The 107032-nt window shown below is 51.0% G+C and overlaps 10 protein-coding genes and 1 non-coding gene across 35 annotated transcripts; 5 read left to right on the top strand and 6 right to left on the bottom strand.

Moving 5' to 3' along the window:
* Positions 1-3658: 3658 nt before the first annotated feature.
* Positions 3659-15688, bottom strand: ZBTB46 (zinc finger and BTB domain containing 46). 3 transcript variants are annotated; one of them, XM_053453454.1, is made up of 6 exons: positions 15623-15688; positions 11994-12099; positions 9670-10615; positions 6277-6549; positions 5701-5876; positions 3659-4398 (listed from the first exon to the last, which is right to left on the bottom strand). In XM_053453454.1, the coding sequence occupies exons 3-6, from the start codon at positions 10577-10579 to the stop codon at positions 4030-4032; spliced, it is 1728 nt and encodes a 575-aa protein (XP_053309429.1). In that variant the 5' UTR covers positions 10580-10615; positions 11994-12099; positions 15623-15688; the 3' UTR covers positions 3659-4029. The 3 variants fall into 3 exon arrangements, with proteins under 3 accessions (XP_053309429.1, XP_053309430.1, XP_053309428.1); XM_053453455.1 differs by having other exon boundaries at positions 6295-6549; positions 15515-15656; XM_053453453.1 differs by having other exon boundaries at positions 15515-15656.
* Positions 15689-24047: 8359 nt separating this feature from the next.
* TPD52L2 (TPD52 like 2) lies at positions 24048-31889 on the top strand. Of its 16 annotated transcripts, none has more exons than XM_053453720.1 (9): positions 24048-24177; positions 25156-25319; positions 26227-26375; positions 26795-26854; positions 28783-28884; positions 29729-29755; positions 30647-30691; positions 31158-31206; positions 31335-31889. In XM_053453720.1, the coding sequence occupies exons 1-9, from the start codon at positions 24159-24161 to the stop codon at positions 31419-31421; spliced, it is 702 nt and encodes a 233-aa protein (XP_053309695.1). In that variant the 5' UTR covers positions 24048-24158; the 3' UTR covers positions 31422-31889. The 16 variants fall into 16 exon arrangements, with proteins under 16 accessions (XP_053309695.1, XP_053309684.1, XP_053309687.1 ...); XM_053453709.1 differs by having other exon boundaries at positions 24060-24128; XM_053453712.1 differs by having other exon boundaries at positions 24071-24177; positions 31340-31889.
* A 2621-nt stretch (positions 31890-34510) lies between these two features.
* Positions 34511-34582, top strand: TRNAE-CUC (transfer RNA glutamic acid (anticodon CUC)). Its single transcript has one exon. It is a non-coding gene; the product is annotated as a tRNA-Glu (tRNA).
* A 353-nt stretch (positions 34583-34935) lies between these two features.
* Positions 34936-39806, top strand: DNAJC5 (DnaJ heat shock protein family (Hsp40) member C5). Its single transcript, XM_053453609.1, has 5 exons — positions 34936-35017; positions 38428-38543; positions 38690-38903; positions 39144-39315; positions 39491-39806. The coding sequence occupies exons 2-5, from the start codon at positions 38437-38439 to the stop codon at positions 39592-39594; spliced, it is 597 nt and encodes a 198-aa protein (XP_053309584.1). The 5' UTR covers positions 34936-35017; positions 38428-38436; the 3' UTR covers positions 39595-39806.
* Positions 39807-46430: 6624 nt separating this feature from the next.
* UCKL1 (uridine-cytidine kinase 1 like 1) lies at positions 46431-53123 on the bottom strand. Of its 6 annotated transcripts, none has more exons than XM_053453160.1 (15): positions 53039-53123; positions 51479-51663; positions 51210-51316; positions 50619-50789; positions 50396-50467; positions 49944-50133; positions 49754-49815; positions 48789-48808; positions 48256-48354; positions 47938-48031; positions 47690-47758; positions 47455-47577; positions 47030-47137; positions 46784-46940; positions 46431-46597 (listed from the first exon to the last, which is right to left on the bottom strand). In XM_053453160.1, exons 1-15 carry the CDS (start codon positions 53089-53091, stop codon positions 46527-46529), a joined length of 1581 nt encoding a protein of 526 aa, XP_053309135.1. In that variant the 5' UTR covers positions 53092-53123; the 3' UTR covers positions 46431-46526. The 6 variants fall into 6 exon arrangements, with proteins under 6 accessions (XP_053309135.1, XP_053309137.1, XP_053309134.1 ...); XM_053453162.1 differs by having other exon boundaries at positions 47696-47758; positions 51479-51666; positions 53039-53092; XM_053453159.1 differs by having other exon boundaries at positions 51479-51666; positions 53039-53092.
* A 1036-nt stretch (positions 53124-54159) lies between these two features.
* ZNF512B (zinc finger protein 512B) lies at positions 54160-62747 on the bottom strand. Of its 2 annotated transcripts, none has more exons than XM_053453560.1 (17): positions 62677-62747; positions 61593-61724; positions 60726-60799; positions 60334-60462; positions 59884-60047; positions 59561-59694; positions 59153-59224; positions 58016-58141; positions 57759-57883; positions 57498-57584; positions 56947-57045; positions 56667-56834; positions 56304-56501; positions 56020-56121; positions 55872-55934; positions 55606-55704; positions 54160-55383 (listed from the first exon to the last, which is right to left on the bottom strand). In XM_053453560.1, exons 2-17 carry the CDS (start codon positions 61720-61722, stop codon positions 55099-55101), a joined length of 2055 nt encoding a protein of 684 aa, XP_053309535.1. In that variant the 5' UTR covers positions 61723-61724; positions 62677-62747; the 3' UTR covers positions 54160-55098. The 2 variants fall into 2 exon arrangements, with proteins under 2 accessions (XP_053309535.1, XP_053309534.1); XM_053453559.1 differs by having other exon boundaries at positions 57498-57590.
* Positions 62748-64872: 2125 nt separating this feature from the next.
* SAMD10 (sterile alpha motif domain containing 10) lies at positions 64873-68404 on the bottom strand. Of its 2 annotated transcripts, XM_053453562.1 has the most exons (5): positions 68257-68404; positions 67132-67313; positions 65996-66164; positions 65258-65398; positions 65022-65181 (listed from the first exon to the last, which is right to left on the bottom strand). In XM_053453562.1, the coding sequence occupies exons 1-5, from the start codon at positions 68261-68263 to the stop codon at positions 65159-65161; spliced, it is 522 nt and encodes a 173-aa protein (XP_053309537.1). In that variant the 5' UTR covers positions 68264-68404; the 3' UTR covers positions 65022-65158. The 2 variants fall into 2 exon arrangements, with proteins under 2 accessions (XP_053309536.1, XP_053309537.1); XM_053453561.1 differs by having other exon boundaries at positions 64873-65398.
* Positions 68405-72945: 4541 nt separating this feature from the next.
* PRPF6 (pre-mRNA processing factor 6) lies at positions 72946-81114 on the top strand. Its single transcript, XM_053453578.1, has 21 exons — positions 72946-73285; positions 73589-73754; positions 73980-74098; positions 74257-74335; positions 74628-74804; positions 75055-75210; positions 75442-75536; positions 75680-75836; positions 75976-76138; positions 76285-76403; positions 76628-76846; positions 77009-77131; positions 77434-77555; positions 77710-77848; positions 78046-78165; positions 78307-78483; positions 78733-78866; positions 78978-79069; positions 79235-79349; positions 79919-80045; positions 80291-81114. The coding sequence occupies exons 1-21, from the start codon at positions 73119-73121 to the stop codon at positions 80441-80443; spliced, it is 2919 nt and encodes a 972-aa protein (XP_053309553.1). The 5' UTR covers positions 72946-73118; the 3' UTR covers positions 80444-81114.
* A 1895-nt stretch (positions 81115-83009) lies between these two features.
* LOC128471440 (ammonium transporter Rh type A-like) lies at positions 83010-84985 on the bottom strand. Its single transcript, XM_053453380.1, has one exon. It carries the CDS (start codon positions 84904-84906, stop codon positions 83488-83490), a length of 1419 nt encoding a protein of 472 aa, XP_053309355.1. The 5' UTR covers positions 84907-84985; the 3' UTR covers positions 83010-83487.
* A 4813-nt stretch (positions 84986-89798) lies between these two features.
* On the bottom strand, positions 89799-92547 carry SOX18 (SRY-box transcription factor 18). Its single transcript, XM_053453349.1, has 2 exons — positions 92074-92547; positions 89799-91403 (listed from the first exon to the last, which is right to left on the bottom strand). The coding sequence occupies exons 1-2, from the start codon at positions 92378-92380 to the stop codon at positions 90616-90618; spliced, it is 1095 nt and encodes a 364-aa protein (XP_053309324.1). The 5' UTR covers positions 92381-92547; the 3' UTR covers positions 89799-90615.
* A 5659-nt stretch (positions 92548-98206) lies between these two features.
* TCEA2 (transcription elongation factor A2) lies at positions 98207-102606 on the top strand. The gene is made up of 10 exons (XM_053453414.1): positions 98207-98552; positions 99207-99269; positions 99364-99469; positions 100091-100148; positions 100288-100421; positions 100733-100789; positions 101828-101982; positions 102136-102282; positions 102408-102479; positions 102580-102606. Exons 1-10 carry the CDS (start codon positions 98481-98483, stop codon positions 102586-102588), a joined length of 873 nt encoding a protein of 290 aa, XP_053309389.1. The 5' UTR covers positions 98207-98480; the 3' UTR covers positions 102589-102606.
* Positions 102607-107032: the final 4426 nt, after the last annotated feature.

Consider the following 107032-nt stretch of genomic DNA (forward strand, 5'->3'; position numbering starts at 1 on the left):
AATTTTTCAGAAATTATGTAAATTGCTGCGCGAGATGCTTTTGGATTTCCGTAGAGTATGAGGGGCAGTAAGGGGCTGTTTATGCCGTCTAATTACCCTCAAGCCCCCGGGGTTTCTCCGCTCGGTCTCCTCTGTTTTTGGAGGCAGCGTAAGGGTTAATGGTTTCTGCGTTTGGGGGAGGAAGCCCCTTGCCTGTGGCTGAGGGGCCGTGTGCCGTGAGCAGCACAAACCTCATCAAGCGTATCCGGTTTATAGGCGTTTCAGCAGATTGCAAAGCTGTGAATAATGGGTTAAATGGGCACTTTTGTAAGAAACCCCATATTTTTTACATATTTATACCTAAAACAAGAGGCTTAATGTCTAAGTCTGGTTGCTGAGCGCTTTGGCGTCGTACCCCGATTAACCCCTTGCGTGATTAACCCCCGGGGGCTGGGTCTTCTTACATTTCATTCCTTTTCAGGGTGAGCGAGGGTTAACTCCACAGACATTATTTGTCCGTATTTAGATTTTCGCAGCTTGCTTAAATATAATTTTCTCCGGCAGTCGAAAGGATAGAAGTTTTCTGGAAGCCAAGAACATAATTTTTTTTTCTGCTCATTTTTGATGTTTTTGATTATTTTTTTTGCTTTCAGAGATCTTTGTGGCTTCGCTCCTCTAGAGGTTTCGCACAGCAGGCGGCGGGACGCGTTTATTGAGAACGGCACTGCGGTCAGGCGAGATTGTCGGGTAGAGTTCTAAACACCATAACAGTCCGTAAAAAGGCAGTCCAGAAAAACGAATTTTTATGAAAAATTTTTCTTGGTTTTTTATTATTCTTCAAAGTGCTCGTTTTTAAGAAGAAAAGACCCCCGGTGAGTTTCCTTTTTTGACGTTTACACCCCCGAGGCGCGTCCGAGTCCAGGGGCGTTGTTGTTGCTGTCTGGAACTCTGCACCTTTTATGACTCAAAGCACTTAAGGGCAGCTTCATCAATCTCTTGCACTTGTAAAGTGGACTCCCGAGTCCTGGGGGGGGGGGGATGCTTTTATAAAGGCACATATGGGGCCGGTACTCACCTGCCAGGTACAGTCATCGGAGCTGCGTCCTTGGGGCGGGTGCATGTGGGACCTCTGAGTGGGCCTGGCCGGGGACGAGACCCCCATAGAGGTTTTGGGGGGTGGGTGGTTATGTCTCATGTTTTGTCTCTTTGCATAAACTGGGGGCACTTTCGTATATCTTATACATGTGCAAGGGGGTTCTGGTTGACGGGCTGTGAATTATTTTGCTGGGTTGGGGGTCTGATGCACGGTGGGATCCCAGTGTGCCTGCAGGTCAGGCAGCTGCACATGCTCTGTCCATCCCTGAATGTTGTAAAAGCAGCCTCCAGGGGCCACTACCTGGACTGAGGTTACCACAGACGCAGTTCTGCTCTTGGGGCGATTTGGGGATAATCAGGATTTTTTGTTTCTTAAAGGTGTAGCTGTACAGTGGGCACACGGGGCTCTCATGCTTATGGCGGGGTCTCTGGGGGGCACAGAGAGCAGGAGATGCTATGAGCTTTATTTTGGGTGAGATACATTCTTGCACTAGAATGGGCGGGCCAGGCGCAGAGGGGGGGCTTGCTGTGTTGTGTGAATGGGATTAGAGAGCCAGGGGCTGCCGGAAAGGAGGCTGGTAGCCTGCTGGCTTTGGGGTGGGTGATATTGAGATGGCAACTTGGTTGAATGAACGGGGCCGGCAGTTTGCTTGTGTTAGGGTGCCTGAGGCTGCTGGGTTGGGGTGTTTTCGCCTCTAAATGTTTCTTCCATTGTTCAGCTGTGACTGACGGTGTACACAGCACCACCTCGTGGAGGAATGTGCCAAGCACACACCGGAACCTTTTCTCAATGATCTCCATGAAATAAATTTTTCTTTTTGTAAATCTATTTTGTAGCGTCTTCTTTCCACAAAGTCTGAGGACCCTGGCCTGGACCGTCTCACGGAAGTCTTGGTGAGTTTGGGGTTCCAGGAGCCCGGCTCGGGGTATTAAGAATTCTGCGTTTTACTTTAAATATTTGCTGTAACCGGCTCTGGGTGCGTCTGTAAGTGTGGAAAACGTGCGCTAGAGTGCATGCAGACGGCAGTCTGCACAGGAATGGATCCTGAGACGGGCCGGAGGCCTGTGCTGCCCCCTACAGGTCACGCATTACCCCTAATCCAACATCCCGGTATCCATGTATAAAGACCTCACAGATACCCCCTCTGTGTCATTTGCGTGCTCAGTTACACCGGACACAGGCCGTGTTTCCTCTGGCTCCCCAGCGCTCACAGGGTTAACCTGGCGGCGGTATATCTGTATAACCCCCGAGGAAGCAGGCAACTCTCCCAATCTGTCAGCCACATCCAGCACAGCCTCCCATGCATGCGTGTGGCATTGGCATGTGTTGCATTGGCGTGAGCTCCCCCTGCTGGCTGAGTCACATCACAACCAGCAAACTTAGAAAACCTTTATTGGATAACCGAATTGCATTAGATTGCGAGCTTTTGGGGTTTATAAGCAAACCCTCCCGATGTAGTTTAGTATTTAGCGACTATAGTACCAAAACCTGTTCATTTGCCCACGGAGGCGAGACGGCAGCTGCTCATCCACCCCTGGGGGGCATTAATGAAATCCCTCCAGCCGGTTCCGGAACACGTTAGCAGCAGTTTGTCATTTATTGAAACTGAATTTCGATTTAATCCAAACTAAACGCGGTCGGACCGCCGGGCAGAGAACACGAGGCGCTTCCTGACGACAGAAACAGGAAGCCTGCGCTTGGCTCCTCCCCCGGCACCCTCCTCCCCCAATATTAAAAACATCTCCGTCACAAACACAAGTTTATAATGAGAAAGTCAATAGATAATAATAATATATTCCAGCAAAAAAATAAAATCCTCATTGCACCGCCGCCTCGCAACTTTTACTATCTGGAAATGTCTGGGGAGGAAAAAGTAAAATAAATAATATTTTTCTATAGGAAAGTGCAGACTCGGCAAATAAACCTCCGATAAAACATTATCCTCAAACCAATAAAAAAAAAAGCACGGAGTCCGTCGCGAGTCCGCAAAAACTGTAGATTTCAGAATGAAATAATATTTATATAAATATTTGTAGGGTTCTCCTTAAAAAGTGTGTGTGGAGGGGGGATTTAACCCTTTTCTTGCATGTCTGTTACCTCCTTGGGAGAGGGGGGGCAATCAAGCACTGCATAGCTACCTCTAGGACGGACACCATCAAACCAGGTCCCCTTTAGAGCTTTTAAAGGGTTAACTTCTCCAATAAATAGCTTATAATGTACCGCGCTCCACCGACCAGATGCAGAGGGAAATGGAATCATTATCCAATTAAGGGGGAAGTGAGTTTGTTCTCTTTGCTCTCGCATCTGGTGAAGCTCAAAAGGAGCGGGGCTGAGACAGACAGCTCTAAATCTAAGCACTCACGGCCGGCCAGCTACAGCTGTTTAGTTATTTCGGGCTTAACGGCGAGCTGGTCCGGGGCACCCTCTCCCTGCCGGTGGCCAGTCCGCGCTGCATCGTCACGGTAACAAGTCATTAACGCTCAGGCCTGGTAAAACGTTTGCTCTGTACATGTGATCCGCCGGCCGCGCAGGGAAAGTCTCCTGCTTGCGAACAGGTTGCGGCGCCATGAGGATCAGAGACTGGGCCCTGGCAGGGGTCTCACGATGATTGTGGTTCAGCAATCAGAAAATATTAGAAACCTCGGCTTCCTTAAATAAAATGTAAAAAGTACAGCAGCTGGGGGGGGTAAGAAGGTAGATCCCGGGGCAGGTGGGGCCCCCCCCCGCTGCCACGGCAGAAGCTTGTGTGCAGAGACCAGGTCTCGCTGGCTCCTGCAGCATACAAACCAACCCCTTTCTCTTCTTCCAAAGCAGGGAGGGCATTAAAAGTACTCGGGGGGGCCCGGCGGTGCCAAGCAGCTCGTGCGCAGCCGGTGCCAACACACAGGGCCCTCCGGTGGTACCGCGAGGGATCCTCCTGCCCTCAGCATGGTCAGTTTTACAATCGGCCCCCTCTAGGATATCCAAGTGAACTCCTTGAGCCGCCCCCCACTCACTTCGGGGGTGCAGTCCTCTATCTCATCGTCCTCCAAAATGACATCATCCTGCGAGGTCTCCGCTTCCTCCTTCCACTTGATGTCGTCATCCTCCTCCACCCCCATCTCCTCGTCCACCTTCAGCTCGTCCACGTCCTCCAGGTAGTGGCCCTCGCCTGCGTACATGGCATCAGGGGAGTGCACTCCGCCGCCGTGGCCCACGCCTCGCCCCGCACAGTCCACGCACACCCCGTGCCTCCTGGAGCCGTGTTTGATGCCCACGCTCGCGGCCGACATGAACACGCGGTTACACACTTTGCACACGTACTTCTTGTCTTTGCTGTGAACCTGGAAAGAGATGACAGGGGGGCAAACCTTCATTTACATGCAGCACCTTTGGCATCACGTTACACGTGTGTTGAGGTGGGGATTAAATGCAGGCGAAATCATTTTAAGCACTGCGTATGATGTCATGGATTGAGAGAGCTAGGGGTTAAATTACACTATTGCCCCCCCCACACTTGCACCTACATGCCATGCGGTTATTTGCACAGGTGTGCTGTGTACCCCCCCCCTCCCCGATCCGGTTACCAGGCTTTGCACCGTCACACGGGGGGGAGGGGGGGTTGGGGGGACAGATGGCCGTCCAATAACTTGACAGCAGAGGACACTCTCGGAAGGAACCGTCTCGGCTGCCATGGTAACCGTAATACCAGGCTCTTTAATCAGCGGGGTAAGTGGCACCAGGTCCCTGCCCCTCGGCTGGTAGCAAGCGGAGACAGGCGGGCTCCCCGCTCACATGATACACTGTGCCGCTGAGAGAATGGAGCTATCACCATGGCAACCAGAAGAACATTCCTGCTGACTGCCCCACACTTGGCAATAGAATGGCTCCTACACAGTACGGTAGGTGGAACGTATGCGGGAATTACCCCAGTGCCCCCATTAACTGCCCCAAACGCCCCCCACGAGATCGCAGCGCTGTGTGCACCATGGGGTCCGACTGGCAGTATACTCGGTGCTCCGCCGAGCCAGGCCACGGACATAATTAAAACAGCTCAGATTCCCGCCAGGAATTAAATACCTTCCGGGCGCACAAATCCAGGGGGCGGGGGTAATCTGATCGCAGACAGGGGGCATGTTGGTGCGGCTGCATCTGGGGCCCCGTCAACAACAAAAACTGCTCCCAGTAATGGCGGTAACCCTTTAGTGCCATAAGGCTGAGAGCTGACACCGATTAAACTTGCGGGGTTAAACCACCGGAATTGCCCTCGCACTAATTAACACTATTTAAATAGAAGATCTGGAGGAATGGCCCCCTGGGCCACGGATGGATGGGCCATACAAGAGGTGTCAAATGTGTGCTCTTGATTCTAGCGTGGAAAGCGGTCACCCCGGTAGATTGTAAGCTCTCAGGAACACCCTGTTTCTGGTTGCCCCCCCCAACACATTATCTGCGCAGCCCGCTGCTTCATTAATAAATCATATGAGACGAACACAACTCATTTTAAGAAAGATGGGGGGGGGCCTACGAAGCCTGGCACTTAAAGGGTTAAGCAGCATTAAAATGCAGACAGCGTGTGACCCAACTATGCGCATGTAACCCGTAACCCACAAGTCCCCGGCACAGAAAGGGTTAATGGCCCTTACCAGCGTGTGTCTCTTCATGTGCTCTCTCCTCGTGAACTTTTTGCCGCAGATCTCGCAGGGGTACGGCCTCTCGCCCGTGTGAGATCGCATGTGTCTCTTCAGGATGCACTGGTGCATGGCCGAGAAGCTGCAGTAGGGGCATTTAAACTTCTTCCGGATGACGGTGAACTCGTTAACTGGAGACAAGACAGCGAGATCAGCCGGGCCCCCCAGCACACGTCTCACACAAAATACAATAATTACCCCTCTGCCCTCCCCATCCCTCTGCCAACTGCCCCGCGTGATGCCATAGGAAGCCCCTGATATGAGAGGGCGGGGGCTTTCATAGTAAATAAGGGACACGGGGTCCAGACTGCAGGTAGTAACGACATTTATGTACAGACTAAATATTATGACATCATATTTATTACGGCTCATAAGATATTGGCTGTTTACCGCCCGTGAGGGCCACTTTGCAGGCAACTAAACAAATCCTTTATTTGGGGACATGGAGGGTCCCGGCTGCAAGGACCCCCCTTCCACTCATTGGGCCCTAAAAGCTTATGGAAGCGTTTGAGGAAGAAGAGAGGAACTTACGAGAGAGCGAGTGGGTACCTTTGGGCAGGTATTCAAACAGGAGGGAGCTCTCCTCGCCTAGCACGTCTGCCTTTAAGGACAACAAGCTGTTCTTGCTGAGGAGCGCGCTGCGCAGGTTCGTCACGCTGGTGATCTGCGGCCTGTCGTCTTTCTCCAGACTGATGTTGTAAGTGGCCTCCCCACCCTGCAGGGACTCCTCGCCCTGCGAGTACAACTCCACACGCTCCTCACGGCTGTCAGAACTGCCCGGCTCAATCACAGTGACATCATCACCTGGGGACAGAGATAGACTTCATTGAGACAGAGGTCCTCATAGACCGGTATACACAGTGCATTACCCTAATACCCCTGCCAGGGGCAGTATACCCACCCACACCCGACATCAAGTCGGCGCATCGTTCCACCCAAAGCTTCTCTTCTAAAACCCGCAGATCCTCCGACATACCCCCTGGGTGGGTATATCTGACCGGCCGTCAGGGAGCAGGGTAAATAAAATCTTAATGTCCAAGTGATGGGGCGAGTAGGAATTGGTTTATCTGCCCTCCCCGCAAAGTGGCTTTTATTACGCGCGGAATATGCCTAGATTTATTTTTAGAGGCGGACGGCGATACGGAAAATGTCTGAGCGTTAGCCGCGAGCGGACCGGAGGCTCCAGCGGGATCTGCAATGAATTATAGAAGGTTTCCAATAATAGCCCATCGCTTTTTTGAGCGGCTACTCTTTGGCACTGGAAGGGTTACGATCTAGGCCACGAACGCAGCTGTACAGGAAGGGTTAATGGTGTCGCAGAGGTCCCGTGACGGGAATTCTGGGCTCCTTACCAGCCTTACAATATAATTAGGGCAGCTATAATCACACGGGGGGGCGTTCTCTCCGAGGCCCCGTCTTATTACAGATTATATATAGAGAGAGAGGTAACCGAACCTCTGTGGTGCCTGAAAAGCAGCAAGACGGCTGGGGAACAAAGAGAGAGGCAGGAGGGCCGGGGGGCCGAGGCGTGACACCCGGCCTGGAATCAGTCAATTAGTGGATTAAAGAGCTTTATTGCCAAAGCCTGGGCGAGGGGTGGGGAGCGGCGCGCCTGCTCTCCGCTGGGGCCACTCGCTCGTTTAACATCATTTATTTTTCTTTTAATTTAGTTGGGAATAATTCTAGGGCAAAGTTCTAAATTTGGAATGGTCACCATAGAAACCAGTGGAATAATCCCATTTGTTGCTCCTAATTTAGCACTCTGCACCAGAATTGCCCCGGCTTTGCCTCGGTAAACGCAGAAATATCACCGAGGGGGGGGGGGGCGGGACGCTCCGCCTTTTGGGTTCATCTCTGTAAATAAAGAGAAATCACAGGGAATTTAATTAACGGGATTAAATTAGTGAATTCTGATCGCGGGTTATTACACCAGATGCCCGCGGAACTGAGCAGCCAGCTGGGTGCGCGGGGGTCTTCAGCGATATATTTATCTGTGTCTGTGAAACCCGTTGTGTTAAAGCCCCGGCCCCGGGAAGCTGTTCCTTTGCAGCGAGCACCCCCCCCCCAACCGGCTCCGAGACGGCACCCGCCAGATCAGATACCGGGAAACCGTCAGACTTTATACAGCAGCCTCTGTGCCCAGCGCTGCGGGTAACCTGCGTCGGCTGCAGAGGGTTCTGGGTAATGTTTGTTTGATTCGGCGTGGAGGGGGCTGCAGCTTTGCAGCTGGAGGAGCGAGGGGACTCCACGGAGACTGGAGATGGGGGAGTCTGAGAAACTTTGAGGGAGGAGAGGTCTCACTGGGGTCAGGAATTTCGGGGAGGACTGAGGATGGCAATTTATCTTGGTGGGGTCAGTGAAGCTCTGTGACCTGCCCCCTGGAGGGGTGTGAAGAGATCATCTTCCACATTAACCCCCAACCTGCCTCAGGGGCTCTTAGTACACAATTACTGGAGCAGAGGCACTAAATCCCAGGATTCCCAGTAAGAATGCGGGGACTGCGCTCAGTACCAGTATATAATGCCATGGGCTGCGGGGGGGTGTTGGGTTAGACTAAGGGGGTAATATCTGCCAGACCCTCCCTGCTGTAACTGGGAGAGACACCTGATGCCTCGGGGAGGAGCAGCCAGGGCATCAGGGAGCCTCCACATCCCATATTACAGGCAGCTCCATGGCAACGGCCCTCGGAGAGAAAGGGCCAGGGGAGACACTGACAAAGCTGCGGAAGTTAACTCATTATGAGCTGAGTGTGCGCAAATACACAAAGGGTTAAAGCTGCGGACAGTCACCGGTCTCCTCTGTCCCCTCAGCTGACTATAAACTAGCAGAAAGGGTTAACACTCCTCGCATGTACAGTAAGGCACTCAGAGAGGCGATGGGGAGTAGTGGATACAGGTAGCCTGCAGTCATGCCGTTTGTATGAGACCGGGGGCACCGGCACTCAGTACCCATACGTTACAATAAGGTTCATGTCGAAGATGAGAAACAAGACCACCTGCTCCTCACCCACCCCCCCCCCCGCAGAGAGCACGGGAGGGCAAAATGACACATAATAACTAATCATTTTAAACTGTTTGTCATTGCAAGTGTTTTTGCCTACAAAGCTTGCGATCTAACTCACGGTTATTGCAAGTGGTTAGGGCTTCTCTCCCAGGCGTGAATGTGATCCCAGGGGGGTAAGGGTTAAAAAGCAGTGAATTTACCACAACGGGAGGGGGAGCAGAGGGAGAGTCTGGGGGGAAAGGAATGCGGGGTGGGGATAAAAACCACTCAGCCTTAAACCTAAACCTTCAGCACATCGCACCGTGCGTACACAGCCTGCAGCTCATCGCTCTACAGCTCCCGGGAGGTTCGCTGCCCCATGGGCTGCTCTGCTGGCTAAAGGGTTCTTCTTGGGGCTCTTTTTGTACCCACAATAACATTAATATAACGAGGCTGGCGGGAGTCACTGACTGGGGGGGGGGGGTGTTTGCGGTTGCCAGGAGCGGGCGGTGGGAGATCTAGGGGTTGTCGGAGAATAATAAACTGGCGGGGAGCGTTCGGACACCTGACCCGTAAGCTCCGGCACACCCAGTAAACCCTGCGCGGCCTGGATAATCCCGTGGGTTTAATGCATTAACCTAACGAGATCCCAGGGAAGGTCTTCACTAACTAGCTGCTAATAACCGGACAACCCAGCACAGGATTCACGTCTCCATGGAAACTGACAGGTCGCAGACCCGCAAGAGGAGCGCAGAGACAGACGCCAAACCCGGCTCTCCCCGGCTCGGCCACACCCAGCTTTTACGCAAACTCCAGCCGATTGGCTACCAAAGGCTTACGGGACTTTACATGTTTTTCTATGTCGGCCTAATAAAAAGCATCACCTCGGACTAAAGACCCCGTTTAAGCAAAGATACCCCGCGCCACGGGCGGCACACTTACTGGAGTTGTCCTGGGCGCCATACTGCCACTGCGTGCTGCTTATGTAGGAGGGTTCCGGGGAGCCGCTCCTGCAGTTGTCCACCATCTGTTGGGTGATGTGCCGGACGGTCTCCTTATTCTTCCTGTTCTTCCTTCTCCCCGAATGCGGCCAGCCCTCCCCCGTTTCCGTATACGACGCGTTGGCCTCCCCCTTGGCGGCTCCCGTGTAATGCGATGGGGAGATCTGCTCCTCCTTGATGCGCATCGCCCCGTAGCACACGTCTCCGGCCCACACGGAGGACACCTCGTCTTGGCTGTCTCCCTTCTGCTCGCCGTCCTCCTTCCCATAACTGCTGCCCCCCTCGTGACAGCTGGCGATGGCTGAGTCTCCCGACGAGTTGGCCGGACTCGTTCTCCGCGCCAGCCACGGGGAGATGCTGCGTCCCGCTACCACGGCGGATAGGATGGCCTCGGCGCTGCTGGACGGGGCGCCCATGTCGTAGTCCGCCAGCTCGTCGGACGTCTCGGACTTGATGCTGATGTCCAGCGCGGCTTTGATGAAGCTGTGGCAGGCCTGGACGATGTCCGTCATCTGCAGGTAGCTGGCGGCTGACATCACCTCGATGACGTTCTTGCTGGTCAGCGCCAGGTGAGCCGAGTACATAAAGTCTATGATGGCCTTGAAGCCCTGAGCCGTGACAATGTCCAGTTGGGTGACCGTCGTCTGCTCCGACGTCTTCTGCACCTGGCAGTAAAGAGTCTTGAAGTAGCGGCTGCTTCCCAGGAGGACATTTTTGTGCGCCTTAAATACCTTTCCCTCTACCACGATGCAGACGTCGCAGAGGATCCCGTGCTGCCGCTGCTCGTTCAGTTGCTGCAGCAGGTGCCGGTAGTGGGACGGAATTTCCATGTCCTCCTTCCGGTTATTCATTTGTGAAAGTCTTTGGTTTGTCTTCGTCTCGGATCGCTGCGGAGAGAGCAGACTAGGGTGAATACAACGAGCACTCGGACTGTCAGCTCCTAATACACAACCAGGATGGGCTCCATCCAACCAGACTAGAGTGTGAGCTCCTGGGACCTGCAAGCTTCTGCTTAGACGAGGCTTAAAGTCCTTCAGTGGATTAACCCGTTACCTGCTTCCCGTGTCTTGCTCACAAAACCCTTGAAAAAGTTTTTCTCTAAAAACAATCTCTTGGCCTAAAGTTGAGGGTCCCCCCCCAATACTAAATGGATCAGGGCCGGGAATCCACAGGATCACTCGGATCACCTGCAGCCCCCCTGTCTGTCGTGGGAGGGGAACAATACCTTCCTCAACCATCCAAACATACTTAGGAGTCTGAATCCAACCACAGAGCCGCATTCCAGAGAGAACATCAAAGGGGGCAAAGCAGCCACCCTGCCCCTCCTCCGCCCCCCACCCTACCGGTGCCGAAGCCACCCCCAGGATAGGAACAGAGGTGGGGGGGGCAAAAAGAGGGATCTATAGAAAAACAGTAAGGAGAGATCAGGGGCAGGAAAAGGGGGCAAAAAATACAAAAGTTTGTTATCCTCTAATAGGCATGGATTTACATCCCACGGAGATTTAGGGCCACGGGGGTCCAAAAAGGCAATTAACCTTATGAGCGAGACCCCCAATCACAGGTAACGGGCCCAACATCTAGCAAGCAAAACGGAGGGGGTAATAAGACAGGGTGTATCCAGCCGGCCACCCCGCAGACACCTGTTACCCCATCGTGGGGGGGTCGGTGCAGGGGATCTCGCTCTTCGCCTTCCCAATTTATTTCCACATCCCCTTAAAGAGCAAACAGGTAAGCGTGACACCTATACCTACCCCACAGGACACATGCGAGTTACACGCCGGGGAGATCCCATATAACAGTAATAAAAAAAAAAAAAAATAGATATTGTAAAATAACCTAAATTTCACATGTTTTGCTCTCAGAGGCATTTCTACAGCTATGGAGCGTGTCCTGCGCCCCCCGAAGTGGCCGGAAAGGGTTGAGATCGGGAGCTGTACGTGAGACAGGGGGGGTTTCATAGCGTCCGACGCCACGAGCACGCAGGACGCCACGAGCACGCAATACACCACGAGCACACAATACACCACGAGCACACAATACACCACGAGCACGCAATACACCACGAGCACGCAATACACCACGAGCACGCAGGACGTGAGCCCCTGCGGCAAACACAGAGCCAAGCTCACAGACAGCAGAGCATCGCGCCAGGACCACAGGCCAAACCCCTAACCCTGCGTTCTACAAGAGACACACCCATTACATTGTCAGCTCTTGAGACGCCAGGTTCACGGTTGGCCACATTTCTAATCCGAGAGTCCTTACCCAGCGAAAGTCCTCGGTACCCTTCAGTAGCGGAGGCCGTGATGAAGCGTCAGACGCGAGGCTGTCATGGTGTCATTCTCCGGAGTGAGAGAAGTCTTGATAAGCCCTGGAACAGATTACAAGGAGAGTCATGTGACACGATCCCTGCCACGGTGCAGCGGGGGGTGGACGCCAGGATCCCCGTTACCGCAAATACCACCACAGCGGGGCGACAGCGTTTATTACCTCCCTCTTGTGTTCAAAATAAAATATTTCCCAGCATGCACCTGACACACTTTTTCTGATTGGCTAAACACCGACAACTGGTTCAGGACTCGGCAGAGAGCAGGCCCGTTGGATGTGGCATTATGAAATGTTGGTAACGATATCTCATCATTTGTAATAAAGCCCCCAAACCGCACCCCTTCCCCGGGCAGATACCAGTAGCCAGTCTCACTGGGAGAGACTCCCGGCAGGGGACAGTTTGCGTGCAGCCCGGTGGTGCCACATTATACAGATTCCGGGGTCGTTATATACCCGTGTGACCCGTCTAATTAGTTAATTTGATTGAAGCAAACGAACAATAAGGCCAAGTCTCCTGCCCAAATCCACCCGGATAGGACTTCCATGATTTATTCCACCCCATTAATGGCAGAGTCTCTCTCCGAGAGGAGGAGCGGGAAGGCGGCAAACTCAGGACACGCAGGGGGGGTTAATGATGCGGACTTTGCCATGACAGACTGCAAGGGGCAACAGAGTCTGCTTCATACCCCTGGGCATTTCACTAGGAACTAAAACACGGGGGGCATGCCGGTGAGGGCTAATAAAACAGGCACACGAGCCAGGCAGGTGGGTTTAGGAAGCAGACTTTATTTTAAAGCCACATTAAAAAAAAAAGGACCCCTTAAGAGAATTTTAGGAGCGGAGGCCCTCCGGCCCCGGAAACGGGAGCATAAGAAACTCTGTGCGATACAATGATTATAAGGCACCAACAAAAGCCGCAGTGATGTATAACAGGCAGGCAGTCTTTTCCCCCAACACACCGATACTCTGTAACGTGCTGCAGGGTGGGGAGAGGATGCCACGGCTGGGAGGCAAGGGACTGTCCCAACTTCCTCTTGGGTGGAAGGGGCTGCTTAGGTGCATGCGCCCCCCCCCCGGGGGACATAATCCCGCACTGGGGCTTCCTGCCCGGCAGCGGCGCATACGTCGGGGCTAGTAATACATTAACCACATCTCCCGCTGTATAGACAGCGAAACGCGGGGGGCACAGGAGCCGTGACAGCCCCCACCCAACGCAGGGGGCATCTATTCTAAATATACCCTCTTCTGAAAGCGATATATTTACTCTTTGGAATTCGCTGCATTACCAACGCCACCCACAAAGCCCCCCCCAAACCCCAGATTCAGAGCATTTCTGGGTATTTTGGGGGGAATTCAGCGTTTCGTCTCCAACGGAAATCTGCAAACGGTAGAAAACTGATGTGTTAATATCACGAAGCGCGTCACCGAGCCAAAGTCATTCAGAGATGTTGGAAAGTCTGCCGGGAAATCCAAGATGGCGGTGGTTTCCTGAGGACCCCTTTTAGGTCATGTGACCATTACACGCATTTGTAACCGTAGCCATCAGAAGAAAAACTTTGCTTAATGTGTCCGAATAGAAATTCAGTCCCAAGCAGGTTATATGCCCCCCACATACACCCCCCCCAACGCGGGGGCTGGTGATTTCCACAATCCGCAAATCTATACATCAGTCCGGGGACCACACGCCAGAGGGCCCGCCACCGGTAACTGGAGCACAACACTAAATATTATTCTTCAGTGAAAAAATACCGCGATTGGCAGGGTCCAGGGTACAGAATACCCCCGGGGGCAATCACTACTTCCAGGGGGGAAAACCATGGACCGTATTTATCACCGCGGCGGAACGATAGCCTTTCTGGTGCGATATATTATACGGAGAGCGTAGAGAAACCAGTTTCACTGGTTGCTATGGCGACTGCTCCAAATTTAGTACTTTGACCCAGAAGTGCCCCAGTTCTGCGTTGATGATAAAGACACCATAACACCCCCCCCCCGTGTCTGCATCAGACAGACGCGAGACCCGCAGGGATCCAAATCACTTCCAAGCGGCCTCCCCCTCTCCCGGTACAACCGACCCAGCGGCCCCCCACTAGTGGCTGACACTGGGTATCACCCCCCACACACACACACGGGGTATGATGGGGCTTTGTCTCCTAAATGGTTTAATCCGGTATCTTAATTCTCAACGTGTCATTGATTTAGGTTTTAATCCAGCGAAGAAACTGGAAGAAAGTAACAGAAATGTGCAAACTGTATAGAAAGCGACGGCGTGCGCATGCGCAGCACACCTGCTGGAGAGACGCTCACCAAGTGCACCTGACGCATCACCCCAACAACCCCTCTGTGAGCACAGGGCACAAGTATATAGTGGGTCCGAGTACCACCTGCCCTCGGGGCAATTGTCTTTATGGAGTTACCCTCTGACTGTTCCCAGGGTGACTGTTTATCCGGCAAAGTCCCGGCCTGAAATATCCCTTTTTGGAGGTTACGGGGAGGAGGGGGAGGGGAGGAAGGGGAGATAGGTTTGGGGGAAAAGAAGGGGGGGAGGCAGATGGAAAAATTAATGAATGGGTAGAGAACAAGGACAACAGGAAGACGGGGGAGGTGAACGCGGTGGGGCAAAGACAAGCAAGGAAGGTGATATGGCAGGAACAGGGAGGAGGTCCACCCCGGGCATTCTGCCCCTCCTCAGCGCCAAGTGCCCCTCCTAACCTGCTTACCCCAAAAAGGGAAGGAAAAACACGGTAATAGCACGCTTAATACCCACAACCCCTCCCCGAAATAAACCCACCCTATGCCAAATCTAGAGATCCCACGATCCACAGCAGAGCCCCCTAAGCAGAACCATTAATACACTGAGACACCCCCAAACCGATACACAGACCCCCTAAAACAGAGACCCCCAAACCCAGATACACAAACACCCCCAAAACAGAGAAAGACCCCAAACCCAGATACAAACACCTCCAAAACAGAGAACCCCCCAAACCCAGATACACAGACCCCCAAAAACAGAGCGGGATCCCAAGAGAGTAAACCCTAAAACAGAGCAGATACTCAACTGAAACCCCCGAGGCAGAGAACCCCAAACCCGGAAACACAGGCACCCCAAAACAAATCAGGATTCCCGAATCTAGATACACACAGACCCCCCAAAATAGACCAGAGAAGCCACAATTACCCCCAGGGCGGATACAGGAGCTCGGAGGAGCCACAACTACTCCAAACAGCAGATTTGGTACCCCAGAGGGGCCACAATTAACCCTTACATCAGATACAGTTACCGAGAGGGACCATAAATACCCCACAGAACATATACAGGAGCAAAGAGGGGCCACAGGTACCCCGCGGACCAAAAACAAGAGCCCAGAGGGGCCACAATTATTCAAAGAACAGAGGAGTCCAGAGGGGCCACAATTACCTCAAAGAACAGAGGAGCCCAGAGGGGCCACAATTACCTTAAAGAAGAGAGGAGCTCGGAAGGGCCCAGAGAGGCCACATATAACCTGCCTGTCAGCTTCATTAGACCCCAGCTGAGCCGGGAGGGTTTGCTGCGCAGCCTGTACCTGTCGCCCTGCCGTCCCCGGTTTCCAGTCACTGTCGCTTGGTGTCTGTCCGTGATGCGCGCTCGCGACACTGTCAGACGGCGCGGGGGGCGGAGCCAGGGCGGGACCTTGGAGGAGCCGCCGATGGGCGGGGCGTCTGGAGACTCAGACAGGTCCAAAACCCAGCCCTCTGCACGCTGTAATTGGTTGAGTGGAATACCGCAGCCACGTTCCCCTCCCGCAGTAGGCGTGGTACCCATGTGGTAGGCGGGGCAGACCAGGGAGGGCGTGAATGACTGGCAACCACGCCCATACTCTTGGGATTTATTGGTTACAATTACCTTTACTGAGACGCCCATACACAACATGGCCCCGCCCACGTGTCAAAACTATAGAGGGCGGAGATTATCTGTGATGAGAGGTAATCAGCGTCACGTGGGCAGTTCAGGGGGTCATGTGACTATGGAGATGCCATTCAGGGTCAGTGTCATGTACCCCTGTTGGGCACTGGCGGCTGGAGCTACCCTTCCACCTGCCCCCAGGGGCTATTGCCCCGTCTATATTTATATAATGGGGTACACTGAGAGGGCAGTAATAGTTGGGGGAATACCCCCTTTATATAATATTTGTATAATTAGCCTTGGTTTTTTAGGCATGGGCCCCTGTAATCTCACTGCTTGGGGACACCAAGTACCCCGGGCCACCCTGTCTATTGCCATCCTCTGTTACTGTCACAAATGGACCAACCCCCTGTTGTACTGCGCTCTGGTCTACGTTGGCACCACATGCGTTCATTCTGGTGAAAACACCCCCCCCCATGAAGCCAAACAGCGGATCTCATGTTGGGTTAAATCTTTTCGGAATCTGTTTCCGTTGGGGTTTCTGTAGGGATAGAAGTGCTGTTTATGGCGTGTTGTATCAATAAAGTTATATTTATTATTATTAATATTTATGTTTTTTTATGATTTGCGGCGTTGGAACCATTCCCAACATGTCCATCAAACGCCCCAAACGTTGTGTCCCCCCCAGGCTTTTCCTGGGTTGCAGGTGAGGATGACGCCCGGAGCAGTCGAACCCCATAAAGAGCAGTGCTGTGCAAAAGTGGGAAAAGTGATGCAGTAACCATAGCAACCAATAGGCTATTCTTGCTGATGGTTGCAGCGTTTTCTGTGCGAGGCTCTGAGAATGAGGTTTATTTCACGCAGCCTCCCCCATGCTATGCAAGAGTTTTAATTAGCACTGTCACCGGGCCGGCGGGAGTATGGGACGGGTAATAAGATTGGGGAGGAAAAAATAAGGAGGTTAATTATAAAGGGTCGGTGGGGGGGGTAAGAATAATACGGGGAGGCTAGAAAGGAAAAAAAAAATTAATTGTGACGGCAGGAAATAAAAATAACACAAGGGTCACATATGAAAACGGGGCCAAAAATTCAGAGAAAAGGGGAATTTGACTAAATATTGCATATTGGGCTGCGGAACAGGGCAGACTAAGGCATACGTGGGGGTAAATAATGTAATAAAAGTACTCCGAGAGTACAGGGTCCAAACTTGGGGCAGGTGCTTTTTTTGAAGTGCCAGACAGGTAACCAAATATATATATATATATATATATATATATATATATATGCTACAAGGGTTAACTAAAGGGTTAAAAGAGGAAGTACTTGTCATGTACACTCACTCTGGTGAGTGAACGCTTGGATATATCTTACCTTACACATCCCAACGAAGCCTCTAATCAATAAATGATAGCAGCCATTCCTGTGCCCCATGAGCCATACGGGGTAAATGTGGCCCCGCATGCCCTGATCCCCCCCCCCGGTGTTATTATATTGTTCTCTCACTATATTGCTCGTAAAACCTGTTTAATTATTTTTTTTGCCCCTATGTATCCCCCAGCAGGTGCCTGTGACTCGAAGGGTTAAGCAGGCTCTGCCCAGTGGGTGGTTGGGGATAACGGACTGGGATAAAGGTTACAGGGTGGGAGCTTGTGGGGGGTGGGGGGCTGAGAGAGCGTCTCAGGGATCTCGGTGGATTCCTGGGGCCGTGGGAGGGACGCGTCAGGGCTATAATTTTCCAGAGCGCAGGGAGTGGGGAGACAGGGAGGGGGGTAATTACCAGCCGGCTGCGGTCTATACCTTTACCCTGTAATATTCTGGGCAGGTATCGAGTGTGAGCGTCTGCATGCGCGTTTCTTTATATAAAATAATTTATGAAACTGCCCCAGCCTACCCCAAGCAGAAAGAGATCAAACGAATGGAGGGTTCAGGGTCTGCGAGGGGTAACAGAGAAACGCAGCGTGAACATGTGAAACGCATCGGGGTCCCGGGTTTAATGTGTCTGTATCTCGCATGTAATTTAGTGTTTCTGAATAACATGCAGACAGTCCTCGGGATGTGAGATAAAGCTAATGACGCGCATGTCTGCCAGGGCAGATATAACCCCCCCCCCGTTACCTGCCCTGCACCCAATGCACCTAATACCCGGCTGTAACTGTAGATGCCTGCGTGGGGGAGGGGTGCTGGGGCTGTAGGTCACCCCCCACCTTATATTAGACTTAACCGGACAAGTCTCCGGCGTCCCTTCCTCCATCGCCGGCTGCACAGGTTGCTCCTCCGGCACCGGACTGGCCAATGCAGGAAGGCACTGGGCTCAGAAAGGGTTAACGAGTCCTTTTTTTGGGGGGGGGGTCAAAGGATGTGGGGGGCAAATATTCCACATACAGGGAGTACGGAGCCCACCCAGGCTAACGGCCAATCAGGCTTTGAGCAAAGTGTGCGTTGGGTAAATGTGAGCGTTGCAGGGTCCCTCCAGCCATCTGCTCTCTCATTTTGCATCCGCCGTCATTATACTTTTTGGCAATCGCAGGAAAATTCTGTCGTTTGTCCGTTTCCTATCAGCCCAGCTCAATGCTGGCCCCCCTCCTAATAACCCGCTGGGGGTCCCTTCCTCCCCCCCATCCCTGCCCACCACACAGAGATCTGTCAGCTTCCTCTAGGAGATAAGGGGGGCTTCCTCCTGTGCCAGAGTGAACCGGATGGGACCATCCCTATTCCCCGAATTCCTACGTCCCGGGGTAGAAAAATGGAAACCAGAGGGGAACTCTGACTCACACCCCACCCGGCGGCGCTCACACGGGACCCTGAGACCGCTTTATAATCACACCAGCACACGCTTAAAACACGCATGAAATTAGCCCACATGAAACCCAACCGACTGGGGCCGCTGTCTGCGAAACCCAACCATCCCGAAGTGCCATCATATTCTGCAGCGCTGTACTAAACCAGACACAACGAGTACAACATCATGTCCTTGGGACAGAAGGTTAGGAGGCGCCCTGGTCAAAGTAGCTTACAATCTACATAATGAGCTTTATAACATGCGCCCTGGGCCGGCTTAGAGCTCAGCCTTAATCAAATCAAATAAAACTTTTTAAATGCCGAAATGTGACACCCCCAGTCCGTACCCCGCCATTCAACATGTGAGGAGGTATGCCCAGCACCCAATCCATGCCATCCGCGAGACAGTAAAGGTACCTCAGACGCCCTGCCAGCCCCCCTTATATCTACCGGGCACATTGCCGTCTTATAGGGATCCGTTACCCCTCCTGCCTAAAATGAATATGTCTCCCCTACCCACAAACCTGCCCCTCCTGCCGCTACCTACCTGCGCCTTATATACTAGCCTTTATGTTTTGTATGAAGTGTAAGCTCTTTGGGTCAGAAGCCTATTTCTGTAGTCACATTCTGAGATACCACTATTATATAGCAGTATCCACCCCTCCAGCATTCAAGGGGTTAATCACCAAGGGACCAGGGGGTGATAGGATGAGGGCAGATTAGGAACATGGTCCATATGGCAGATGGCTCTGGAGAGATAGGGGGTGTGGAGTGGAGAAGAAGCCCACCTTCTGTAAGGAAAGAGAGCAGGAGGGGGCATTTCTACTCTCAGCAGATGGAGGGGGCATCAGATCCTCCTTAACTCTTTAACCCCCCTACGGGGGCTGTAGTGTAACGCCGTATTTTCTAATCATTGATGTCATCGATCCTATCATGTGGCCGACGGGTTACCCGGGTTTCATGTGGTCGCCCCGTTAACGGCTCTTATTTGGCGTACGGGAAGCGGTGGGTTTATTGCGATGAATTCCGAGAGGGGGAATTTGGTGCAGAAATGACCTTCCATCCACCCCCACACCTCATTGTCAGACATGTGACTCCGGGAAGGTCCCTTCCGAGGGGGATGAAGAGGCAGCATTTGTATAGGGGCTGACGGCGCCTACATGGGTCTATAGGTGCTGTCTGTCTGACAGGTGTAAGGACATGAAATGCCCTTTTTATGATACCGGGGTAACATGGCCGGTGCGTGAATGTAAACCATTACGAGTGATGGACAGGTCCCAGTACATATATATATACAGTATATATACAGTATATATACGATGTGACTCTTCGCCCCTCCTATTTCAGGAAGCCACCATACCATTCCTTTGTCCCTCCTCTAACCCCCTTCCTTCTGCCCCCTCCCGTCTAAACCCCCTTCTTTCTGCCCCCTCCCGTCTAAACCCCATCTTGCGCAGATGCAGGGCGGCAGTGGGCTTGTGGCAAGCCGCTGAAGGGTTAATAGCACATCTCCCATCCTACCTTCCCCCAGCCTCTTCCCCTCTCTGACCTTTCCACTAATATCTTTCCTCTCCACCCCCTTCTTATCTCTCCCTGGGGCTGTTTCCCCCTTCCTCCCTCCACTCCCTCCCATCCACACACCAGTTTCTATTCCTGGTTGGTGCGCGGCGGCGCTGACCCCCTTCCCTGCTCTGCCCAACACGCCGCTTCCTCAAGGAGGGGGACAGGGGGCTGCATTCTGCGTACCAGTCTGTGTGTGTGGGGGGGGGGTAGTTGGCATCACAGAGGGGGCTGTAAAGGCGTAAGGTGCAGAGACGGCGGCCGTATCCCCCCCCCGTAACATTGGCAGGACCCCTTACAACCCAGCAGAGCTGCGCCGGTGCCTTTAATCATAGCAGTAATGAGTATCACACACCTGCGGCCCCTGACACCGTCAAGAGCCCACCGGCTGCCCTCAGAGAACGGGGGGGGGGGCTATTTGTCTCGCATCGCACTCGGTTTCTGCACCATCACCCCCCCACCCCAACATCAACTACCCTTATTCTCTCGTCATACTGGTGGCTCTTGAAGGCACGGGGTACACAAGACCCGGCCTGCAGAGCTGACAATCTAATCATAGATGTCAAGATAATGGTTTTCCGGAGGCAGCAGGAACAGGACCTGTCGAGCCCGCGGCCCGTTAGCGGGGTCAGTAAAGGAGGCTCTAATGTGCGGTTCCGTCATGTAGATGGATCTAGATTTGTCTGGCAGGTGCTGAGTACACTGCAGGCAGCGCTCTCGTCATCTCCTCTGTCTTAATACCTGATGGTATGACCCCGCAGCTCGTCATTAGCCTGCCGTCAGCCTGAAATCATGTAGGAGTCGGAGTCAAATCTAGAATATTTACTAAAAACAGAGACGTTGGAGAGAGATCTTTCCACTGAAAACCACAGCGGTCTCTTCTTAACATTATTATTTCTAGTGTATCTGTTAATATGTCAGGTTTAACCCTTTATCTGGCATAGGTGTGTGCTGCCTTAATAAATGCAGGATTAACGAACATGCGCAGTGCATGGGGGGCCGGTGCCCTTAGGGCTCGGCTGAAAGAAGGGGGGAGTGTAGCGTTGGCCCTCTGTTCACCTGGAATATGGGGGGGACACCTGGAGGGGGAAGGAATTTGCAGGGTCACGGCAGGAATGAGACCTCCTGGAGGGGATGGGGGGGGATGACTGGAATTTGACTCCCAGAAATAAAGATCCCATTCAGTCCCTTTTGGGAGCCCCGGCTCAGCGACTACAAACCCAACACGGGGATAACGTTATCAGGACTGGCTCAGACAGCGCCTGGTCTGTATGTAATGTAGGGGATATGACTGCATTATCAGGACTGGCTCAGACAGCACCGGGTCTGTATGTAATGCAGGGGATGTGACTGCGTTATCAGGACTGGCTCAGACAGCGCAGGTCTGTATGTAATGTAGGGGATGTGACTGCGTTATCAGGACTGGCTCAGACAGCGCAGGTCTGTATGTAGTGTAGGGGATGTGACTGCCTTATCAGGACTGGCTCAGACAGCGCGGGTCTGTATGTAGTGTAGGGGATGTGATTGTGTTATCAGGACTGGCTCAGACAGCGCCCGGTCTGCATGTAATGTGGGGGATGTAACTGGGTTATCAGGACTGGCTCAGACAGCGACGGGTCTGTATGTAATGTAGGGGATGTGACTGCGTTATCAGGACTGGCTCAGACAGCGCCGGTCTGTTTGTAATGTTGAAGATGTGACTGCGTTATCAGGACTGGCTCAGACAGGGCAGGTCTGTATGTAGTGTAGGGGATGTGATTGTGTTATCAGGACTTGCTCAGACAGCGCCCGGTCTGCATGTAATGTGGGGGATGTGACTGCGTTATCAGGACTGGCTCAGACAGCGCCGGGTCTGTATGTAATTTGGGGGATGTAACTGCGTTATCAGGACTGGCTCAGACAGCGATGGGTCTGTATGTAATGTTGAAGATGTGACTGCGTTATCAGGACTGGTTCAGCTCCTGGCAGTGAACTGGTTAAACAGGTGGGGATGAGAAACTTCCCTAAATGAATGAAGGGGAAGCTGCAGCGACCGGCTATTTTAGGGACCCAGAAAGGGGAAGACTGGGGTGGAGAAAAAAAAGAGGAATACCTGCATCCCCCCTGCCCCCACCTGCATGCGCGGAGGAGGGGGACTAAAACGCTATGAAAGGCGCCTAATTTGGGAAAATCCAAAGTGGGTAAAAACCAGTTAAACCAGTATGTGCACAGCTTCCCTGCTCCAAATCCCGCGGGGTTATTAAATCAGTCGCCTCCTCGCCACGTCCCTCAGTGTGGGAGCCGAGTGCTCTCTGCCAGCCACTTTTCAGGCAGTAAAGGGTGCATACGCCAATAAGAGCCCCCTTTATGTGAGACCCCTACAGGCAGCGGGGGAGGAGGTATACACAAGAGACCCCTTTAAAGAGGTTTTATTTTAAATATTGACCCTTGTTATGCCAATCAATCCCCCACCACAGGCAGCGGGTGACATTCCCGAGCCCCCCAGGGACTCATTACTGTTTATGAAGGGAGGGGGTAACCAGATTTGCCCCACAGCCTGCGAGGATAAGAACGGCTTCGAGGCCATCTTTCATTAAACACTTCTTCCTTCCAATGGCCGAGGGGGTTTCTTTGAAATTGTTTTCGCCTGGAGCGTTGAAAGAGACCCCCGACGTTAGGTGTCATGGAACGCAGCTCCATGCAAGTTGTATGTGCACCGGATGCGTGTTCAGCAACAGGGAAGGGGTTAATAGGACCACGCATCCCATTCACACTAATTGGAAATTGGGCTAAGGGCTAGCAATCTATGGTTCTCTGGCACTACAACTCCCGAAGCCCTTAGCCAGCCTACAGAGGCATACTTTGCCCTTTAGATTGCCTCCGCACTTCATAGAGCAGCGCTCTCGTATCTGTAGGCGATAGCGAAAGAAACAATGATAAATAATGTTATTTTAGTTCCTTTAACGCTTCCCTTTTTTTAATCCGCTCCATGCTACTGACATGCAGTCCTTCATATGTTCCAGACACGTGATGGCACCTGTTACCTATGAGAATAAGCGTGTTATTGCACATGTATGATTATATGACGTCGTCATCCCTACTAATGACCTTTAGAAGTTAATTGGCTGATTTCCTACGGGGCATGAGGGTATCTGTGGACAGCTGATCCCCCCATGAATGTGTGAGAGGCTCACCGTATACACAAACCCAACAACCCAACTCCAATAAACGGCTTGGGTTCCTCCACTAGCCCCCCATACCCTCCAGAACGAAACCCCCCTGACCTGCAGCCCTGCGCCCCCTATATCTCAGCTCTCATTTCCAGAGACAAAGCCAACGTGGTAAAGTTGATGATTATTGGCTGACTGGCGTATAATGGATTGCAAGCTTTTGAGGCCACCTCGGTCTCTTCTTCTATTATCTATGAAATGCCTAGATAGTCTGGAAAGCTTGCAATCCATTATACGTCCGTCAGCCAATAAATGGATCATCTTTCCTGAGTGTCTTTCTATGGCTGACACGGTAAGGCTCTATATCTATTCAAATACTCCTCTAACCGCCATGTTCTCCCGGCTTATACTGTAATGAGGGACTGGTTAAATTAAACAGGGACACTTGAGAGGTATAGCACGGTTCCGAACAGTGTCTCCGGTATGGGGTATTCCTGTCTATACATTGCCGGAGAACAGGAGCCCTTTATGCGACTCTGCTGGCTCCAATAAAATGGTTCCTCGGATGGGGGACACGAAGCGACGGGAGGAGAGTGTTTAGAACTCGCTGTCAGACTCGTTTGTTTGGAGCAGAACGTCGCCGAACCTTCGTGCATTCGCCTCAGCTGCTGTTATGTTCCGGGAGAAGCCCCGCCCAGTGTAAGCGATCAACTTCCGGTCAATAGAGACATGGAACCCGGCGGGCAGGGTGAGGAGGGGGCCACACCCGGCGGGCAAATGGTTATGGGGGGGCTGTTGGAGGTTTTCGTGTGTTACTGTTACGGATAGGGGTTGTGGCAGATTGGGCGGGTGGACTCGGTGGGTGTCAGATCAGGGCCTCTGTCAGTAGGAATTATGTCATATGTGCTGTGTAAGGTTAGGGGCCCCTGTCAGTGGGGGCTGTGTGAGAAAAGGGGCCCTTGTCAGTTGGGGCTGTGTGAGATCGAGGTCCCCTGTCTGTTGGGGCAGTGTGAGGTTGGGGTCCCCTGTCTGTTGGGGCTGTGTGAGGTTGGGGTCCCCTGTCAGTTGGGGCTGTGTGAGATTGGGGTCCCCTGTCAGTTGGGGCTGTGTAGTATTGGGGGCCCCTGACATTGAGGCCTAGGTGAGAGTAGGAGCCCCTGTCAGTTGGTGCTGTGTAAAATTGGAGGCCCCTGTCGGTTGGGGCTGTGTGAGATTAGGTGGCTTAGGGGGTCTGTCAGTTGGGGTCGTGGTGGCTTAGGGGGTCTGTCAATTGGCTTAGGGGGCTCACTTCACTTGCTGTCTTGGTATCAGTCCTGAGAGCCGAGGAGAGCGTGCATGCGCTGAGTCTGCTTCCCATCACGCCAGGCTAGGGCATATCGGGCGGGTAGGGAGCAGAAGAGTCTGTCTGGTACCTCGTAGTCCAACGGACCACAGAACTGTCCCCCTTTCTCTAGACCCCTTGCATGGTTTGAGGGGCATTAGTCCTTATAACCACCTGCTTCCGGTGCCAGCCTCTCCCGTACTACTCTGCAGACTCCTCGCTCAGGGGGGTTTCTGGCTGTAAACGTGTGGTGTTTTTTAACCCTTACCTGCCTCCCTGGTGCGCTGTGTGCTCCCCGTTTCTCCTCCCTGCTCTGGCTGTACCCCTCCATGGCCCTTACCCTTGGTCTGCTTGCCCCCGTCCCCGCTTGCTCCCCTCCCTGACTCTCCTCTTCCTTCCTGACAGACATCAACCTTAACTCTCCCAACAAAGGTTTGCTGACAGACACCATGACGGAGGTCCCGGTGGGTCCCTCGGGGGTACATATGCCGGCTGACGCTGCAGGGGCTTCGCTACCGGAGGGCCTGACTGAGGCCGAGGCAGAGGAGCTGCGAGCCGAGCTGGTCAAGGTGGGCCGATCACGGTATCCTATTTTGCATGAACCCAAAATGATTTACTCCGACCAGAGGATTTAATAACGGAAAAGGAATTCCTTTGTCTTAAGAACCTGATAAAGAGTCCGGAATGGCCTTTAAACACCAACAATGACATTTCTATGTGTCGGCCGGCGATAGGCTGTTGTATCTTCCGTTTTAGTGTAAAATATATAATTCTACCCCGGCAGGCATTACTGGGCCAGGCTGCCTTTGAGCAAAGAGCCTACAATCTAATAGGAGACACAGTGATAAGTGTTAACCCCTTGTGTGCCGCAGGAATAAGCGGTGCGCTTAGGAGTTAATGAGCCGTCTTCTCATGCTTTAAATATTAATAAGCTCTCTTAAATATTTCAGGGCAGCGGGTACGATTGCAATTATTCACATTTAAACAGGAAAACAAATATTTCCTGCGGGTCCAAAATATATCTCCCGTCGATAAGACTTCCTCCGAGGGTTTAATCTTCGCGCACTTGGTACATCCCGTATCGGGCTGATGACGTTTAGACCGGGACGGATCATCTGTGCGAAAAAACAGGAAGTGCTGAAAATAACAGGGTTATCGGTACAATCTGGGTACAAATCGTATAAAGTGACGCAATCAACAGAAACGTTCCATTGGTTGCCATGTTGATAGCACATTGCGCTAGGCTTAGTTCTATCCTTGAGTGGTATTCTGCTGCCATCTTCTGGTCAACAGTGATAGTGCAGGGCTGGAAGACAGATACGGCTTAAAAAGTCAATCATTCTTTGTGCCATATTTATTCCAAAATAAAAACGCTTTCTGGGGGCGTCACACTCTGCATTTATCACGGGCTGTGTGAGGTCATCACGGTCGGGGTGCTCTCCCTGTGCATGACTAAACTCTGTTGGTTTTCTGCAGGTGGAAGAGGAGATTCTCACCCTGCGCCAGGTCCTGGCAGCCAAGGAGCACCATGCCACGGAACTGAAAAGAAAGCTTGGCCAAACACCGCTTAACCAGCTGAAGATGAACCTTTCCAGGAGCCTGCAGGAGGTGCAGATGTCCACCGCGTGAGTGTCGCCACCCCCACAGTGCCAGCACAAGGGTCACTGACAAGTGCCAGTTTGCTCTGCCAATGTCTGACCATGTGTGTCACCTTTAATGTGTCCCTCACGCACTTTGTTTCAGGTCACAACTTCCATAACCTACTTCAGTGTCACCTCCTTCTTACCTGTCCCGGTGCCCAGTGGCACAAACCCTTGAATTCGAGGGAAAGTCATTGTAATATTCGAATATTATTAGACTGCGGTATAATTACATAGTCTTGGAAAGTTCTTAGCGCTTCATGAATGTTCATACGCTGCCATCTCTACAAGTTCCAGGAAGTTAGTACTAGTTCGATGTATAGAGTTCTGCGCAGGGCTGATGTGCGGGGTCCTGGGGTTGTTCCCAGAGAAACTCACTCAACACGTATCACTTTCATTTCCAGTTATGTAAAAACCTCAGAGAAACTCGGAGAGTGGAACGAGAAAGTGACCCAATCTGATGTGTGAGTCAATACCAAGCTTGCTTAGGGAACGCGTTTGCGTGTGGAGGCGATGGCGTGTGTGTCGTACGAATGTGGGAGAGATGGTGCGTGTTACGGGGCAGGGGGTGCACATTAGACCCCGTGTCATCTTTCCTGCTAATCTCAAATTGATAAATCTCCAGTGATTATAAATATTTCCCCCGTGCCCATCGGAGGAAAGGCCGCTGGGTATGTGTGTTTGTGATACAGGCGATTGTGTGAATTAACCCCTTAGTTCCCCTATAGACGTACCGGGACGTCCAATAAACGCCCACAAAGAAACCCCTATGGACGTCCCGGTACGTCCAGCCTTTCGTGCAGCGTTAGGGACACATCCCTGCCGCTGCACGGGAGACCAGGCTGTCGTTTGACAGCCTGGACTCCCCCCTGGCAGCAGAAGCCGGCATTGCCGGCTTTCTGCTGCCCGATCTCCCGTTACAGCTTCCGACATGAAAGCCGGTAAGCTGTTACGGTTGAAAGTGCCCGATCGCGCAGTTGCAAACGCGCGATCGGGCATTCCCTTCCGGGTTACGTCACTGCTGACGTAACCCGGAAGGTCATCGGAGGACAGGATATCCCCTGCGGGGATATCCTGCCCTCCGATGAGGCACAGAGACGCTGCGATCTCTATGCAGGTCTGTGAGGACCTGCATAGAGATCAGTGTGATCAGTGCAGGGGGATCGCGGGGAGGAGAGTGAGAGACCATCTCTCTCACTCCCCCTCCCGTCCTGTAAGAGAAAAGCAGAAAAAAAACGGTTAGTCATTTAAAAATAATATTAAATAAATCATTAAAATATTAATATAAATAATACAAAAAAAAATTATAATGTGGGCTGTGATGTCATTGTGACATCACTGGTATGTTCAGGAGGTCCCTAGGAGGACCTCTAACCATTATTGTGTAAAAATAATATATAAAAAATAAAAAAAATGTAAAAAAATTAAAATTAAAAAAAAATATATAAAAAAAGATAATATTTTTTTTTAAAAAAAACCTTACTTCCCATTGCCCTAGCATAACATCTAGCCAGTATAACCCTCCTGCCCCCGTTCACAACCCCCAAACCCGTTAAGCCATAGGCATACAAATTATACAAAATTGTACACCTAATAGAACGCTCCCTGGTGCTGGGAAAGTCTGGAAAATCTATATAAATTAGGTATTTCTGAAATCAGGACACCTGAATTAATAAACTTGGAGGGGATTTTCCATCACTTTACCTAATTTTGTGAGGATTCAGAGGGAAAATGTAAAAAAAAATAGTTTAATTTTCTAATCTTTGCTAGTTTTTACTAAATTTCTCATTCTAAATTTCCAGCTAATCATCCAACTATGGTATCAAACGAAAGCTCTATCTCTCCTTGAAAAAACGATATATAGTTTATATGGGTACACTATTCACAGGAAAAGAAAATCATCGCTAAACCGACATACCCCAAAAATGGCAAAATTGCTCTGGGCTTTGAGGTACCAAAAACCCCTGGGATTGAAGGGGTTAAGGGTGTGTGTGTGTTTGGCGTGGCTGATCTATGGTGTGAGTGTGTGGTGGGGTTGTGGATTATTTGCAAACTGCGTGGTGGCTCTTTGGCTAGTGACACAGACCTGCTGGCCGCCAGTGTCCTAACACACAAATACCCCTGTGCTCAGTCTATAGACAGCCTGCCTCTATGTACCCCTCTGTGTGTCCTGTGCGTAATGAGTCTCCACACTGCTTCACCCTAACCCTGTTTGTCTTTGTGGATGTGTTGTTGTCGCTCTGTCCTGCGTACGTATATATATATATGTGTTGTTGTGCCCCTGTACCTCGCTGTGTTGCTTATAGGCATACATCTTCTTGGTGTGGCGTCTGGGGGGCTCGCTAAACAGCTCTGTGCGCCGTATTAATACGTCTGCGTTTCTCTGTCTCAGTTATAAGAAGACCCAGGAGACTCTGTCTCACGCCGGCCAGAGAACTACCGCTGCTCTGTCCAACGTGGGCACTGCCATTTCCAGGAGACTTGGGGACATGAGGTAAGAGCTTTGCCCACCGTAGAAACGGCAGTAACCCATTCGCTGCCACGTGGCCAGCCTCGTATTATATGGCGCAGGTTCCTGGCAGTGTGATGGTTAAAAAGCATGAAGGTGCTGCGCAGAGCTGATCACGGGGAAGCTGTTAATATCTTCCATTTGCACACCAGCCAAACGAAACCCCTCATCCTCGGGCTTAGTAGCGAATTGCTTTGCACGTGTGCTGCTCCCGGCCCATGAGTCCCGCTCTGCATGTAACTAACACACATGTCGCTGCCCGCTCTGCTTCCTTCCCGCATTCACACACCAGCCTGATCATGGCTCGGACGACACTGCTTCCCCTGGAGTTCCACGGAGGGTAAGAGTCCGCAAAGGTGGGTAACGTTTCTGACCACTGTGAAGTGACCTGGATGACGACGTGTTATCTTGCTGCTATGGCAATAAAAACCCCAAAGCCTGTCGGAGCTTTTTCCTCGTGTCACATGATATATTCTAGTATTAATTTCTAATGCTATTATTTTGCTTAATGTTTTATTCAGCAGTGGGACTGCAGCTTTAAAATGGGCCGTTACATTAATTGGTAGAATTTTTGTTTTTAAGATGCTTTTCAGAAAACCCCTTCACCCAAATGTAAGAGGGTTAATGGTTGCGGCCGTTTAACCCCTACCTCTCTCCGCTGGCTGCAGTAAGTTGGTTTCTGTGGGACCCTCGCTGCTGGCAGAGCCGTCACTGGTGGTCAGAAACAATACCGCGTGCGGCGAGGGTTGGCGTGTTGCGTTATCTGGCGTGTTGGCGGGAAGGGCTGGCTGGTCTTCTGATTCTTTTCTATCCCCTCCTGGCTTTGCAGGGCTCTTCCTTTCTCTCAGTCTTTTAGGTAAGAGGTTCTGCTCCGGTGTACCCCCCATGTATGAAAGGCTGTGGTTGTTCTGTACCGTAGGGCTGTATCCGCTTGGGACCCGACCGGTCCCTTGGGTGACCGAAGGGTTAGCTCCCTAACAACTGCCTGATGGGAGAACGGTTTGGGGTATCAGACATTTATCAGGAGCCCGTCACACTGCTGCTGTATACTGAAAAGCCGTCACTGGGCGGCTGTTCCATGGATCCACCTCCTGGTGCAGAAGCCAGGTCCAATTTGTACTATGTCTGCACTTTGGCTGCAGTGCCGTTAGTGATGGTTTCTTGCATTGCCACAGTCGTCACTCCAAACCGTATTCTCCCCTATATCACAGAGCATGTCATACATCATATGTAACATCACATATCCAGCTCCGTATACGCACCCTGCACATTACTCATTGGTGATGTATCAGAATTCTGACGGGCGGCTGTCATGTGACACAACGTAATGCTGTCTTTGTAGTACATGCTATTAGCCTCCATGGCATTAATCTCTGTGCCCGTACTAACCCACAGTCATTCAGTCAGTCCTCGGTATGTTATGGCGTGAACGCGTGTCTGTGTGCAGCCTCTGTCCTGCCGTCTCTGATCCTGTGATGTTCCGGTGTGTGCCATGTCTGCCAAATGTGTCTAATTCTGTGCCGAGCAGCCAGGTTTATGGAGCCGCAGAATCTGTAAAGGCAGTTAGAGCTGTTTGGCTGGCTGAGGGTGATGTGGATTATGAATCCCTCTCTGCCCTCACAGATTATAGGGATACAGATATTAGCCCCCGCGGACAGACCCGGCTGCTCGGCCCATCTCTCGCTTGTAATATCCGTGGGATTTCTGTGTCGCTAATTCTATCTCTCTGCTCCCCATGCCTTCCCAGTAGCAGTTACTCCATCCGTCACTCCATAAGCATGCCGGCCATGAGGTAACGTATAGCCCCGCCAGATGCTCTCCTGTGGGCGGGGGGTAGACTGAGGTGAAGGGGGGGTGTGTTAATTAGGGATAAAATAAGAGGTTCAAGTAGACCCTGAACCCCTCAGTCCCTGCTTTATTCCTCCGAGGGAATTGTTATTTTAGGGCATTATTTCTAAGTGGGTGGTAAATAAACACGCAGGAGCGGGTCTGTGATGTTCCGTTGCGGTGGTTCAGCCGGTGCCTGCTTGGGATCAGATGGGTAAATGCGTGGTAGGACTGGGGGGATACCATGCTGGGTTTCTGGGAGTGGGGCCCTTTAATTCCAGGTTGCCTCGGCAGAGTGTGCGTTACCGTCCTCCTCCTCCGGATGGTAACCGGTCTCCTGAGGCGAGTCGATCTGATAGGAGCCCCGTGGGTGCTGGTTGAGGGTTGATCGCCCGCCGTAGCGCCCGTTTACTCCGTGTTTGTCCTTCTAGGAACTCGCCCACATTTAAATCATTCGAGGAACGCGTTGGGAGCTTGAAGGTAAGACGCATGCGATGTCCGTGGTCTGTCTGTGGTCCCGGTCCTGCCGGAGTCCGGTGGATGTGCGCTGAAGTATCTCGTACGTGGCGCTCCGCCGGACCCCCATCAATTCTATTCTTTCTTCCCAGAACAGAGCGTCTAGCGGCGGAGAAGGAAACGGCAGTCCCAATCTGAACTCTCAAGACGACAAATCACAGGACTCGGCTCCGTTCTAGGCCCCTGGGGGCCCGTCCTCTACGCTTCTTACCCTTCTCCCTTAGTACTCTCATCTCGGAGCTCGGTGGGCGGCAAGGAAAAACCCGAAGACACTAAACCCCCACAGAACATTCCTCCCGGTTCTGTTATCAGACACACTCCTTCGCCGAGGAACGTGTGTTGGGACCCCCCCCGTGCCGAAAACTTTTTTTTCTGTGTTTTTTGCTTTGCGTGACATTTGAGCCCCGCTAGCCTTATATTAATGGCTACATCAAGTCTCCAAACCTTTATATAGGGAAACTCTGTATTCCAGCCGATATTCTGTGAAATCCCTTAATTCCCAGGCGTTTCGGGTCAGCGGGATGTTTTGTGGTCCTGAGATAAGCCGTGTGTGACTTTGGTTTATGCCTTGGGGGTGCCCTGTGCCTCACAAGAGCTCCAGCTCGTGTAACACTACGTTATTAAAGGGAATTGCCGTTCTTCTTGAATGCAAACTTGATTTTCCTACAAGCGCCTGGGCATTTAGTTAATTCGCACTTATATTAGGCACTTTCCCCTCTGGGGGAAGCTGTTCACCGCTGCACCTCTTACTTCCTGTTGTTTCGCTCCAGCTTCTTATCCAGGAAGTGCTCCTGTGAAAGGGTGCAGCTGTAAATCCCTTCCCCCAGCTCACTGAAACTATTGTTGCTGGTAGAGGAACACCATGCCTGCTGTAGTCATTATTGTCCTTATCCTCCATTAACCCCTTGAGCTTAAAGAAACCAATTACTGCCATTTTAACCTATACTTTGTTTAAATGGAAAATAGACGCACTGTTACGTTCAGCCTTAATTCTAAACACAGTTTGGTGATTGAAAAAGCCGTTTAAAGCTCTTTTTCCGTCTGTAGGGGTTTCAGACATCTGTTTTGTAAGCTGATGCCCCCTCCGAGCCCCAGAACATACCCCTGAGTTCCCCATAAGAATCCGTGGCGTAGGGAGGGGGTAGTCGATTCAGATGCTTGTTCCAGAGCCGCAGGATAGCCCGATAAAGGAATAAATAGTCTTTTTGTGTTTGGGAAGCCCCTAAATGCAGGATTTCGTTGCGTTCCGGCAGATGGCCGTGGTCTGACGGCCGTGGTCTGACAGCCGGTGCTGCCATCGAGGGGTTTGCTTTAATTTTATCTTCTGTTAGCGATTCCGAGACCCCCAGACGCGGTAACTTTCCCGTTATACCTGAATTGCTGCAGTCCCCGGGGCAGCTGGAACGTCTGAGCGTATACTACAGGCATGAAGGAATGCTCGTAGACGAACACGCGCTGTACGTGTGTCACAGGAAACACGGCTTTGCTTACATGTATTCCCTGTTGCATCTCAAAAGGTCATGTTCATTTTGAACGGCTGCGGCTGATGGGAGTGCCGCTGATCGCCGGTATATAGAGGAGAGGGAGGGAACGCGAGCTGTGGGTTGCCACGTGGCCGCATGCAAATCAAGCCTCATTTGCATACAAGGCCTCACGGGTTGTCACAAAGGGAGGGGACATTTGCTTGCGGTCCCGATGACTCGATGTGTATATCAGGGATGGTGGGGATTTGGCCCATTGGCTTTTCCTGACCCACAGACGCGCTCGCGCTCTCCCATCTGCCGGCTGGCTGCGGGTCTCGTTGATTTAGGTTCTTTACCTGTGTCGCCGTCAAACTATATCACTGTGCAACATATAACCAAAGCTTCCGGATTGTAATGCTGCGCCGGCTCCCGGTGTGTCCTCGGGGGGGGTGGGGGTCATCTCTCTCCTACCCCAACCTGAGGAACAGGGGGCAGTTTCTGTGTAGATTTAAAGTGTGTGGCATGTTCTCTGAACTGTGTGTTCTCTGCAGCGGTGATCAGCAGTGCAGGGGGGGGGCCTCATCCGACACGCTAATGGCGGCCGCAAAACATGTCAATAAAGCATTTAATAGGATGGATTGTGTGATTCCGGTTTGTTCAATAAGATCAGCGCTGATTGTGAGTGTGTTTGACATCGAAAGTGTGTATGTACTCTGCCAGGCTGCTTTACCGCTCCATGAATAAAAGCGGGTCCCTTTCAAAACTCTCATGCGCGGTCCCTTTGTAAATACATGGAGGGCTTCCACAGTCTGCCCCAAATGCCTCTTTGCCCCCCGTCCGCCCGTGGGAACATAACTCCACACGCCTCCATATGCTTACTCAGTGTATGCTGCAGGAGGGGGTCTATTCGGAGCCCCCGTTAATTTCTTCTTCAAGCATCCAATCAGTGGCTAGAGTTGCCAGCCCATCGAGGAGATGGGCAGCTGCAGCAGCAATGCAGCAGCTTCTAGCTCTATGTGTTTTTAGAGCTTACTTGGGGCTCTAACAAGCAGTGTGGGGCTGTCAGGGGCAGGTAACTACCCCTTTAATGATTTTGACACTTTGCAGAGGATGTTTAGTTTTTTATTTAGTTACCCCCTGCGGGGCTGTCTCGCCCTCTTTTGCCCCAGCTGCTGAAAGGCCTATCGGCTGTCAATCCCTTTCTTGCCCTGGATTAGGTTAAATGGTTTGCGTGGGCCTGGGGGGCTGGATTGTGATGAATGGAAAGTGGCCGGTAACACAATGGGATTCGCAAACGGCAGGAATGGAGACTTTCCAGTGCGACAGGTGCGTGTCCTGAATACACGCAACACGCTCTGCACACCCTGTCTGACCGGTTACACGTGGGGGTGTGGGGGCGTACAAAATATTATTTAAAACTGTAAAATAACTTCCCTACGGTGGCCTTAAAGGCGCTGCTGGCGGAAGGTTCCTCACCGTCGGCCCCCCACGGAGCCGGGGCCCCTGAGTAATTGTGATCATGGTTAGTCAGGGGGCCCCCCAGATTGTGGGGGCTGTACGGTACGGTATCAGAATACTGCTCTTTACCTTAAAAATATTTCACCATATAAATAATAATAATAAAAGGCATTCAGAATCATCCATGTGAAGTACTGGGAGCGCAATGTGCTGCTGAACTCCTATCACCCTCAGCTGGCTGCCAGGTTGGGACTACAGGGGGCATGCCAAGGAGATGTCAGCCTTGTAGCTATCTGACGTCACAGTGCGAAGCATACGACTGGCAGCTTTACTGACATACTCACAGCTCCCTGGTGGTCTAGTGGTTAGGATTCGGCGCTCTCACCGCCGCGGCCCGGGTTCGATTCCCGGTCAGGGAACACGCTTTTTATTTACAAAACAAATCTATAAAATCTGCAAACAATAAATAAAACCAGCAACCGGGATTATCTGCTTTCTGCGCTGTATGTTGGCGCTACGAATATAATCCTTCCATTGCGCAGAGTATTTTGTATATTGCCAGGCAGCAGGTCTATGGGGGGAACTTTATCTTCCCCCCAACCATACGGAGCACCCCCCCAAAACAGGCTCTCCACCCCCACCCCAAGCACTCAAGCAGTATCCCCCACATACTCTGCACTCCCCTCATCGTTCCTGCGCGTTCCCGCGCCCTCCCTCACCTCCTTTCTCTTAGAGGCGGGAGCGCGCGTGCTGCGGTCCTTGTTGACGTAACACCGTGCATGCGCACGCACCGCCCCCTCTGCGTCTGAGAGAGGAGCCGCCGCGAGACCGAGCAGAACCGAACGGGGGAGGAGGTGAGCGGCACCGGGGGGCAACGGGGACAGTGGGCGGGCACCACGAATAGCACACCGCCGGCCCCCGGTATACCAACAGCCCCGGTATACGGACAGTGTATACACACACATATCTCTATATATAGAGAGAGCAGCCCGGTATATGCCTCATAACATACAGATATACATACCGGTCCCGGCAGCGAGCGGGTGGGGGGGCAGATAGACATAAAGGCAGACAAGATATCTCTTGTTTCTATATATATATATAAATATATATGTATAATGTTTGTAATGTGTATGTATACAGTATATATGTAATGTGTATGTATGTATGTATGTATGTATGTAATGTGTATGTATCTAGATATATATATGTATAATGTATGTATCCCTAGAGCCAGTGTATGTGTCGGTGTGTATGATTTGTATATAGTATCCATACAGTGTGATGTATATAGGGTACGTCTGCTTCGGCCTCTGCTGTATCTCATTAAGGTGATCGGTTCCAAGCCCCCTCCCCCGGGACAGGCCTTCAGATTTGCCCCCTGACCTGTCATATGTAACGTGCCATCGTGGTTCGGTGGCTGGGGCGGGGGTTTATGTAATGGTGGGTATGGGGTCTGGTGCCTGGCACGGGGGGTTTATGTAATGGTGGGTATGGGGTCTGGTGCCTGGCACGGGGGGGTTTATGTAATGGTGGGTATGGGGTCCGGTGCCTGGCATGGGGGGGGTTTATGTAATGGTGGGTATGGGGTCCGGTGCCGGTGCATATCTTGATTTGGTTTCAGATAAAGGTCTTAATTGTCTAGCGGGAGAAGGATTGTTTGACGCGTTTCACGTGTCTTGCTGCGGATACCGGCAAATACACCGAATAGATTCCCAAACACCACATGGTGGATCCGTTATTTCTGCGCAGCCCCTCGCACTCCCCAACAGTATTTTGGGCCCAAGTGTGACGTGAAACGCGTTGGACCGCACTCTGCGTCTCCGGAGTGTGTCTGGGCAGTGGGTAGTTGGCGGTGGGTAATGGGATTGGGTAGTATGCGGTGGGCAGTGGGTAATGGGAGCGGGATTGGGTAACGGGACCCTCCCGACACGGAGTGCAGAGAATTTCCTTTGTCTGCCGGAAGGAGCTGCGAGGAAGTGTGAGATTTCACTTTCGTGATCCCCGCAGCCGCTGACAGGGTTCTGGGTTTCTGATTTGCTTTCTAGATTTCCAGGGGCCACAATGTTTGAGAATATAATTAATGTGACATGTTTTGGGTGGGGGGGGTAATAATTCCAGGGGCCACAACGTGTCACATTAATTATATTCTCAAACATTGTGGCCCCTGGAAATCTAGAAAGCAAATCAGAAACCCAGAACCCAGGTGATTGGATATGGGGGTTATCAGCATTTGTTGTAAACTACAATTCCCATCATCGGTGTTTGCTGGGTTTCTGTCTGAGCCACGCGGGGGATTTTCCCAGCTGGGCAGCTCGGCTCCCCGGAGTCCCGCCGTGCTGGCTACAGGGGGGGTCTGTACGCTGTGGAGGTAGTGCCATCTCAATCCACGTAGTCTGCGTTAGGAGGCGCTGCGCAGATTTAAGACACGGAGCGCAGGGATATGATGTCATATCCGGGTGCTTCATGCCTTAAAGGCACGGTGCAGATTTTAAGGCAGTTCAGATTCTGGTGGGGGGGCACAAGAGAACAGACGGAAAATGCAGCGTTGGCGGTGATGTCACTTCCTGTGCAAGTCAGCACCCTATGACATCATAAGAGTGAGGTGTGCACAGCCTCGCACGCTCGTGGTCACGTCCCTCGCACGTGGATTCCCACATTAACCCTGTCAGTGCTGCGCCGTGCCATACAGGTGGGTAAAAGGTGTTTTTGGGTTCAGCTCTAGCGTGGATGGGGTTAATATTAGCACAGCCTTTACCCCGTCACTATTCCTACTGGGATCTGCGGAGCCGCGTGGCTTTGAAATACTTTCTCTTTAGTGTCGGACAGGCGGCCGCTGACACCCAAGCTGCTGTAGGCTGCAACTCCCATCACAGCGAGCCTGTTGCCTGGGGGCATAACGCTCTGGGGGTATTTATCAGAGACACGTGTGATGGTATTACGATTATACGTGGGTGTGAGGTCATAATAAATTAACACTTTGCCTGCCGGAGCCGTGGCTGCGTGTCTGTCAGCTGACCCCCGCGCTCATCTACCCCGCGCTCCGAGGGCAGAATCCGGCGTACCAGAAAGGAGCATTTTATATATTCCTCAGTTCTGTGTATTTTAAACTCATGGGGTAGTTTTTAATAGAGTTTGCAGCCTCAGGGCAGATTTTGGGAGTCATGATAAATGAGAGACGGCAGCTATCGGGCAAAAGGGGTTATGAGTCGGGAGAGATGGCAGCTACTGGCCGGCGGGGTAATGAGTAGTGAGAGGCGGCAGCTATCGGGCAAAAGGGATAATGAGTCGGGAGAGACGGCAGCTACCGGCCGGGTAATGAGTCGGGAGAGACGGCAGCTACTGGCCGGGGGGGGTAATGAGTCAGGAGGTTCTCCGAGTAGCGGATTACTGCCCACTCCATGGATTAGCGTCTGCTGTCCCGATGTTCACCCCCCATCCCCGCTGCCTGTATAATCCAGTGCACTTTGTGTCTCCGTCACCCTGTGGGGTCTCGCGTGTGATGGCCTGCTCTCATACTCGGCACTTCTGTACGGCACTGCTGGGTTTGACCTTTGAGCGGATCTGCCGAGGGGTTAAAGGATGAGGAGTGCTAATCCACGTTATTTAATTCTTCTCTACCTGTTATTTATTAGCAGCCTGTAACTCCGTGTCCATCCCCCGCATATGGCCCCAGCCGCCGGCTCCCCCACGCAGGGCCACGCATGCCCCCACCACCACGCAGCCGCCTGCTCCGCCATGCAGGGCCACGCCGGCTCCCCATGCAGGGCCACGCCGGCTCCCCATGCAGGGCCACGCCGGCTCCCCATGCAGGGCCACGCCGGGTCCCCATGCAGGGCCACCTGACCGTGACCGGAGTGCAGGGGGCGGCGATGTCCCGGAGAGCTCCGGTTTTCGCTGCTCTGTGGTACTTATTGGTGGGATCTGCCGGTAATTGCATCATTACCCCCCCCCCCCCCGTGTACCACTCTCTAATCAGACCCGGCAGCTCATCATCCTTCCCGGCAGACATCGGAGCTGCAGATGGTCGGGGGAGGGGGGGTATTAGGTAGGGCTCCTCTGGGATTTAGGGCCACGTGATCTGTAACGTGGAGCCGAGGGTCTCCTGGCTTTCTGCGCACTTTATAATAACACAACACATGCCACATTTTTACCCAAAATACCCCAAACTTTTCTGATTTAAGGTTTTCTGTGGGATCTGACATGACTCCGCGGCCCGTGGCTCAGAATTACCCCCCTAACCCCTTTCTCTCGTCCCGCACAGTTAATTACCATGGCGGATCAGCGGCAGCGCTCTCTCTCCACGTCCGGAGAGTCTCTGTACCACGTCCTGGGTCTGGACAAGAATGCCACGTCCGACGACATCAAGAGGTGTTACCGGTGAGTTTCGGGGGGTCGCTGACCGGGCGACCCCTACATTTTTGGAGTTGAACCGGATTTCGGGACAGCCGTACGGTGACAACCATAACGTGGCCACAAAGCCTTGTCTGTCCTGTCTCCTCCTAACACAATCCTTGTGCTCGCAGGAAGCTGGCGCTGAAGTATCACCCCGACAAGAACCCCGATAACCCAGAGGCGTCGGAGAAATTCAAGGAGATCAACAATGCCCACGGAATCCTGACGGACGCCACGAAGAGGAACATTTACGACAAATATGGCTCGCTGGGGCTGTATGTGGCCGAGCAGTTTGGAGAAGAGAATGTGAACACGTACTTTGTGCTGTCCAGCTGGTGGGCCAAGGTGAGGCCGGGGGATCGGGGTACAACTCTGCGGGGCGGCGGGACACGGGGTGTCTCTGCCGGCTGTGTAAATATTTAGAGGTTGCGTATCTATCGAGGTGCAGTGTGTGTATCCGGGTTTGCCGGGTATGTATCGGGGTACGTTCTGTGTATTTTTGGGGTTGCCGAGTATATATCGGAGTATGCTCTGTATATTTTTGTTGCCGTGGTAACCGCAGGATACCCCCCCCCCCTGTTTCAGGCGCTCTTCATGTGCTGCGGGTTGGTCACCGGCTGTTATTGCTGCTGTTGTCTCTGCTGCTGCTGTAACTGCTGCTGCGGGAAATGCAAACCGAGACCCCCCGAGGGGGACGAGCCTGAATTCTATGTGTCCCCCGAGGACTTGGAGGCTCAGCTACAGTCTGATGAGAGGGGTAAGTGTGCATCGTCTTCACATTCCTGACCTCTCCCACGGTGCCCCATCCCACCTCTCTAACTTCTGTTTTCCTGTGGCGCCCCCCCTCCCCGGCTTCGGCCGCCGCTCTGGCGCCCCGCTTTGTCCGCCGATCTCGCGCCCCCTCTCTAATTCACGCTGTTCCCTCTCGGCAGATTCCTCTGATGCCCCTGTGGTAGTACAACCCAGCTCAGCTACGGAGACCACACAACTCACCAGCGACTCCCATGCCAGCTACCGCACCGACGGATTCAACTAATGGCGCGCGGGACCCCCGGATCACTAGGATTAGAGAGCAGGGGGGAGAACTGAGTATGACCCTGTGCCCCCTGTGTAAGCTTCCCTCTGCCCCGTCATCAGACCAGCGTTATCTGCCCCCCCCTTGGTGCGGTGATTGAATGTCTGGAGAAAGCCGCCGCATGCTCACCGCTCACCCCCTCACGACAAATATTTTAATTTATTTTTAATTTCTTTGTCTAGTTTTTATTGGGTATATTTTTGTACGGGGGCCGTTTGTACCCCTCCTGCCTAGCCCCTCGTTAACCCCCCTGTGGTTCGTACGTCGCGGTGTGAATAATCCCGGCTGCTTGGCGTCTGAATGATTTCCAGGGTGTGTCCGATTTGAATCCTGTCTGCACGTGTGTGTGAATGGACTGATCAGGTGATGAGTGTGCATGCGCGGGTACAGCACCAGCCCTCCCCCGTTTCATGTACCGCGCGTGACGATTGCTGCTGACCCTGCTCCGTTTCTCTCAGTATAAAGGGTTATTTTGGGGGGACCCCGTGTCTGCCCCTCGGGGAGAGGTGAGACCACCGGCCCATGTGGAGCATCCGCCCCTCACCCCCACACTGCAGGGGCCTACGTACCCCGCATGCAGCCTTCCTGCCCCCTCCCCGGCGGCTGTGCCTGTGACTCCCACTACCCTCAGGCAGTCACAAGCAGATTTGGCTATCCCGGTTTATACATTCCTCCCCTGAGCTCGGGATGCGGGGGTCTCCCCCCTCTGCCCCCCGGTGTGTAATGGATGTACATGTTGGCACAGCGATGCTGCGATACTCTGTGGCGTGCAGCAGTGCCATATTTATTTGTATATAATGTCAGTAGTCTACACAGCGCTGTATTTATCTGTATATAGTGTCACTAGTGTACACAGCGCTGTACATTGCGTGCGTGTGGTGCTGGCGTTACTGTGCTGTATGCATCTCAGCTGAACCCCGTTCATGCTTTACACGCTTCCCAGCGGTGGCGGCCGCGCAGCGCTCCTTTGGCATTTAAATATGGCGCCGGTGGCGGGAACACATATGTAGTCAGATGTATGACGGCGCCGCGTGTTTTGGGAACCCCCGGGCTGATCCATGCGTTACCTGCTTTTAAAATAAAAATGTTAACCCCGTAGAACTGCGATGCGCAGTGGTGCAGATCATTCCAACAGAACCCATAAAAGTATACGGCGGAGCCGGCCCCGGCGCTGCGTCGTGGGAGCCATTTGCCCGATTGTGCATCTGATTCGCTGTCCCGAGGGCCGGTTCCACGCTCCCGTGTTTTGGGAATGCACGTGGCGGGGTCAGCGTACATCTGTTTGGTTATGGGGGCTGGGGAGGTGGGGGGACACGGAGATGCCCCCCCCGTTCTGTTCGTAGCATGTCATTACGTGTCATATGTGTGTCTGAATATTACCGTGAAACATGGAGGACCTTCGATATCTGAACCACTGCTGTACAATAAATGTTTCCGTGCCAGAACCTCCCGCGCTCCACGTGTGTCCTCTGTGCTGAGGCTGGGGGGGGGGGTTGGGTTCGGTTGTTACAGTGGGGTGGGGTTGTTACTGGAAGGTCTCTCTCTGTCATTTAAACCCTCATTTTACATGCAAAAAAAAAAATCTTTTTTGGGTTATTCTTTAAGCTGAAATAGTGATAAAATCTCTAGAATTTCTCCTGTGTTTTATTAGTAATTTTTATTTTTGGAATCTACCGATTAGTGTGAGCTTGGAGAAACTGCACAGACTGGTCCCGTGAGCTTACAGTCTAATCGCTGTGTGGCAGACGGCAGCTTTTGCCGCGTCTCCCCCGATGAAGTGTCGCAGCAGCCGTCTGGTGGGCGTTTTTGGCGCCGCGCGGCTGAATATTTAACCAGCACTCCACAAAGCACATGCTGAGAGCCGGAAACATGCGTTAACCTTCTCTGCGCTGCTGTCAAGCGAGAGCCGCCACAGACATTAACCTGTTCATACCCTGCAGGGTGTGAGGCCGAGGCGTTCCAGAAGAACCGGTTCCGCTGGCTGTTAAAGGGCCGGGACGCTGTAAATGCACACCGGGTTTCATCCTCTGGTCTCCGGGCCGGCACTCGTCGGACTCTCCGCACCAGAAAAAAATGAGATTCCGCAGAGTTCTTTTAGGTTTTAGGTTACTTTAGGTGAGCAGATCTCCGTTCTGCCGGCAACGGTTCCGTGCCCGTTCCTCGTGTCCGGCCCTTTCCGGGTGTGTCGGATGGTGGGGGTTCCGTTACTTCCCGATATTGTCCAGAAACATCTTGTTGCTCAGAACCTTCCGAGCCAGTTTCTCTGCTCTGGACATCACCAGGACCTTACGCAGGAGGTGGAAGGTCAGGTCGAGCGAGTTGGGTCTCCCTTCCTGCCTTTTGAAGGGGTAGTTGTTACCCTGCCGGGGGCCAGCTGGCGGATCCCGAGCAAAGGAAGGCTCCGCTGCTGTGGAAGGGCACTTGGGCTTTTGTCCCCTATCTTGAGATGGTAGAACGAGAGAAGCCGCCGAAAAGAGTCTGTTGGGGTCTGGAGCCGGGTCGGGGTAGCGAGCTCTGCGGGTCAGGGGGTGGCAGGTTCCAGGGGGCAACAAAACCAGCAAGAGGACTATAGCTGAGAGTTTCATGGTGACGACACGAGACAGCCTGCAAGGAGCGAGACACACGAGTTCAGAGAGTTAAGTGCAAACTTAATAATAAAATGTATCATGCGCGGCTGTGTGAAAGTAATGCTGCTGCTGAAAGCGGAATTCTGATACACTTAGGTGTGAATGAATGTCATCGTCCCGGCAGCGCGATCATCACAATCCATGTAATTAATATAAATCAGACGGGAGACGCTGGATGATCTATGTAATGATTTTACAGATAATATGGAAGGAGGGTAGATGGGTCAGGTGTATTTCAGAAGGGCCCCTACCTGTGCGGTGAGTTGCCTCCAGCCTGGGTATTAATATGCTGCCCCGTGGTACATGCCGGCATTCGGTGTGTTAGTCGATGAAGCGTCTGAGAAGCCAGACTCTGGATGTGGATTTATAGTCTGGGCCCCAAGAGGCAATAAACCACCAACCCCACCCCCAACAGCCAGTTTGTGGGGCAGATTTCAAGGTCTGAGTCTCAGACTGGGAACTCTCCAAGGTGCTGAACCAGCTGGAACGGCTGCCTGTCAGGCAGAATATAGACTGTCAGCTCTGGGGCCAAGGGACCTTGCAAATTCTATGCTGTTGGTTCCGATGTCCCCTTTAGATGGTAAGCTCTAGCGATCGGGACCAATCATTCCATAAAATTTATACAAATATAACGAACCATCACCCAGCTGTTTAAATGTATTTATTTGATATTCTCAGGAACCCTGGTTGCTGTTTTGTCTACAATAATCCTCAGCCAAGAGGCTGTCTGAGCATCTTAGGAGTTGTACACACATTATTTGGGGGGGTTAAAGGAGAAATGATTTAAACTATTGAGGACCATTTAAAGTCAGAGATTGATGTAGTACCATCAGCTGACCAGCAGAGGGAGGCAGAGTCAAAACTGCGTTAAAGGGACCGATCCCCCCAACCAGTTCTGCAGCAGAGCCGTTAACCAGAACCTTATGGGTCCTTTTTAATACTTTTTAAAAAACGTATTTATTCTTTTTTTAATTTTATGACTATAGAAGAACACAGATGGGGGGAAAAAAGATTTTCGTACCTTTTAATGTCACTTCATAGCCGTCATGCAGCGTTATGGCAGCTCTGAGACACCGGGCCCCAGGGAACCCGTCACTGTCAGGAAAGCGGCCCATTCTGCTGGCGGAGAGCCGTCACCCCTTCATATTGATGTCAGGACCGAGACTAACGAAGATGTCGAGCCTCTTTGGGTGTCATTCACGACAAAAAGTGGCAGCAACAAACTCAACGGCCTGTGTCCAATTTCTCGTTAATTAAACCCTTTTTTTTAAAAAAACTTTGATGGCTACTTTTTTTTCCTGTGGTTTCTACAAAATATGAGCTAAAGCTGAGAAATCGAGGAACGTTACGTTTGGTGCAAAGTTTCAGAATAAGAAGTTCTAGAAGAGCCCTCGGTAACCCTTCAATCCCCGTCCAAAGTCTTGATTCCCCGGCCATGCGCTAGTCTCGGCTACGATCGAATACGCGCAGTCAGCAGAAACCCAACGGCGTCTCTGAAGGAACGGTCGGTCTCTCTGAGTGTTTCTGATGCCACAAAGAGATGTCTCGTGGACTGACGAACCTGAGATTGACCTCAAAATCCCACCATTCTCAGGTGAGACAGTCCTGGGGACATCTCCCTTGCGATGGTTTCAGGAGCTCATGGATGGGAAGCAGAAGTCAATGAAGAACGAGATGATGGAGCCCAATACGTGAATCTATACATTAAACCGCGCAACGGCGTGTCTGCCACGGGAGGCGACATAAACCGAATGTACGTGAAACGCCTGCACTTCCAGACCGAGGGAAGATCTAAGTCAGAATTCTCAGAATAACGAGTGAGAAAAAACACGCGAAAGCGACAGAAGCCACGAGAAACGGGAGAAGAAAAAAGGAAAGATCCCTCTAATGTTAAGCAAAAATAATAAATGTGCAATTTTTATTAAACTGAAATACATAAAATATCAGAATACTTAAAAAATTTTGTAATGGTTGCTGGCGGAATCATCTAATTAGTTGGGTGTTTCTTTGCCAAAGAAATTCTACAAATCGCTGGAAAAAAGATGAACAAAATCAAGACTTTTTTTGAATAATTGTTCTATTATACGGAATTTAAAATTGCAAATAATTCATATTTCAAACATTCTTCTCGTTGGATAGAAAACTATATATATATATATATATATATATATATATATATATATATATATATATATATATATTAGATAATTTCTAATTATTATTTACACTAGAATCTGCACAAAAACCCTCATATTTAGTGACCTAATTAATCACATATTTCTGGAGGAAATTATCTAATTGCAGAAAATATATATATATATATATTTTTAAGACAAATGAAACATTTTCCATTGGAGAAATTGAGATTTGGAGGCTGAGAATTTATTTAAGAAAACATAACTATAATGAAAATGAGGCAGCATCATATAAATAAAATAACATATATATAAAATAATATATCTTATACAATGAGCAGCGCAGAAATTTACCAAACTGGAGATAATTAACAAGGAAATGACATCAGCTGAAATTAAATTCAGAACATTTTGAAAGGACAAAAAGTAAAAATATTGCAAATTTTAATTTAGTTTTGGATACTTTCCAATACTAAACAGAGACCAAAAACACCCAAAATGTTCTTGTCTCAACTGCTGCTATTTCTAAAGAATAGATGAATAAATAATTATTAAGGAAAATAAAAGCATAATTACAAAAAAATATAAAGCTGAACTTTATATGTTCTACTAAAATTTCTGTATGGATTTTTACCAATTCTAAAAAAAATTCTCTTATGATGGCGAACGTCGTGGAAAAAAAGTGACAGAAAAATGTTAATATTTGTTGAAAATCATACACGGAACATTGCATTCTCTGCGCCATTTTTAATTATATGGTTATCTAGCGCATATTATAACATTGGTATTATCCACAATTTCGTGAAAAAGCACCAACCCAACATGCTCGTAGATTGTAAGCTCCTGAGACCAGGCAATCATATATATATATATATATATATATATATATATATACACTAATCACATTCTGAAGCCGACAGGTTCCAGCTGTTTATTAATTATTATTAATAGGATTGGTTACATTTAGTAAAGTATTAGGGGCGGCTGGACTGATTTTTGTTTTCATAATAAAACGGATTTTGGTGTCAAAATCTCACATTAGAAAAATAATCTCCTAAAATAACCCTGTAAATGAATTTAAGAATAAGAGCTGGTTTCGGATAATTCCTTTTAACCACTTCCATCGTCCAACCCTGGGATCTCCGGAGTGATTCAGGCGACATGGAGATAGGGAAAGGGGTGACTATGGACTTATTGCCATGGCGACCAATGGAATTTTCCTGATGATGGGACTATTTTGTTGGTTGCTACGGCGATCACTTTTGAAACTTGGCGCTTTAGAAAATGCCCCAAAATGTTACGGAGCATTGCGCCAATTATTACATTATTAGACTTCTTGGTTAGATAATTATGGAACGTTCGGAGATTTGCCCTCATTCTAGATCCCTTACCTGCCCCGGGGTCCGCTGCGCCCCCAGACAGCCCCCTCCAGATAACGCGAGGACTCCCAGCCACCAGACTTCTGCACCCGATCACCTGGCAGGTGCAGCCATCCGCAGGAAAGGGCTCTCCTTCAGGCAGCTCATTCTAAACCCTCCGGGCTCCTCTCCCCCCCGTCCATTTATAGCGGCTGCCAGGCCAGGTGACTTGCATTTCCTGCGTTGGTGGGCGGCGTGTGGTTAGAAAGTTTCCATTGCAAGGTGGACACGAAGAGGACTCGGGACCCCCACAGAAACATCACGCCAGCAGGGGGGGGGGTGCGGCAGGAACTCCCCCCGCGAAGAAAAACCCACAACGGCTCAATATGGGGTTCTGCACAAAATGAGATTTCAGCTAAAGTGAAGCAATTGCCATAGCAACCAACGTCCCACTCGACACATAAACTTTACTGTCCTTACGCGTAGAACCCAAAAATGAACAGGAAAAAAATGGCAGCTGTCTGTGTTTTAAGGTTGACATTAAGGGACTAATTGCCCCGATTAATGAACGGCATAAGGGGGCAGGAAATAGTAAAATGAGCATTTCTATCCCAGGAACCTCTCGTCTCGCTGTTCCATGTAACACCTTCTTTGTAAGGAATTTTACACGAAACCCGTCCTTTTTAAATTTATTGTAAAACACAATCGCTGGGGCAGAATCCCACCCAGGGGCAGTTATTACAGAGGGGCGGCGGGTCTGCGGTGCGAGTGGGTCAAGCCGGGTCATCATCATCGCTCCAGTCTGCAGGGGCGTCCGTCCCGAAGTAACGATCCCCAAAATTACCTGCCAAGAAGACAAGGAACAGGCACTGATGAGTGGAGGCGAGACGAGGGGGATTTGGGGGTAGATGTGTTTATTATACCTACTACCTAACGAGATGTGAAGGAACATGCACAGCCCAGGGGTAGAGGGGCCGTTTTAGAGGGAAAGATGGGTTTGGTGGAAGCCCCCTGTCCACGGCAGACGTACCGATTCCTGGGATTATGCGAAACATGTCATTGACCTTCTTGTCCACGGCGGTGGTGAGGATCCGGACGCGGGGGAACGCGTACGCCACGGAGTGCACCCCCAGCTCGGCCATGAGCAGAGACAGCAGGAAGATCTTTTCTTCCGGAACCTCGTGGTCCTGTCGGGACACGAAGAGCAGCTGAGAGAAGGGAGAGCCGGACGGGGCTTGGCACGCGGACACATTCAGACCTCCAAAAGCCCTCTCACCAGCAGCACCCGGACAGCCATCATAGCAGCGGCCCCTGTGGACACCGTGCAGTCCATCAGGATAACGTGGTCCTCGCTGATATCCTTCGGAAGCCTCAAGTAATGCAGCTGAAGGAAAGAGGGGAACAGGAGAAGAGGCGGTCAGACGGGGAGCGGGAGAAGAGGCGGTCAGACGGGGAGCGGGAGAAGAGGCGGTCAGACGGGGAGCGGGAGAAGAGGCGGTCATACGGGGAGCAGGAGACGAGGCGGTCAGACGGGGAGCGGGAGACGAGGCGGTCAGACGGGGAGCGGGAGACGAGGCGGTCAGACGGGGAGCGGGAAAAGTGCGGACGGGGGCCGCGGCAGATCCCCTCTAATCCACATTCATAGATCCAACAGGGACCCTCGAGGACCCCAAAATCTCCATGGACCCCCCATGTTGTCACCTCTGGCTCCCCAGTGCTGGGGTTGGTTTGGATGAGGATGGTTCCAATCCGGACATCTTTGCAGACGGCCCTTAGCGCCGGCTCCATGGTCTCTCCGGCTCGCAATATGGAGACCCCGGTGATCTAAATAAAAAAAAAAAAAGGGTCCGGGGGTCAGAAACATCGCATCGGCAGGCCCAGGGAATCCCCCCGTCACACTCACACATATCCCCCTCATCGCACATACTGTACTCACACTCACCCGTTTGCCGTCATACGTCCGTCCGTGGTAGTCGTGTCCTTGCGGAGTCTGAACGGTGCAGCTCTGGGGAGAGAGACACAATCTACTGGAAACCTGGGCCGTGCGGCAGATCCTGGAGCACTCACACATATGGCGCAAACAGATTCCGTAGCGCTGTTAGTAACTTACAAACATCTTCTCCATTTATTCCCCCCCAGTAATCCTGCCTCGTTTCCACAGAGACACGGTCACTCCACACTCACCCGGAATGGCAGGAAGGAGAGCGCATGCTCAATGAGGAGACGCATCAGACGCCGGGAATAGAAAATGAACTCATCCCGACTCGTTTCTCTATTCCTGTGAAAAAACATCCCAGAAATCACCGGAAACGGTCACATGCATTACCCCAAAGTCACCCACAGATAACACGTTACACGCAGAACGCCCCGCATTTGGTCTCTGTGTCCCTTTAAATACCTGCATGGCACATGTCACGTATCGCCCCCCCCCGGGTTCACTTGCGTGATTTTAACATGTTGTACGTGTGACAGGCCTCCTCCATGCGCACGCGGATGCCATACCTGATGATAGTGTGCATGACGCTGACCTGCGGGGTCTCTTTCAACACGCTAAGGGTACGTGGCAGGGGATGGGACTGGTGGGCAGACGCCAGAGCCGCCCTATAGAGTGGGGGAGAGAAGACATGAGTTCTGGGTACTTACCCTCCAACATACCCCGAGCTGCCCCCGGCACACAGCTCGCACTCCACACCCCAGATCACGCATGTTGGCGCCACGAGAACTCACCGTTCAGTCTGTAGCCTGAAATCACGTTATTTATAATAGTTCTAGGTTATGTTCTAGATTGTTACACCGTCTCCGCGTGTCGTCTGTACCATCGTCATCAAACTGCACAATCTACAGCTAACACGTGACACACACTACGGCACGCGGCGTGCAGAGCAGGTTTTAGAGCCAAACCGCACACATATGTAATAAACTGTACACGTATGTAATAAAATGCCCCGGCTCGGTAGGGGGATGTTAGGCAGCGGTGAACACGCAAGGCATGTTAGTTTATGTAAAAACACATGCAGGGTGTACACGGATCTCACATGTCCCATCGGAGCTTCCGCTGGCTCAGGGGATGGGCAGAGCGAAGGACGCCATGATGAAAGGGTGGAGAGTACGTGGAGGAGAGATGGGGAGGAAGGGAGAGAGAGGGAACGGAGAGCATGAGTGAGTGTGAGAGAGAGACAGTCCGCAGGATCTATAGGAGGATATATGATATGGAATCCGCGGGGCTGGGACTCTGAGCTGGCTGAGGATTGTCGGAGTGAAAGTCCACAGCAGCTGGAGAGCCAGCAAGTACGCTGAGCCATTCCGACACTCAAGGCAGCGGGGACTGAACGCCTGGGGCCACAGTGGCTCCTGGGGGCCATTCTGCAGGATTTGGGACATGTAATATAATGTGGTGCTCTTACAAGCACGGGGGAGTCATTGTCCGATTGTCTGCAGGGGGATCACATCGAGGGGCTTCCTGTGTCAGCAGCGCGGGCGACCACAGGAAGGAGGGGGCGGCTTCCTGTACTCATCACCAAGCCCCCACCAGCACAACATACCCCAGGCCAGGGTGTGTGAGCGGCTACAAGAGACGAGGGAGAGTGCAGAGCAGGGAGGGAGGGGGTTAAGAATAATGAAAAGAAGCAAAGGACACAAAATCAATAAAGAAAACAACACTTGGGGCACGGGGGCCAGGACCCCCTCCCTGATGCCCGACTGCCACCGGCTGCTCAGAGAGGGGTAAAGGGGTTGGGGAGTCTCTTACCTGACGCTCAGCTCCCTCTGCAGCAGTGGGACAGACAGACAGTGAAAAGGAGCTATGGACAGACAGACACCGAAAAGGGGACACGGACAGACAGACCATTAAAAGGGGGCACGGACAGACTGTGATAAAGGGGGTATTGATGGACAGATGTGAAATGAGGAGCAGGGGGTCCGAGGGGCATCTTGGGGTTACGGGGTTACAGAGCGTAGAGCACAGGATGATCCGGGCCCGGCAGGAGCCGCCGTCACTCACCTCCTCCAGCTGGCTGTGTACGTGCTGCACAATCAACTCGATGGCCACCGTGTTCCCGCTGCCTGAAACAGAGATGGGGGAGAGGGGAAGATGGACGTGTGGGGAGAGAAGATGGACAAAAGGACAAAGATGGGGGGGGCAACAGAAGGGAGAAGAGGGGCAGGAACCCTGACCCCGTATGAAGCTTCACCTCTGGGCACCACAATGTCTGCCAGGCGCATGGTGGGCTGTATGTGCTGATCAAACGCCGGTTTCACGAACGCGTGGTACTGCTTGAGGACGCCCTCGATGTCTCGGCCTCGCTCGGAGATGTCTCTGCGGAGCCGTCTCACCAGGCGGATGTCAGAGTCCGTGTCCACGAAAATCTTCATGTCTAAGAGCTGTGGGGACGGGTCACAAGCTGCGGTGCTACGCGGACTCTCTCCCACCCGCCCGTGGACTCTCTCCCACCCGCCCCGGGTCATTCTGATCTTATTAATTTTCTTTGTATTATCTATGCAAGTTAAAACAAAAAAAAATACGTTTTGTAACTCTGAGGTTTAGTTAAACTTTGCTGGGTTTCTGCGGCTCGTCTTTATACGAGGGGGTCTGCTTTCCACCTGCTGCTGGCACTAAAACGAAGGACAACCCGTGGACCATCACCTTCAGGAGTTCCGTGTGAGCGAAGGCCATGATCCCCTCAAAGATGATCACGTTGGCTCCATACAAGGTTTTCTGCGCGAGACAGAAAGGAGGTGTCATCGTCCAGAATCCTTACTAATCATTTACAAACCGTCTTCAACCCCAGTTATCCCCCAGCCCAACGCCCTCCTCGTCCTCCTGTCCCCAGCGCCCTCCACGTTCCTCCTGCCCCCAGCGCCCTCACCCACTCCTTGTGGCGGCTATGGGTGGTAAAGTCGTAGGTTGGGATTTTCACGCTTTTTCCCTGTTTCAGCTTCTTCAGAGTATTGATAATCAGGTCGAAGTCAAAGGCGTCTGGGTGGTCGAAATTGTAGTCGTTGTTGGCGGCCCGAGCCTCCTGCTCCTCTGTCAGCACCTGAGAGGTTTGGGGGAAAAAAGACATAAAGGCTCAGCAAGGGGCTTCCGGACCCCTGACATCGCAGGGTGATGTGAGCAGCGATCCTAAACCCCAGGGTTAAAGTCACAGGCTAGGTGGGCCGGGACACCGTTCAGGCCACGGGACCCCCAGCTCTCACATCATACGCAGACCATGTATGTTCCAGGGAACGTGACCTGAAGGCTGCGGCACAGCCTGGAAAAATCAATGCTACAAACTTAGCTCCGGAGCGCGAGCTCTGCATTCTATGCCTGAAACACACCGGGCATAGAATGTCCATGAACACACAGCACGGCGTTCTAGAGCACAGACAGCCCCGGGAGCAATGGTTCTAGACTGCTGTGCACCTAGTTCTAGATCCCCTGCCCGCAGCGTGCTGACCCCCCCACACCGGCGTACTTTGTAGAAGGCGTCCATAGACAGGAGGACCACCCAGGGCACGTCCAGAGCTTCAATGATCATCCTGGCCACGGTGGTTTTACCCGACGCGCTTCCACCTCCCAGGCCTGAAACAGAGAGACAGAGAGGGAGACGATAAGTCGCGCAAGCGCAGGGTGATAGATGGGGAGGGGACGGGGACAGGGACGGGGCCAAAGAGACAGATAGGGGGCCACTCTCTGTCTGCTGTATAGAGGGGCCAGACAACTATTGCCCAGAGGGTCTCTCACCGATCACAAAGGCCTCCTTGGACTGCGCCCCGTGCTCGTTGTACCATGGTGGGCGCCCGGCCGTGTAGATGGTTCGCTTGCTGGTCCGGAGTAAGGGGGGCTCTGACTTGCACTGGCTGGTGGTGCGTCGGCGGGAAGACCGTCCGGGGCTGACGGGGGGCAGCAGGGAGTGAGAGGCTTCCGTGCTGCTGGCAAAGGCGGTGGGTGAGGAAACAATGAAAAAGGCGCGGGGTGAAACAAGATGGAGGGAGAAGCCCATCGGTCCAAACACAGAAAATCTCTATTTTTGCAGAAATGGGTCCAATGAGTAGAACTCGATAATAACCAAGTTGCCTGATCCTGATCTGTGAATTGTGCTGTGATGGCAACTGCCCAGGGAGGGGTAAGAGTGTCAGTGATACAGCAGGGTAAGGGAATCGGAGGCATCAGCCAGGGATCTAAATAACTTTCTAAGTCTGTGAGTGTCAGTGAGCTCTGCGGGACCGGACCCGTCTGCCCCCGGTAACCGGACCCGTCTGCCCCCAGTAACTGGACCCGTCTGGACACAAGGACTTAACCGGTACCGGCATGAGCAGAGACCACACAACACAAATACAGACTGGCACCTCTATGACTCCAGCAAACCAGCAGACAACGCACCTCTAGGACAGCAGGGGGTGACACCTCTAGGAGACAGGAGCGGCTCAGGTAGGTGGCAGCCTTGTTTGTGAATTACCTGTTGCCCCCGTCCAGGGTCCAGCAGCCAGCCGCCCCCGGGCACACGGGCAAATTCATCCTAAAGCCCCTGCCGGCCCTGCTCCGAGGATCAGCTTCCAGCGGATATTAATAGCGAGGATGTTATAAAAATGGAAGCAGAATACACACAACCAATCAGCGCACACGGGTCTGCTGCCAGGCGGCACACGCTTCTGACCCGTGGTACATGTGTTTACACACACGTCTGAACCAGGGGTACATGTATTTACACACATGCCTGACCCGAGGTTACATGTATTTACACACATGCCTGACCCGAGGTTACATGTATTTACACACACGCCTGACCTCAGGGCTCTAAAGAGTTTTAGCTCTGAGTCACCTGTTGGGTGTTTTGGAGTCACCTGTTGGGTGTTTTGGAGTCACCTGCGTGCAAGCAGGGACCTGCGACATACCAGAATTATGGAAATGTCACTAGAGTATGTAAAAGACCTTTACCCCGGGCCACCTGCCAATTCATCGGGAGAAAACATTAACTTCATGGCTATTTACCACAAACGGATGTGATCAAATTATTATTCATATAATCAGATCTGCGGCCGGCGGGGGCAATAACCTGCAGACGCGCGTCACTGGGGTATGTATCACACACGGACGGCATTTTGTGGCATATTTTGCTTTTAAAACATTTTTTATTGCCGGTGTTTAACCCATGTCATACCAGGTGGTGGGAATTACATTGGCACGCATATAAGAGCACCTTCACCTACATTTCCTATTTGCCCCGTTACTATGGCGACTACACTCCATGGTAACTAGGTTTCCATGGTCACCAGTTTCCTGCCTCCCCAGGAGCTCTCTCACCTTTCACTGCCCCCGGACTCCTTTCCTGGACGGGCCTGCTCGGGCTCCGCCATTCCCCGAGCTGTCACAAGGGGGAAAGAGGGTGATGGGAGTCGTAGTTCAGCACACTTGTCTCAAGTTATGTCGGTAAAGCTCTGAACTACATGTTCCAGCATCCCCCGCGACACATGCGCTCCTCCGCCCAATGCACACAGAGAGAGGTAGTTCGAAACACACGCCTCACCCTGGATACTCGGGCACTGATTGGCTGGAGCCGAATTAAAGCTCCCGGTATCCCCTGATGGGTCCTTTACCCTTAGAAATAAGAATAAAGGCGGTTTGTGAACAGGGATTAGCACAATACCCAGGATGGGATGTGAAAGGGTTGACTAAAGTGCCCCATGAAGTCCTCACCTCGTGCCATGTTTTTGGAACATTTCTGGGGGTGACTGGAGGGTTAAGGGGTACAGTGGCTCCAAATCCCTGCCCCGAGAGCAGCAGGGGGACTTACTAAACCATGCTGGTGTTTGTGGGCCGCCGGGGCCACTGGGGTATTCCAGGGCTTCAACAAGCTGAATGTTTTCACGATATAAAGGAAATAAGAAACAGAGCGGCGTCTGGGCAGGGGAGGTTCTGGGGCAATGTTCCATCTAATTTTTCTTAGTTGGCGTGCGCAGAAAATTTCTCTTGTGCAAAAAGTTTCACAGAGCAAAAATTTTGTGCGCACAATATCCGCGCCGCATAAAGTTTCAATAAAATTATTATTTTTTTCTTTTTTTGGGAAAAACTGTTGTGCGCACAATTTTTGGACATGTGCGCTCTCTAAAAAAGCTATGTGCGCGCGCACAAGCGCACAGCTTAGAGGGAACACTGTTCTGGGGTCTAACTGCACCCCGAGGGGCAGATTACCTTCCTCTGCCGACGCTTTCCCCCATACCAAGGATGCAACCAACCAAAAAGCAGCAACCTAACAATAGGGCATTGATAACTTAACGGGGAGGAATAATCCAGCAGATCCCGAGAACAGGAAGTTGCTTATTGTTATATGGGGGGCTTCCCCTTCGATTGGATAGTAAGCCCCCCATAAATACGTGAGCCAGATTTCGGTTCCTGACGAGAAACCAGATTCATCTAAAAACGCGTTTTTTTTTTTGTTAAATTGAAATATTTGTTTTATTGAACAGATAGAACGTGACACATCCGGCGTTAACCCTTCGGGAGCGTGGTCCCTGCCGGCCACGAAATCTAAAAAAAAAACACACCCTAATTTATTGCACGCATAAAAAATACACAAGCAGCCTAACGGAGGAGCCGCGTACCAATAATAAAACGCCCGTCACACGCGAGACCCACTACACGGCACTCCGACTCCACCGGGAACCCTGACACGCGTGTGCCGACTCTGTGACACGGTCTAGTGCAATTACTTCAACTAGTAAAAGTGCATCCAAGTGTGTAAATATTCACATCCGCTGCCTTCTGCTTGGGACACGAGATGCGCAGATGCCTCCAACCCTCTGACCCCAAGAGCTTACAATTCGAAGAGGGTACTTTACGAAGCACTACGTGTTCCAGAAGCTCCTTAGTCGTGTTGGAGCCCGACGTGAATGCAGCACGCCAGGAGTTACTCCTGGCAACGGGTAGGAAGGCCTGGTTCGCCAGCATGCTACACGTATCACGTGACCGCATGACTATGTACACATACATGATTCTAATTTCTGTGGTTCCTAAACCGCGGAGGATGCCGGAAGCCAGACAGGGGAGTGAGTTTAGATTATTCCGCCCCATTAGCTTTATGCGCGTAACAAGCGGGGTTAGTGATGGTGGAGTTGTGCGTTGACGCACGGCGACAGTCTGAAACATTGTATATGACGTCCGACCAAAGTCTGTGGGTGCGCTCTGGTGGGATCCTGGAGGAGAAGGCATCTCCTGGGACCCCCAAACCCCCCAGATATCCTGCCTTCTGGAGACGCGCTCTAATCTAAAAGCCGCTCCCGACGCGGAGGGGCCTGTTTGGCGATCGGGCGGGAGAAGCAGGGGCCTGCAAACAGAGGTTCTTCTACGGAGCCGATCCCGGCCAGCTATTTGCCTCGTTTAGTCGGCAGACCCTTCCTCAACGTCGCCTTGAGCCCCAAACTGTGTGCGCTCGCGGGTTTACTTGTTTTCTTGGGGGGGATTTTTATTAAAGAGGGGGCTTCCTTCGTTTGGGGTGCCGACGTTGCCGGGGTGGAGGCAGGGGGCTTCTCTTTGGGTTTCTTTCTTTGTTTCTTGTCCGTTGCCCCCGTTTCAGACGCGTTCCCGGGGCAGATGGAAGAAGGCGATTTTCTTTTGAGGGGCGAAGAGACGGCGGAAGCTCGGAACCAGTTCTGCGGAGTGAGAGTGAGAGCCTTCAACACCAAACGTCACCAGCTTCCCATCCAACTACCTAATGACATACTCTAATGCGATGCCTTGCACAACGCCACGGCTTATGCCCCATAACCAGCCAATGTGACCCATAAAGCAATATGGCAGGACCTTGTACCAACCCACAGGTCCGCGCAGGACCTTCTATCCCCCGTACGGACGCCCACACTTTCTCCACTCACCTGTGAGTGTGCCTTCAGGATGTGATACTTCACACCACTCTCAGAGCTGAACTCTTTCTGACACAGGAGGCAGCGATACTTGCCCACGGAGTGAGCCCCCTGCCGGGGAGACAAAAGTAGCTCACGCTCAACGGCAAACGGAGTGTGCGATCAGTCATCCGCAGCACTCAGGGTGAGCTCTCATTCAGCACAATCACGTTCCAGGCAGGGGCCTGTCAGTCACTCAGAACACCCACTGTGAAGACTCACGAGTGCCCACTCATTACCTTGGTGCAGTTGGCTAGATGAGCCTTCAGTCCGGACACGCTGGAGTATATTGCTTCACAGCACTGCCGGCAAACGGGAAACAAATTAGTGTTTGTGTGTCGCTGAGTGTATGTATCAGTGTGTGAGCGTTTTGGTGGTAACACTCACGTTATTCGGGCAGCAGATGAATCCGTTCTCCTTCACGCGGCTTTTCCAGGAGTCCAGGAGCTGGGGGTTGAAGGTCGGCAGGCCGGGGCGCAGGTAATTCAGCTGTTACATGCAGGACAGATGTGAAACCCTTATAATAACCCCAACTGGGTTAATAAAGAGAGAGGGCAAGTGCCGATACCTATACTCACACTCCCAACACTCAGAGCAACAAGTTATTTCCATCAGAATTCCCCTCACCATCTCCCCCCCTTTGTCTCTATTGCCTCATTTGCCCCTATTACCCTTTTGCTGTCAGGTACCAGGTCCTCTCGCATCCTCCTTCTCCCACCATCCTTGGCGAGTTCATCTTCGGCGATTTCCTGCAGATGGAAGATGGCCACCTGGGCCGACTGGCGCCGTATTCGGCCACTGGGCGTCCGCTCGATGTCCTCCAGCTCTGCCTCCACCACTGCTTGCGTGGGCTCCGTGGGGGCCTGGAGCTAGAACAGAGTGGGGCAATTACTAAGTACACTTGGTCTAGGGGGGCACCATGGGCACTCACCTCCCAAACACTCACGCTCATATCAGCAGTCACAGGGAGCTCGCTCCCAGTGACCACTCAATGAGTGTCGCACCAGTAAGTGGACGCCTTAGCGACATCTCACCTGGCAGTGCTCGGATCGCACGTGGTAATCTCTGCCGGCCTTGGACTGGTATTCCCTGCTACAGTACGGACAGGAGAAGCGCAGCCTGTCGCCCGCCGTCTGCTGCCTCCCACAGCGCTGAGTGTGGTACTGATACCCCATCAAACTGGAGAAGGAGGCGGAGCAATCCTGCGAGGGGGCAGGGACAAAGTTATAGAGCAGGTACTGATACCGTATGTATCCGCAGTACATGTATGTGACGTGATCAATGGCTTGTCTGTATGTGCCGCGTGTGCTGTACCTCCTTCGGGCAGCGCAACTTCCCCATCTGTTTCAGAACTCTGCGCAGGCGCTCACGCTCTTTCTGTTCATCTCGGGGGGTATCATCAGGACTGGAAGACTGGAAGACACAACATGCCATGGGGGTACTATATACCCAGTGATACCCTCCACACAGTGGGCACACCGCACCAGCTCACACACAGCATGTACTCCGCGCCAGCTCAAACGCAGCGGGTACTCCACGCCAGCTCACACTTCAGGTATACCACGACAGCTCACAGACAGCGGGTACACCGTGCCAGTTCACACAGCGGGCATACCGCACCAGCTCACATGCAGCGGGTACACCGCGCCAGCTCACACATAGCGAGTACACCGCACCAGCTCACACATAACGGGTACACCGCGCCAGCTCACACACAGCGGGTACACTGTGCCAGCTCACATGCAGCGGGTACACCGCACCAGCTCACACATTGCGTGTACACCGCGCCAGCTCACACACAGGAAGTACAGCGGCCGCTCACACACAGGAAGTACCGCGCGCCAACACAATGAGCTCCCTCCTACCTTGTTGACGTGCTCGGCCATCGTGTGATAATTGAGACCAGCCTTGGACTTGAACTGTTTCCTGCAATGTTGACACCGCAAGGCTTCCTGCAGCTGGGAGACGCACACGGATCACTGCACAGACCGGCCAACTTCCAGGGACACGCAACACAGACACAAACACTGCACACACACATAGGTATACAGACACGCAAACCTACAGAACACACAACAGAGAGGGGCAAGCACCAGAGCTATGGAAGAACATATGACATGTCTCACCTGCTCACATACGTCCATGTGCTTCTTCAGACCAGCCATGGTTTTACGCGTGACGGAGACACAGTTAGGACACGTCACCACCCCCCTCTTATTACCATGACGTAGGCACGCATCGTCCAAACTGCCTGGTACAGGGGGCAAAGACATGCATGTGATCTGTACCCATCCAGATAAAAGGCTTTAGCGGGAACCCATGTTATCGCACAGTATCATTCATGATAAATCCCAAACCTATCTACCCGGGGCTTTTATTTTACCTGCAGCTGGTACTGCGTGATCACGTCGGATGCTGGGACCATCCCTCCTCTTCATCACTTCTTTGGTCCGTACGCATACCGGCCTTACCCGTCTTCCCCAGGATTTATCGTCTACTTTCCCGAGTCCTAACAGGGGCAGATACGGCGACGGAATGAAATATACCTCCCACAAATACCCTTTTATGTTCCGTAAGAGAGATGCTTTGGAGAGGAGCCCTGCTACGTAATGGCCACCCAAACGTGTCCCAGCAGAAGACCACAAAACGCAACGAGGACGTTTTTCCTCTAATAAGCATTTTTCTGTGTCTGGGTTTTGACTCTCAGTAACTATTCCTGTTCCTTGTGCCAGCTTGGATCACCAAACTTTGAAAAGGACGCCAACGATGACCAATCCCAACGATCCGAAACTTGTACAGGACGCGAGATGTCAAGGACCAAGGGTCGGTAACGGCTACCCATCTACTTAGGGTGTGTGAAAGAGGGTGGTTCGAATATCCAGCACCCCCGACCAGTGGTCCTCTAAATTTATGTCCCATATAAAGGGTTCCCTCTTACCTTCTTCTTGCTCAATGTGTGGTCAAACAATGCTCTTGTCTTCATCTTCAGCCCATCACAATGGGACACAACATTGGCAAAAACACACCTGAAACAATAAACACAGGGGGCATAGCCCTGGCCATGGAGGAAGCCAATGAGTCATGGAAGATAATATGTCCTTCTGTGATTGGCTGGATCAAACACGAGATCTATGGCCAATTACAGATGGGTTATTCTGATCCACTCTATGATTCACTGCCAGCTCAGCCAATGGGAAAGGGCTATATTTTGGAACTTGTTTTTCTACAATGTTGTGATCCATTGCAACATCAAAGCTGGAGATACGAAAACATTGGTTGACCAAGAAACCCTAACTCCCAGAGTGCTGCGGTGGTGCTGTTACAAGTGAAGATGTTGGATGGAGGGAAAAGAACCCTCGTAGTTCGGCCCCGCGGCTGAATGTCTCATGGGATGATCAAAAGCATTGGTCCTGAAAATGTGCCCAGCTTGGGGTAACAGGGCTGCCAACCCTGGGTTATAAGGAAACTCTGCTTTCAAGGAGCGGGAGGAGGCGACAGGAGCCAACGTGCGATTTTTCACCTTTCAGGCCGAAGGTCCCGCTAACGGACGGCTGCTCCCCGGTGAACTTCTTTGGAGTTTTTTGTTTCCTTCCTGACTCGAGAGAGAGAAAAACCAAGGAGAGCATTTGGGAATCATTTCAAAGAAAGAATGACAGAGAGGGGGAGACAGAGAGAGACAGACAGAAAGAGAGAGAGGATAGAGAGACAGAGAGACAGAGAGAAAGAAAGAGAGAGCAACGCTAAGAGTTTGAAACAATTCCAAGAAATGCTTGGAATTGGAAGAAATAAGAGAAGGTTTTATTGCAAATGTATGTTTCTACCCGCCGGGGACTTTAGCTCCACTCCCCGGTTAATGCCCCAAAAATGGGCAAAGGGAAAATGAAACATGAAAAGAGCGAGAGGGGGTGACGCACGGCGCGCTTCTTACTGTGTTTCATCCTTTCTGGGTCCTCGTTGGACGTATCTCCACGTCTGACTCCGGGGGTCTCCTTCCCATTCTCCTCTGGGGGCTTTTGCAGTTTTGTGTGTTTTGAACGCCTGGGCTGGAGTTTCTCAGCCGCTCTACGAGTGACATACAGGGAGCACATTTACAGAATTCTACACGGCTCTAATACCCCATAACAGACCCCCAGCGCTGCTCTAATACCCCATAACACAGTTATACCCCTCAAAAAACCCTCAGCGCTGCTCTAATACCCATACGCTGTCATAGCCCATATGGAGCTTGCAGCGTAGGGGTCCCACTTGCACCTCTCTTTTGCCCCTCTGCAGAATGCTGGTTGTTGAGGCCTTTTCTCCCTGTTGCCTCCGAGGTCTGGATGATTCCAAATCAGATGTTTCTGCAGCTGAGACTTGGAGATAAAGACGGCTTCGCAGAACGTGCAGGAGAACCGCAAACGGGAGGAGAGTCCGGCCTGGAGGGAAGAGAGTCTGTGAGAGCGACCAGTGACATGGGGGTAGTGTGTGACAGCGAACGGGCACATGGGGTAGTGTATGAGTGACAGGGCACATGGGGTAGTGTGTGAGTGACCGGGCACATGGGGTAGTGTGTGACAGTGACCGGCACATTCGGGTTGTGTGTGAGTGACCGGGCACATGGGGTTAGTGTGTGAGTGACCGGGCACATGAGGTAGTGTGTAAGTGTGACCAGCACATAGGGTAGTGTGTGAGTGGCAGTGTGAGTGGCTGGTGTTCACTCACCCCCTGGCAGCGCTCGTAATGCTGTTTCAGGCTGTAAACACTGGGGAACTGAAGCCAACAGCAAGAATTTGGACATTTCACTCTGGACTGAGACTTAAACATCTCCTTCCACTGGCTGATGAGGGAGGCCTGAGAGAGAGAGACAGAGAGGGAGAGAGAGAGAGAAAGAGGAAAGGAGGACAAAGAAGGAAGGAGAGAGAGTGAGTAAATGAAGCAGAGATTAAACCCCCGCTGGGTCGCTGGATAAAGCTCAGTGAAGGTCAGATCGGGTTCCTCGGGGGGGGGGGGATTTGAGGCCTCTTGGAGGTAAGTCGTGCTTTAATTTAATGGACCTCAAACTTGAGACCTGTCGGGAGAGGGGCAGCGAGGGGACCTCTAGATAACCCCTTTACCGGTATCACCCGCAGCTCTCGGCGTCCGGTCCTCGGATATTTCCGCTGAGCCATTTCCCGAGCAGAGGGGCCATCTGGGAAAAAAAATGATCAGTCAGAAATGGCCATGATTTGCAGGGGTCCCTGACGCCCCCGAGGCATGTATCAGGACCACCTGGTCAGAACTACCCCGATCATTCAGAACCATGGAAACCACACCCTAAATAACTAATTTACAAGGTACTACAAGGGTTAACGGGGCTCCAAAAATGTACATCCCGCCCTGACCGCCAGAATAACCTCAGAAAATAAAAATCATCACATTTTCATTGGAGGCCACGAGGGTACTTTAGATTCTGGATTATCTCCAGAAGTTTTAGATGTTCTAGATTTAGACGGGCAAACGAAAGACGGGGGTCCCACTGGAACCATTTCAAAGCGCATCGCCGCGCGGCGGGGTAAGAAAATCCTCCCTCGCTTTGAAGTGGTGCCAGAGGCTCCTCTTTAAACCACCGATGGCCCCAACAATCCCAGGCGCTGAGACGTTACCCGGCGGAGAGAGTCTCTGCGAAAAGGCTTCAAAAATAATGTTTATTTCATGTTAATGAGGCCGAGGAAGGCTAAAGGAGGTCGAGGGAGGCTGAGGGTGTCTAAAGGAGGTTGAGGGAGGCTGAGGGTCGCTGAAGGAAGTTGAGGGTGGTTGATGGTGGCTGAAGGAGGTTGAGAGAGGCTGAAGGAGGTTGAGGGAAGCTGAGGGTGGCTGAGGAGGTTGAGGGAGGCTGAGGGTGGTTGAGGGAGGCTGAAGGAGGTTGAGGGAGGCTGAGGAGGTTGAGGGAGTCTGAGGGTGGTTGAGGGAGGTCAAAACCTGAAAACAGCCAAAGTTCTAACCGATTCTCGGACGTTCTGAGGCCAGATGGTTCTCAGGATCAGGGGTAGGGACGGTGATCTGGGGGGCAGCTCGGGAACGGTTGGTCCTGGGCATATTTCTCCGGGTACCGGTGGGCAGGTGGTCAGCCATGTCTGCCGGGAAGGAAAAACACCCATGTGCGTTAGAGAGAGAGGGGTTCTAAGGCAGATAAACCAGGTAGGAACGGGTTACACAGACAGAGAGAGGGTATTAAAGGGGGTGCAGGGGGCAGAGGACGGGTAGGGATGCGTGTAGAAAAAGCGAAGGTTTCACATCTAACCCACAAGGTGCCATTTCAGACCTGGGGCGAGACCAATGGGATATGGCATTAGGGCAATAATAACTCCAGATCGGCAAGAGGCGGGGTAAAAAGCGGGGGCAAGTTGGGGAAGATGGGGCAACTAAATTAATCGCCCTACTCAGGGCTCTCATGGACTGAACCCACTGACAGGGAGAAGGATGGGGTGCAACCTCCTTCCTGTCTGGGGCAAAAGGGACGATGAGAGGGCAATTAACCTGCACTGCCTCCCCAGGAGCGACTCGTCTATGTCTCTGACACCAGGAGGCTGTTTCTCGCTGCAGGTCGGTCTCTCCTCCAGCTCCAGAGCTTCTTGCGCTGTCTCATTGGGTCTACTTCTTGGTTGCAATAGACTGTCTCTCGCTGTCACTAGGTGTCTCTCACTGTCACTGTCTGGGCGGAGTTGTCACTCACACTCTGTGTCTCTGCGAAGCTGTCTCTCGCTGTCACTGGGTGTCTCTCGCTGTCAGGGTGGAGCTCTCTGCTCACACTCAGTGTTTCAGTGATGCTGTCTCTCACTGTCACTCAGTGAGTGTCTCTCCCTGTGTTGAGGTGTCAGGTGGGGCAGGAGTCCTGTCTGGGGAGGTTCTCCGGGGCATTAATCCACTGGCTGAGGGCAGGAGCCCCGTGTGGCCACAGTCCCCCTCTACCGGATGCCCCTGGTCACTCCCCCGGTACCGAGTTCTCCCCGCTACCGGATCCCCGGTCTCTCCCCCCGGTACCATATCCCAACGGTCTCTCCCGGTGCCGGGTCCCCTGGCCCTTACCTACCGGGCCCCGCAGTTCTCCGTCATGCGCTGATCGTCTCTCCGCCCCCGGAGCCCGAACTCTCGCGGTACTGGGGGGGCTGAGGGGGACCGGGGGCAGAACCGGGGGAGGGAGAGAGGATGGCCCGATGGAGGGTTATCACTGCCCCTTCCCACCGGTAACACAGTCCGTGTACTGATTTTTACTGTATATTACATTTATATAATATACCCTACACTCACCCCAATACCCTATACATACCCTACACCCTATACATTACTCACCCCAGTGCCTCAACCTGCACACTATAGTGACCCTATTACCCTGCACATACCCTACACTCTATAATTACCTCAGTACCTTATACAGACTCTGCACACTATACTGACCCTATTACCCAATACATACCCTACACCGTGTACATTAATCACCCTGCACACTATATTGACCCTATACATACCCCACACTGACTCTATTACCCTATACATACCCTACACTCTATAATTACCTCAGTACCTTATACAGACCCTACACACTATTCTGACCCTATCACCCTATAGATCCTACACCCTATCTTTAGAATTATACCCCTATACCATACGGATATTTGTTTCCTATGTCCCTCCAATATATGGATCAGTATAGTGCGGTGAATCCTGTTCCCTAACCCTATACTGATCCATATCCCATTGTATATACATTCAGCAAGTGACCCGGCGTCCCGTATCAGAATATATATTCCTATATGTCTCCTGCTGCTCCGTACCCTATATATATACATATATATATATATATATATATATACATATATATATATATATATATATATATATATATATATACATATATATATATATATAAGTGTAGTATAGCATTGTACGGCTGTAAGCTGCCGTCCTGCGAGGTGCCGGATCTTCCATCTTATTTCCAACCAACCCACAGATAGTTAAAGACTCCATAATGACTCCTATATGTGATGGAAAAAGGAGGCAGCGCATGCCGTATACCGGAAAGGGGCCACATCCAGCACTCACCCCATGAGCCTGTATACCAGCAACACTCCATACGGACCATGGATTCCCAGTAACTGTATTCTATGTACCAGTAACAATTAATCCCGGGTGGAAAAATGCCTCATTTACCCCAAACCCCTGGCGGCCCCAGATCCCAGAAATCGACCCAAATCCACACCGGGAAAAGTGCATCCGTTTATTTAAATAATGGAATAAAACTTTATATAAAAAAGGAAGAGAAACAATGCGTGAAGGGGAGCGAGGGGTTAAATACGCTGATCCACTCCTGCACAGAGGTATCTTAACCCTTTACTCACCGCCATGTTCAAGTCTACCCGGCAGTGCAGGGGTTAATATCACAGTGACATAACAATACATTCCTATCGCCCCCCTACAAGAAACCCCCCAAAACATTCTGCCCCCTTTACAATCACATATCCCAGCCTTAGCCCCAATAGCCCTGCCAGCCACACGCGTCGGCGCACTGCCCAAAATGGGATAAAAAAAGACAATTACAGTAAAACAGAAATCTAAAAAGAGACTCTTGTGCCGCCTTTTCTTCTTTCTGTGATATATTGAGTAAAAAAAAACAAAAAAAAAAAACACATTCTACAGGCAGAAAATAAAAGTCACTTTTCACAGTTTTAGGTTTTTTAGGTGTGCGCAGAAACCGGTTCCATAGCTAAAAATCCCCCCCCAGATTATATTGTAGACCCCTAAAAAAATACATTGAGACGCACAGAGACCTATAGATAGTAAATAGGAGACCTATAGATCAGTAAACACAGTATTTACAGTATATTGCATTATTAGACCATCTATACGGAACGCAGGGGCGGGACTGTAACAGAACTCATTATTATTGTTATTATTATTATTGATACATTTCTACCCGCCAATAAATATCATGTAATAACGTTATATACAATGTATCCATATATACACACATAATAATATATGGCTGTATTGCTAATATGAGGATTTCTGCGTCTTCGTGGCTGGTTCAGCGGATGCTACACGATCTTATCAACAGGTCATAAGCCCCGAGATCTGACAGGTAGCCTTCTGAGGTTTCCAGTAGTCATATAGATTGTGGACGTTATCCGGATGATTAAGTCCCGTGGCTAACGTGGCGGGACGTGTTTAGGGTGCATAGTTGATGTCCCACTCTGCCTGAAGTGGGGATCCGGCCCAGATTCGTCCCGTTGGGGGTTCGGGTTCTCTGGGATTGGTACAGACGCCCGCCAAGAATCACAGTATCCGGTAGTGCGGTCCGGTAAGCCTCGCCCCAGCCCACCCGTACCGTTACTAAAACCGTGGAAGGATCACAGTGACGCTTCATTAGAACCCCTGGAAGGAAGATGGCGGAGCCGAGGGGCCGCTCCCTGCACCCCAACTGCACCCTGGCGACTCTGGAGACAGCAGCTGGTCTGAAGGTGGTCACCGCAGGTCCCGAGGAGCGACCGGCTCAGGGTTCCCGCCATCTCCCCTATGAGAAGTTCCCAAAGGGCGCTGTAAGAAGAGAAAGAGAGGGGTGAGAAGTGACGGGGCGGCCCCCGCGGACAGGGCAGCGCTGGCTTCTTGGTACCTTGACTGAGTAACTGCAGGTTCCGAACCTCTTCTCGCACCTGAAGCTGCAGCACCTGCTGTAACACTTCCTGCCGCTGGGACTCATGGATAATCCCCATCCGCTGCAGCTTCTCGGCGTTCAGCCTCAGCAGCGCGCGGCCTGGGGGGCAAAAACACACAGTAAGGACCCTTCAGGGGCAGAACAGCAGGCCCCATGGTACCCCACAGGACAAGATAGGCCCACCCCTACCTATGCCCCTCCCACTTGTGCCAACTCCTACCAGGCACATGCAGCACATGCAGAGCAGAACTGGGGAGGAAAATTTCTTTCGATTGTAAGCTCTGCAGACCTCATGTCTTTGTCATTAAAAGATCTGCCCGGGTCTCTCTGCATCCAGCCCCCCCTCCACTGCCCATCTTACCCCTCCCCGAACTTTATACTCTCTCTCTCTCTGAGGATTAAGTCTTTTATTCTTATTGCCCCTGGGGCAGATCTATTCTCTTGTGTGTTGCGAGGGGTGTAATCGGAGAGGAGGCAGAGTGCCTGGCCGAGAGAGGGGGCGACAGGGAAAGGAGCCACGTGATGCCACTTTAGACTTAACCCTTTCTGGTGCGCTGTTAGGCATCTGGATACAGAGGCGCACACAGCAGCCCAAATACTGCCCCAAAAGTCCGGTCCGAGGAGCATTTGTGGCACAGGATAGCGGAGAGCGCACGACGGCGGCGAGACTCGGCCAGTTCATGCGCGGCCACCCACCTGTAATGGCGTGGTGGGCGAAGGCCTCCACGTACGTCAGGTAGTTATGCGGACAATACTTCTTCAGCCACTTGCAGACGTCCTGTTGGGTCCACAGCACCACGGGCTTAGAGAGGCAGCTGAACGACGGGCTGGTGTGGTAGATGCCGTAGTGGTCACCGGACCGGACCTGGGGCAGATCACAGGTTACCAACAGAGGCCGCGGCGCAGGATGTCAGCAAGCTGGACTCCAACTCCCATCATGTTCTAATCAAAAGCACTGCACTAACACCCCGATAAAACACTGCAGAGCATCGCACCGAGGTAACCGACTGCTGAGTGCCCCGGTGCCTGGGTGTGATAGATCCCTGGCGGGATAACCCAACCTCCGAGGGAACCATTCATTATGACTGCAGACATGCACCCTCCGAGCCTAAACCCTGCCCTGGACCCGGACACTGCAGCTTCCTAATTGCCCTCTGCGTCTCCCAATGCTTCCTCCGCTCTGCTGTGGGGGGGCGGTTACTGCGACACTCTGAGGTTACTGCTTTCCCAATTAGCCGGGGTGACTATTACCTCCCGCGGGATCATGTGACCAGCCGCCCGCCAACCTGTGACCTCATGCTGTGCGGCAACCAGAATTCAAAGCAGGAGGAAATACTTCACATTATTAGTTTAGATTGTGTATGTAATAATAACGACAACAACAAAATAATAATAATAATAATAATTAATAATAAACAAAAAAATAATAATAACAATAACAACAAAATAATAATAAAAAAATAATAATAACAATAACAACAAAATAATAATAACAACAATGATAAATAATAATAACAACATAATAATAACAACATTAATAACAATAATAATGTCCTGTCCCATTGTACAGCGCTACGGAATTTGATGGAGCTATATAAAAGAATAAATAATAATAATAGTAATAATAATTATGATGCTGCACGCCATAAACTCTGCCGTAAAGCAGTTGGCGCGGTGAGGTTTCAGAGCAGGGGCTGCACCCAAAGGTCACATGATCACCAACAATGGGGCGCTCCGGGCCGGCAGTTAAAGGGACAGTCACCCTTTTTTGCATTTTATTTTTCTATACGTCTCACAGCGGGGTTGTTATTTCGGGGGGGACGTGCCAGTACCTGAGTCACCTCTGTGCCCGGCTGTTTCAGGAGTTTGATGACCCGGCCTCCGGTTGACCTCTGACCTCGCCCGTCGTGCCAGGTTAAGCTGGGGCCCATCTCCCTGCGGAAGCGATGGTTGAGGTTCTCTGCTGACACTGTGTGCTCCAAGAGCTCCCGGCAAAATTTAAAGTGAGCAGCGGCTGCCACGGGCCAAAACACATCACAACACAGCGTTTAGTGGGTTAATATACAGCATGTGCGAGGGCAGAGGGCTTTGTACAAGTGCAGGACTCAGGCCAACCGAGCTTGTATTGCCTCTTATGTCACTGCAATTCACACGCACATTCACATGCGCACATTCACATACGCACACATATTCAAACGCACACATTCAGATGCGCATTCAAACATGCATTCACGCACACATTCACATGCAGATTCACACACATTCACACACACATTACACAGCTTAAAGTGTGTTTGTGCAAATTTCACGTCACATCACAGGTGATTCCGAGCTGCATGAATCCTAATACAGGGTTAGCGTGCAGTATATACGTGTATGTAGCATGTGCGTGTGTGGGTTCATGCGTGCGTCTGTATAGACCTACAACTGTATGTATAAAACAAAGCCTGATAAACACGCTGCGCACAAATTATAATCACCCCCTACAAACTGCCCCGCTCACACAATACCCCCTCACTGCCCCCCACTCACATAATACCCACACATTGCCCCCCACTCACACAATACCCCTACACAGTGCCCCCGCTCACACAATACCCCCACACACTGCCCCCTCTGCTCACATAATACCCACACACTGCACCCCTGCTCACATAATACCCCCTCAAACTACCCCCCCCCCGCTCGCACAGTACCCCCACACACTGCCCCCCCTGCTCACATAATACCCCCACACACTGCCCCCCTGCTCACATAATACCCCCCAAACTGCCTCCCGCTCACACAATACCCCCACACACTGCCCCCCCTGCTCACATAATACCCTACACACACTGCCCCCCCGCTCACATAATACCCCCACACACTGCCCCCCCTGCTCACATAATACACCACACACTGCACCCCAAACGCAATTCCCCGGCTCCTGCCCACCCGGTGGCTCTCCCGGCTCTCACCGTCCATGTTGCGCCTGCTGTCTGGGGTCTGCCCCGGTCCCCGGCCGCCTCCCTCCTACAGATCCCGGCTCCAAGGTCAGTGAACACGGGGCGAGTCCGAGCCTCTGTCTGTCTGCACGGGCACGGGACACGCGTGGGAGGGGGAGGCATCCAGCTCCACGGGCTCGGTGCACGCGGCGGGGGCACGGGTGGGATGGGAGTGAGATGCTCTGAGTCTGGGGGGTGAGATGCTCTGAGTCTGGGGGGTGAGATGCTCTGAGTCTGGGGGGTGAGATGCTCTGAGTCTGGGGGGTGAGATGCTCTGAGTCTGGGGGGTGAGATGCTCTGAGTCGGGGGGGGTGAGATGCTCTGAGTCGGGGGGGGTGAGATGCCCTGAGTCGGGGGGGGGGTGAGATGCCCTGAGTCGGGGGGGGGGGTGAGATGCCCTGAGTCGGGGGGGGGTGAGATGCTCTGAGTCGGGGGGGTGAGATGCTCTGAGTCGGGGGGGGTGAGATGCTCTGTTTGGAGGGGTGAGATGCTCTGAGTCTGGGGGGAGAGATGCTCTGAGTCTGGGGGGAGAGATGCTCTGAGTCTGGGGGGGTGAGATGCTCTGAGTCTGCCGGGAGAGATGCTCTGAGTCTGGGGGGGTGAGATGCTCTGTTTGGAGGGGTGAGATGCTCTGAGTCTGGGGGGGGTGAGATGCTCTGTTTGGAGGGGTGAGATGCTCTGAGTCTGGGGGGAGAGATGCTCTGAGTCTGGGGGGAGAGATGCTCTGAGTCTGGGGGGGTGAGATGCTCTGAGTCTGCCGGGAGAGATGCTCTGAGTCTGGGGGGGTGAGATGCTCTGTTTGGAGGGGTGAGATGCTCTGAGTCTGGGGGGGGTGAGATGCTCTGTTTGGAGGGGTGAGATGCTCTGAGTCTAGGGGTGAGATGCTCTGAGTCGGGGGGGTGAGATGCTCTGAGTCGGGGGGGGGTGAGATGCTCTGAGTCGGGGGGGGGGGTGAGATGCTCTGAGTCGGGGAGGTGAGATGCTCTGAGTCTGGGGGGAGAGATGCTCTGAGTCTGGGGGGGGGGAGAGATGCTCTGAGTCTGGGGGGGGGTGAGATGCTCTGAGTCTGCCGGGAGAGATGCTCTGAGTCTGGGGGGGGTGAGATGCTCTGAGTCTGGGGGGGTGAGATGCTCTGTTTGGAGGGGTGAGATGCTCTGAGTCTGGGGGTGAGATGCTCTGAGTCTGGGGGTGAGATTTGTTTGGGGGATGCTCTGACACTGTATCTTAGTCTCGGGGTGAAGGCGCAGATTCTAAGGGTTTTTACCCCAGTCTCGGGGGTGAATGGGCAGATTCTCAGGGTTTTTACCCCAGTCTCAGGGTCAAAGGGCGGATTCTCGGGGTCACACAGTCTCCTCTGATTTAATGATATCTGAGCGTCCCGATTGGTGCTTTTCTCCCTGCTTTATCACAGATGGAATACAGGTGACTTTACCTTCTGACTAGTCCTGGTTTCCATAACAACCATTATCAGGGGCATTTGGTGAGTTGCCCTGTGGCTCTCCGATAGCATCTGTGCCCTTATCCGGCCCTGGGAGCAGAGCGTGGAGTACACTGACAGCTGCTCCGTAATTATTTTCTGGTAATTCTGGTAAATTGACCATTAAGGGGCAGGAAGAATCATCTTAAAACCCCCAAAATAATTGATCTCTTTGGAAGGTTAGGAGAGCGTGACATTTACCCCACCGGCGGAGGTATAGAGTATACCGATACAGAAATAACAGACCTATATTTGGTGAATGAATTGTCGGAGTGCTAGCTCCTAACACCACATCGGTCTCTTGTTCAGGAAAGCAGAAACAGTTTAAATGCAGGCAGTGCAGTAATTACTCAGCGGCGGCAGCAGGGAGGCAGATCCTTGATTAATTCCGAGTGACTCTGAGGCTCGGCGGTGTCTTTGAAGTGGGAAAGGATCCCTCCTGGGGATTTGCGGGAAGTTATATAGGGCAGGAGCCAGATACCCCCTCCGAGGGTAAATCCCGAGATTTGGGGCATATATACGCCTCATTTATTTATTATTCCCAGCTTAAGAAACCCTCGAAATATTAACCCTTTAACAGCCCATCTGGAAGATTCTATGCAGCCACTCTCCAAATGGCTCTAATAGCCGTCGTCATGGAAACCTGGACTTGTCATTATTTAAAGATACACTTAATTGGGTCACCTGCATTCAAGCAGGGAGATCAACCATAACATACTGGGAGCAAAAGCAGCTACTGGGATTCTTATATATGATCCCAGTGGGGGGAGAAGAGGAACCAGTCACCCCCATACTGTGTGAATCTGCCCCTTGACCCCTAGACTGGAACAAAACCCCTGAAAGCTCCCGGGTACACTTAATACCCTGTTCTCCAGCTTTTGCCCCTGTCTTATACCCCTACCGGGCCTGAAACATCAGGACGCGCATGAAATTAGAGGGGGTTATACCATGAATCACCCCCAGCCTTACAGCGATTGCCAGACTGCGAGTCAGAGTAAAGGATGATGGGACTTGTAGTCTCACCGCAGCTCTATTGGCTTAATGTTTCATTTAACAGCGAGGGAAACGCAATCCTCATACAGAAGAACACCCTCTATATATCACAATGGAGGGGCGATGCCAGTGTTGCTATGGTAACAAGGTCTATACTGCCGAACGTTTAATCGTATTTGGGATATAAGGCCTGACGGAGCCGTTTGATTGGTCGGGAGGATATTAAGACAGACGATTTTTTTTTGGACGTGACTTCACAGCTCTATTTTAAGAGCTATTAATGAGCTGATTTGCATATCAGAACACAGCTTCTGTGTCACCTCGCGGGGTTAATACCGTTCACCATAAATGCATACATTGCGCATGAAGAATATCAAGCAAATGTACGGGGGGGGGCTTGGATGAACTTCGTGACCCCCAACGATGCATATATATGCTGATAGATTATGCTTAATTTGCATATGGGGGTGTAACATAAATCCATCCAAGTTTAAACCCGTTTTTCCTCCGGATGCATCAATTCCTAAATCCATTTATATTTATTAATGATGTTTATTTTACGTTATAGAAATGTTTTTTATCAGATTACTGATGAGACTTTACAAAAAGTAACTAATTTAAGTAAATATCATTAATATTGTGTGTGTATAGTGCATATATATTGAATATATAAATATATAAATATTGTGTATATTGTACGTATATATAAAATAAATGTAGGGGGGGGGCTAGAAACCCCCTCGACTTCCCCAAGCAACAGTACAGTTTCTCTGTGCCATCATAGCCCCTAAACAGTTTCTCTGTGCCATCATAGCCCCCAAACAGTTTCTCTGTGCCATCATAGCACATAGGGTGTTCGCAGGGGTCGCCAGGCCTCCCTATAGTGTTTGGCTCTGTCAGTTTTCTTTATTAATAATGGCCCCGGAGCTTATGACCCTCATGTCTGCGTTTTTCACCCGTGTTTTATTGATTTCATTTATTTATAGTAAATAAATTAAAAATGACTGTTTTGTGTTTCACCTGCGATGTGCTGTTGTGTTCCGCGGGTCCTGCTGTGGTTGGTCTCTGAGGTTTGGTTCGATGTCCTGTCGGGAGACATACTGGGAATGAAGCTCTCCGTGGATCAACACTGACTCCTGCAGGAGAGTTGGAGACGTTTGAAATTTAGGAAATAAAATAGATTTTGCTGTTTTCACCAGAACCTGTGATCAGTAGAGGGGATACTCAGGAACACTCAGGGGTTTTGCCCCAATCTTAGGGTGAAGGGGCAGATTCTCAGGGTCACACAGTCTGGGGCTGACTCCTTCCTATTCTACATAAATATATATGTGACTCCCAGTTGGTGCTTTTGCTCCCAGTATGTTATGGCTGATATTCCTGCTTGAATACAAGAGCCTCAATTAAGTCTATATTTGGTAACACATTTGGTGAGTCGATGCGTGGAATCTTCACGGTGGGTTATTAGAGGGTTAATATTCCAAGGTCACGGGGTCGGCTCCTCAGGTAGAGGGGGGGGTGGCGATGTTCTTTATACAGACTGGAACAGCCCACTGCATGCTGGCAAATGCCAGGTGGGTCTCCTGGCCAGAGCACCATTGTGTGGCATTGATCGGGGTATCATCACAGGGAGCCTGGGCAAATAGCGTGGACCAGCCCTGCATTACAGGTGACCACGGTGGCTGTCCGCGACACTGAGCTGGTGGGGGCGCTGCTACGGTTTGTGCATGCTGGAGGGGCTTCACCGGGTGTATTCAAGGACAGAACATACAGATCACATATCGGGGAAAACCTAAACAGTTTAACCAATTACATGCAGGCATGCATCTGTGGGAGGGGCCCGGAAACCTTCTTCTCTGGGGCCCTAGAATGCCCAGGGCCGGCCCTTGAGGACACTATAGGCAATTTAATCGAACTCCTTAATTTATAGATAAGCGGATGACCGTAGAATAGGGTGGTTACCAGCGTTGCAAAAGTGAAGTTTTTTTTAAATAATTTAAATTACAGCCTTTTTGCCCTTAATATTTGGAAATGCAGTTTAAAAAAAAAATGCACGGATACATGTCCTCACTGTGTCTAAACATATATGTGTTGTGTATGTATGTATGTATGTATGTATGTATGTATTAAGCATGTTATGATACACGTTCAGCAGAAGATTATTATCTGTTGTACAGGCTTCTTGAAACCAGAAACATGGCTGCCATCTACCCTTAAATGGCGACATATATGAGTAGAGGGTATTTCAAGGAGCGGCGCCCTCTAGCTGCCGGAGGACACAGTGTTGGTGTCGTGTATTGTGCGCCGGAAGTGGTCATTGTGAGCCGTGTGTGTCTGGAAACGAGCTGCAGCTAACGTTATTGTAAACATGGCGGCCTCCTCGTCCTCGGGAAGTGGCCCCGGGGGTTCAGGGCCAGGGAACCCCACAGGAGCTTCAGGTCTTACTGCGGCCATAACCGGCACCATGAATAAGAAGAAAAAGCCTTTCCTGGGCATGCCGGCCCCGCTGGGATACGTGCCGGGCCTGGGAAGAGGGTAAGTCAGGCTAGGGCAGGAGCGGTTTGGATTAAGGGCTGTGGGGTTGATGGGAGTCCTGCATTAGACTGGGTTTATATCTAATAATAATAATGGGGGGATGAGTATGGATTTATGTAATATATATGAGCAGGTTAGATGAACCAATTTTTTCCTTGTGCCATTGAGACTAAATACCCCCTGAGGATGCGCAACGTTTACCACGCGGCCGAGTTAGTTGTGGCTGCCCCTGCATGCAGCTAACCTGCAGATCAGTCAGGTAATCGCGAACGGTCTGTCCAATCGGGTTGTCTCTGTGTTCAGTGCCACAGGTTTCACGACACGTTCTGATATCGGTCCTGCCCGTGATGCCAACGATCCTGTTGATGACCGCCATGCCCCACCAGGGAAGAGGACCGTCGGCGATCAGATGAAGAAAAATCAAGCAGACGACGACGATGAAGACTTGAATGACACAAATTACGATGAAGTAATAAAATGTAGCCTTTATTGTAGACACTATACATAGTTATTGGTTTCTCTCTGGTTTTGATAATGCCCCCGTACCTATTATAACCCAATAATGTGTACTCAGTGATCTTTACTGGAAACCTACAGTCTATCGGTAATCCAGATGGGTCAGCAGATATCTATAGCTGCAGGGCCGTATTCCATAAGCTAAATAGATATTGTTTATAATGCCTCCTGTTTTCAGTTCAACGGCTATGCTGGAAGTCTGTTTTCAAGCGGCCCTTATGAGAAAGATGATGAGGAAGCAGATGCGATATATGCCGCCCTCGATAAGAGAATGGATGAGAGGAGGAAGGAAAGAAGGTAAATCGACTCATTGATATCTAAAGATTTCTGGGCTTGTTGGGCAAGGGTGAATTCCCTAGGCTTTGCAGATAATCACTGTCCTATTCTGTGTTCCTATGTAGGCATGAACATTTATTATATTTATATTTAAAAAAATTTTGGTTTGTGTTTTTTAGGGAGCAGAGAGAGAAAGAGGAAATTGAGAAATATCGTATGGAGCGTCCAAAAATCCAGCAGCAGTTCTCTGATCTGAAGGTAAGCGTTTGCTGTCGTGAAGTTTGCCAGGATAGATGTGGAGCTGCCAACCGGCTCACAGCGTTATAAGTTTTTAAAGGTGCTTTTCCACTTACACATATTAGTTGCGCTCTATAACATGCTCAGCAGATACAACCTAACAGGTCTGACATTTTATTATTCCCTGTCAAATTTGAATCCAATATAAAGCTTTTTCAGTTTCTATGACAACATGTCGCTACCTGGTTTTGTGTCGGGAGCTTTAATGATGAGTGAGGGGATTGTTATAAACGTGAGCTATTTGTTCCTTCAGAGGAAACTGGCAGAAGTCACAGAGGAAGAGTGGCTGAGTATCCCTGAGGTGGGTGATGCGAGAAATAAGCGCCAGAGAAACCCACGCCACGAGAAACTGACGCCCGTCCCTGACAGTTTCTTTGCCAAGCATCTGCAGACGGGAGACAGCCATACATCTGTTGATCCACGACAGTCGGTGAGTGGCAGAAATAATTTCTCGTTATAACATGGAAGCTCGAAGCCTGCAAGATAAGTAACAAGCAGTGGTTGACCTTGCTGCTGTGAGCGTATATCACATCTGTGTTACGGTATACACTTGGTCTTCATGTCACAAGATTGTGTTCTCTTGAACAGCCGGTGCCATTAGGTTGATATTTAAAATTCTTAGTTCAGCCGTACCGCTGGCCTGGAGTATTGATTTCATTATTTTGCCTGTTTCTTTTTAGCAATTTGGAGGTTTGAACTCCCCATTCCCGGGAGGACTGAATACTCCTTACCCTGGGGGGATGACCCCGGGGCTGATGACACCAGGCAGTGGAGAGCTGGATATGAGAAAGATTGGCCAGGCCAGGAACACGCTGATGGACATGAGACTGAGTCAGGTAAGGTCCAGAATCTCCCGCTGCCTCCTACCGTCACGTGTCTTCAGATCCCTTACGTTTTGAAAATGTTCACCTTTAATTCCAGTTTGGTTCCTTGTATATTTCCATGGTTTCTGTAGACAAATTCTGTATTTGGTGTCTGCTTTTATTATAATGTAGAGGAAATATAGGAGTATCTGTAAACCGATTTTGCATTTCATTGTGGGAACCTGAGTGTAATGTGTTCTTCAGGTGTCGGACTCTGTGAGTGGTCAGACTGTAGTTGACCCCAAGGGATACCTGACAGATTTGAACTCCATGATCCCAACTCACGGAGGAGACATCAAGTAAGTACTGCGCATGTTGTCATCTTAAATGCCTGACTACCTGCAGAGGGAGACCAGAGACTGCTTACACGGCTACTTCCCTCTCTATCCCTTCCTTGCTGTATCTCAGGGCAATTAAGTTTTCTGTCTTAATCTCTCATCAGTGATATTAAGAAAGCTCGCCTTTTGCTGAAGTCTGTACGTGAAACGAACCCTCATCACCCTCCTGCGTGGATCGCCTCTGCCCGTCTGGAGGAGGTTACCGGAAAACTGCAAGTGGCGCGGAATCTCATTATGAAAGGCACAGAGATGTGTCCCAAGGTAAGAGAAAAGCTTATTTTGCGCATGATTATATGGAATGCCTGGGCAAGATCATGTATTTACCTGGAATGTCTGTTTTTGTTTTTTTTTGCTTTTCGAGTTTCCTATGACACGTAATTTTTTTTTTTTCTCCTTACAGAGTGAAGACGTCTGGCTTGAAGCTGCTCGCCTGCAGCCGGGAGACACTGCAAAGGCTGTGGTGGCCCAAGCCGTGCGTCACCTTCCCCAGTCCGTCCGAATTTATATTCGAGCTGCGGAACTGGAGACGGACCTCCGCGCTAAAAAACGTGTCCTGCGCAAAGGTAAGCCTGAAACTGCTTTAAGATGTTAGTTTCACCTTAGAACAGCTTTCCTGCAACAACTGCATCCCTCAGACGGTTCACTTAAAAGCTGGCAGAGGACATATTGATAGGAATGGCTCTTAATGTCGTCTCCTCTGCCCGAGCAGCTCTGGAGCATGTCCCAAACTCAGTGCGTCTCTGGAAGGCAGCAGTGGAACTGGAGGAGCCAGAAGACGCTCGAATCATGTTGAGTCGTGCAGTGGAGTGCTGCCCAACAAGTGTGGAGGTGAGACCCATGTACTTAACGCATGAACGTGATCGCTCACACGTGTGATGGAGTTGCAGGACCTACAGACCTATTCTACTTGCTGTATTCTAGAAGCTTTAAAAACTCAAGCCCATTTTTTTTTTTTCTTCGCATTCTTCTGTTGATCGGTAAATTCGCTCACTTTTTTAAAATAGTCCATTTTATAAAAGGTGCTAAGGGTTACCATTTGCTTTACTTTACAGCTGTGGCTGGCGCTGGCCAGGCTGGAGACCTACGAAAATGCCCGCAAAGTGTTGAACAAGGCACGAGAAAACATCCCGACCGACCGACACATCTGGATCACGGCCGCAAAACTGGAGGAGGCCAACGGAAATACAACAATGGTGGAAAAAATCGTTGACAGAGCAATTACTTCTTTGAGGGCTAATGGTGTGGAAATCAACCGCGAGCAGTGGATCCAGGTGACTAGCGGTCCAAAAATTGGAAGGCAGGGAGTAGATTAACCTGGGCAGACCTGGCAGGGGTTGTGTGTAAATGTATGTAAGTTGTAATTGAACAAAAGATTTACTCAAAGGTTCGTTATTGGGAATTCTGCGTAAATGACTGTTTATATCTCTGTGCAGGATGCGGAGGAGTGCGATAAGGCAGGGAGCGTGGTGACATGTCAGGCGGTGATCAGGGCCGTTATTGGCATCGGAATAGAAGAGGAGGATCGGAAACACACATGGATGGAGGACGCTGACAGCGTGAGTGCGCACCTGCCATTGTGCAGCACAAGCAACCCTTAAGTTATTAATAGATTGGATCAGGATGATGGGAGTTGCAAACTATTCACTATGTTGTGCTTGTAGAATTATGCGCAGCTGTGTACTTCACTGTTAGGATTCTCTGTACCAGTATGACGCGACATGATGTCAGAGCAGGTTGCTTGGTCAGCTTGTCCTGGGATAGGGAGCTGTTACAGGGTGCTGTGCAGCGCGTGTATCCGGCACAGGGGGCTGTGAACCTGCTTTTCTCTGTGCTTATTTTCTATCCTCCTGTCCTGCAGTGTGTTTCTCACGGAGCCCTGGAGTGTGCCCGGGCAATCTACGCTCACGCTCTACAGGTTTTCCCCAGCAAGAAGAGCGTGTGGCTCCGGGCAGCTTATTTCGAGAAGAACCACGGAACAAGGTATATGACTCTAACGACCAGGATTCCTGGGACAAACGCTATGAAATAATCAGCAGCCATGTTTGATGTCGCTGTTTGCAGGACGCTCTTGTTTACGCATCAAATGTGTAAACCCTCTGTGCTCTTTTTTTTTTTTTTTTTTTTTTTTTTTCAGGGAGTCCTTGGAGACCCTCCTGCAGAGGGCTGTCGCCCATTGTCCTAAAGCTGAGGTCTTGTGGCTGATGGGTGCCAAATCCAAGTGGTTGGCAGGTGATGTTCCTGCGGCCAGAAGCATCCTTGCCCTGGCTTTCCAGGTGTGTAGAGCCACTAAAGCAAATGTCGGAGGGTTAATAGAATCACTTTCCAGTAGCAGGGGCTGCGAGTAGCTCCCAAACTGCCAGAGCATGATGGGACTTTTAGTCCAAGCGTGGCTGGAATTTCCCCAGCATGTAGTAAAGGTTGCGATTGTGTTTTGGGCTGACTTTTTAAAATGTTTGTCTTACCCACTCAGGCCAATCCGAACAGCGAGGAGATCTGGCTGGCAGCCGTGAAACTGGAGTCTGAGAACAATGAGTATGAGCGAGCGCGCAGACTGCTGGCCAAGGCGAGAAGCAGCGCCGCGACTGCCAGGGTAAGTAGCCGTAACAACCACCAAATCGTTTAGGATCCTCTGCTGCGGCGTCTCAGCTTCCATCTCTTAATGAGCCCTGAGTAACAACTCGGCTACACGCCTGGTGCTGTGCGTGTCTATAACCCGATCCTTGCCCTGCAGGTCTTCATGAAGTCTGTGAAGTTGGAGTGGGTTCTGGGGAACATTCTGGCCGCGCAGGAGCTGTGCACAGAGGCCCTCGGTCACTACGAGTACTTCCCCAAGCTCTGGATGATGAAAGGACAAATCGAAGAGCAGCAGGAGGAGGTGGAAAAAGCCAGAGAGGCGTATAACGAGGGGGTAGGTACCAGTACACACTCATCATCTGCCGACTGCACGACTGTACCTGCACGACTGCTGTACGAGAACTCCACGCATGTGCTGTGGACTGGGGCCGACATCCCAGCTGGCTGAGGGCCAATATTATTACCACTGAGTTAGAGCAGTGGGGCAAATGTTTGAATGCCGGTCGTGTGCAGAGTGCTGCCGTCTATGCTGCTCCTCTCTGGTGTCTGAATGCACTCCTAATCAATCGGCTTTATTCGGCAGCTGAAGAAATGCCCCCATTCCTCTCCTCTGTGGCTGCTGCTCTCCAGACTTGAAGAGAAGGTCGGGCAGCTGACGAGGGCCAGAGCTATCCTGGAGAAATCCCGTCTGAAAAACCCCAAGACACCGGAGCTGTGGTAAGTGTCGCTCTGCAGAGGGTGCACTCCATTTCCCGCCAACAGTCATTGCTGAGTGTGTTGGTGCAGCTGCCGATCACGACGTCTCCTTGTTAACCTTTCTTTCCTCAGGTTGGAATCTGTACGTTTGGAGTTCAGAGCCGGACTGAAGAACATCGCGAACACATTAATGGCCAAAGCTCTCCAGGAATGTCCAAACTCGGGTGAGTGCGCGCCCATTTCTATCTTTAGTCTTTTTATAGTTTTTATTTTTTTGTGGCTGTATTCAGGGTTAAACTTGCACTTTGCTGGAGGTTTTGTTAGTGTAATCATTCTGAGCCGACGTTATGCCCCATGTTATTACTTCTCATTATCTCTTCTCCGCGCAGGTATCCTGTGGGCCGAAGCCGTATTCCTGGAGGCCAGACCGCAGCGTAAGACCAAGAGCGTGGACGCTCTAAAGAAGTGTGAGCACGACCCACACGTGCTGCTGGCCGTGGCCAAGTGAGTTTTTGGCTTGGTTGTGTCTGTGTTTTTCATGCTGTGCGGTAGAGCCCTGCGCGGGACTGCTTTTTTTTTTTTTTTTTTTTTTAAATCCCGCTGATTTTTTGCACAATCCCGCCACATTTGGATCCAATCACGCCCACCTCCTTACCTGAACTGCAGATTTCCCGTGCAGTCCCGGAAAGGCTGCCCTCAAATTGCTCCCTCACATCGTCTCTTCTCTTGCTCCGCCCAGGAACAAGGCGGCATCACGTGAAGTGACGTCACATCACGTGACTCCGATTTGTTCCTGGGGAAAGCAAGAGAGGAGACGCTGTAAGGAAGCAGTGCAAAGGCAGCCTTGCGCGATTACCGGGACCCGCAGGTACAGTGCCTGACCGCTCGCTCTGGCCCGCAACACTAGCAAGACTGGCCGTGCCCGCAAGTTTTTGGCCTCTCAGTGCAGTCTTCTACCGTGCGGTACCCGGTCCGTGAATCCTCGCACGCTCGTCTGCACATGTGGAAGATTCTCCTGCCTTTCCCGCTCAGGCACCCCCTGACCTCATCCCTTTTCAATCCCTTTCACTCAGGCTTTTCTGGAGCGAGCGTAAGATCACGAAGGCTCGCGAGTGGTTTCACCGAACCGTAAAGATCGACTCGGATCTCGGAGACGCCTGGGCGACTTTCTACAAATTTGAGCTGCAGCATGGAACGGAGGTGAGCAAAACTTTATCTACAAATCAGAGCCGGAGACAGTCTGACACGTTTCAATAAAGTTGTCTGTCTTCAATAAAGTTGTCAAGTCACTTTGTTGGGAGGAAAAAATAAATAGTTGCAACTAAATGAACAATTCCATTGCTAGAAGGCAGTAGAATACAAAAATAAATTACATTTCTTCTACTATATATTTTTTATTTCTGCATTTGTTCTCCACTCGTAATTCTATTTTTTTCTGCCCCCAGGAGCAGCAAGAAGAGATCTATAAACGATGCGAAAACGCGGAGCCGCGACACGGTGAGCTGTGGTGTGCGGTGTCCAAGGACATTGCAAATTGGCAACAAAAAATTGGGGAAATTCTCATCTTGGTGGCTGCCAAGATAAAGAACACATTTTAAGTTGGTTTCCTCTCTGGACTCAGGGCTCTAATGCAAAGCGAGCCTCCCCTGGAAGAGAAGACCCTCTGTGTATTTGATTTTTATGTGAATTTTTTTTTGTTTTATGCCCGTACGCCATCCTTCTGCACGCCCGGTCCCAAGCAATGGGTCGAGCGTCAGCGGATGGATTATTTTTTTTTCTCTCTACGCGTTTGACTTGCAGAGCCTAGATAATCGTATTTGGATTTTCTGTGAAAATTCCGCACCTCTGTGAGCGGCTTTGTCCTTGCAAGACGGGAAATAAACAAGTTTTTAACAGGAAATACGTCCAAGAAATGATCTGGGAAATTAGTAGTCGGTAGCAGTAATGACCTAAAGCTGCCACTGGGTGGAGACATCTACTAATAACCCCCTCCGGAGTCCTGGTGAACTGGGTTTGCCTAAAGAATGGGGGCAGTGTTTCCACAGTAAAGTTTCGGGGGGGGGGGGGTTATTTTATCTTATAGTACGCTGCAAACACAACACCTAATGATTTTAAGGGGAAAATGTAGGTTTTTATTTGCTTGACAAATATGGAGCCTTGTTTTGTGTAATCTGTGATATAGTATAGAGCAGATGACATTATATACAATATATAGACTTTAACTCCTCTCTGCTGTGTGTAATAAACCTAATGTCGGCATTGGCATTGACACTTAGATTCCTGTATCATCTCTCCCGCCGCTCAATCGGTTTCTAGTTATCTTACAAAGCCGTAAGGCATCGGTTAGACAGTGACTTTAGCAAGAATTAGTCTGGGCACAGCCAGTCTGAGGATCATAAGGATTGTAGTTCAGGGGTACTCATTGCCTGCCCCTCCGGTTTCTTTTAACCCCCAGTAAGCGCTGCTCGGCTTCAGCAGTCTGTTGAGTAGAGCGTTGCAGTGACAGTGTTATACCACAAGGTGGAGCAGTTGGCCAGCTCAGTGTAATTGTAACATGCCAGTTGTCTGTCAATAGCTGACATACTGAGGACACGCGTGTGCTGCATGTTATTAAGAGCTTTGGGACAGCTGTACGTGGTGCCTTAAAGGTCGGGGGATGTGAGCCATGGAATGCATATAAATCTATATTCCGAATCTCTTCCCTGTTCCCTCTCCAACTATTCTCTGTATGTTACGGCCTCCTGTGCTGAGGTCTGATGTCACCGTGTATGTGGAATGGTGTGGGATAAAACATGGGTGTCTGTGACCTCCGTAACAGCCAATGGATCAGTTATTTATGAGCTTGGTGTCATCACATGGTGACGATTTATACGTGAACCCTTCCTGAACCCTGTCCCCGAGTGTCCTCTGAAATGCTCCACTTTATGGCAAAGGCAAGAAGTTTAATTTCTTTATAACTATTGCGTTTACATCTTTACCGCGTGTTACAGAACTTTTCAGGACTCGGAATAAATAGGCGAAACGCGTCATGGATACTCTTATCATGATACATGTACTGATACTTAATCGTCGTACAAACGTGCTATTGGGAGGTTGTTGTGTTTGTGTATATACTTACATATATATATAACCTACAGACGCCCTTAATGAGGGTTTTTTGGGGAAATCAATGTATTAGTTGTCAGTGGCCAGATGTGGATGAAGTGATGTGGGGGCAGGGGACGTTTACAGAGGGAAGGAAGAAGGAAATGTTGGGTAAAAGGAGGTGAGGTCACACACACGATAGAAATTTGAGAAAAACAAGCGGAAAAAGAGATGCTAAAAATAGTTTGTGGACGGCTCTGATTTTGCCCGCTCCTCGGCTGGGTTTGTTGGGCACGGGCTGAGTGTGCACTCCGTGGAGTGGCGCGGGGGACATGGAGTTGGCGTCTCTTCCCGGAGCGAGCCACGTCAGGACTTATAGGACTCTGGTGGCCCATTTAAGAGCTTCGGAAATTTCTGTACACCGGTGTCACGCTAATTGGACTTTGGTTCTGGTCATTTGGATCAGACTGGGCTCGGCCCATGATAATAAAATCTGGATATAGCGTTTTGTGCCGTCACCATAGCAACCAGTGGAATGTCCAGCAAACGGCATTAGTTGTGTGTGGTGTGTTGTGTATTATCTTGAACCCTTTTGAGACTTTACTGTCCCTTTAAGATTCAGCCGCCATTGGATGGTGTCCAGGCGGCTGCGACCAATCGGCTTCGTGATTTTAATTCATCAGAACAATCATAAAAGTTGCAAAATAAGCGCAGGAATAAATGCAGATTATCGGCCCCGATCTCAGGTTAATATTTAACTGTAGAGAATAATGGAAAAATACCTGCCGGGGTCACAGCCACCTGTCAACATGGGATAAAAGCAGATCTGCTCGGGACACGCTATATGTGCATACATGTAAAGGACACGTTATATGTGCATACATACAAAGGACACGGGCCAACAGGCTTAGCAGCGTTACCTGTATGTGCCCAAACCGTGTCTAATGAGCTTGGTAGCAAAACCAAACCGGCCCTGTCTGTCCCCAATTCATCTTCCTCCTCCTCATGTCTCCTCCTAAGGCTCTGAATGCTTATCAGCTTCTGGAACAGCGTGATGGGGAGGAATAATTGTGTTCTTACTTAGCAAGACGCAAGCCATTTAATTTGCACGTATGAACATTCCATTGATTTATTTTATGTATCATTATTAGCAGTAAAAGGTCTAATAAACACTTTCCGGATATTATGAAGACGCAGCTTCCCGATCGTACTTTATCCAGAATGCGGTTCTCCTCAGATCAGGAGTTTCTTGCTCGAAAGTCGCCAGCGTTCCTTATCCATACAGTCCATACCTTACTTATCCATGTGTTCCTTATCCATACGGCCCATACGTTCCTTATCCATACAGTCTGATTTCTGGTTACAGATTCGGTTAGCATGTTTTCTGTGTGTTTTCAGCATGGTAGCAGTAAAGACACGGTTCTTCCACGCGGAATCAAAGAGCTTTCAGTCCCAAACGGTCCCGTCTTGGTACCTGAATTAGAATGCGGCGGGGTCCAGTAAACGCAAACAAAGAATTGTCTTTTGTGGCCGTTTTACGAGCCGGTGGGGTTTCCAGTTAAACCTGTTTTTCCTGCGTTAATAAACGCTCCTTGTCTTTTGAATTCGTTTTCTTTTCCGAGTCTTTTGGGAGCTGGAAGTAGGGTTGGTCATCAAAGCAAAATTCGTGAGAAGGGTGGACAACGCAGGGGAGCTTCAGAAACAAACCGGTGATATATCCCCCCAACAGCGAAATGCCAAAGGTGACCCCAAGTGCCGCTGCCTGATGCAGAGCTCTGTGTCTGGCTCCCGGCGCTCCTCCATTCCCCAAAACCTCTAGAATCGTGTTTCTGTGCTCCAGACCGTTGTTCTGATAGGTCATATCATGAAGGTCTGTGCCAGAGGTCTCCGCGGGGCTGAAGAGGATGATGATGATGCTGCAGAGGGTGCCGACAATAGCCGGTAGGCCGTGCAGGTTGTGTATGCCACATTGATCTTGTACTTTGAGCCGTTTGGCCAAGAATGGGGACAAGTACTGGAAACCCAGGACACAAGATATAGCGGCCAAGCATCCCAGGCCAAATGCCCCAGGTGGGGTCATCATCATATCCGCAGTAATTCCAACAGCTACCCCACCAGCCAAAGAAGCGTTCTGCAGGTGCACCAGGCTTATCCGTCCGTTTTTGTTAAGCAAACTTGACAGCGTGAAGGTGGTGAGGGCACTCGAGCTGAGGGCCAGGAATGTGTTGAGTACGGCACGGTGTTGGGCATCTCCTGCTTTGGCCAGCACGGAGTTGAAGCTTGGCCAGAAGATCCAAAGGAAGAGCGTGCCCAAGAGAGACAGCAGGTCAGAGTTGGCGCTTGTGGTGTCTTTTGGGTGACCCAACTTCAGCTCTGGCCGATACAAAATTCTGGATACCCCAAGCCCGAAATAGCATGAAAAGATATGGATTGCAACCGTGCCGCCGACGTCCATGACGTGGAAATACTCGTTCATGAGCCAGTCGTTGATCACGAAGAGTGGTATCTCCAGCAGGCACAGCAGAAGGAGCTGCACGGGGCTGGCCCTGCCGAGGATGGCACCGGCGGAGATCATAGCGGTAACTGCGGCAAACTCAGCATTCAGAACGTTCTCCAGACCCAGGCTGATCTTCCCGTCCCCGTAGTGGTAAAAGAAGCCCTGAACCACCAACGACCACTGAACGGAGAAGTTGGCTATTAAGAAGTTGAAGGCCATGCCGCCAAAGCCGTAGAACTTCAGAAACGAGAGCATAAGCCCCAGTCCCACAAAAAGCATCACGTTGACGTCTTTAAAGAGCGGAAAGATTTCGTACAGCCGGTTATCTTTGGCTGCCGTGGTGTTGGAGAGAGACGGGCGGCTGGTCTGCTCATCGTAGTTCACAAACAGTATGAAAACCACCAGCATGGCCCCCTGGAAGACGACTAGGAGGACCGGCAGTTGGCAACGCAGGTTGGGAGAGAAGACGACGGACATCATGCATGAGTCTACCTGGAAGGAGCTCCTTTGGGAGACGTCCGACCCGTCTGGCAGCTATAAGGTGCCGTCTGCTCGGAGTGTGCGGATGTGAGCGCAGTTACATTGTAACGAACTTTGTGCCGCACTAATATACAGCGATTAAACATTACCTTTTATTACCGTGTTACGAGCAGCATCGACCCGGTCATTTAACGCTCTGCGGAGCACCGGCCCTCGGGCGCAGACGGCCCTCGCTGTCCAGACATGAAGAAAATAACCCAGGCTTGGAGAGCGGCTTTCCTTTTAATGAGGGGCTTCACAGGGGGGGTGGGACCTGCCCGACGTACCCCCATACACCGACGTTCATTCATTTGGTTTACGGACCTAAAGGTGAGGTTGCTCTAACCCTGAGGGCCACGTTCCCCAAGATATGGATAGAGCCATATATGATTTTTTATTAGGCGTTAATCAGAAGCAGAATTTTGGCCCTTGGAGGTCCCCGGCACCCAAGCATCGTGTTCTGAAAGGGTGAATCAGTCGATTTGACATGTTTTCCCTTCGGTTTAGCGATGACTCATTTCATCCGTGGTGTTTGTTCCAAAAATGTTAGAACTTTTATAAAACTTTTCTTTTTATTTAAATAAATGTTCTGTTGGAATGCCTGATGCAGCGGACGGGTCCGCACTTTCTGTGATGCTTCGTTAGATGCGTTTGGGGCAAATTGAAAAGACGAATCGCCTCCAGAACGCGGTGGTTCTGGTGGAATACAAATGTGGACTGGTCCAGACAGGGCTGGCCGAAGACTTAACGCCACCTGGGGCAAAGTTTAAAATGACGGGGGGGGGCGATATTTTAAACTTCGCCGACGCCATTATCTACATCCCCCCGGGAATTACCTTTAAAGAGTCCTGCGGCGAGTCTCCCTGCTCTGCCACGGTGCCGGCTTGTAATGCTGAGCGCCGGAAATAGACGGCACTTCCGGCGCTCAGCATTACAAGCCGGCACCGAGACAGAACAGGGAGACTCGCCGCAGAGGAGAGAGGGGCGCCGAGCGGGTAAGCGAAAACCACTCGGCGCCCCTCTCTCTCTCCTCCGCTTCAAAAAAAAAAAAAAAAAAAAAACACACTTTTGCCGCCCCTTCTAAAGTGCCGCCTGGGGCAATTGCCCTAGTCGGCTCCATTGTAGGGCCGGCCCTGGGTCCAGAGTTGAGTAATTTATATTCTAAAATCCATACCTGCCAAGTGTCCCTGCTTAGTTTGGCCAGCCCCTCTCTCCTCCCCTTGATGCCCCTCTTTCCTCCCCTAATGCCCCTCTTTTCTAGGAGGTCAGAGTGCTGGGTATGAGGGTATTGCAGGGTTCTACTGCCCTAAAAGCCCCGATAATGTGCATAGAAACAGCGGGTTGCTGCATGTATATGATGTGGTCTCATATACTGGGCTCACGGAGTAAAATATCCAAACACTCCTCTCGGGGGACAAAAAAATTAGCTCACCCGGGGGGCAGGGGGCTCTGGGGCAGGATGTGTAGGGGGGCTTTTTTTTAACAACCCCCTATTGTGGGCAGGAAAAAGCTGCACTTCATCAACAGGAAGGTAAATAAATGCGGAATACGTCTCCCCAGGGCACCTGTACAGAGCGGGGGCTGCACCTGGGGGGGAAGAAGTCGGCAGCTGGACTGGGGGGGGGTCTCTGGTGGTGCCCCACCTAAACCCAGCTATAGCTCCTATTACGCTCAGCCAAGTCCCGCAAAGGATGCAGGGAAGAGCGAGCTGATTGGATCTCTGCAGCGATTGGGTTCAGCGCAAGGTGGCAAGCAGTCCAGCCGGGCCCTGAAAGCCACTGGTTATGCCGCTGGACTCTGGTGGACAAACGTGGGATACCACACTAGTCTCCCGGTGAAATCACCTACAAAACCGTTCAGTGAATAAAGCCCTGTAGCCCCCTAGACTTTATTCCCTCTCATCCTCTCCAGGTTCTCCACACCCCCGCTCCCCTGGCCCCCCCCTGTAAAATCAGCACCCCCGCTCCCCCTGTTGCCCTGGCGTGGAGCCTCTGGGAGGTTCTCCAGCTGGTTGTTGTTGTGGAAGGGACGGCGAGGTCTGCGTTTAGCTGATAAGCGCCGGGAATTTCCTGCCACCTTCCGGCTCTCCGGACCTTTCTCTCCCATCAGCAGCTTCCCGGCTCGGGGCCGAGAGCTTCCTGTTTGTCCCGATTCCCGCACGTTAACACACTGGGCCCCGGATTGTGCTGCTCCTAATCTGCCTCGTAATAACCCTCTCACGGCACGGGGGCCGAGACCAAGCGGCTTCATTGTGTCCTGCGCTGCTTTCTGGGGCGTGATGCGGGTTACCCCATGGGATGGTGGTGTGGTTTCACCTTGAGATGTTGACCTTTTTTGTCCCATGAGATGTGGCCCTGGTGGATCCATGAGATGTGGACCCATGAGATGTGGCCCTGGTGGACCCATGAGATGTGGCCCTGGTGGACCCATGAGATGTGGCCCTGGTGGTCCCATGGGATGTGGCCCTGGTGGTCCCATGAGATGTGGTCCTGGTTGAATCTCCTCATAGCTTATTGTCAAGCTAAGCCTCATCCTTCCCAAAAGTTATTGTAATAGGGGCCCTCTTGTGGCCCTCTGGGTAATATTTGGGAATTCTGCCCCTGGTCAGACCTCATTTACCTGATACAGGAAAACTCTGTAGTTTTTGGTGATATTACCCAGCGGCTCGTCCTGTAAACCGGTCCGTAGCAGATATCGGGTAGAACTTAAACCCCACAACGTTCTGTAAACCTGGTGTTGTTTAGAGGTCTGGGGTCACCGGGGGACATCTGCTGCCAAAGGGGGTCCTGAAAAGTAACGCTGCTAGGGGCCCGGTGTACCCCCTGGAGATGTCGCTGGTTGCCCCGTGTGTAAGGTGTGGTGATCGAGGCTGATGGCTCAGGTGTACATTCTTCTGCACATGTGGCTAAAGAACCTAAATGGGGGCTCCGTTCATGAGATTTACTGCTGCTTAGTGAATCCAGGTCTGAATTGTTTTAATCTTCAGCGTTTCGCCCGTATTTTTTCAGACTCCGAACAGATCTCTGCCAAGATTCACTTGTTACGTCCCCCTGTTTGTCTGCGGCTGGCCGGGGGGCTGGTGGAGGAAGCAGAGGGTCCGCTGTGATAAGGAGCAGAGGGAAGCGGGGTGAGAACAGGTGACTTGGGGGGGGCTGTGGGGAACATGTAAGGGGTCCGGGCTACGCCAGCCTCTTTGCAGGTAAACGCGGACCCTTCACAGGTGGGAACCGTTGCTGCCCTCCCCGGGAGTCTGTTGGCATCGAGGTGATGGAGTAGGAAGGAGAAGCATAAGGGGGACCAAACGGCCAAAGAATTCCTCCATAGAGTCAGCTTTGCCCTCAGCGGGGGTATAACGCGAGCGGTTGATAACGTGATATTATCGGGTACATGTTTTGAAGCCCCCCATACTCTCGGTGCGTGATGTGGTGAGCGTGACGCGGAGCACGTTGCCCTGTAGTGTTCGGCAGGATGATATATTTGTATCTGGAGTTTCTTACAGATCCGAGCTGCGTGTTTGAGGTCCAAGGACCATCGGGGTCAACATGCTGTCCCGTGACGAAGGATGGCCACTGGCAGATCACACTTGCCGTTGGACCACCAATTGCCGTGGGCTGCAACTCCCATGATGCTCGATCGTTGAGCTCCCTGTGGTGTTTATTGGGCATGTATAGTGTGTACGTGCTTAGCGTGTGTTTATGGGGTGTGTATATTGTGTATGTGTGTATTTAGCGTGTGTTTATGGGGTGTGTATAGTATGTACATGTTTATTGTGTGTTTATAGGGCGTGTATATTGTGTGCGTGTTTAGCGTGTGTTTATAGGACATGTATAGTGTGTGCGTGTTTAGCGTGTGTTTATAGGGCATGTATAGTGTGTGCGTGGAGCATGGATGGGGTTAAATATCTACGCCGATCCCAAAAACATAAATTTATTAGGAATAGGAAAGTTGTCCGGATTCCACAGATTCTACGACAAAACTGTGAAGATCTTTCCAATCCGGAGCGAAATATAATTTGCCCCCCCCCCGCTCTGTCCTTGGGGGGCTTCTCTGCTGTGTGTGGGTTAAGGGGGGGGTAATAGTTGGGGGACATTTTTGAATAAAACTGAAATTTCATGTCTTTTTTTGGTATTTTGCTGTTTGCTTCCAATTAGCGGAGTCTGGTTCCAGTTACGAGCTATAAAATGAATCAAAAACAGAGATTTATATTAAAAATGGCGGGGGAGGGGGGGAGATGGAGGGCAGGAGCAGAGAGAGGGGTCCGTGCTAGTTACTGGTTGATGCCGGTGGGTTTTTTATATGAGGCGCATGTTTACCCCGGCCTACGGGGGGGGGGCACACGTTAACCCGGCCCACGGGGGGTCACCAGATCTCCAGCTCTCACGGCGTGGCAGGGGTGGCATTCATTCCCTGGTCTGGTATTCTCACCCGTTGGGGTGGGGGTTAAATGGGACACCTGGGGTTATGGAGGCTCTGTGATAGGCCAGCTCTGGGTCATCTGACCCTTTGTTTTGGTACCTGGTGTTGCTGGTTAAACGGTTCCGTGAGCCTTTTCTGCCCACTCTCCGGGCGCTCTCCGGCAGCCCCCTCTGGTTGAGGGTCGATCTTTTTGGCCCCCCGCACACCGAGGGACCACTCGGCGTGTCTTACCTGACGGTGTCCCTGGGAGGTAGCCAGTCCTGATAGATGGGTGAGGGGGCAGAATCTCAGGGTTAGGGGCAGTTGTCAGTATGTTATTATGAAGGGGGGCAGATTGTCTCAGTGTAGGGGCAGTCATCAATGTAATGGGGCAGTTGTCAGTAAGGGATGCCCTGTCAGCATTGGTATCCGGGTTATAAATCACAGACTGTGCAACAATCGATTAACACCAGTGATTATTATTAATATTATTATTATTATCGGACTTTTCTTTTCCGTATAAAAAAATGCAATTATAAAAAAACAACAAAGTCTCATTTTTCACAATCTGCAAAATCCAGAAGCCCCCCAATAACTCAGTCGGAGGAGCGCGGAGGGAACCCCGTTACTGCCGGCAGCCGGATTCGGGGGGTTACGCCGGGAACAGTCCAGTACATGATTTGAAGAGGCTTTTTTTTTTTTTTGCCCCTTGTTTGATCTATACACTTATACTGCCCGGTGTCATTAACCCCTTCCTGTCAGGGGGGGGATTCTCAAACGTAGTTGCTACATAGGGATGAGACGTTAACGCTTCCTTTGCTGAACAATCTTACAATATCACTGGTCGAGCATTTGGTGGCAGACGAGACCTTGTGCCTGTGGAACCATAAGAGGGGCAAATACGACAACGTTATCCCCTTAGGGGTATTTAGACACCTAACCCTTCCTTGACACCCTATCCTCCGCTATAAACCTATTTCCAACTTAACCCTTGTAGTGCCAGAGAGACACGCAATGGGTTTGTCCCTGTCCGACTGTCACCGTGTTCCCGTTGCTACGAGAGGGCATCTTCTTTATGCCCCGCCGGTAGCTGAAAGGTTAACTGACCTTATGCACTAGGGTATCTGCAGAAATGGCCAACAGCCAACTGACCTTCTCTGACCTTCTCACACTTACCACCATCGTACGGGATTTACCCTGCCCTGTCACTCTACATACCCCCTCCCTGTAGCTGAAGGCTCGTCTGGCACCAAACCTGCCCTCTGGATGCCCCCTCTAACCGGTGATGCAGGGGCTATAGTACATGGCGGTGCTGGCATCAGAAAGAGCTGATATGAGGCTGCTCTCCTCGCATGGTATAGTCCTAGCGGAGCTCAGCTTGGACATTGGCAAGTGGTACCCAGATCCGGCCATCTGAGTCCTGCTCATGTTCAGATACTGGTCAAATTCGTTGCGGTCGACGTCGCCCCACAGCTCGGCTGGACTCAGATGATCCATGGGGTCCAGCTGAGGCGCCTCGGGAGGTGGGGAGAGCTGGCCGAGCGGAGCGCAGGCCTGAGCCCCGGCCGGAGGGCTGTAGTAGAAAGCAGAGGACGGGGGAGTCCTGAGGAGGTTGCCCATGTGGGCAGCCGTTGGGGAGTATGGTAATGGCATCTCCCTCAGTGCCTTCTCCTGCGCGAAGTCCAGGCCGTGCTGGTAAGCTCTGAAGGGCACGTGGTCCGTGTCTTCCCGCATGTGAGTGGGGAAAAACGCCGGCTCGTTCTGCTCCAGAACATCTAGAGGGGACATCTCTGGGGTGGGTAAACCATAACTCTCCAGCTCGCCGGAGCCTATTGGATGGAGTTCCCGGAAATGGGTGATGGCGGCGGGCTGAGGGCCACCTCTAAACCCATCGCTCCTCAGGAGAGACGCCGGCTCCACTCTCTTCACTTTCTTGCCCTGCTTCTTCCTGCGTGGGCGATACTTGTAATTTGGGTGATCCTGAAGGTGCTGAACCCTCAACCTCTCGGCCTCTTCCACAAAGGGACGCTTGTCGACGGCACTCAGGTTCTTCCAAGACTGGCCTGGGGAAAGAAGAGATATAGAGAGGAGTCATAACCTGTCCGTGGGGGCAGATGAATCACATCCACCAAACACCAAAGCTTATGAAGACCCTATTTCCCCCCTGTGGGGCTAAAACCTGCCCGTGAGGTCCGGACCCTCAAAAAGCACTTTCTGAACCCAATGGTGGAAACACAGCGTCCGCATTTCCCATATGATGCCGGCGGCCATTCTTAGTGCTGGGGCTGGTGTGTGACCCCCATCCCCCCGCGCCCCAATAAAAGACCAGATATATTTTTTAAAAAATCCAATTTCTGAACATCCTTCAGACTTTGGAAGGGGATGGGGGTTTTAACGCACACTCAGCAGGAGCCCGGTGCTCACACTCAGCAGTGAAAATGTATTAAAAAAGGCACAATAGACATTCCGTTGATGCTCAAAACCCACAAGCTGAATCCTGTTTTACGCACATCTGAGCTTTATTCAACTATTTCTCTGTATTTGTTCCACTGGAAGTCTATTCCAGGTATCTACTACCCTTTCTTTGCACGTTTCACCATCTACTTCATGCGCACCCATCTGCTGAATGACCCAGCACGGTATAGGTCTATGCACCCTGTGCCAGTCGATGCCTCTCTCTCCCTCTCTACACATCACACCAGTGCCCCCCACCCCTGTGGCTCGGGATCTCACCAAGCATTTTGCTGAGCACGGCATTGTGGAGGTCCGGGTTCTGCAGAGCCAGTCTCTTCCTTTCGTCCTTGGCCCAGACCATGAACGCGTTCATGGGGCGTCTGATGCGGGGGTCTCCTGGCTTGTCCTCGCAGGGGCCGTAGCCATAACCGGTCTGCGGGCTGGGGACGGGACTTTCTGGAGCTGGAGGAGAGCTGGGAGTCAGGCCAGGATCAGGGGCAGCAGCCGCAGGAGGGACCCATGAACCACCTCCCCCGCGAGCCAGAGTCGTGTCCTCTCTGCAGTAAGTGGACTCAGATCTATGCATTCCAGCTGGGCAGCTCCTGTGGGCAGAAGTGGGCACACAGAACGTGTCGGTGGCTGGCAGGCGGATTCTTCTCTGTGGACGCTGCAGCCGAGGGACCTCCCTGTCTCCTGCCACCGTCTCCCAGTATCCCGGAGCGTCCTTCCTGTCAATCAGCAGCCAAATGTTTGGAGAGCTGGAGGCAGCAGGGACCAAATATAGAAACTTGTCACCAATCAGAGTCAGGAGGGGTGGAGACGCCAGGAGGGGCAGAACGATGCTGCGGGGGGCTTTATCTTTGGTATATGCGGTTTGGGGAGGGTTAACTCTTTAGTGATGCCCATAGAGGTATTGGCTGGCCAGCGTCGCATTAACCCTTCCCTTGTCCAGTGTCTGTCTCTGTATCCATCTATCTGCCCGTCTCTCTCTGTCTATCTGCCTGTCTCTCTTTGTCTATCTGCCTGTCTGTCTGCCCGTCTCTCTGTCTATCTGCCCGTCTCTCTGTCTGCCTGTCTTTCTCTGTCTATCTGCCCTTCTCTCTGCCACCCTCTCTGTATATCTTTTTATTTAATTTTTTTGTGGCTTGCCTCGGAGCTTGCAATCAGTTTTGGGGAGACCCGGGAAATACCCTCGCTCAGTGGGTAATTGCCCTCTCAGCTCATTGGATGGATTCGGTGGTTGTGTGAGATCTACATCAATTTATAGTGAAAAAAACTTCCATAAAACTCTATAAAAAATGACAGATTATAATCTACAGCCCAAAAACAGTCGCATTTTACTAAAGATTTTCTGCTCAGATTTAGGGGATATTTCAGATTTTCTGCTCAGATTTAGGGGATATTTCAGATTTTTTGCTCAGTTTTTCTTGTCTCTGTGGCCGCTCGTTAGCTCTCGGCCAGCAGAGGGAGCTGGAGATAATGGGATCGCCCGGCGGCTGCAGCGGATGGACACCGGGGCACTTTCCAAACAGGTACTCGAGCCACTGGCTAACATGTTAACCCTTAACACACCTCAACCACGTATCAGTTACGCCCCTTTAACTCTCCATATAGATACCTAAAGATGGCAGAAAAGAAACGATTGCACCATCTAGCCGACCCCCTTTACTGATAGAAACATAGAATTTGACAGCAGATAAGAACCATTTGGCCCCATCTACTCTACTTGGTCTGGTCCCATAATGAGGATACTTTATACCTATCCCATGCATGTTTAAATCCCCTCACTGTATTACCCTCTACCACTTCTGCTGGGAGGCTGTTCCACCTATCTACCACCCTCTCAGTAAAGTAAAACTCCCTTCCATTCCATCTCAGTCTCTGACTCTCTAGTGTTAGATTCTGGTCTCTTGTTGTAACTTTTCTCCTCTTCTGGAATAAATTCCCTCCCGTCTCTCTCTCTCTCCCATCTCCTCTCTCTTCTCTCCCCCTCTCTCTCTCTTCCATCTCCTCTCTCTTCCCTCCCCGTCTCTCTCTCCCATCTCCTCTCTCTTCTCTCCCTGTTTCTCTCCCCTATTCTCTCTCTCTCCTATCTCTTCCCTCCCCGTCTCTCTTCCATCTCCTCTCTCTTCTCTCCCCCAAGCCGGACATGTTGAGATCTCTCAGTCTTTCTGGATCATTTTTATCCTGTAAACCGTTCCTTAGTTAAGTCGCCTCCTCTGAACTCTCTCCAATATGTCAATATCCTTCTGGGGATGGGGTCTCCAGCACTGTATCCACTACTCTGACCAGGTCTGACCACAGATCTAAAAAAGTGGCAGAACACCCTTCTGCCACTAATGCCCCTCACTGTACACACTGCTTGCGTTTTCCACCCCTTTATTGCATTGTTTGCTTTCCAGAAATATTTACCTCCGAGCCCCTTTCTTCTGTCGTCGCTGACATCACAGGGGCCCCTAACGCTACATTCTGTGTGGGGATTCTTACATTATTTATCAACATTAAACTGCAGCCGCCGCGCTCTCCCCCGTTCCTCTAACATTAAACTGCAGCCGCCGCGCTCCCCTCCATTCTACTAACATTAAACTGCAGCCGCCTCGCTCTCCCCCATAGTCACATTAAACTGCAGCCGCCGCGCTCTCCCCCATTCTAACATTAAACTGCAGCCGCCGCACTCTCCCCCATTCTTGTAAAATTAAACTGCAGCCGCCTCGCTCTCCTCCATTCTTCTAACATTAAACTGCAGCCGCCACGCTTTCCCCCATTCCTCTAACATTAAACTGCAGCCGCCTCGCTCTCCCCCATTCTAACATTAAACTGCAGCCACCGCGTTCTCCCCCATTCTTGTAACATTAAACTGCAGCCGCTGCACTCTCCCCCAATCCTCTAACATTAAACCGCAGCCCTCGCTCTATTCCCCATTCCTCTAACATTAAATTGCATCCCCATTCTTCTATTTACTTTACTCGCTCTGCCTTTCGCTTACTGGAGACCTTTTACATTTTCTGCATCTCTAATAATAAAATGCCCTACTGGATCCAGATACCTACTGCCCCCCTGGGGTATTATTTTAGTTACCCAGATAATTATTTTGTAAGGAGAGCGTTATGCACATCCCAAGCTTTTGCTTGTACTGTGTCCACTGGAAGGCAATTCCAGGTATCTACTACACTTTCTCATATTACCAGTTTGTCTCCTGCGTGTGCCGGATGCCCCCATTCAGTCCTGTGTGACCCCCTGAGTGTTCAGAACAGCACATGGGGTGATGAGCTCTGGATGTTGGGAGTGAGTCACACGGAGGGGACACGGAGTCTGCCGGGGGATTAGGATTTGCCGCGCGGGTCTGGAAACAATTTTGGGGAAAACACAGAACCAAAATTAGAAATGATTTGCAGTTTCTAGAAACACGGACATGTAACACGCAACACGGAACAACTAATGCAGGGTACATGTGTCTGTGGGGGGGGGTTACATGTGTCTGTGGGGGGGGGGGCTCCGTTTCCCTCCATAGTTTGTATTGTGAACGGTCACAATGGTGAGAGCCGAGTCCGGAAGGATACACGTTAACCCTTCACACCCCATAAACATACCCGCCATATTCTGCAGGAGATTTAGTATTAACCCTTCGTCAGCTAGAGGGCTCAGTAATGGGCAGACAGCAGGCAGAGGTGGTATGGAATGTGTAAGTGATGCCCTCGCTGTGATGTCATTCGGAGACCGGTTTATGTCACCCAAGTGAAAGGGACATTTTTTAACGGCTTTCCAGTAACTGCCGCCCCTTGTGCTCTCGGCGGGAATGTCGGGACGTGTGCCGGGCAGGGCGGGGGAGACAGTTACCCCCCCAACCTCTGGCGTCTCCAGCCCCGGCCCCTGGGGTGCTGTTGGGTCCCCGCTGGCTGCCAGGGAGACTCCTGCAGCGTCGCTGCGTGTGATGGAGACGCGGCAGGAAGTTCAGGAGCCGCGTGTGAGATCTGCGGAGATCCCAACTTCCCACAGACAGCAACAGCGAGAGGGGGGACACGGCGTCCGGAGAGAGAGACGGCGGCAGAGGGGGAGAGACAGGGCTTTATCCGCTAAACAGCGAGCCGTGGGGGGAGCAGTTCATCTCACTGGTATACAGGACCGGTCACTGATTTATCTATACATTATACAGGGGGCCGGCTCGCTGATTTATCTATACATTATACAGGGGGTCGGCTCACTGGTTTATCTATAAATTATACAGGGGCCGGCTCACTGGTTTATCTATACATTATACAGGTGCCGGTCACTGATTTATCTATACATTACACAGGGGCCGGCTCACTGATTTATCTATACATTATACAGGGGGTCGGCTCGCTCATTTATGTATACATTATACAGGGGCCGGCTCACTGATTTATCGAAGCATTATACAGGGGCCGGTCACTGATTTACCTATACATTATACAGGGGCCGGCTCACTGATTTATCGAAACATTATACAGGGGCCGGTCACTGATTTACCTATACATTATACAGGGGGTTGGCTTATTGATTGATCTATACATTATACAGGGGCCGGCTCAGCACCCCGGGGTTCTTCATAATGTGCAGATGGAAATGTTTCAACTCAGCCATAACTCACAGTTTAGTGAATTAACCCCAGGGAGGGCTGTAGGTGGAAAGGAGGAGGTGGCCGAAGGCATGAAGAGCGCAGACAGAGCCGAGCTGGAGCTCTCTGGCATTCGAAAGGTTAATTTCTTGGTAACCGTGACCCCGGTGCCTATTTTGGAAAGTTTTGGTTCCTTCATGGAAATGAAAGATATAGGCTATTTCCTGCCCCCCCCGGGGCAAATAATAACCTCTTTTCTCCAGGAACTAGAGAGTGGGCGAGAACGTGGGGCAACTGGCTTCGCACGCGGTGTGAGAGAGGGGGGCATTTCCCCCCCCTGACACTGACGGGGTCTCGGTGGGACGCGGTCTGGGAGCCGCCTGACTCCGCTGGAGGTGCGGTTTCCTCGTTAGGGACCCCACCCAAAGCCCGGCGGCCCCTCAACACACAATTAACCCTTCACTGCAAACGCAACAAAAAGCAATCCAACTTTCTGTGTGTTTTTACCCAAAATTGTTTTATGTGTTTAGATATTTGCTTAGGGGGAAGGAGCAGATTCTCTGGTTGGAGGGGCATATTCTCTGGTTGGAGGGGCAGAATCTCAGGGTAAAGATTCACAGTTTTAACTAATCTACAATACTTTTACTGATTTTCATCTCGGGAAGTTTATTTTCCAAATGCCCCAGCAAGCCGTTCTCTGGGGCAATTCATTGGGGACCCTCACACCTCAACTCACACATTGTGAGCCTGCAAACTGGATAGCGGTTTTCTGGGGGGGCAGATTTAGGAAAACTGCAGTGAATATCGAGCCCCGACGTGCGGCGAGCAGCAAACGTCATCTACCTGCGAGCTTCAGAATCATAAGAGCTTCCAGGCAGCGAAGGGTTAAACCGTTCAGGAACCTTCGCAGGGTTAAAATGTGTTTTTGGTGAGAAGAGCAAATTGGAGGGTGGAAAGAGTGGGACTCGGTGTGATGGGGATGGGGATCACGTATCGTTTCAGTGCTGGGAATTGTCAGTGCTACGCAGCTGCCCCCTGATGGACACTCTGGGGTATTACTTCTATCCAGTAACAGCCCCTGACTGCACCTGTGCCGTTTATTCGTCCCCAGGACAACATTAATATCCTGAAGATCATAGAAAAGGGGTTATCTCTTTGTTGCCCGTTTTCCCTGGCAGCTCCACCGGCATCTTCTAACCCCCCTTTCTTCCCACAGCTGTATGACCCAGGGGCTGGTCTGTGGGGTAAAAGGAAAGGGCAGTAACTCCCCTCCTGTAACCCTCCATGGAGCCGCGGCTCGGTGTTATGGGACTTGTGATCCTCAGAGCCACTGGCAATGCGGATCCCACTTCTACCATCAACCAGCAGGGACAGGGGCAGAAAGGGCACTGAACTGCCGCGAGGCTCTGACACAGCGTTAACCCTTTGCAGCTGCAGCGCCGGGGTTTAAGACGGTCTTTAGTGACATAAATCCCCATCCCAAAAAATGCTCTGCAGGCCTGCTGGGGTATGAAAGCCCTGACGTAAGGGAGCAATGCTCTGCAAACTCCCCACATGTATGGGAGGAATGCTCTGCCTCCTCAGTTGAATGGGAATGAAGCCCTGCAGCCACCCTCCTCAATGGGAGCGACGCTCTGCAGGCCTTTCTCCTGCAAGGGAGCAATAGTATGCATTCCTCATAATATCTGGGTGCAATGCTCTGCAGACCCATAATATCAGGGTGCAATGCTCTTTGCAAAACCTTTCTCTCTAGTAGTGTAGTAACGATTTGTACCAATACGTTAGAGCCTCACTGGCAGGTACCGCCGCGGTGCATGCAGAGAAGTGTAGTTCAGCTCCAAATGTGTGTCGCGTTCTCCGCAGACTCTGGGACCAAAGGGACTCCATGTCCCATCGGGCAGCGCGCAGCAGAGTGCCGCGGGGGCCGCCGGGAATTGTAGTTATTTTTGGGTCCAGCTGGTTAAGAAGGCGACAGGAAGCGGTGTCTTTGGACTACAAGTCCCAGAGAGCGGCGGCAGTTCGGACCCCCCGCACTGTTTGAACTGAGATCCAGGCAAGAAGGAACGCTTGACAACCCGGCTGGAGCAGCCTCATCGAGGAGCGCAGCAGCATGTCGGTCAAGGGCGAAGACGTTGTGCGGATCGCCAGAAAACTGGAGAAGATGGTGGCCAAGAAAAGCACGGCGAGTCCTGCCCCCCCCAAACCGGGCGCAGAGCTGGACCTCCAAACCGGGCACATAGCCGAACCCCCAGAGCCTGTGCTTCCTCCCCAGTAACACCAGTCTGCAGCCCCCCCAGAGCCTGCCGCCCCAGTTACACCAGTCTGCAGCCCCCCCCCAGAGCCTGCCCCCCCAGTAACACCAGTCTGCAGCCCCCCCCAGAGCCTGCCCCCCCCCAGTAACACCAGTCTGCAGCCCCCTCCAGAGCCTGCCCCCCCAGTAACACCAGTCTGCAGCCCCTCCAGAGCTTGTCCCCCCCCCAGCAACACCAGTCTGCAGCCCCCCAGAGCCTGCCTGCAGCCCCCCGTTATACCAGTGACCTTGCTGTCATGGATACTGGAGAGTAATGATTAGCACCCAAAATAAATAATCCTGAGTTGGATGCCCCTGATTTTGCCCTCTTACCCCGGCGGTTGTTTTGGATGCCACCAAAGCAATGGGGTTTACATATAAAGAGCAACTCCTGTGACAGCTGGTAAAAGTGGTGCAATCACCATGGAAACCAACCAGAACTGCACCCCTCTTTGTGCCACGGTCAGTGCCCGTTACATGCTTGTTTTGCCCCCGTGGTATCTTCGTGATTGGTGCATTTGAATCGGGGTTTGTCTCCCCCTGCAGGATGGGGCTCTGGATCTGCTGAAGGAGCTGAAGGGGATGTCGGTGACTTTGGATCTGCTGCAGGTACGAGGCGTACTAGCCGGGGGTCTCGCTGCCCCGGGGGGGTGTCTCGCTACCCCGGGGTGTCTCCCAGTGACCCCGTCTCTTTGCCTTTCAGTCCACTCGCATCGGGATGTCTGTGAACGCGCTGCGGAAACAGAGCAACAACGAGGAGATCATCACGCTGTCCAAAACGCTTATCAAATCCTGGAAGAAGCTGCTCGGTGAGGGGCGTGGGGTGTTACAGGGCGTCTGGAGAGGGGTATTAAGGTGTGGGGTGTTGGGCTCAGGGTGTAGGGTTGTGGGGTGTTGGCGCGGGGTATCGGGGCTTGGGGTGCGGGGCATCTGGCGCGGGGTGTGCATGGAGGTCTAGTGTAGTTTCTTGTGCTGAATTCAGGGTCTGGGCTCCATGGAGAGTTGGGGATTAGAGCCGAGCCCATCCTGTATTTTTGTGTGTGGCTATGTAAATCTAAGAGTATCCTGCGCCTGGATTAGTGGGTGTGGTTACATAATCATGAGCCCATCCTGTGCATGGATTAACGGGTATGGTTACATAGAGCTAAACCTATCCTGTGCATGGATTAGTGGGTGTGGTTACAAAGACATGAGCCTATCCCGTGCATGGATTAGTGGATGTGGTTACATAGAGCTAAACCTATCCTGTGCATGGATTAGTGGGTGTGGTTATATAGACCTGAGCCTATCCCGTGCATGTAGGAATGGGTGGGGTTACTCTGAGCTGAGTCTGTCTCATACAGACATGATTGGTTGGGCTAGTTGCTCCTGTGGGTGGGGTAACGAAAGGCCAGTGGTGGTAATTGTGGCAATAATGGCGTCTCTCCCAGACTCCTCTGAGCAGCAGAACAAAAGCACTCCTGCCTCCACGTCCTCCAAAGAGTCCAGGTGAGCCGGGCCTCCAACTGCTTTATTGGGAAGGGATGGGCTTCACTGGAAATAGGTGGGGTTTTTGACACTAATGCGGGAAGTGGGCGTGACTCCCGCTAGTGTTTCATTCTGGATTCTTTACCCAAATTCCTTTCAGTTCCACCAAGAAGAGTGAACCCCGTAAGATTCCTCCCCCCCCCAAAATGACCCGCTTCCCACCTCTTCCGGTCACCACAGATTCCGTGCGTACCAAGTGCCGCGAGATGCTGACCGCCGCGCTGCAGACTGACGGTGCGTAAAGACCCCGTCATCTGACCACCAGCTGGGTCACCTCTTGGTCTGTGTGTGTGTGTATATATATATATATATATATATATATATTAGAGAGAGAGAGAGACCCTACCCCAGGAGCTTACGCTCTAACGCTGGGACCGAAGGCAGAGAGATCTTGCACCTAAACCATAAGTGATCAGGTTGTAGAACGGACTGATGACATCACGGAGTTGGAGAAGCTTCATAATTCTTGTCTTGAGTTGTCTGGGCTGTGGGGGTTGGGGCAGATGTTCGAACTTCTATTTTCTCTTTCCTTGCGTTTTATTCAGGAGATCACGTGGCCCTCGGAGCCGACTGCGAGCTGTTAGCGGCACAAATAGAGGAAGATATCCTTTCCATACAGTGGGGGACGTGGGGGGTAAGAGGCAGAGAGCGGGGTTCTTGGGGTTCCCAGTTGTTGGGGGGGTAAGGGGCAGACAGCGGGGTTGTTTGGGTTCCCGGTTGTTGGGGGGTAAGGGGCAGAGAGCGGGGTTGTTTGGGTTTGCAGTTGTTGGGGGGGGGTAAGGGACAGACAGCGGGGTTGTTTGGGTTCCCGGTTGTTGGGGGGGTAAGGGGCAGACAGCAGGGTTGCTTGGGTTCCTGGTTGTTGGAGGGGTGGGGTAAGGGGCAGATAGCGGGGTTGCTTGGGTTCCTGGTTGTTGGAAGGGTGGGGTAAGGGGCAGACAACGGGGTTGCTTGGGTTCCTGGTTGTTGGAGGGGTGGGGTAAGGGGCAGATAGCGGGGTTGCTTGGGTTCCTGGTTGTTGGTGGGGTAAGGGGCAGATAGCGGGGTTGCTTGGGTTCCTGGTTGTTGGAGGGGTGGGGTAAGGGGCAGACAATGGGGTTGCTTGGGTTCCTGGTTGTTGGAGGGGTGGGGTAAGGGGCAGATAGCGGGGTTGTTTGGGTTCCTGGTTGTTAGAGGGGTGGGGTAAGGGGCAGACAGCGGGGTTGTTTGGATTCCTGGGGTTGTTGGGGGAGGGTAAGGGGCAGACAGCAGGGTTGCTTGGGTTCCTGGTTGTTGGAGGAGTGGGGTAAGGGGCAGACAACGGGGTTGCTTGGGTTCCTGGTTGTTGGAGGAGTGGGGTAAGGGGGCAGATAGCGGGGTTGTCTGGGTTCCTGGTTGTTAGAGGGGTGGGGTAAGGGGTGGGGTAAGGGGCAGACAGCGGGGTTGTTTGGGTTCCCGGTTGTTGGAGGAGTCGGGTAAGGGGCAGAGAGCAGGTTGTTCGGATTCCTAGGGTTGTTGGGGGAGGGTAAGGGGCAGAGAGTGAGGTTGTTCGGGTTCCCCGGTTGGGGGGAAGGGGCAGACTGCGGGGTTGTTCGGGTTCCCGGTTGCAAGGGGAGGTGGGACGCGTCCGCTCGGCAGCATTGTCTCCTTAGCCCTCCCACTCGTGTTCAGCGACGTGCAAAGCGCGGACTTAAAATACAAGAACCGAATCCGCAGCAGAATCTCAAACCTGAAGGACTCGAAGAACCCGGAGCTGAGGAAGAACGTCCTGTGCGGGGCAATTACCCCGGAGCAGATTGCTAACATGAGCTGCGAGGTGAGTACGGATGGTGGGGGCATTAACAGGCTTCAGGGTTGGGGGTTGATTGGGACCCAGACAAACGCATTGGGGTGGGATGCTTGGGGGGCTTATTATAGGAGCAGCTGTGAGTCCGGGCTCGGATATGTTAAATGCCCCTTCCTGCCCCAGGAAATGGCAAGTAAGGAGTTGAAGGAGATGAGGAAGGCCATGACGAAGGCTGCCATCCAGGAGCATCAGATGGGCAAGACGGGGGGCACCCAAACGGACCTGTTCACCTGTGGCAAGTGCAAGAAGAAGAACTGCACCTACACCCAGGTGAATATACCCAGATGCCCACCGGGGCACATTATCTGTGGGGGGATTTACCCAAGTCACCACGTTACTATACCCCTGCATAGGGGTAGATTATACCCGTGCCCACCGCCTGTCCCCCCCCGCAGGTGCAGACCCGCAGTGCAGACGAGCCAATGACCACATACGTGGTGTGCAATGAATGTGGAAACCGCTGGAAGGTGAGACGGAGGCTCGTTGAGGGTCCGGGTGGTGGGGGGGGGTTGTTGTTTTGCGGCTCTGGGCGCCTTCGCTCCGTTTCATATACTTTTTCTTCCCCAGTTTTGCTGAGGCTCCTCGGGTCCCGCAGGGAGGACTCTCAACCCAGAGACGCGGCTCCGCGCCATCAATACATCCGGCCAGATGTCAGACTCCTTATTTATTTTTTGCTATATATTTATAGAGAATTTTTTTTTTTTTTTGCACATTTCCCCCTCGTTGAGCCCTCGGCCAGGAGCGGCAGAGTCCATGTAACTTAGGGTACCGTGGGCCACGTTCACTAAGCAGTGTTATGCTTGTTAATTTAAGCAGTTTCTGTAGGGGAGGCCGATATCCGTATCATCAGATTACAAAAAGAAAGTCATGTTTATTGGGGGGGGGGGAATAAACAGCTTTTTGTTACAAACCGTGCTTGTTTTGATGTAGTAATTGGGGGCTGCTGGTACTTTCGTGCTTAAAATCATCAGAAATGGTATTTCTTAGATTTGGGGATCCAGACAAAAAAACTAAAAGGCTTAGGGTTTGCTGCTGCCCGGGGGGGGGGGGGGGGTGCATATAAATTCCAAAAGTAGTTGACGGCACTCATGGGACTTGGTTTTAAATAATTTCACAAAACTCTGTGTTACAAGTCAACGTTTCAGTCTTTTTATTTTTAGACTTTCATCAGGACGTAACAGAGGAATAATGTGTATAGCATGTATTCTGTGTGTAATTAAGGAAATGAGAAGCAGGACTTACTGCACCTGTAGCGCTCAAGCTCACCGGATGTGGCGTGTACCGCAACAACGTGCGCATGCGCGTGATGTCATTGATGCGCCCGATACTCAGACGTATAGTCGGAGTGCCGGGTAGTCATGGCAACGTTTACTAGAATTAACTAGATAGTCAGTGTTATGTAAATATGTGCCGATAGGGAGATCTATGTGAGATGCCCCCCGATAATTAGTGCATAGTGATATGATGCCTTATCAAAAGTCAAGGCTCATATATATGTTAATTACTGCGAATTTTAATCTCGGGGCAAAACATAAAAATAATTGATAGTATTAAGTGGCAGTATATTATTTAGTGACATAATTTAGCAGAATAATTTATATTCCACAAAAAGTAGCACTGTAAACTAATAACTTATAATATATGATGCAGAGAAAAAACTGTGAAAACAACAAACATAAATTTATACCTGATTAGATCTACTAGCTTATGCCTATAGATATTCACGTTTTAATTATAATATACCAAATATCCACCACCAATTAAAATTATGCACTCTCTGTCATAATGTATAATTGCAGAAATTATATCCAACTATCATATACTATTTGTGGATCGAAAGTAGGTACAAAAATCAACCACTGGTCCCTATATAGGGGCAATAATCCTGCATGGGACCCTCATATTTACCGTAAACTTAAACCAACATTATGTCTTTTCATTCTGGGAATCAGTCCTATTTCTCAAGATCTTCGGATAATTGTTTAAATCATACATATGACAGTATCGTAGCACAACACTGCGTGTATTCAACACTTACATATCTATAAAACTGAAGAAATTGTCAATTTTTCATGTAGCCCTGCTGGAGCCATGGCTTTCAAATGTGCAATCCAGAATGTCTCTTGCTATAACAAAGTTTTACCTCTATCACCCCCTCCTCGAGACTCGGGGACATGGTCAATCGCTACAAAGCGGAGAGATGACAACAAATGTTTCTTATTGAGGAAGTGCTGAGCCACAGGTTTGTCGGAAACCCCGTCCCTATATGCCACTCTAATGCTTGCCCCAATGTACTTTCCGTCTTGCCAATATAGGCCAATCCACACGGACATAGTATTTTATAGATCACATATATCGTTTTACACGTGATATTATATGGGAGTGTATGTATGTGTGTGTATATATATATATATATATATATGTAACCAAAGAAAAATGGGCACTCACGGGTCTTTGTAGTAAAGTGCATTAAACACTAGTTTATTTCAATCAGCACGGCCAACGTTTCGGACCACCTCCGGTCCTTTCGCAAGATATGGGTGTATATATATATATATATATATATATATATATATATATATATATATATATATATATATATATATATGGGTGTATATATGTATATACATATATATATATATATGTATATATATGTGTGTGTATATGTATATATATATATATATATATACATATATATACACAAACCAAAGGCAGCGGCTTTGTTAATTGTTAATATACACAGGCTTTTACTTGCCCGGGGGCTCCAAAAATAGCCAGATATACGTAACCAAAGAAAAAAGGGTCTTTGTAGTAAAGTGCATTAAACACAAGTCAGCACTGCCAACGTTTCGGACCACCTCCGGTCCTTTCTCAAGATATGGGTGTATATATATATATATATACATATATATACATATATCTATACATATATCTATATATATATATATATATATATATATATATGGGTGTATATATATATATCTGGGTGTATATATATATGGGTGTATATATATATATATGGGTGTGTATATATATGTATATATATATATATATATATATATCTGGGTGTATATATATATGGGTGTATATATATATATATATATATATATATATGGGTGTGTATATATATATATATGGGTGTGTATATATATGTATATATATATATATATATATATATATATATATATATATATATATATGGGTGTGTATATATATATATATATATAGATATGGGTGTATATATATATATATGGGTGTGTATATATATATATATATGGGTGTATATATATATATATATATAGATATATATATGGGTGTATATATATATATATATATATATATATATGGGTGTGTATATATATATGGGTGTATATATATATATATATATATGGGCATATATGTAAATATATATATATATATATATATATATGGGTGTATATATATATATAGATATATATATGGGTGTATATATATATATAGATATATATATGGGTGTATATATATATATATATATATATGGGTATATATGTAAATATATATATATATATATATATATATATATATATATATATATATGGGTGTGTATATATATATGGGTGTGTATATATATATATATGGATGTACCGTATATATATATATATATATATATATATATATATATATATCGGTGTGTGTATATGTATACCGTATTGGCTCGGATATAGGCCGCCCCCATATTTAGGCCGCACTCTAAAAGCACCCAAAAAACATGCTGCTACTCTGTCGTCCCCCCCCCCCGAGATATGCTGCCACTGTCGTCCCCCCCCTGAGATATGCTGGCACTCTGTCCCCCCCCGGGCTATGCTGCCACTCTGTTCTCCCCCCCCCCGAGATATGCTGCCACTCTTTCCTCCCCCCCCCCGACTTACCAGAGCAGACTCCCGGGTGTCTTGCGGGGCCGGAGGGGGACATCTATGCAAATCGCGTATACAACTCCCGGAGCCGGCACTCAGCGGAAGTGCCGACACCGGAAGTTGTATACGCGTATTGCGTAGATGTCTTCCGCTGGCCCCGCAAGACACTCGGGAGTCTGCTCTGGTAAGTCGGGGGGCGGGGGGACGTTCACCGGCGATGCGCTTAGACAACCTCTCGTGCCGGTACTTCCCTCGTGGAAAGTGCCGGCAGGGGAGGCTGTCTGAGCGTATCGGGGAGTAGGATGCAGGTCCCCTGCACCGCTGCGGGGGATCTGTATCCTAACCCCGCTGCCTGCCCGGCGCCCGGGACTGCATGTCCCGGGCGTCGGGCGCTAGACCCCGAATATAGGCCGCACCCCCTGCCACTCTGTCCTTCCCCCCCGAGATACGCTGCCACTCTGTCCCCCCCCCCCGAGATACGCTGCCACTCTGTCCTCCCCTCCCCCGAGATACGCTGCCACTCTGTCCCCTCCCCCGAGATACGCTGCCACTCTGCCCCCCCCCGAGGAGGAGGGGGTGTAAACTGTATCGTGCGGACGCTTAGACAACCTCCCGTGCCGGCACATACCCCCCCCCCCGTGAGAAGTGCTGGCAGGGGAGGCTGTCTGAGCATATCGGGGAGTAGGATGCAGGTCCCCTGCACCGCTGCGGGGGATCTGTATCTTAACCCCGCTGCCTGCCCGGCGCCCGGGACTGCATGTCCCGGGTGTCGGGCGCTAGACCCCGAATATAGGCCGCACCCCCACTTTAAAGACTTAAAGTGGGGGAAAAAAGTACGGTCTATATTCGGGCCAATACGGTATATATATATATATATATATATATATATGGGTGTGTGTATATATGTATATATATGGGTGTGTATATATATGTATGTATATATATATGGGTGTGTATATATATCTATAGGGGTGTATATATACATATATATATATATATATATATTTATATACACCCATATATATATATATATATATATATATATATATAGGTGTGTATATATATATATATATATATATATATATATATTTATATACACCCATATATATATATATATATATATATAT

This window comes from Spea bombifrons, chromosome 13, assembly GCF_027358695.1.
Source record: "Spea bombifrons isolate aSpeBom1 chromosome 13, aSpeBom1.2.pri, whole genome shotgun sequence".
In the NCBI taxonomy this organism is placed as follows: domain Eukaryota; kingdom Metazoa; phylum Chordata; class Amphibia; order Anura; family Pelobatidae; genus Spea; species Spea bombifrons.

What these genes read in the sequence shown, in the direction of transcription:
- ZBTB46 (XM_053453454.1), bottom strand. Translation starts at nt 10,579, where the DNA reads ATGAATAACCGGAAGGAGGACATGGAAATTCCGTCCCACTACCGGCAC. An exon ending in TGGCGCCCAGGACAACTCCA is followed by an intron (nt 6,550 to 9,669) that starts GTAAGTGTGCCG and finishes CTCTGTCCCCAG; the next exon opens with GTGATGATGTCACTGTGATT. An exon ending in AGGTACCCACTCGCTCTCTC is followed by an intron (nt 5,877 to 6,276) that starts GTAAGTTCCTCT and finishes TCTTGTCTCCAG; the next exon opens with TTAACGAGTTCACCGTCATC.
- TPD52L2 (XM_053453720.1), top strand. An exon ending in TGCGAGCCGAGCTGGTCAAG is followed by an intron (nt 25,320 to 26,226) that starts GTGGGCCGATCA and finishes GGTTTTCTGCAG; the next exon opens with GTGGAAGAGGAGATTCTCAC. An exon ending in ATAAGCATGCCGGCCATGAG is followed by an intron (nt 30,692 to 31,157) that starts GTAACGTATAGC and finishes TTGTCCTTCTAG; the next exon opens with GAACTCGCCCACATTTAAAT.
- DNAJC5 (XM_053453609.1), top strand. Translation starts at nt 38,437, where the DNA reads ATGGCGGATCAGCGGCAGCGCTCTCTCTCCACGTCCGGAGAGTCTCTG. An exon ending in TGTCCAGCTGGTGGGCCAAG is followed by an intron (nt 38,904 to 39,143) that starts GTGAGGCCGGGG and finishes CCCCTGTTTCAG; the next exon opens with GCGCTCTTCATGTGCTGCGG. An exon ending in GCTACAGTCTGATGAGAGGG is followed by an intron (nt 39,316 to 39,490) that starts GTAAGTGTGCAT and finishes CCCTCTCGGCAG; the next exon opens with ATTCCTCTGATGCCCCTGTG.
- UCKL1 (XM_053453159.1), bottom strand. Translation starts at nt 53,091, where the DNA reads ATGGCGGAGCCCGAGCAGGCCCGTCCAGGAAAGGAGTCCGGGGGCAGT. An exon ending in CTCACACGGAACTCCTGAAG is followed by an intron (nt 50,134 to 50,395) that starts GTGATGGTCCAC and finishes CCGTCCCCACAG; the next exon opens with CTCTTAGACATGAAGATTTT. An exon ending in TCGCATAATCCCAGGAATCG is followed by an intron (nt 46,598 to 46,783) that starts GTACGTCTGCCG and finishes TCTTCTTGGCAG; the next exon opens with GTAATTTTGGGGATCGTTAC.
- ZNF512B (XM_053453559.1), bottom strand. Translation starts at nt 61,722, where the DNA reads ATGGCTGACCACCTGCCCACCGGTACCCGGAGAAATATGCCCAGGACC. An exon ending in CGGGACCTTCGGCCTGAAAG is followed by an intron (nt 58,142 to 59,152) that starts GTGAAAAATCGC and finishes TGCCCCTGTTAG; the next exon opens with GACTCGGGAAAGTAGACGAT. An exon ending in ATCTAGCCAACTGCACCAAG is followed by an intron (nt 55,705 to 55,871) that starts GTAATGAGTGGG and finishes TCTCCCCGGCAG; the next exon opens with GGGGCTCACTCCGTGGGCAA.
- SAMD10 (XM_053453561.1), bottom strand. An exon ending in CGGGCACAGAGGTGACTCAG is followed by an intron (nt 66,165 to 67,131) that starts GTACTGGCACGT and finishes GATCTGCCCCAG; the next exon opens with GTCCGGTCCGGTGACCACTA. An exon ending in CGCCCACCACGCCATTACAG is followed by an intron (nt 65,399 to 65,995) that starts GTGGGTGGCCGC and finishes TTTGCCCCCCAG; the next exon opens with GCCGCGCGCTGCTGAGGCTG.
- PRPF6 (XM_053453578.1), top strand. Translation starts at nt 73,119, where the DNA reads ATGGCGGCCTCCTCGTCCTCGGGAAGTGGCCCCGGGGGTTCAGGGCCA. An exon ending in CTGTTGATCCACGACAGTCG is followed by an intron (nt 74,805 to 75,054) that starts GTGAGTGGCAGA and finishes GTTTCTTTTTAG; the next exon opens with CAATTTGGAGGTTTGAACTC. An exon ending in AGCTGCAGCATGGAACGGAG is followed by an intron (nt 80,046 to 80,290) that starts GTGAGCAAAACT and finishes TTCTGCCCCCAG; the next exon opens with GAGCAGCAAGAAGAGATCTA.
- LOC128471440 (XM_053453380.1), bottom strand. Translation starts at nt 84,906, where the DNA reads ATGATGTCCGTCGTCTTCTCTCCCAACCTGCGTTGCCAACTGCCGGTC.
- SOX18 (XM_053453349.1), bottom strand. Translation starts at nt 92,380, where the DNA reads ATGCATAGATCTGAGTCCACTTACTGCAGAGAGGACACGACTCTGGCT. An exon ending in CGTGCTCAGCAAAATGCTTG is followed by an intron (nt 91,404 to 92,073) that starts GTGAGATCCCGA and finishes TTCTTTCCCCAG; the next exon opens with GCCAGTCTTGGAAGAACCTG.
- TCEA2 (XM_053453414.1), top strand. Translation starts at nt 98,481, where the DNA reads ATGTCGGTCAAGGGCGAAGACGTTGTGCGGATCGCCAGAAAACTGGAG. An exon ending in ATCCTGGAAGAAGCTGCTCG is followed by an intron (nt 99,470 to 100,090) that starts GTGAGGGGCGTG and finishes CGTCTCTCCCAG; the next exon opens with ACTCCTCTGAGCAGCAGAAC. An exon ending in CGCCGCGCTGCAGACTGACG is followed by an intron (nt 100,422 to 100,732) that starts GTGCGTAAAGAC and finishes CGTTTTATTCAG; the next exon opens with GAGATCACGTGGCCCTCGGA.